This window comes from Girardinichthys multiradiatus, chromosome 15, assembly GCF_021462225.1.
Source record: "Girardinichthys multiradiatus isolate DD_20200921_A chromosome 15, DD_fGirMul_XY1, whole genome shotgun sequence".
Taxonomy (NCBI): Eukaryota; Metazoa; Chordata; class Actinopteri; order Cyprinodontiformes; family Goodeidae; genus Girardinichthys; species Girardinichthys multiradiatus.
In genome coordinates this window covers 22,581,836-22,726,014 of record NC_061808.1, presented here as the reverse complement: position 1 = coordinate 22,726,014, position 144,179 = coordinate 22,581,836, and the positions used below count along the sequence as shown (strand labels likewise).

The following is a 144,179-nucleotide window of genomic DNA, read 5'->3' as shown; positions in this document are numbered from 1 at the left end:
TTCTTCTTCCTTTTCCTCTGGTATTTGTGTTTGAGAGATGGATGCAGGAACGTTTGGATGGTACTCAGCTTCCTCCTCACTCTCGCTCTCGGATGAAGCCCTTTCTGGCTCCGTGGGCTTTACTTCCTCCACTGCCGCCACTTCCTCTTCAACTTTCACTGTCTGGTCCAGAGGTTCCTGCTCGGCAGGCGGGGTGGCAGGAGAGTCGGCCGTAACCGACACAAGCCCGGGTTTGGCCACTCTGGAAACTTCTTGGATGACAACAGTTTCCTCGATTTCAACTTCGATGGTCTACACACATGCACACATGTACACAGAGTGCACAGACACACACACACACACACACATGATGAGGTGCACACATATACAACAAACGCAAAAAAAAAAACAAGAGCAAAATATGATCATTGAACATAAATTAAAAAACATAACTGGGTTAACTGTGACAAAATAACTCTCAAGAAACATGAGGAAAAAAATAAGATGATGATTAAATGAGGAAGTTCCTGCAGAGTTTCTACACAGTTTTCATGGAAAATTTGCAGACATTCTCAGAATTCCCAGTTCTTTATGTTTAGAGTAAAATGCAGAATATAAAAAAATTAGATATTCTTAATGTGGGCAGAAAAACTAAAATATTAAGGAAAGAAAGAAGAAAGGAAGGAAGGAAACAAGAATGCAAAGACAGAAAGAACACATGGAGGAAAGAGAAGGAAGGAAGGAAGGAAGGAAGTCTAAAAATAAAAATATTTCCATACTTTTCCAGACTGTGTAGAAACCCTGTTAGTGGATCAAGTAGGAAACCAGACAAATAAGCAATGAAAGTGACAATGGGAACAGAAAAGCTCAGTTGAGAACCAATGGAGGCATAAAGGAAGCGATAGTCATGAATGGATGTGTGGGTGGATTACAGAGAAAGTTAGTACCACCTTTGCAGGTTCTTTGGTATCAGAGCTCGTGTTATCAGCTGAAGCTGCTTCTGTTTGTGGCACACTGACCTGCGTGACAGAGAAGTTAGGATAAAAACATCAATCACACAAACAAGAGGGAAATCACTGTTAGCAGTTAGTAACACTGGGATGCTTGTTATCACAGTATGGGGATGGGGGCTGGCTTTGCTCTTCCACTCATCTTTTCCTCTCTGTCTGCAAGACTGCTGTTCTGCACAAAATCCACACACACGCAGGAAGACCACAGCGAGCGGAAATAATGAAAATAGTAGAAATGAAGTTCGCTAACAGAAAAAAAGGCAAAACAAAAGATGGTATTGAAGAGTCTTTTTCCAAACATGGAAATGTGTTTTGTGCCATTTGAAGAATCCCCAGCAAACAGACACGCAATTAACACATTAAGAAGTTCTCTTTTTATCTTAGCCTCCTGCAAACAGCTGCTTCAGTACCTGCTGTCTTTAAAAGGCAGAGGATGTCTAGGATGCAGATTTAACACATTGTAGATTTGCAATCATTTAAAGCCAGAAATGACAAACTCATGCACTGAACAGCTGTTAGTAGATTCAGATCAAATTAATCCTGAAAATAGTGCACCAACAAGTCACTGAGTATTAAATGTTCCCAGACACAAATTAATTCATGCAACATCAACAACAGGCTTTATAGGCTTTTACACACATCTGCCAAGCAAACTAAAGCATTAAAAGGTGTTGGTTTACTTTCAAGCTGGCCAACTGGCAGCAGTAACAAAAAGATCTGGATAAGAAAATAAAGGTCAAAATGGTTGTACTAGAGATGTCCCCATTATCAGCAAGGAGTCCCAGACTAAACTTAACTATTCATACTGGTTGTTAGAGTAAAGTCTTTGATTAAATCTGAGTTTTTTCCAACAATTTAAGTGCTTTCTGTCCTTAATGACATTTACAGAGAAGACGAAACTGTACTAGCTGCTGCAGTATGGGTTGGAGGTGGAGGTGGGGCAAAAAGCAGCTGAAACATAACTCAATAAATTAGCGTTCACAGCAAAACGCTAACTTTATAAAGCAGGAGAAAAACATTTTCTGTACGCTTTGTCCCCAACTTATTAACAGGAAGTGCATTGATATGTTACAAGCTGAATTATCATTAATCTTATTAGAACTGAGTTTAAACACGCTAGCGTTAACCTAGCACTTTTGCAAACTGCTCCGCATAAAAATGTTATTAGAGGGAGCAAGCTGCCTGAGGACGGTAGCTGTAGAGTCAGATAAACATGCATCTTTTGAAAGAAAAAAAAACGTTTTGCTTCCCTGTCAGAGTTAAAGCAAATGGACATTGCATCATCTAGAAGGTCATTGGTGAGTAAACTAAATACATAATGCTAATTAGACTATGTAGTGTTTTTAGCAATAATGACCGACCAACCAGAAATCTGATTTTTTTGCCACATTAGCTGCTTCCACTAAGGGCCAAAGGCAAAAAGGCTTCATAACATTAGACTGAGCTAAAGTAATATTTTATTAAGTGAGACTGCTGGAACATACACTGTTTATCACCCTTAAGTCCTTTCGGACCAGGAAGAGGTCTCATCAAACAGGGACATCCCTAGCTTTCAGGACCATGTAACATAAACCAGCTCCTTAATGTTTAGTACTAGCAGAAGCACCTCAGTGGCAGAAAGTGCAGAAACATGATGAGACAAAGATGGACTGCAGACAGCAGTGGGAGCAGCAGCAGCTGAACATGTGGTCACAGCAGCATCTAGTGTTGGTTCTGGAGCACCGCAGGGAAGCTGAGCGGCTGAATAAAATTCAGCAGCAGTGCTGAGAAGCAACGAAGCTATTTCGTCTTCGAGGCTCTACAGCAAAAAAATAAATAAAAATGCACAGAAAATCTTCAGTGAAAGACGTTAGTGGAGAACATACACCCTTTCAGATCCACGCATAAAGCCAGGTTTTAATCATTTACAAGAAACAGTGTTTTAGGAGAGCAGAGTGGATACAGAGTTAAATAAAATCAATGTGCTGTCAAAATAAAACAGAATATTAGTCCAGACAACGAAGGATGAAAAGATGGAGGAGTTAGGATGATGAAGTGTTCAAACAATGTCAGGAATGGCTGTTCAACCACGTTAGAAGCCATAAATGGCAATAATAACAGAGAAGACAACAAATATTTAACTATCAAACACAATAGGGGAGAAACCTGTACATAGCAGCACACATGACTGTAAATAGTTAGTTTGCCTTCACCCAACAAAACAACCCAGCAATCATCAGCAGATATAACGCTGTCCTGGCGAGAGAAGAACATCCGGACGGACGTACCACTTGTTGCTGCTGGACACGTATCGCTGTAGCAGGAGAGGAGGTGAGACGTTTCTCCCACTGGTTGGGCTGAGGAGGAGAGGGGGGTGGCGCCTCCATAAAGGAGCGCTTGAGCTGGCTAATGCTAGCCTGGTGTTTCAGAACCTCATCCTGGGTCTTATCGAGGTCCTGATGGGGATGGGACAGATTAGGAGGAATGAGGGATTTGGGGGAAAGAGGGGGTAAGTAAATGAAATAAGGATAGGTGACAAGAGATACGAGGGAGCAGTGAGGACACGGGAAGGAGACCAAAGAGGGTAGAAGTGAGGATTAGGGTAGAAAATGATGTGGGTTTTCTCTCCATAAACAAAGTCATAAACAACATGGCTGAATGTACAACATGGAGCTGGTAGTATGTTCTTTGTCATTCACTTTTATTTAATTTGCCCCTCTCTGGTTTACCTTCCTCTTTACGTTTTTGCTCTAAATTTAACATTACGGTGAGGGAATTTTGCCAATTCAGTTGCATTGGTGGGTTTATGAGCATAAACGGTCCATTTAAGGTCATGCCTCAATGGGCATGTCTTGACTTTGACTAGGCCACTCCAAAACCTTAATTTTTCTTTGAGCCGCTGGGATGGACTTGCTGGTGTGCTTTGGATTACTGTCCTGTCCAGAGAATGCTTTAGCTTAAAGTCACAATCTGACGGCACACAGGATTCACTCCAGGAAAAGAGAACTCATGACTACGTCAGTCACGACAAGTCAGCCCGGTCCCAGATCATCACACTACCACCACCGTGTTTGACTTTTGGTGTGATGTTCTTTTTGTACTTTATACAAAGGATCATGTTAGTTCGGAAAATCTTTTTCCTTTAATAAATAAAATCATCATTTAAAAACTGCTTTTTATATTGACTCAGGTTCTCTTTGTCTGATATTACAATGTGCTTGATGATCTAAAACATTTAAGAAAACAGAAGTAATCTGTAAAGATGCAAATACTTTTTTTTGTTCTACACATGTACAGGGGTTAGACAATGAAACTGAAACACCTGTCATTTTAGTGTGGGAGGTTTCATGACTAAATTGGACCAGCCTGGTAACCAGTCTTCATTGATTGCACATTGCACCAGTAAGAGCAGAGTGTGAAGGTTCAATTAGCAGGGTAAGAGCACAGTTTTGCCCAAAATATGGAAATGCACACAACATTATAGGTGACATACCAGAGTTCAAAAGAGGACAAATTGTTGGTGCACGTCTTGTTGGCGCATCTGTGACCAAGACAGCAAGTCTTTGTGATGTATCAAGAGCCACGGTATCCAGGTTAATGTCAGCATACCACCAAGAAGGACGAACCACATCCAACAGGATTAACTGTGGACGCAAGAGGAAGCTGTCTGAAAGGGATGTTCGGGTGCTAACCCGGATTGTATCCAAAAAACATAAAACCACGGCTGCCCAAATCACAGCAGAATTAAATGTGCACTTCAACTCTCCTGTTTCCACCAGAAATGTCCGTCAGGAGCTCCACAGGGTCAATATACACGGCCGGGCTGCTATAGCCAAACCTTTGGTCACTCATGCTAATGCCAAACGTCGGTTTCAATGGTGCAAGGAGCGCAAATCTTGGGCTGTGGACAATGTGAAACATGTATTGTTCTCTGATGAGTCCACCTTTACTTTTTTCCCCACATCCGGGAGAGTTACGGTGTGGAGAAGCCCCAAAGAAGAGTACCACCCAGACTGTTGCATGCCCAGAGTGAAGCATGGGGGTGGATCAGTGATGGTTTGGGCTGCCATATCATGGCATTCCCTTGGTCCAATACTTGTGCTAGATTATGGCGCATCACTGCCAAGGACTACCGAACCATTCTTGAGGACCATGTGCATCCAATGGTTCAAACATTGTATCCTGAAGGTGGTGCCACGTATCAGGATGACAATGCACCAATACACACAGCAAGACTGGTGAAAGATTGGTTTGATGACCATGAAAGTGAAGTTGAACATCTCCCATGGCCTGCACAGTCACCAGATCTAAATATTATTGAGCCACTTTGGGGTGTTTTGGAGGAGAGAGTCAGGAAACGTTTTCCTCCACCAGGATCACGTAGTGACCTGGCCACTATCCTGCAAGAAGAATGGCTTAAAATCCCTCTGACCATTGTGCAGGACGTGTATATGTCATTCCCAAGACGAATTGACGCTGTATTGGCCGCAAAAGGAGGACCTACACCATACTAATAAATTATTGTGGTCTAAAACCAGGTGTTTCAGTTTCATTGTCCTATCTTTCTCTCTCTCTCTCTCTCTATTGCAAGTATTAGGAAAAGAAACATGCAGAATTACTAAAAAAGGTGCATTTGAAATCAAATTCAGCATAAAATATAAATTGGCTTCATATGGATGCTCTACTTTGATACTCATATTTCTAGATTGTTTTGTTAATACACCTTCTAGACATATGAGAGAAAAACATTTACAAAGCAGCGTTTTATTATCTTCATGTTCCACAGTTCATGAAACAACACAATGCAGATGTTTGCTTTCAATTGGACAGTGTGAGGAAGGGTGATTTCACTGCTTTTTGGCATCTGGACCAACTTTGATCAGCTTTAAAATCTGTAAGACAGACTTGTCAAATCTGGAATGGGCTATAGTACATTTTACAAAGATTCTCTTTAGAGCACTTTTGGTGGTCTGTGATACTTTCTTTTTGCTTGTAAAGGATCTAAATCACACCTAGTTTTAGGCCAATATTACCAGTTTAAAACCCTGATCTAAACGATTTTAAAGAGGTAAAATAGACATTTTTAATGTTTGAATTAGTGTGCTTTCATCTATTGGTATTCAGTTAGTAAACCAACAAAAGTTTGTCTTTTTTCTGCAGACTTAGAAAACGAGAAAACTGAATTCCAAACAAGCGAAGCCGAGTTTTAATCTAACCCTTTAAGCTGTCAAAATGCTTTGTAGACTTCTCAGTAGATCACTATCAGCCCCAATTTGCACAAACTGGTGTTGTTTTAGTTGGTTATCACACCGCGTGTTTCTCGGCAGTGGCAGCCAATCACAAGAAAACGGGAAGGAAGCTCCTTGTGCAGAGGCAGGGGTTAGTGAGGTTAGATGCAGCTGCCTGGTAATAATCAAACTCTTTGACAAATCAAGGACATAGAAAGAACAATATCAAACAGTCACAAAACAGCACCGAACATGCACAGAGCATGCATTATAGTGGCGTTATTACACCACCGATCCTTTTCACAAAGCAGCCATTGTGAACGCTCGGCCTGGGAAATTGTTTCTAGATGAGCAAGTCTCTTATGTGCTTTTGTGTAAAGGCACATCAAACAAATAGTTTACATTTTATAAATTCAGCCTGAAAATGCCTAATTTATTTACTGGGCATATGACTGGTTCACTTTAAGATGGGGATAATGTTCATTTATCTTCTAAATAACTTAGCCTTCAACATTCAGTCCGTTTTAGCAGTTAAGGTTGGCTGAGCGTTCAACATAAAGGTGTTGTTGATCAAAATAGCTGCTGTGCAAACAGGTATTTAGCAATGAAAGATCTCCAAAGTTTTTCAACAAGACGAGATTTGCTGAAAATCTGCAAATAGCTGAAACTGAGAGTAAACTTCCACACGCCGGCATGCACACAGAGCCTGAGAGTGCGAGAGGGCAGCAGTCTTGTACAGTAGTCCAGTAAAGACTGGGTTGTAGCTCTGATGGCGTTAGATAAAGTGGAAACACGGAGATATGATTTTCAGCCATCAGTCGACGCCAGTACCAACCTCCAACATTAAATTACTGTGCCTCACATAAATATTGTCCCCATGCACTCTCAATGGACTCTGGAAGGCAAGACATACAGCACAAATGCAGAAAATCAATGAAAAAATGTGCAGAGAAAATAACATAAACCAATGTAATTTAAATGAAGACATTATAAATATTTGCTGCAAATGTCCCAAACTGAAAAAAAGCTGAGCATGGCTGCAGGAGCCATGGCATTACTCATTATCTGAGTGCTGATGTTCCTTGCACCCATGCCACCGAAGCATTTAAAAACACCACAACACCAATAGACATGCAGATAAACCAACAAACCCCAACGTATTTTCAGCAATCCCAAAAGGATGTAATGAACCACACGTATGAAGCAAAACCCAAACAACCTGTGAAACCAAAAGCCACAGCAGAGCATCTGGAAGTGAAAATAATGGATGAAAATGCCCATTGGTGGTCAGCTTTTACACACCCAAACCTTTGATTAGATTTTTATTATCTACAGAAATGATTGTATCTGATCTCATCAGGGCAACTTCAACCATCACACCAACCCACGTGAACAGAGAAAATGATTGACAGAACAATACACAATCACAACACCAATAAGAGTGTATGAACCTGAGAGGGGGCAGGCTCAGCACGTCCAGGTGACTGTTGCTGGAGTAAAGTCAGGGAGAGAGTGAGGACAGGTTAGGATTACTGCCTTTCTACTCTTTTACACCATAAAACTATTTCCACACAATATTAAGATGCAGCTTTAATGAAATCATACACGGTTGCTTCTAATTAGCATGTTTAAAAAACAGGTCTTACAGACCTGGGGCGGCAAGGCCTCCACATCGGCGTGGCTCAAGTCCACCTCCTTAGCCTTCAGTGTGGTAGACATGGGAGGTGGAAGTCAAAATAAAGGGGAAATGAGGGGGAAAAAAACTGTGAAATGGATGATGGGAAAAGTGTATTCCCCTGTGTCAGAGAGCACTTCTGCTCATGTGAAACTGTATGTGAGACGTTTAAGATGGTCAACACACACAGGCATCAGGGGCAACAACCTGCCGTTATTCTACATTACAGAACATTCATAGTTTTTGTTCAAATAAAAACCAAATAGGTGCAAATATTAGTGTTTTTTTTTCTTGTATCTAGACAAAGGAGAGGATTTCCTGCAATCACATAGCAGGGTTAGGACAACACTTCTGCTTAACCCTAACAACTGCGAGTCATTTCATAAAAATAAAATATGTCCTATAGTTTCTACAGGGGGTTACCAGACATGCTACATGTAGGCATGGGCCGCTTAGCGGTATCAGGGTAAACCAAGGGTTAAAAAGATTAAAGTTACAAAATTGCCATTAAATCACTCCTACTCTTTTTACTGGGATGCCAGGTGTTTTCTTTGTCTGTATGTAGCCTAGAAAGGAGCAGCGCACCTAAAGCTGCTGTCACACGGTTTCCTATGTTACCTTGTATGCTGGCATATTTAAAAATAAGGGTGAGGAAATGAAGGTGATTTTATGGAACATCAGGTACTGTCAAGCACTGATGGAGCGCATAAAGATGCACCTCCTCCATCCCTCCTAATGTAACTCTATTTTAAAACTACATTTACCAAAGCTTGAATGGGATGTCTGTAAAGCAGCAGACTGTAGGCTAGCTACACTAGCAGGTAGTCCACCTAATAAACCAGCCAATATCAACTTGTTATGCTTGTTTTACTCTATAAAGAGCAGAAAGGGCTAATATTGTGAGCAAAAACACTGAAACTACTAGATTTTTTGGTTGCCTAATTCATGTTTTTTAATGTCACCTTAGTAAAATCAAATAATAAATGTCACATCTAACAATATAACTCTTAATATCTGCATGGTATATTATTTAAGCAGCAATAGAAATGATTGCTTTCCATTTTCTGTTACACTTCTAATCAGGGTTACCAAACAGTGATAATCTCCTGCTGGCCCATGCCTATATGTATACAAATGTATGTGTATTATTTAAAATTCAAGAGCTAATCTTGCTGTATTTTTCTACACTATGAAAGCAAACGGAGCATCTGAAAGGTAAAAAAAAAAAATGCTGAGTAAGAATACTATAACATTTTACATATTTCTAAATATCTTGTTACCTATTCTGGAGTTACTATACAGTGTAATCAGAAATAACTTCCTTTTTTAGCAGTTTCACACATGTCTGTTTCCATTAGAACAGTATAGAAAACTTTAAATATATCCACTTACACTTTATAATTCAAGTAAATATCATTCATCTTTTAACTTTTCAAAATAATTTCACTAACTTTAATCTTTACATTGGAAATAATATGGTGAGGTGCAGGGAAGCTCAGAAGAAACGGACTATCAGGTGGAGGTGGTGCCGGTGGCAGGGAAAAACAGAAGGAGGAGACATTCACATTTATACTTTGATCACATTCTCACAAAGGCTGAAAAAATTAAAAATAGAAAGTGGGGCGGGATGAGAAATGGGAATATGTGAATTTATGCCGCAGGATCACACATCTCCTGGATCCAGCTCATGCCTGCATGGTGCCTGGTGTGAGGTGGTGTGTGTGTTGGTGTCAGAGCTGAGGCATCCTGGTCTACACCAGAGCTTAATTTATGCTCGTTTGGCTTGTTGCTGATGAACGCAGGCAAAAGCGTCTTTCTTTGACTGGAGACGGCGGTCTCTAAGTAGGACAGGGTCAGGCCGAGGGGTGTGGCTAAAATCAGGGCTAAAACGACTGACTGGCTCGCTGTCAGCATCACGATGAGCAGGAAGAGTGCTAAGAGGCAGGGGAGGAGGAGAGGGGAGGGGTTTAGGAGGTAGCGATGGACTGAGGCAGTGAAGTTAGATGGACAGAAGGGGGTCAAAGGACGAAGAGAGGCACAGGAAGCGAAAGAGAAAGAGGAGAGCGAGGAAAAGGAGACAATCTGAGGGCAGGTGATGGAGGATACTTTGGGAACGTGTAGCTGCTTTGTGTATAAAGGAAGAGTAGTGATTAATTTGATGAACTTGAAGGGAAGATGTGCCAAAAATGCCAGAAAATGAGTCCACTGAAATGCTAACCAGTTAATAATTTTATGCATTTTAGATGAAGCTAAGTTGAAAATTAAACATTTAGGTCCAGAGATGTTCAAATAAATGTTCAGCTTCTCTGTTAATCCCGCAAATATCTTCCTGGGCAGACACCTGTTTTCATTCTTGCCTAAAACAGAGAGAAAACACAAGAGGAAAGAAGCAAATTTAACCACACCCTTCAGACAAAACCACTGACGCAACTTTGCCAAACGAGCTGTCGCTCTGGTTTCGCCCTCCTCAGATTTCATCAGCTCTGAACTGAATGTCTGGGGGGCAGGGACTGGCTGAAAGGATGGAGAGGTTTCAATCAGGTGTCCCAAATCAGCCAACTGCTGATCGGTGAAAAGGGAGAGGGTGTTTGAGGGAAGGCTCCACAATGAGTGTGTGGCTTCCGCGTCGTCAGCATGGTCGTCGTCTTCAGAGATGTCGGAAAGAGCGCGGTCGAGCTCGGAGATGGAGTCGAGGGAGGGGGGGATGGATGAGAGTGAGGACGATGAGGAGAAGGAGAGAGGAAACATAAAGATTGACTAATGAGTGGGAAGTGAAGGTGAGGGAAAACATACATGGGGATAAAATTGGGGTAAAGCAGCAAATAGAGGTAAAAAAGGAGTATGTAAAAAGCGAGCCATGAAAAAATGAATTGAAATCACAAACCAAAAGCAACGGCATTTCATGAAAGGAAAACGAAAGATCATGCAGGTAGGATGTTGGAAAAGCAAATTAAAGGGAGTGTTTGTGAAGGAAAAAGAGAAAGGGAAAGAAACATAATATTAGTCAGTGAACGACACGGCACAACAGCTTCAAAGTGAACATAGCAGGGCAGAGCACAGTGCAGAAAATAGAGGGCAAAGTTTGCAGAAACTGTCAACAGGGGGTGTCACCAGCGAGACATGGGAGGCAAGTGAGGATCAGGAAGAAAGGGATGGTGGCGCAGGAGACATGCACTACAAACAGAACACACTCCTGTGCTGAGGTTTCAGAAGGTTGCACTGCCCCCTTGTGGACATAAGTTCTGAGTGGATGCAGAATGACTGCATGGCTAGAAATAATATGCAGGTAAACATTAAAATAAAAGAGTAAGAGTTGTGTCAGGTAAGTTACTTTATCTGTCTATTAATCAGCCTTCACACATGATCACGATGTGCAAGTGTGACTGTGAAGGCCTTAAAATGAATTCATTTTTAATTGCAGTCGCAAAATCTCACACCGACAAGTTTAGAAAAATCCAACCTTTAATCTGAGCATATTTCTTCAATAAGAAATAAATAGATAATTATTTTTTATAAATTTTCAAAGCCACACCTATTATCACCTAAAACAACTCCTAAAAAATAAATGGAACCAAAACATTTAATTTAAATCCAAATTTTAATTTCTATCTTAAATTTTATTAATATTTACTATTTTTTATTTTTCTATTGTAATTCATATTTTTTTTATATTTTAGGATTTTAAGTTGAACAGAGCTTCTAGAAACCTAAACCCAATAAACAATTAATTCCTAATTAATAACAAACGCATGTGGGTCCATTGTAAAACACAGAAAGAACATGTGGCAGAAACCTTTATGTCCACTCATAAATATGGTAGAAGATCTGTCATACTGTGGGCTAGGATGGATGAAATCCTGGAAGCCATGACATCTTGCATGACTTTTTAAATACCAGAAATGAAATTATTTGGTGACTTTAAACTAAATAAAAAAAAAAAGAAAATGGGTAGGTTCCTTTAACAGGATCGCGGGCCGAATCAAGTCAGAAATGGTTCACAGTCGCCAGAGCTAAACCGTAGAGAAAACATACTGACTGAGCTCAAGAGACGAGAGCATAAGAGTGGCCTGAGGTCTCTGGATGATCTAGAGAAATCCTTCTCCCTGTATACTCCAACTTTGAGAAATTACAAGCTATTAACAGCAGGGTTACCAATATTTGCCTCCAGTGATTCTGTTAAAAACATTTATTTCTTAAAATGTGATTTATTCCTTGCTCAATTTGAAGGTTGCAGATTTTTCTAAACTTTACAATATGAAGTATGCTAACATAGCAAAAGTGATTAGAGGTGTCAGGTGTGTACTGTTCACTGGGTTCTGATCAACAAATATTCACAATTTAGTAGTTGCTGCTTGGCCCAAGACGACGTGAAGTTTAGCATTGAAGTTTACATGCTGAACAAAATGTGATTAGTTTTGAAGTCTATTTCAACATAGGTTTAAAGGATTTTAAAGAACCATCAGATAAAGGCAAAGCAAGACTGCTAAACTCTGTTTTTGACCCTAGCAGACAGTGGAAAACATTATGAAAACCAGCAACCCGGCCCTTCATTTGGGTCGAGTTTAAGTCCTCCCAGTGGCATTTGTAGCTTTCTGAGGTAGTGAGCAGAAGACCTTCATGACGAAAACATCAGAATTATCCTTTTGACGGTGTTCAACAAAGTCAAAGTGTTAGTTAGTAACTGATTTTTGATCTTTGAGCAAATAACACAGCTCCCATTGCGTAATACGGACTCCTAGAAAGGGTATAAAAATATAAATATTAAGATTCTCTGTATCAGCTGGCAGATCTTTTCTGTGTTTTATCCCTTACTGTACACACAATGGGGTTGAGGCACATACACACCTTGGAGTCAGACTGAAGCTCTAGACGGGAGTCCTGTCCGTTCTCAGCTATCTCGCTTCCAGCCTCAGTTATGCTGATCACCGGTGCTGAAGAAACAAAAAAATCTGATGTTTTATCTGACAGTTTGGTTTTTAGTGACAAAAACTATAGATCGAAGGTTTGTTAAAAAACTGACTCTTAGTCACGTTTGAAGTTGAACTTCTCTTGAATAAACACACATTTCTGTAAGTTAAACTGACAATAATTAAAGCTTTAGCTTTCAGTGCTCAGTCCAGTGAGCTTATGTAGAACTGATCAGAGTAATGGAAGTACATAATTTGAGGTTCAGAATAATAAGAAAAATGAACTGTAGTAAAACAATGTGTCCAGCAGGGGGCCCTGTAAGGTAAGTGAATATTCTCAGGAAACAGATGGATTCTGTTAACGAAATGTGGGAAACCACAAGAAAACGGTGTGTTGTTTTTGTTTTTTTTGTTTATGACTGTTCATGTTTCTACAGAAATAAAGACAGCTCTAAGGTCAGGTTGCCGGTTTATGGGTAAGGTAACTTTACACTTATTTATTACTGAGGCCAGTGTCAATACTTTGCGTCATGTTTCTTTATAAGCTGAGAGTTTCTTTCTTTTCAATAAACAGAGCACATTTTATTTCATCTCTTCCTTTCCCTCGCTGTGTCTCTCACTGTATGACAGGAAACAGATGCTCCAGCTATTTCCTGTATCTGGTCTGTCGTGGAGCTTTTTAGATCCATGTCAAAAAAGATGTTGAGACACAAACTTATGAAATTCCAACAGCTTCATGCTTGACATTCCTCTTTTTATGCATTTTTCCTCACATATCATGTGTTTTTCATACACTGAGGTGCTGCTTGTGTTACCTCCATCCAGACTGCGGCTGATGCGTTTTGAGGAGGTTCGTTCAAAGTTGGGTGCAGGTCGGTCTATGAGGGAACTGGCCAGCCGGGTCTGGGCCTGAGTTCGCCCGCTGTAGCGGAACTTGGATCCCAGAGTCAGAAAGCGGGCCTTGGTAGGAGGCTCTGGTGCGTTTAACCTAGAGGAAAAAAACATATTTGGTGGTGTTTTTTAAAATAACGTTTTATAGATACTTTGATATGAACATGTGAGGGAGGAAAATGTTTCCCAGCAAGCCTTGTCAGACAGGATATTGAAGCTTATTTGATGTAGTATTTTGTGCAGCTGCGTGCACATACAGCACACAGCAGCAGTGTGCACCTGGATTATCTTTCTATGCTGTGGCTGTGTGTGAGTATATCTGATACATAAAGCATCAGCCTATAAGACACATCAACATACAGGTACTTGGTGAGCCTGTGCAGCATGTGTGCATTTCACTGTGAAAGTCTGTCTGCATTTCTACCTGAAGAAGCTGTGGTTTTCTACACAGACTTTCCACAGCCTTTTAGCAGACCGATGATTCTGGAGTTTGAATCCCACGGTGCTTTCGAACTGCTCCGTCTATCAAAGAAAAAAAAAAGGTCGAAACATGTTTATGTGTGCTCAGCAGTTCAATTCAGTTTGATCCGATACTGTCCATCCATCCATCCACTCATTCATCCATATTTACTACAAACCTCTCCTGGCCTGATCTTGATATAGAAGTTGTTCCTCTTGTACGATATCTTGAGTATTTTGGGCCAAGCGAACCGATTTATCCGCAGTCTGTCTTTGTACACCAAGAGTCCATTGGCGCACACACCTAGCATGATGTCTACTCCCTCTGAATCCTGTCAAAGATTTAAAAAAAAGTAGAAACAAGAAAAGGACTTGATAAAGCAATTATGTATTAATCTTATAGGAAACTTGATGGCACCAGTATGTCCAAACCAGATCATGCTGCACATCGATTTTTAAAGTAGTCTGTTTAAGATCAGCAAAAACTCAATTATCTCTCACACACACACACACACACACACCCACACACACACACACACACACAGCACATCAGAACAGTTAGCCTGCAGAATAACTCAGCAACAGAGCTTTTAAATTCAGGACCATCTGATAGTAGTACGGGTAAATTGATTATGGCAATGAATTAAACAGAAGATAATCAGTTGCACTAATGGAGAGAGTGCAATATGTTGATAATGGACAGTTTTACTAGGGTCACATTTTACACGTCACATGGACATGCTGGGCTAAAAGCCAGCCATCGATCTTTGTTCTTGTGCTGCAAGGACTGATAGATTTTAGTTGTTTGGTCGATAACTCGCACAGAATTATTATCAACCTCAACCACATTTGGAGACACCTGTGGCGTCTTTAGAAGTCTTTTTTATCAGGTTGGGATTGGTCATGTTTTTATGTAATTATTTAGCTCTGATGGAGAGTTAGAAAGACCTGTTTATAGCAACACGGTCTGTGTGATCTCAGATTCAAACATCTACTTAGATACAATTTTTTTTAAAGATTCTTTTACGGCACTAGTGGCCTTTATTTTTCCCAGCATTTTTTTGACAGTAGTTAGACAGGAAATGGGGGCAGAGAGAAAGGGGAAAATATGCGGCAAATGTCGCCGGGGCCGGGACTCAAACCCAGGACAGCCGCGTCAAGGACTAAAGTCTCCGTATACGGGACGCACGCTTAACCCCCTACACCCTTAGATTCAACTTTTATTTCATTGTGATCGTATTGTATTATATAATACCTGAATGATGTTTGCAACAAATCGGATTTTATATTGCATGATGATTTGAAAATGAGACCTTGTGTCAAACCTGCATTAATAAAGGTTATGGATAATTGCTTTTTTTCCATTAGAAGCCCTTTAAAATGAATAAAACACAGCAATTATTTACATTTTTGTTTAAGTAACAATAATAAGGAAAATGTTATTAGTTAGCATGTTTTCTAAAACAACTACTTACCTTTTTAATATTTAAATCATGAACACAACATTAATGTGTACAATATCCCAATCGCAAAGGACTGCTTGGATGCAATATTTAGTAGGTGATAATATTTCAGCATTAAAACTTTGCTTTCCAATAACACTACATAGATGGACTTTCACTGTCCTTCATACCTACAACGAATATGGATCGTTGCGTCCTAGATCACAAAACTCTGAGAGAGTCATACGGATATTTGCAGTGATGGAAAATTAAACTGTGATTTCACAATATCATGTTTTACAAATACTGAGCAGCACTAATTCAAAGAATATTAGATTTTAGGCAGTGATTCAAAATAACACACCAAACTTATCTTCTAGTAGTTTCTAGTAGTTTCACAGGGCTAGATGCACAGAACGAGATTTTATTTGCTGTTCTGCTCTTTTAGTTTAACACAAGCCTAACAGGCTATCTGGTTGGGTGAAGTCTGCTTCGGGCTGATTAACAGACAATAACACTCATAGCTTGCCAGCTTTGGTTTTAAAACGGTGTTACTGAAATAAGAGTGATAAGGTACAAGCAATCCTTTAGTTTCCACATTATGACTACCAGTGTTTCTGCTTTTTTGCAAAATATTTCCAGCTAGCCAAATTTCTTTCTTATAAGAAACAGAAAAGTGTAGTAGCCATCTTTCAGCCAGCTGACCAGCAGATCAGAGTTACAGGTGTAGGACAGGGAAAGCTGTGGTATCCTATGCTCAGCTCAGCCTATGAAAACTCCGATACTTGGTCTATTATTAAAAAGGGCTTTAAACCACAGGGCCGGTACCTTGGTTAACCTTGATGCAGGTCACCGGCCCATCCCTAATCCCAACTTCAAGATTGTTAATTGTGGCAAATAAAAATCGAGCCCATGAAAAGCAAAAACGGTACAAACCTTAAAGTAACAAACCACAAATTCAAAAGGGAGCAGATTTAAAAACCCGATAACTCATAATTGCTGAAATGTCACAAATTCTACTTCTATTCTACTCTGCTGGACATAAGTGGAGCATGTTCTTAAAGGGGACTCATCTCTCTCCAAATCTAACTGCTCTGTCCTCATCCTGGCCCGACCTTATTTGAACCGTTTTCTCCATCACTATCATGCATCCAGGCTTTCTATTTCAAGACTCCCCGATTCTCATGTGTATTTTCTGGCTTGTCCAAAAGACTCCAGAACATGTTCCGACACACATGTACCCAGCCGGCTGGTGATCCGCTATCCCAGCAAGGGAGAATGGCTGTTCCCATGGAAATGGCCTCCCCGAGTGTTTGTACAGCTGACACGCACAGACACACAGATACAAACATGCAAGCACACCGGCACGCTCGACCCACATCAAAGGGGCTGCACTAATCCCCAGATGTCAACAACAATGGAGAAGAAGATTAGAAGAGAGGAGGCGTTCATTTATTCATACCTTAGCGTGGTGCAGGTCCACTCCATACATGGAGAGCTTCTTGGCATTTTCTACAAACTGGAGGTCCGCCTGTGCTGGTGTCATTCCCCTTAAAAGAAAGAATTGCTAACATCAAATAAAATATAGAGATGATTTATACTGCATATAAATACAATCCAGTCAGAGTCCCTTGATAATAGCTGAACTAACGCACATATCAAGCTATGAGAAAAACTCAGACGAGCTGTTAAGAACAGCCCTCTGAGTATTGTGGCTACATGACCCCGTCCTCTCTGACCTGTGGGATTTATGAAGTTCAAGAATCTTCTCCTCCATCTCTTTGTTCTGATTGGTTGAAAACATCAGCTGGTTGATGAAGTCTGAAGGGTGAGGCTGGTCGGGTTCATGGTCACCAAACTCGGCCTGTAAATTATTTAAACAAAGACCTTTTATTGTAAAGGTTCCAGAACTAAATGGAGAACATGCTTAAACACGTATTACCTCAGAAGCACAAGATGTTACGTGAAAAAAGTGAATGTTTTAGCTCTACCTGCAGTGTGTATGACCCCAGCAGAGCGTGAGTGACAAACGAGCACGGCAGCCGTCCAGAAGAAACATCCTCCCGCAGCTGCAGACACAAAAGGTACCTAAAAATGATAAGGCGAGAAGAAGAAAATCAAAACAGACTCAAAGCAGGAAACAGCTCTGAATTAAATGCCTTTGTTAGACTTGTCTCAGTAGGGCAGTCTTCTTTTTGTGTTACAGCTGCTAAACACTTAACTGGAAAACAACAAGACTTCCTTTACTGATTTTTACAGATGCTTTACCATAAATCATAAAGATTTCTTCTACTGCCTTAGAACTAAAGGAGCATTTGTAGATGGTTGTACCAAGTATTGACTCGGGGGGCTGAATACAAATGCACATCACACTGAAAAGATCTGGAAAACCATGTCAAATTTTCTTCAACTTCTACATCATTCACTACTTTATGACGGTCCATCACATCAAATTCCAACAAATAACAATAAATGTCATGGTTGTAACTTCACAAAATGCCATAAAGTACAAGGTGTATGAATACTTTAGCAAGGCAATGTAAATTTGGAAGCATAACAGGGATCCACCAACTCTACAAAGACCTTTTGTGTGATTTCCCTCCATCTATGCATCTCCAACCATCTACAGGTCCTTCTCAAAATATTAGCATATTGTGATAAAGTTCATTATTTTCCATAATGTCATGATGAAAATTTAACATTCATATATTTTAGATTCATTGCACACTAACTGAAATATTTCAGGTCTTTTATTGTCTTAATACGGATGATTTTGGCATACAGCTCATGAAAACCCAAAATTCCTATCTCACAAAATTAGCATATCATTAAAAGGGTCTCTAAACGAGCTATGAACCTAATCATCTGAATCAACGAGTTAACTCTAAACACCTGCAAAAGATTCCTGAGGCCTTTAAAACTCCCAGCCTGGTTCATCACTCAAAACCCCAATCATGGGTAAGACTGCCGACCTGACTGCTGTCCAGAAGGCCATTATTGACACCCTCAAGCAAGAGGGTAAGACACAGAAAGACATTTCTGAACAAATAGGCTGTTCCCAGAGTGCTGTATCAAGGCACCTCAGTGGGAAGTCTGTGGGAAGGAAAAAGTGTGGCAGAAAACGCTGCACAACGAGAAGAGGTGACCGGACCCTGAGGAAGATTGTGGAGAAGGGCCGATTCCAGACCTTGGGGGACCTGCAGGAAGCAGTGGACTGAGTCTAGGAGTAGAAACATCCAGAGCCACCGTGCACAGGCGTGTGCAGGAAATGGGCTACAGGTGCTGCATTCCCCAGGTCAAGCCACTTTTGAACCAGAAACAGCGGCAGAAGCGCCTGACCTCGGCTACAGAGAAGCAGCACTGGACTGTTGCTCAGTGGTCCAAAGTACTTTTTTCGGATGAAAGCAAATTCTGCATGTCATTCGGAAATCAAGGTGCCAGAGTCTGGAGGAAGACTGGGGAGAAGGAAATGCCAAAATGCCAGAAGTCCAGTGTCAAGTACCCACAGTCAGTGATGGTCTGGGGTGCCGTGTCAGCTGCTGGTGTTGGTCCATTGTGTTTTATCAAGGGCAGGGTCAATGCAGCTAGCTATCAGGAGATTTTGGAGCACTTCATGCTTCCATCTGCTGAAAAGCTTTATGGAGATGAAGATTTCATTTTTCAGCACGGCCTGGCACCTGCTCACAGTGCCGAAACCACTGGTAAATGGTTTACTGACCATGGTATCACTGTGCTCAATTGGCCTGCCAACTCTCCTGACCTGAACCCCATAGAGAATCTGTGGGATATTGTGAAGAGAACGTTGAGAGACTCAAGACCCAACACTCTGGATGAGCTAAAGGCCGCTATCGAAGCATCCTGGGCCTCCATAAGACCTCAGCAGTGCCACAGGCTGATTGCCTCCATGCCACGCCACATTGAAGCAGTCATTTCTGCCAAAGGATTCCTGACCAAGTATTGAGTGCATAACTGTACATGATTATTTGAAGGTTGACGTTTTTTGTATTAAAAACACTTTTCTTTTATTGGTCGGATGAAATATGCTAATGTTGTGAGATAGGAATTTTGGGTTTTCATGAGCTGTATGCCAAAATCATCCGTATTAAGACAATAAAAGACCTGAAATATTTCAATTAATGTGCAATGAATCTAAAATATATGAATGTTAAATTTTCATCATTACATTATGGAAAATAATTAACTTTATCACAATATGCTAATATTTTGAGAAGGACCTGTGTATGTCATACTGGTGCCATGGAGGCTTGAAACCCATTTGTTGAGTAGCAGCAACCAATGTTAACTGGGACTTTATGATAACTCAACCCAACACAGTGAAGTAATATTTTATCTAGGTAATTAGATAAGAAAACTATTTGTTATACTGACAAGCCATATGGAAAACAGTTGTGACAATCTGGAAACAAACTTCCATAAAGTTAAGAAAGGAAACACAACTAGGATACATTAGACATTAATTAGCTTTTAGCTCCAGATCAGTTGGCCTTCACCCTGAAAGTGTTTTGAGAAAATGTCTTTGAATGTGTCTGAATATGTATAAAGATGTGAGGTTAACTTTCATCTCACCATGTTTAATCAGGAGGAACAAGTTATTGAGTTTTAACTTGCAGCCGAGCAGTTCCCCACTGCTCCATAAAGCGCTGTGCGGTCTCAGAGCATATTGTTTTGGCATTAGGGCACCCCATCTTCAATGGATCTGCTTCACTTTCACTGGCTTTGCTGTATGACTCACATTTTCAGCCAGTGTGGGCAGTTGTTTTCAGCAAATCTCAACAACAAAGAGCCACACACAAAGCAGCAGACCAAAGCGGCTGAATGCAGTAGATACTTTATCAGAAAAAGAGGTCTGGTGGGGACCAGAAACACCACTGTAACACAAGTAGATATTGTGAGGGTATTTTTTTTTAATGGCAAGAAGAAAGTCACCCAATGAATGCAAATATCACTCTGCGTCAGCAAGTAGGTGGGACTGGTCAGCTTAATGCCAGGAAATCAAGTTGAAAAGAGATTATTTGGAAATGCTGTGTTTCCAGTGTGTTTTATTGTCCATAAAAGCCAGAAATTAAAGCCGTAATGTAACTGAATACTAGTGTCTACACCATCCACCCGGGATACTGGAAACACCTTGTAAAGATGTGTAGAAAGTCTGCTGAAAAGTCCTTCACCGTGACACTAGACTGAGCTACAATAATCGTTTGTTCTCCAGACAGGTTCCTGAAACCTACAAAGAACCTACAAAGATACAACATTTTGACAGCTTTGGTAGATAACAATCAAAATCAGTACATGTCCAATAATGTTCTTAAAGCAATGATCTTTCTCTGCTTGTTTAGAACTTGGTAAACTTTAGAAATGAATGCAATCCTATCTTTTCCTGCTTAGAATATTTCAGTGCATGTTGGTAACCTTGAAGGTGTACACTGCTCCCGGCCTATAATACTTTCTCTATATTTGGCTAGGAATGCTCGCTCTTTGAAAAAAACCTTTGGAAAAAAACAGAACCTATTTTTCATAACTGCTTTCTAATGCAACTTGGGGAACGCTGGGCAGATGATAGACTGTCAGACAGAGAAACACAGCGTTTGAGCACCTCCGATAGGCGCAAACCAGCTGTACTGCAAGATTACTCCTCTTGAATGGTTACCAACAAATTTGATTTTGAATACTGAGAAAGGAACCATAAAGACATTAAGACTGTACCACAAAGTGACCTTTCTACAAAGCTTAAGCTTAGGGCATACTGATGAACCTACTTTGACAGTGCCTTGCAAAAGTATTCACCCCCCTTGGCTTTTTTCATGTTTTGTTGCCTCATAGCCTGGAATCAAAATTGATTGTTTCAGAGTTTGCACCATTTCATTTACAGAACATGCCTACAGTGCCTTGAATACTTTTGCAAAGCACTATAGACAGATTTTGATACCAATAAGAAAACTCAATATCTGATACATGAGACTGCTAAACTGTTGATGCATAGACATAATTTAATGTAGGTTATCTTTTCCTACAATGGCAAGGGAAGCAAAAACAAGTCTCCAAAGTTATTTGTAAGGAACGTGTCATAGAGAGAAGGACTTTGTGTTGATTTTGCAATTTCATTTCTGTATATCAAGTGTTGTGCTTCTCCTGACTCCCTGTTTTCTGTTTCCTGCTCCGCTGCTTTTTACCCGTTTCTCCTCCCATTAATTACTCTGCACAAAGTTCTCCCTGCTTCATTTATTCAGTTTATTTAGTTAAGATATTAAACTTCTTTGTTCTCATTTTTAATTAACTACAACAATACAGACACGACTGCTGCAAAAACCGTCATCTTGGTATCGCTTAGTCTTCTTCAACTATTTACTTTGGACATTTGTACCAATGGTGTCACGAACAGTGGACAGTATGCGTGTGTGTACCTTGTAATGTCCTCAGTGAGTTGTGATGGGTCGGGAGGGTAGAACTTGACACTGAATGAAAACTGCCAGTTGTTACCTAGAGAAAGAAATACGCATATTTAAAGTAATTTACATCACATTAAAACAGGAAAAAAGAGGGGTGAACATAGAACAGAACAGATATAATATGTCTGACGTATGGATGTTTGAGGAATATTAAGAATAAAAAGCAGATGAAATTAAGGAAAAATAATGCAGGACAGCTGTTACGCATCCTGTTCACACACTAAAAAGCAGATCTGGTGTTGTGTAACATCCTCCAGCTTTACTAAATGCCATGCTTGATTTCTTTCTTCAACAAGATCAAAAAGGCGATGTCAACATGACAGCAAATGTCTTCAACAACCTGTCATAAAGTGGCCTTCATTTAGCATCTATGTTCTGTTCTAGTTCTAACCACAGGCCTTTCACTCAGTCCGTTGGGTTTGGTTCCACCCAACACAAATGCCTGGATGGTGTAATGCAGATCACAACATCTGGATGTTTTATTCTTAGAAAACTGGATGTCATGGCGAAACTAAAAAACAAGGAAAAAACGCAACACCCTGGAAGAAAACGCTTAAGATTCAGGTTTGTGATGGCTTTTTGTTCTTTTACAGCTGTGTTATGTTTAATAAATAGGCTTTTTTTAATTATCTGACAACATCTAATGAAATTGAAAAGTAATCAGAGTGTTAAATGTTCATATTACTTTCATATTTTGTACCTGTTAGGTTGAAATGTTTGCATTTGTAAAAATACATCCAGACATTTTTCACTTCGCCATTATGAATACATTTGTCTAGATTCTTCATTAAAAAAGAGAACTCAAAAGTGGTATTACAATAAGCCTGTAACGTGACAAAACGTGCAAAAGCGGAAGCTCTGTGAATTTTTCCAGATGGACTGTAGACCTGAGTGATGCTTCTGTAGCAAGAACCAAATAAGAGGATTTGTATGTCTATTTTAAACCCTTACAGCTGAAAATCATCTAAACCTGCCTGTAGATGTGCCTGCTTATTCTCATTATAGCAGCTGAACAATAGACCTATCAGAAATAGTTTAATGAAGGAGCAAACCTGACCTTGGGGTGCCCTCCAGTTACATTCAGTCCAACACTAAAGGTGACATTAAATCTTGCTGCTGTTCTGTCAAAATAATCGCTCTTATACTTCATACGTGACTGTTTCATTGTGGGATTTAAAGCCAAATTCAGACATTTTACTTCCGATTCTGCCATTATTTGGTGATTCAGTGGTTCATCAACATTTTCTGAAGTTTCCAAATGGTTTCTGTGTCAGACTACAATCTCTAACGTGCACGGGCCACAGAGCAAGTATGGCCAGTGCCTTAAAAAACAACAAGATAATGGATTACTTATGTCAGCAGAGACGGTCTGTAATAATATGCCACACACAGACTGTTGTTAAAAGGATAGATGGAGCTAAATAAACTTCAAAAACAAGCCCTCAGTGGCCCGAGTTTGAGACCTCCAGTTTTGATCAAAGCATATTTGTATGCGAGAATGGCCCAGTTAAAGTACAGAACCTAATCCAAATGAAAATCTGTGGCAAGACTTGAGAACTAATACTCACAGAGGCTTTCCATCCAGTCTGACTGAGCTTGAACTATTTTGCACAGCAGAATGGTCCAAACTCTGGCTTTAAATGGGAAAGTTGGTAAAGACAGTTCAAATTGCAGTGAAATGTGGTTCTACAACATCAGAATCAGCTCTAATGACCTAGATTGTGTGCACAAACAAGGAATTTGACTCCGGTTTCAAACGCTCACAGAGTACAGACAATAAGTATAAATATACGAACCTTAGAGGAAATAAAATAAAGGAAAAATGGAACAGCATATACATGTATGTGTATGTACAGGATTTTGTTTATTTAAAGAAAAGAGAAAAAGAGAGGCAGGTAGTGGTAGTGCAAATGTGCTTATTTTGTTTCACAGCTGACTAGTCAGGCTGTAAGGTGTTCATCAGAGAGAGAGCCTGGAGGAATAAACAATCTCTCTGGCGGCTGGTTTCTGGAAACAGCGTCAAACAACATCTTAACTCAGATGAGCTGAAGACAAATTCATTCTGGAAAACCATGAGTCACTTCTACGTCACAATTATGTGCTTCTTTTGTGTTGGCTTCTCACATAAAACCCAAATAAAACACAATCAGCCTTGTGATTGAAGGGTGACAAAATAAAAGGTTCAGAGACTTTTCAAGCATCCCAAAACTAAATTATCAAGTTAAAAATCACAGAAAAAGCATTTTCCTCTCATGCTTCAATTACAAGGACATCGCATCACTCCAAATCCGAGGCCATGGTACTCGACCGGAAGAGGGTGGCTGTCCTCTTCAGGTTGGAGGGGAGTGGAGGAGTTTAAGTATCTCGGGGTCTTGTTCACGAGTGAGGGAAGAATGGAGCGGGAGATCGACAGATGGATCGGTGCAGCTGCTGCAGTAATGGGGACGCTGTGCCGGTCCGTTGTGGTGAAGAGAGAGCTGAGCCAAAACACGAAGCTCTCGATTTACCGGTCGGTCTACGTTCCTACCCTCACTTATGGCCATGAACTTTGGGTCATGACCGAAAGAACGAGATCCCGGATACAAGCGGCTGAAATGAGCTTCTTCTGTAGGGTTGCTGGGCACTCCCTTAGAGATAGGGTGAGGAGCTCGGACATCCGGGAGGAGCTTGGAGTAGAGCCGCTGCTCCTCCACATTGAGAGGAGCCAGTTGAGGTGGCTCGGGCATCTATACCAGATGCCTCCTGGACGCCTTCCTCGGGAGGTGTTCCAGGCACGTCCCACCGGGAGGAGGCCCAGGGGACGGCCCAGGACACACTGGAGGGACTATGTCTCTCGGCTGGCCTGGCCTCCCCCCGGAAGATCTGGAGGAGGTGTCTGGGGAGAGGGACGTCTGGGCGTCTCTGCTGAGTCTGCTGCCCCCGCGACCCGGTCCCGGATGAAGTGGAAGACGACGAGTATATATTGCACTATTTTTTACCTGTCATGTGGGTTTGTGTTTTTTGGGGGGTGGAGTCTAAGACTTAAAAGTCAAACTGTATTTTTTGCCTACATGAGTAAAGCTTTTACGTGCTTTCTACCATAAGCCCTGGACCAAACCACAGGCAGCAACTTAAAAAATTGCAGCCTATTTTTATTTGCAGTGGAGCTCTGACGGCTGCACTTAGAATGACGTTAGTTTAGGGAAGAACGGTGTCAACCCTGTGATTTGCATAAAGCGATTTTCAAATACATACAGGCTGTGAGTGTACTCTGTGCCCCAACATTATCCAATCCGTATTACTTTATAAACATTCACACACCAAAAAATGTACACAAATGAGCATATGCAGTGAGATGCATAGCACTTATCTAGGAACTCATGCACACCGCACACTCTGAGACGCTCACATAAAGAGCTTGGAATAAACCACATACGTTCTGCACACACGCAAACTCTGCCGCCTCACATCTGCCAATTAACAAAATGTAAACTTCTTTCAGCCTAAATTAGATGGTTATACTGTGAAGTTACAGACTTTATTGGTTTGTTTTGACTCCTATTGCAAACATAAGAAGCAAGGTATGAACAGTAGAAAAGATAAATTACAGGTTTCTAACTTTGACTGTTGGTCAAATTTATTAAGTTTCTTTTTTATAAAGAAAAGAAGGAAAATCCTAAGAAAAATAATGCAAGAAACAGAAAAAACACACGCTATCTCGGAACAGACACTAACTGGATTCGAATAACATCTAAAACCAATAATGTGTTTTTACATTGTACACAAATTGACCACACACAGATGACATTCTCATGTACATTTTCCCACAGTTACTATCATGCTTTGAGCTTCTAAATCCAAACAAGGTTTTTTTTAGCTTAGCAGCTGCAAACCCCACCTCCAGTATGTGCCAACCCTAAACAGGTGAATCGCCAAACTTAATCTCTTATTAAAATATTAACGACAAGTAATGAAAAGGTCTATAAATAATGAAGCAGAGCGATGACACCCTGGTAAACTCTTTAACACCGCAGGACTGCTGTCATTTGGTTTCCAGTGTCTCTGATCTTTTGTTTACCTGGTTTGTTTTTTTTCTGCCAGGAGGACAATTAATTAAATAAATATCAATGTTTGATGCAGTGGATGGATGGATGGATGGATGGATGGATGGATGGATGGATGGATGCAGTTGTTCGATGGATGGATGCAGTGGATGGATGGATGGATGCCATGGATCCATGAATGGATTGGATGGATGGATGGATGGATGGATGGATGGATGGATGGATGGATGGATGGATGGATGGATGGATGGATGGATGGATGGATGCAGTTGTTCGATGGATGGATGCAGTGGATGGATGGATGGATGGATGGATGGATGGATGGATGGATGGATGGAGTAGTTCGATGGATGGATGGATGGATGGATGCAGTAGTTTGATGGATGGATGGATGCCGTGGATCCATGAATGGATTGGATGGATGGATGGATGGATGGAGGGATGGATGGAGTAGTTCGATGGATGATCGATGGATGGATGGATGGATGCAGTAGTTTGATGGATGGATGGATGGATGGATGCAGTGGTTGGATGGATGGATGGATGGATGGATGGATGGATGGATGGATGAATGGATTGGATGGATGGATGGAGTAGTTTGATGGTTGGATGGATGGAGTAGTTCGATGGATGGATGGATGGATGCAGTAGTTTGATGGATGGATGGATGCCGTGGATCCATGAATGGATTGGATGGATGGATGGATGAATGGATGGATGGATAGATGCAGTGGTTGGATGGATGGAGGGATGGATGGATGGATGGAGTAGTTCGATGGATGATGGATGGATGGATGCATTGGATGGATGGATGGATGCAGTGGTTGGATGGATGGATGGATGCCGTGGATCCATGAATGGATTGGATGGATGGAGTAGTTCGATGGATGGATGGATGCAGTGGTTGGATGGATGGATGGATGGATGGATGCAATGACTGATTATAAAAAACTGAAGGTATAATTTGAGAAGGTAAACTTACTGCGAATTTGTCTCTTAATTTCCTTTGTGGGATCCAACCAACACTGGACAGTCACAGAAGGAGAAACACAGTGAGGGCACAGCCAAAATCCATCCTGAAATCAAAACCATCACTCATCCTTAAGCTTACAACACAAGGAGTACACACCTTCTCATCATGGCTGTCCTTGTAAGTCAGGCCAAAGTAGTCCTTCTCCAGCAGATTCAGGTGCTCACACACCTTGAAGAATAAGTACTGCCCCTTAGCTCGTTTCTGCAGAGTCAAAATGAAAGAAGAAAAGTCATCACAAAACAGGTCAAGCACATCTAACTCGTGAACCCTTTCAAACATCCTTTGAACACTTAAAAAATAGCACAGTAAAAAAGTGTAAAATCTTTCTGCATCTTTATCTGATTATTCTTTGTTCCGCCATCAGCCTAACACCAACATTAGCCGTAAAACCCTCCACAATCAGCTATGATAATGACATTTAACAATCATCTGTGAATACATGCACCAGTGTGTGCACCCAAACACACAGCACCTACTTCAGACAGACAGAAGGTCAAAGGAAGGAGAATGGGAAAGAAGGGGCAGGCAATCACAAAGAAAAAAGTAATTATATAAGGTCACATTTTTCAGCTCTTGAGTTATTCACCAAAGCCTGATTCAACACTGGTGGTCAGACATTACTCAGACAGGCCAGGGAGCGTGGTGGAAGTGGAAGGAAGAGGATGAAAGAATTCATTTTTCTTTTTGTCCTGGGACAGCTGGAAACATCTGTGCTATTTTCCTGAACTTGGTAAAAAAAAAGGGGCGCCATTAACAGACTCAGACTCACTATGGAGCTCAAGACAAAATGAACGTGAGATCACGACATTTTATTCTGCCCGGCAGCAAGGTGTTGCTGCAGGGTTCCAATACTAATAATAACCAAAATTACAGAGTTTTTTTTTTGACTCAGAATACAGTTTTTGGTCTTTTTTTTTTTTTTTTGCAGTTTGTGTAAAAACAAGACCTCCAGATGAATTTAGGGTGAATATTGCCATAGTGGTCAGGGTGATAAAGACTGAAAGATGGAAAGAGATAGAAATAAACAAAAGATGTGACAAATAGAGAGACAGAACGATGGATTCATAAGAAAGATAGAGAGACATCTAAAAAAGAAATAAAAAACATAGAAATTACATATAAATACAGTGGGTAGAAGATAACTAAAGAACATTTTTGAGATTTTTTTCTTAGGAATGTTCTGTTGAATATGTAGAGCGCTTAAACAGGCTGGAATGCATTGTACATCTTCCATCCTGCTATCCTAGCTACGCCAGCATGTGGAGGGAGGGATAGATGGATGGGTGTGTGTGTGTGTGTGTGTGTGTCGGTGTGTGTGTCTGTGTGTGTGTGCAAGCTTCACTACAGGACAATAGCGGTTAGTTGCAGTATCAGCGTTATCTGTTGTGACACAAAGCAGCCACTGTTCAAACAACCATAGACTCTCACAGGAGATCAGCGAGCAGGTTTGCCACAGGACAGGATCCTAAACCCCGATGTTAAAACCTCCAGGATTTGGTCCGTGTTCTCGTTAAGGACACTCAAAGCAGAAATGCAGACATGAGAGACCCTAGTGGAGCTGCACAATGGCTATTTTGGGATGCTTCCCGCTGGATGGGGGCAAGTGTGGGAATGCGATGGGCTGTAGGGCTACAAATGTCCACACTGTGTGGGAAATATTTTCCCACATAATTAACTGCAATGATGAAAAAAATAGGATAAAAACAGGTTGTTAAAGGGATGGTTAATAGGGTAGATTGATGAGTAGTCATCTACCTCATGCTTCAACCAACTGCTATTGTCCTGTAATAAACCTTGTATCTTGCTCCTGTGGTGTTGAGTGTTTTTTATTCATCTTTAAAAAAGTGAAAGAAGATCATTAAAAGAGAAAGATTTAGGAATGCCTGGAATTCTTCATGCTTGGTGATACAGACTCATGGCATCATTGGGATTTCAGCAGAATACATTTAATGGGCCAGCCTCACCACACTGACCATGTTCTCTTTAGGTGCTCCATGGTCCGGTTTGCTCTCGGCTCTGTCTGTTCTAGCTTAATAACAGTTGCTTCCATGTGTATTAAAGCTCACACAGATGTACCATTTCTCTCCGGTTGTAAACCCTTCATTTTTACTGTTCCAATTTGTGTTTGACTAAACAACGGTCTAAAGCTAAAGTGAAGAAGTTTACAATCTGCTGATGTACTGTTTGGAGCACACAGTTATGACATTTCAGTGTTTGAGTTGTTTTATAAGGGGGAAACTAATTCCATTATGAAGCCAATCTGAGTAGCTGTTAGTCTGCATTCAAGTTTCTCTGTTTCTTCTGCAAACTCAACGACTTCATTAAGGTTATTGACTACATCAAATTATTTAATTGAACCCCATCTGAGAAAAATGTAACCATCTCTAACTAGAGAAATGGTTTCAGAGACAGTGCCTTGCAAAAGTAGGACCCAGACATATCTGTGCCTTTTTTGTTAAGTCGAGTTTTTTTAAAGTAGAGACTTTTTAATATGTTTTACTAAGAAAAGTCTTCAAAGTATGGCATGAATTTGTATTGAGACTCTGAGACAACACCTTGTAGAACCACCTCTGACAGCACAACCAGCCTGGAAGACCTTTTGGAGGGATGTCTCTTCCAGGTGTGTATATATACAGACTAATATGTTAGCATATTTATATTTGCAAAGCAGCTCAAGAACAGTCAGACTCAATGAAGAATGTGAACAGAAATCTTCAAGTCTTATCATAGATTCTTAATTTGATTTAGGTCTGGACTTTGACTAGGCCATTCTAACACAGGGGTTTGGCCTTGATATAAATCATTTCATTGCATCTCTGGCTGTATGTTTGGAGTTGTTGTCCTACTAGAAGGTGAGTGCCTGGTCTTTTAAAGCTTAGCAGGTTTACTTCCAGGACTGCCCTGTATTTAGCTTCAACTATCGTCAACTACCTTCATCTTCCCATAAACTCTGACCATTTTCCCTGTCTTTGCTGAAGAAATGCATCTCCACAACATGAAGTTCCACAATGGAGGTGGTGAGTTCAGGGTGATGTCACATTTCTGCTACACATAGCGTTCAGCGTGTATGTAAATGTGGTCTCATCTAAGCAAATCATCTTCCACGTGTTTGCTTTGTCTCCTACATGGGATGTGGCAACCTGCAAACAGAATTTCTTATGGCTTTCTTTCAACAATTCTAAGTGAAAAACTGTGGAAAAGCAAGTAGCAAGCTGCTGTGTCTGTCTGTAGGAGAATGGTACCAGGGGGGTATAAGGCACGTGCTCATTGGGGAGAAAACAGATGGGGAAAACTAAGCTGGTGAGACCCCCTAATCTGTTCAATGTGTCTGTGTGTGTGAGGGCGTGTGTGTGTGTTTACTCCCCAGACAAGCCCACAGCAGCTTGTTCTGCTATGCCCTTAAATTACATCCTAAACAATGTAAGCAGGTGGTACTCCCACCATGGCTATGCTTTGAGTCAGAAAGTTAAAAATCCCACAGCTTTTTCCCACAAAGACACACACCAGACCCAATCCTATTGGTGATTACATCATTGACACAATGGCGCTCTTTTGGCTCAACAAGCCTATTTTTACCTATATATGAGTTTCATTGCCGTCTTACCTCGACCTCACAGGTGAAGTCAGTCCCATCTAGGAGGATAACGTGACAAACCACCACCTTCATCTTGTTCTTCCTCACCAGGCGAAGAGGAGACTGGAAAATTGAAGTCTGGCTTTCTTCTCCGTCTGCTTCAGCCTCCACGTGTCCTTCGGGCTCTTTCTTCTTGTCCTCCTCCTTTGCTTCTTCTCCCTGTGCAGTCTCTTTGGTCTTCTCCGGACTTTTCTCTCTAGTGTCTTTCACCTTCTCTTCCTTGGCCGGCTGCAAGGAAAGACAGAGGAAAATTGTATGAAACCGAAGCTGCAAACCAAGTTGTTAAAGATGGTTCACCACACAAATATTCCTAAACGAGGTCTGATTTCTTCATGATCATATACAAACCCAAACTATTAGTTCAAACTGAGTATGAGGAGCCCAGTTTTCTTTCTTGAACGCTCCTTGTGTAATTCCCTCTCCAATTTGATGTTGTTTAAAGAGATGCAGGCGTTTCTTTTGGCCTGATGACTAAAATGTTGATGTCAATGGGTGGGTCCCATTTGACGTAATGTGATCAGTGGATGGAAGAACACATGTATGCCTGCAGGAGAACATTTTCAAGTCTTTCATTCCTTCTTGCTTCCAAGAAGCAAATTTAAAGAAGATAAAAATGCATATACGTTTTTCAAGGTTATTTAATGCATAACAGAGCTTGAAATTCAAATTTTTTTTACAGAGGTCTTCTTTCTGAAAAGCTACCACAACATTAAAAATCTTTAAGACGTTGTAGAGCAATCGAAGTAGGATTCCACATGTATTATTTGCTCAGGAAAAGTGTGTTTAGCCCTTCTTCTGTTTAGATTTCCAGCTAACATACCTGTACATGGAGCAGGCTTTTATGTTACAACTGTACAGCGAACCATAGCGTTAGCCAGCGAGTCAGCGGCCATGTTTTACATGCCCAGTTTTAAAAAAAAAAACACAGATTATTCTTTGTTTGTTTGGTAAAACTGTATTGTAGGGTTTCTTTTTAAAAAATAAAAAGATATTATGCATGCTCTTATTTCAGCATGGCAGGGAAACTAAGAAATTAAAGATGGCAAAGCTTGTTTTCTAACCAGAATGGCTGGACATTATTTAAGGCATTTTTCTAATTCCACAAATATGTGTTGCCCAGTTTTCTAATTTGCAAAAACGACTCTTCAAATTTGTAGCTTATCCTCTGAGTATTAGTAATTTTATTCAGCATGCCGCATGTTGCTGTTCTCTAATTACAAAAATACTCCTTGAAAGTTCCACGTCACTGCCACCAATATAAAAGGTTTTATTAGGTTTTTATGTGACAGACCAACACACAGCAGCACTAATCTGTGAAGTGGAAAATCATGGTATTTAAAGTCTTTGTTTTATTTTTACAAATTAAAATCTGAAAAATGTGTGTATTGATTTTGCTTTCTTTACTTTGATAGACCTTAATAAAATCCAGCGCCACTGCAGCTCCTCCAGAGTTACCTTGGGTCCCTGTCAGTTTACGTGGACGGTCATGTCTTGATAGGTTTGCAGCTAGTTTTTGGTAACACTCCAGTGAACTTCTCCACAACTGAAATTATGAACAATATTTCCTTCATTTCACAATTATGGACCAATTTCTGTTGGTGTGTCACATAATATCCCATTAAAATTCATTATATTTTGTGACAAAATGTGAAAATATTCAACAATGATCAATGATGGCATTTCATTTGAACTGTAAATAGTTCGTATGGCTCTAGTTTTAATAGATCATTAGTTTTCTAAATGTTTTATGGGCAACTTTTAAAGTTCTGTATACTGACAAGTACCGAATTCACATGTTATGCTGAGATGAAGATGTACAGCCTAACCATTACCTCAGTCTCTGCACTGGCGTTGGATGCAGATTCAGCTTCTGTTGCTTCCTTCACTTTCTCCGACTTTACTTCCTCTTCCTCTTTCTCTTCCACTTCCTGAGCGTGACCGTTCACCTCTGGGGCAGCCTCCTCCTCTCCCTCTGTCCCCTTGCTGACGGGTTCTTCTGTTGGCGGGACCTCCTTGGTTGGGGATGTCTAAGAAGAAAAAAACTTAATTAAAACCCTGTCTCAGATTTTAAATAATAACACACAGTTACAAACAGTCACTGATAGTTAAAGTGAAATTGTGCTTTTAACTCAGTCTTAACAGGAAACGAACAACCTGGCTTTGAGATTTCTGCTTCTTAAACCATGTTGGCAGGTATCGAGTTATCCCTTTGCCCTCTTTTTCCTTCCCCTTCCCTTTTTCCCTTTCCTCTTCCTCAACGTTTGCTAATTCCTGGGCTTCTTGCTTGGCTGTCTCCGATTGGTCCAGCTGATCAACTGTTTCTTCCGCTTTCTCCTTCACCTCTGTCTCAAAGCCCACTTCTGTTGTCATGGTGACGGGTCAAACTGTAAAAAGAAAAAGGAGGAGGTGAGTGATGAAGCAGAGTCCACCCTGATGAAATGATTTCCAGCCCTATGTTTCGGGTTTTGAGACTTCTGCGAAGGGGGTGAGAAAGAAAACAAACTGAGGCTATGTCATGCATTGACCCCGATGCAAGTCTTTATCTTACACAAGTAACACCTGGAAGCAAATGGACTCATTCGTTTATGAAATCTCATTTCCTCAAAGCAACTTTCATCTGGGTCAGGGGCTGGTTGCAAGCACATCCATATAAACCCAGATAAAGAGGGCAAACTCCTCCGTTGTTCAAATATGAGTCACAATAGTTTCATCCTGCAGCTGCGCTTAGCATACACAACCTCTTCAACCCAAATTTCCTTGGCAGCACTGTCCACACACAGCTTCTCACAGCAACAGACCCTTAAGAGCAGTGTGACACCAATTTGATAACACCGTAAGACCATGACTTGATGATCGGTCTTCAGGGAGAGAGAGAGGTCATGGGTGTGAGGATCTGCACGCAGAAAAAGCGACTCAAACAGTAAAAACATGTTATTCAAACAATTTTAAGCTTCTCGTACAATCCATCATCACGCTGACTTGATTTTTCTATATAAACATCCTAAACGGTCATCCACTTCCATTTATCTGCCTTGCCATGTTAAATAAGAGGACGAACAAGCAAACATCCACAGTGCAGCGGTGGTGCAGAGGGAGGCGGTCGCAGTAAAAATAGAACAGGTCTTCTTACGCATGATTGGCTAATGAGACAGAGCTGGGAGGAGAAATGGATGTGAAAGGTGTGTGTATGTTTCTGGGAGAAGCAATAAACTGGTTGACTCCAGGACAAAACGAGGAGATAAAATACACTCTTCTTAAGAGGTACTCCAAGTCCAATAAAACATCAGATATAGGGGACATGGATGGTAATATTTTACAGCTTTATTCAGCTTAAAAACATGTGCAAACTGATTCATTAGTTTTTCTCATAGCAGGTCAAGGCAAAAGAGAACAGAATTTATAAATGATTCAAGTAGCAGAAAGAAAGAAAGAAAGAAAGAAAGAAAGAAAGAGAAGGAATGAAAGCGATTTGTTAAAACCAAGAAGGTGCTTGTGGATCCAGTAAAAACTGAGCTACACGTATTACAAAGCTTTGGTCCTATTTCAGAAGATTTGTCATGAGTCACGTCATGATTGATGTTTTACTGCAGATTCCACACAGACAATGCGAGGCTTTCTCGTCTGCATCAGAGGAACGATTAAGAAACGCTACACCAGGTGTGCTCTAAGCGACCAGCGCCTGAAAAACATCTGTACAGCAAAATCTCAAGGGTTTTGCAGCCTCCGACAGGTTTTCTTCTAGGATTTCCCTGAATTTAGCTCCATCTGCCTTCTCGTAGACTCCCACCAGCTATGTGGTCCCTGCTGGAGGAAAGCGTCCCCACACCATGATGCTGCCACCACTATGTTTCACGGTGGGGAATGTGTGTTCCGATCCGATGTTTTTAGGACACCAAAACAAATATTTCTACTCCGGGTTCCAGAATGGAAAGATTTCAAAAGGCCGGTTCCGTGTCTTCTCTGACACGATGATGTCATAGCTCCACCGGTCTCTGTAACCCGCCCCTTTGCGCCATGCTGCTTTGATGACCTCGCATGAGTTGTCTCTGTATGCCCGGTATTTCTGTCCACTGTGTTTGGTGTGTGTCCGTGGCAGTGTCACAGAGCCACCAATGGGGTCGGCATACATACTACAGCGTTTTCAGCAGTGCTGCGTGCAGTGGTGTGGACGCACATTTTTTTTTTTTTTTATCGTTTTTGACACGATGCCGTTTTTGCCTCCTTGTGGACAGGGCCTTAGTTTTCTGCCATGCAAACTGTAGTTGGTTGGATATTAGCCGTTTAAGTAAATTGTGAAGGCTGATGGTGGAACTAGATTTTATTTAGTAAAGTTTGCTCTGACAACAACAGACAGTAGCAGATTTTCTTTGTAGAAAATTTTGAAAACCATGTGCCGTTCCCCCCCCCCCCCCTTTATAACTATGTGATAGTTATCTAATACTTTGTGTTTGGCTATTAAGTGGTGGTTATAACATGATCAAATATGAAATGGTTCCAGGCACTGTACACCTAAATAAGGGTCTCTTACTTTATAAAAATGATGCAGTCCTTCTCAAAGTACAGTCAAATTTTTATGTGGCATCCGGCTCTAAAAGTCCTCTATACTTCACACAGTTATTTAATAGTATTGTAAATCTGCTGTCGACTACAGAATTGTTGGCTGAAAAGCAAGAGACCATAGCCCTGGAACCACAGGACATGAAATTACATTAAACTGCTGTAAATATTACACCACATGAATCTGTCTTATAAGAGAGATATAGATATAGTGACAAATAGGCTGCAGGTCCTTCTCACAGACAGTGCCTTTCTTTAAAATAGCTTTTAGTGGGTTTATTCGGAGATGGCACCTAAATGGAGTTTCGTCACGGCAGCTTAGTCCTGCTTTAAACTGGCCCTTTTTCTCTACAGCTATTTAACACCAGGAAGCTTGTTCTAGAGCTCCCACAACTTCAATCCCCCCCCCTCCCCTGCTTTCTCTTCATTGCTCTTTTCTCAGCTCAGGAAGACTCTCTCTCCCTCTCTGTTAAGGCCCTGTTTTAACCCCCAATTTACATTATCTCCATCTAAACTAGCACACATAAGTCAGAGAAGCCCATAAAACCAACTTTACAACATCTGATGGGAGTCAAGTGTTTCTGAGCTACAACTGTAACAGATGGCTCATACAAAAGAGGTCACGTGCAGGTTACAACGCTGAATCATACGCTCATCGCCTAAACCAGCTATTGTCCTGTGTCTTTCTTGCTTCACTGAAGACGACTGAATTTGTCTGCAGGCACATAATGGTGTTGCGGTGCATTTTTATTCAAATATTTTACGCTCAATTAGTGAGGTTCGGGAGACCAAGTTGTCTAAACCGCCATAAAATTCCTAAAAACGCACAGTAATAAAAGTCCAAGCAGATAGTGGACAGGAAAAGATAAACACAGAAGTGGGGTTTGTGATTTAACATTCCTGAGCTTTCCCTGCTTTTACCTTTGTCTCTCACTTTGCATATCTCAGCTGATTTAATCATTATCCAGAGGCATGCAGAATTGCTGGCTAATTGCTGTTTTACTCAGCTTTGTGCGCTTAATACGATGGACATTATACTCATTTCCTTTATAAAACTACTACGGGGAGAATTATTACCAGAGATGAGAAACTCTCTTTTTTCACTGCTCTGAGACGCTGATGAAACTCCTGGTAACCTTTACTGCACATTTTCCACCTCTCCTGTTAGTTATTGTTTCCTAAATGCATGGATGAATGCGTGGTTACATGAGCTGATGAACTTACACCCTTACCTACTGTTTGTGCTTCTCTCTTATTTCCCTTCGCTCCTTCCCACCTACAGTTTCCTTCTGAAACCACGTTCAGGTCGTTTTTGCCTTCTCTTTCACGCCCCGCCGCTTAGTGAATGCCTGCCCTACCAACTGTCATTGCCATTTTTTTCTCCTCCATCCTCTCCGCCGTCCCTCAGAGCTCCACTTCCCCCTAGGACCATCGCTCAGAGAAACGAGGGCAGAAAGCGGGAGAGAAATTCGGAGGGTGAGGGGCGGAGTTAGAGAAGACCAGTGCTAGAGATGATTGAGAGACACAGAAAGTGGAAGACAAAATGCATGAAGAAAAAAACAACAGCACAAGCCGACTGAAACGGATTACTAATGGATGACGATCGGCAAGGGAATTAGACTTCCTCTCTAATTCCTCTCTTCTATGATGACCTCACTTTTATTTTTCCCACATTTTTTATTGCACTTACTTGGAGTATTTATGGGCATCTTAAAAGCAGAGTTATTACTGAATAATTTTTGGACTGCAGACCTCTGCAGCTGCATATTTTTTGACAGGGTAAGCGAGGGTCACAGAGAGCAACCAGGGAAAGAGAGAGAGAGCACCACCCATTTGCTTTCCAGCTTTGCTGTAAAATCCCTACGATGCTGAAAGCAATGTTTACCAAACTCAGATATGACTGGGTTCCCTCTTTCCACGTTCATAAATATGTTTGTACGCCTCATAAATTGGAGGTAAATAGACGGGCATATAACAGATTTAGGATCAGGAGATTAACGTGTATAATAAAGGAGCATAAAATAATAATGGAAAGAAAAGACAGTGATATTTTTAATCTCCCCCCCATCTCGTTTTCTTTTATATGTTGTAATGAAGATAGCAGAGCTGTCAAGGTGGTACAAAAGCACATACGAACCCACCCACCCTAATCTATGGGGCGTAGCAGGGCAAGAGTGGAGGAACAGGTTTCTATGGTGAAGGCATTCAGGGGCTACAACAATAAATCCCCAAGGAGACAAGAGATTACAGCAGCACAAATAAACATCGATGAACGAGGGAATTGGTGACAATGGAGAATATTACCGTGTCGAAACCCTTTTCAAAGCACATCAGGGTTACATGTAATGTTCATTGTGGACCTGTCAGAGCTGGAACGGTTATTTCTGACTCCTACCGTTCACCGCACCGCGACCAAAACAGTGCTCAGTGTAACACCAGCAGCTTCATCCATGACAGTCTTTAAAAAGAGATTCTACGACTAAAATAACTTGTCATTTATGTTTTATGATGAGACTATTTCAACTGATTTATATGTGTGAAAACAAGCCGCTACAGAGACAGTTTCTTGACCTAGGTCATCTCTCTGATGACACTTAACAGTCCGAGCGCCGGGATCGATACCATGCATATTTGCACTAATTCAACCTTGTCTTCTTCTTTTATAAAAACACTGTATATGTACATATTTACCAAAGAAAATGTATGTTTTATTTCCCATTTTAAATGTTAATATTTAAAATGTCTTCATTCAGAGCAAAATGGAACTTAAATCGCACAAACGTGGCAAATAAAGCTGATTCTGAATATTATCTGCAACATCTCATCAAACTAAAAACCTACATCTGTCTGTACTTTACTCTTACTGCACACAGAATGATATTTGAAACTTCGGTGAGTCGGCGAGGGGGGGTCTTTCCACAGGGCAATGTATAATAGTGTCACTAAGCCAACAATTAAGGATGAGATCCAGTTATCTTTGTACTGTTGTACTTTAAATGATAACATTGTGTGCCTCCTGATTAAACATGGCCCAGGATGAGATTCCCTCTGTATGCAGTTTCACATGATTACAGTATTTAAAAACGCTCAACGTGATCTAATTGCTAAACAACTATTCTTGAGCCTGTTAAAATAACATCTGAGTTAATATGGTTAAAGTAATGTTATCTGTAATATTTGTTTATTGTTAATTTCATTTCGATACACGGCTTCGAAAAGAAAAAGATAGTTTTCAAGTAATCGTTGCACGTAATATTTAACGTTTTTCGCTGTTCTGCTCTAGCCTAACAGCCTAATATTACCTCGGTAACTAGTCAGGTTATCTGTTCGGGTAGCCAGTCTGCAGTAGGTTTGTTTACTAGGTAACTTGTAGGTAGCCAAACGTAGATTATAAACAGCTGTGCCTAAAAATGACTGAGAGGTAGTGAGATTTAAATCTTCAGAGCCGAATTCTGACATTCAGTCTGACATTCTGATATTTTGTCGATGCACCATATGTAAGGTCAAGCTTTCCCCATCACTCTTCAGTAGACTTCATAGCTGGTATTTTCAGCAACAGGCAGGGGTTTGAAAAATGTACGTCAAAGGAAGTACAAGAGTTGAAAGAAGCTGTTTAAAAAGAAACTAGACTGTGAGAGAAAGAGCAGATAACAGGACGGCTGGACGGAGTACAGCAAAGTAACACTTTTTTAACTTTTTGAGATCTCAATCTCTGTCTGATTTGAAAATGTCTACTGGAAATCCCAGATTTGAGGGAAGAGTCTACATTGTGAAGTAAAGACACTCGGAAACTGCAGTCTTAGTAATAATAGCTGAGCTAATCTTCAATATAAGAGGCTAATGACAGAGAAAATGTGATCTAATTACAATTAAAGATGAAGGTCAAAATGATAGGCAATTAAATTTAACAATAGTACAAAAACAGCGGAATATTTAAATTAAACACTAATAAACCGAACTGTGGAACGTAATAAATAATACATACCCCAAACCATCAGTGTTGGAGTTTAAGTGTTACATTAAACAAAATAACTAAAAGTGAACATTTTCAATCGAAAACTTCATTTTAGAGTTGCAATCAAATCCATAAGTCATAAAAGCACATCCTCAAAGCTACTCTGCGTATTTTCCCCCGTTTACCTGCTCATCCTATTGCCTAAATATAAACTGGAACATCTCACCTCTACAAAGTTGTCTCTGATACTCTTTCCCAAAGTACAATCTACAAAACAAAGCATCCAGCTCAACCTAGAGAAATAAAAATTCAACCCAGCAGATTGCAGAGGGGACGTCCAAAGTGCTGGACGTTGAGGCAACAGGTCGTGGCTTTCCAGAGTATTGCATCATCAGCCAGCAGATGATAACTACACAGCCACGGTCTTCAAATAAGGACACGCAGAATCCTACTCTGTGCTGTTCTCTTGTATATCATTCCATCTGTCATGCAATGACAGAAAATATGCACAAACAGAAGCAGATTCATTTCAGCACACTAAAACACATTTAATACCATACTTCCCAAATTACAGGGGATACACACATCCCCACAATCCAAAGACACTTAGGAACACTGCCGGTGTAAAAATTCGGGACATGCCTGTCTCTTTACACAGCTCTCTGACCCTCAAACTGAGGATTACACAAAGGATAATCCTGGTGTATGTTTGTGTTCCTGTCTGCCTGTCATCCTTTCTACAAGCTCCCTGCCTTTGCGTCCATCATTTTCATTTTAACCTTTCGCTGACATGAAACAACACAGGCAGCAATAAAATTACTCCCTAGAGTCCTCCTTCAGCTTTCTAATCGATGTTCACCTCAAAAATGATTCTTAGAGGATGCAAACTATGCAATTAGTCTGGCTGCTAGGTCATTATTGCCAAATCATAGCTAGAATTGTCTGCTGCAAAGCGCCGGGTCTCAGTTTATTGGTACCTACAGTAACAAAATAGGGAAACATTATATTCCTATGTCATTGTGTCTGGAAGTGAAGAGGGAAAAATAAAATGCAGCATCTCAATGTCTAGTCTGGATCGCAATATAATATGTTTATCCACAAAAAACTATTGGGTCCTCTTGCATAAAGTGTCCCTCTCTCTGTCGCTCTGTCTGGGGGAGTGTGTGTGTGAGAATAGGTCGGCTCATAACTACTATTGTTAAGTACTAAACTCCCTCTTTTCAGCGATTAAAGCAGTCAGGCGCAAACAGCCTGTCTGCGTGAATGTGAGACTGTGTGTGTGTGTGTGAGGGAGGGAGGGAGGGAGTGGTGTAGACAAAGAATGGGGGACGGATCACACAAGTGCCAGGAGGGGTTATATTTTACTGTGATATCCCAGTATAAAAAAGAACAAGAACAGAGGAAGAAAGCAGGCAGGGACTGAGCTGCAAGACAAAAAGAGAGACGAAAAGGAGAGTCTTTGAAACTTGAGGTGAAACTGAAGAGCTCGCTCTGCAGCAGTGGGTGTGGTGACACTATGGTGGGTAAACATTTGATCGCGGTTGGTAATAACAGGTGCTCTGACAAAGCAGGTGATTGTTACACTTGCCTTATATGACAAACTGATGCAGATGCCGTGTCCGCAGAGTATGCAACAATTAGAATAAACAGAAGCCCCAATCAGGGTGCTTTATAAATGATTATTTTGGCATGTACTGAACAAATTCTTCTTTTTAACTTTTTTTGCATTTCGTCACATTACAACAACAATTGTTTTTTTGCCTACATGCAAAACACTGTGGTGGAAAACAAACAGTGCACTGCCCTGAACACACCATCCCATTTTTCCCACAGCAGGAAAGCAGGTTGGCGGTGATGGGAAGATGGATGGGGCTAAATTCAGAGTGATGCTAAACATTTTGGGGCCTACATGCAAAACACTGTGAGTGGCAGAAAACTAACATCCTGTACATCTCATCCTCATTCTGAAACACGGTAGTGGCGGCACCATGTTGTGGTAATGTTCTGCTCCAAGAGGGACAGGAAAGCAGGTTGGAGTTGAATGGACATAAATGCAGGGCAAACCTGACAGAATACCCGACAGAGGCAACAAAACACTCTACACTGGGGTGGAGGTCCATTTTCCAGCAGGACGGTGAAACCATATCCATGTGTTAAACTGCCAAAGTCAAAGTTCACACCTCATTCCAACTGACAAACTGATGTTTATATACAAAGCCCATCCATTCTGGCTGAGCTTGAGCTATTTTGCAAGGAAGAATTAGCAAAGCCCTACGTCTCTACATGTGGAAAGCTAGTAGAGATACCCAGAGCACTTCCAGCTGTAATAATTGCTTGCCACATGTGGTTGTACAAAGCATCATCCTTCCACTTCACAACGGTGCACTGCTTTGTGTTGGTCCCTAAAATACATTACGTTTTGTGGCTGTAATGTGGCAAAGTGTGAAAAAGCTTAAGGGGTATGAATACTTCTGCAAGGCACTAAAACACCCACATTTCACCAACTCATTGCCACCAGTCATCCATTAGCTCTCCATCCTTAACCCTGAACTCTAAAATTAGAAGATTCCCTGCTGACCACAGCAAGGTGTCCTCTTTTCTACACTCCTCTACTGTTTCCTCGGTCACTTCAAGGACACCGCTGCTGCTGTCCAACTTTAGTCACACTCTCAATCATTCTGTGAAAAATGTTTGCAGTGGCCACAACGTCACACGTATACAAAGGCTACAAAACCAGACAAATTATTTAGGCGTCTGGTATCAGCTAATCCCAGACCAGTGACCTCTGACCCCTAACCAGGAAACAGGAAAAGACCCCCTTCTTCGGTTTCTCTCAACTGAACTCCCACTCTTTCAAGTTTTTTACATAAAAAAAATCTCAGTATCAGTGTCTGTTTTAAGAAAAAAAAAATACCATTAAAAAAACAAGATGTGATAAAAGTAAAATATCAAGTGTTTCTGGGTAATGTCAGAGGGTGTCAAGAAAACGTTGAAAACTATGTTTCTCAAGTATTGCCAAGTTATGAGCCAGGAAAATTCAATGATATTATAACTCACTTTGCTTCGTGCAGCCACTTCCTGCCACAAATATTTTGACCTGAACAACAGAGTACAGACCCTAAACTCTCTCCAAAATGTTTTACAAACTTCAGAGCATCTCAAAAGCTGCTAATGAGAACTAGTTGGCAGGACTGAACTCCCACTCAACCTTCTTGACCGGGACACTCCGTCTCTCATTTCGTTTACTCTCAGTATCCTTTTTTCTTTGTCCAACCCCCTTCCCATGGTCCTAATTTGTCACACGCTTCCATGTTATTTTAAATGAATGTTCAAATGTAGCTGATCAACATGATTAAATTAGTTTAATTAAACTACTTTTATCAGAATCATGCATTAATTTACTTTGGTTATAAACAAAAAGATATTTTGTGTATGTTGTGTAGAATAAAACATCAGTTGATACCAAGTTTCACAGTCTAGCAGCTCCACTGTATGCCTTGCAAAGTACCATCCAATTGCCATCAGTGTGACTTTGGTGAAATAAGCACTCAAGAAACCCTCACCAATTGTAAGGAATCTGTACGGCAGCTTTTGGCAAACACTAAATGCTCCCACAGAGTCAGGGGTACTCGAGTGTGCGGACGTTTGTGCATGCTCAAAGTGGGCTACATGCAGAAGTAAAGCAAACGTCCGCCGGATTTGTCCGTGCAACGTTTTTACGGTTGCGTACCTAGTGTCACAATAAACTGCTTGGCAGGAAAAAGTCTTCACTTCGAACTGTTTTATGTGTGACACACTGCTCCCAGCAACCAGTCACGAGGACGCATAGCATCACTGCCACTCTGTGCCGTACTGACAAGTCTTTTCCCCTTCTTCAGCCCTGGTCTGGTTTAATGGCCTTACATACAACCTTCTTTTCTTTTGTTGTTCCAGAGGTACAAGGCAAATTAACTCTCCCCTCTCGTATGATGACACCATGGCAGAAAGTGTGGGGAAATATAGGTCTTTGTCACAAGAAATGTAAAAAATTGGTACGCTGGACTATGAAATCTCAAATGTCTGTGGAGAGTGCACACGGAGTGTGCGTTCTAGGTAAAGCACTGAAACATTAGCTCTTTTAGGATAATTGTTTGATTCATTGACCTCAGCTTTTGCGGTTGTGTATTTATTGTGGAACTATGATCTGAAAGGGGCTGATAATCCAGTTTAGCATGCTTTAGCATTTTACAATCTGTATGACCTGATCAAACAAATAAAAGTACTTTGACTTCCTGATTGACCAAGAACGCAATGCATCGTCTCATGGGCTGAATGCATAGCCACACTCCTAAATCAACGTAGTTTGTACACTTGACCTTTTGGTTTCTTTATTTTTTTACTTTTAAAAAGCAAACTTTGTTCCCCGTTGTTTTTATTGATTAATATGCTAAACAAACAAAAAAATATATTCTTTATGGATTATATAATTTATTAAAAGTTCTTACTAGCTGTTTTCCATATGTAATAATAATACAAACATGAAATATTGCCAACTAGTAATGTAGTTACATTCTCAATTTTGAGACACAGAAAATGGTGGTGCACATTTTTCCATTTAAACTTTAAATACATATGTACTTCCAACCATGATCACTGCTGTAATATTAATTTATTATTTAATTAAAACAATTTAATTATATAAAAAAAGTTTTTACCATCTAGTTTCTCCTAATCGAGGCTAATTTGTGGTCCATTCACAATTTTGCAGCTTTTATTCTACCTTTATCTATTTAAAGTGGGTCTGAGATGTTTTCCTGTTGTAAACTGTTAATAAATGGGATAATCCTTTACTTTTTAAACCTAAAATTCACAATGACGTGCTGCTCTTTTCTGACATCCTAATTTTCCAAACTTTAGAAATCTGTGTTGATATGCCTCAAATGTCAACTAACTGTGTGCACCAACCCCTTGTTTCCCCACGCTGCATCCTGACCTTTTGAAAATGAAGGCTTTGCCCTACGCTTCCCTGCCCTGTTCAGCCTCTCCCTGTGAGAATGTGACCCTATGCTGATTAATCTCTTTTTAACTATGTCTGGACCTGCGCCAGAGCAACAGTCCTACTCTCCGTCTCTGTTTTTTAGTCTATCATTTCTTTCAGAAACGGACGCATGCTGGGGTAGGCAGTTTGCCCTCTCTTTCTTCCCCTCTGATTTAAATGTTACCGATGAACACAAGGGGTTCCTTTTATTCTCTCATCAGAAAGTACTCTTAAATTCCTTTTTGCCCCTTTTTTGTTCATTTGTGATTCACATTACAGGTTTAACCAAGGAATCCAGCACACCTTCCTTCCACATTTGTATCCTCTGTCCCACACATCTCAATTGCTGGTTCATTCCCACCCTTTCACCCACCCTGCAGCGCTCACCCGTCCCTGTAATAAGCTGAACATTGCATTACAGTTTCCATTCATCCATGCCCCTCTCTGATCTCCTCTGAGTGAAATGCGCTCCTGTGGCGCCTCATCGCCCTGCAACTCCAAAACCTAGAGGCCAATACTTCCCTGTAACGGCTGAGCACTACACTGTAAAATATGTCCACCTTGATAATTGTTGTGACAATGTTAATGTCACCACAATGACTGAGAAGATAAAAACTGAAAACTGTAGTTTGTTATGTAAGCAAACTCCTTCGCCAACCTGCAGAGAAAGGTCACAGTCAAGTGGATTCAGGAAGGACTGATTTTCTTTGCCTGTTTTCAAAACTTCTGTTAAACTTTGCTCATTGTGCGGATCTGAGTAGATTGTCTGCTTCTGTTGAAGCCACACACACACACACACACACACACAGAAAGATGTTCCCATAGCCTTTCCGAATGGTTAAGCAATATGTTTCACTCTGTGTCAATTTAACTCACTTTCTTCTCTCATGTCTAAATCATACTCACTTCCCTCTGCCTAAATGTGTTCCTATCTTTCCCATTTTGTCACACCATATTGCATCTACTCAAAGCTTTGTTTTTTATTTTCGGAACTCTGTGTCTCTATATCTTGCACTCAAAGCCTTTACAAAACAAACGAGAGGAAAGTATATTTTTTCAAACCCTTCTGCTGCATTTTTTCTTTTCCTAACAATTCACTTACATCTAAGTTGAGGATTCTGCTCCTGAGAAAATAAAAAAAATAAAAAAACAATATGATTCAGAGATGAAAAGCCAATGCAAAGTTTTCCACATGAAATAAGAAATAATGTGAAGAAAAACATAATCATGCACTTATTGCAAGCTCCCAGCTATTTCTAACGAGCGGATTCTCCCCACCAGAACAACCAATTAGGCCTTCTCATTAGTGGGTTTAAACAGAGCTGCCACTGTTCTGCACACCCTGAGAGTCTGGGAGTGAACATGGCACTGATGGTTATAGATAATTGATACACACAGCGAGGGGTCTGACAGGAACAGGATCACCCTAAGACATGACGTGTTCACTTGTAGCCCTATCTCGTACTTAACTAAACAGTTTAATAACAGGGAATATACATGGTCAGTCAGTCAGTCATTTTCTACTGCTTATTCCATAGTGGGTCACGGGGAAGCTGGTGTCTATCTCCAGCAGTCTATGGGCGAAAGGCAGGGTACACCCTGGACAGGTCGCCAGTCCATCGCTGGGCAACACACATACAACCATGCACACACTCATTCATACACCTAAGGGCAATTTAGAAAGACCAATTAACCTAACAGGCATGTTTTTGGACTGTGGGAGGAAGCCGGAGTACCCAGTGAGAACCCACGCATGCATGGGGAGAACATGCAAACTCCATGCAGAAAGACCCCAGGCTGGTAATTGAACCCAGAACCTCCTTGCTGCAAGGCAACAGTGCTACCAACTGCGCCACCGTGCAGACCTGGAATATACATGTTGACTTTCATATATTCTCTTGTGCAAAATCTTGTCATGTTTTGTTTTGATTCCACTCTTTTTAATCTTGCGCAAGTTGATTTTCTTGCAGCTGACTCTATCCAGGTGTGCCGCTGTCAGAAGCAAAGACTACTTGCAATCTGATCCAGTTCTCGATTACTAAATTAATCCCATTGAGTCAGTGGGCCGTTTGAATTTACTTGGATTTTCAAACTAGAACTTGGAACTGAACGATATATCAAACCAGAATCGTCAATGCATTATCAATGAGTGCCACATTGCAATCACAATGGAGTGCTCAGATGCATTGCTTAGTAGTAGGGGTGTAAAGGTATACTATAATCACAGTTCGGTACATTTTCGGAAATGCTTCAATCAAGAAAAATAAATAAAAAATATATGATTTTTTTTTTTTTTTTTTACTTCGGACAGCACTAAACAAAGAATCTTTTAATTTCTGAAATTATTTGATTTCATTATGCTCTAAAACTTAAAAAAGTGGAAATTTTAAATCTGAGAAGAGATTTGGTTGGATTTTTTCAATGAATTAATTAGCATAAGCAGACATAGCCAGTGCCTGGACAATAATATACCCACTTGAAAACATCCAATGTTGTAGTTTAGACATTTTTAAAAAAAGAGTGTGCCCATATTTAACACCAAAACATTTTTAGGTCTCTTTGGAGTCGTTCTGATATTTTGACAACCAATTGTCCCAGCTGTACCAGAATGCAGCATCTGGAGCTATTGGGAAAATCTCCTCTCATCAACAGGGATTCCTCTGACTTGCATCTCGTACATGTATGGAGTTTGGGCTGATTGGATGTTACAGGCAGCCATTTGGACCTCAGCTGATATTTCTCCAGTACCAGTGATGTTTACAAGTGGCTTGAAGCCATTTCAGTTAAAGTTGGTTCGCTCCACCTTTCTTCTTCCAATGTAGTTACAAGATAAACCTTAATATTTCCAAACAGCAGAGTTCAGTGATAGCTGGGACTCCTCGCTGTGTTGTTTTGGTGTCACTTTTTAATTTGCGCAACAATAAACATTTGTGCACATAAACATTCTGCATGTGTTCAGGTATAAAACAGCACAATGATCGTTTGCTACATATTCATACTGAACCACCAGGGTTGCACTGGATATTTTCATTGCAAATATAAGCTTTTATACCCCTAGTTGTTAGGTAATTATATTTCAGTAACCATGTATTAACATTCTGCTTGCAAATCATATAACTGGACAGGCTTTCATTGCTCTTGATGCCCATATTGGATATAGATTTTAGTGACCAGGATGCTTTGTGATGACGGAAAATATTAAGATCAAAGACAGTTGTTGGTTAGGCTGACATTATCACTGACCTATTCAAAAAAAATATTGCTTTCCTTCCTATTATTATGTAGCCAAATGATGATTGTATTCAGTTTCTTTTATTTCGTTTCAACGACAGAAAAAAATGAATACAGGTAAAATAAAACACATTTATAATGGCAACAAGAACTAAACATATGATTAAAATAAAAACAAGATTAGCAGTTTGTTTGTCTGAGAAACCATCAAATTGGCCAGTATGGCAATGAACATGGAGCAAGGCAAACACTCCAAAGCTGATCAATATCCCTATCAGTGTCTCTAATGGGCTCTATGTAACAAAACAGCTTAATAAACCACTACTAATGCAGCCAGTTAGTAATTATTCTTAGAGCAAACTGGGAGAAATCCAAAACTACTCCCCATCAAGCTGAACTAGAAGAATCTATAGCATGGCTCTGTTGATATTGTTATCTGTTCTCTGACTGGAATCCTGTCCATAAACAACAACGACTGGTGCACATGACTGCCATAAAGGTACAGCTCAAAACCAAGATGGATTCCCTCTTTACTGATTAGGAATCCAGCTGCCTCTCAATCAGCTACCAGGGGAAAAAGATAATTATTTTATAACACACAAATGGAGCTATTCCTAGGTGGGTTGCTGATCAACGTGAAGAGAAGACATATTAGAGCTAAATTTAAGGGTTACATTTAATACGAAACGGAACAGCCCTGTGTCCTAGTATTAGTCGGTTAAGTCCTCAAGTTACATTACCTGTGCAGCACACATTACAAACAACTGGTGGGAAGTCCTATACGTTTAGAAAAACAAAATTATGACAGACATGTCTTCTGCACATCAGCACAGATTATAAACTTTTATCTGAATGCAGCTAACTCAAATGGATAAGAGCCACAAATGTTTTACGTGTCAACCGTGTGGCATTTTCATAGTATAACTTTGACACTTTTCACAGCATTTACACAAAAATGTAAAATATGATCTACTTGCTTTCATTTAAAAACAGAGCAAACAAACATTTCCTGCTGCTGCTCAAAAAATATCCTGATTGTTGCTGTTCTAAGAATGTTTTTACCAACATTTATTTATTATTTCTACAGTATTAACACCTCCTAAATTCCATAGCAATTTTAAGCACTTATTGTACAAGAGTTGTAAGAGTATAACAAACTGATATTAGCTGGTTAAACTCTGGTGAGCCAGATGCTGCTCATTGGTTGTCAACTCTAATTTTAAAACAGTGTTGCCTTAAAAAAAGTGATGGATCACACTCCTTTTGTTTCCACGAATGTTACCAAACAGCCAAATCTGACTGTCTTGTAAGCAAAGTGAAGGTGTAATAGGCTTTCTTTCAGCCAGCTGACAGGCAGTGAGCAGCAAGAGTTGGAGAAGGGGCAGCATGGCTCTTAGCTATGCTCAGTACAGCTGGAGAAAACTCCAGTCGCCCTGCCACTTTCTCTGACATCACATGAAACCAATTTTAAACCGCATGAACAGTATGATGGAAAATGTTTGAGGTTTCGGTATTGAAAACCAGCCAATATATAATTTAGTGTGAAAGTCACATTTTCAACAGAACACAGATAAGAGGCTTTGAGTCGTGAACACTCACAATATCATCCAGGCATGATAAGCATGAGGATTTTGATTATTTTTAGTCTCAATACCTGTTGGAGACCTCAGCACTTTTCCAATTAGAAAAAGCGTTTAACTTGTTAACACGGTACAGAAAGCACAAAAATATTTTCTGGACCAAGATGACCATTAGTTGTTTTATTATTTGTCCTGGAAGTAGTTCCAGATATATTCACAGCCTGCACACCTTCGACAGAGATAAGGGGAAGCTTTTTATAGTAGATTTGAGTAGGTGGGCTGTAGGAAGCAAAAATGTCATCAACAAAATGACTCAATTAATCGAGGGATTACTTACATAAACGATTACAGAAATATTCAATAGGAGAAGCACCAGCACAAACCTTTTATAAGTTAGCACAATCTCAAATCAGTGTCTGCCAGTCTGCTGGCCTGTTTACTTGACAGTCTGAACTAGCTGAGCCCTTTGCCATCTGTTAAAGTTTGTGTAAAATATTATGATACTGACACGCACTAACACCCTGCTATCAGGAACCTGCCTATAAAACTATGGATGCATTAGTACCAAACCGATTAAAGGGAACAATGATCAAAACTCATAGAAGCAACAAAAAATGGAACCAAATCCCCCACCCATATATGCTTGTAAAGCACTTACCAAAAGAACAGCTCATGTATGTTACATTTAAACGAAAGAAAAATCACCCCACCTACTAAAACTGGTGCTGTAAAAAACATAATAAAACATATTTAAAAAAATCACACAAAATAGAGTAACTCAGCAGTGTGATGCTTAAATAACTCGGCATCTACTACTTTGTTTTGTCAGTGGCAGGAAGCTCCTACGTGTGTTGTCCCACAAAAACGGAGCCGGATGTTTAAACAAGGCTCTGAACGCATCATTTTTAAAAGAACCTACGGTTAAAACTGACGTACAGGTAATACTAAGATTGATTCTAACTATCCTCTACCTGTACAGCACCAGAGTCTATTCAATTTGAAAGATAAACACAAACATGTAAACACTGGAGTGTAGCTTAATTTACCTGAGCTAAAAAAAAAAAAAAAAAAAAACATCCCCGCGAGGTGATTTACGCTGACGACGTAAATCACATCCGAAGGAGAAGCAGCGGGAAGCGGGGGGGAGTTAAGGTGATGATAACAGGGATAACATGGAAGAGGGCAGGCGCCATGAAGCGTTTTAAACCGAAGGTATGAATTAATTTCCTTCATAACGAGCTTTAGTGGAAAGCGGCGTTTCTTTGACCATTTCTCAAACCATCTCTATGAATTCGTGTAGGTTGAGCATATGTAACCTCAATGGGTAAAGCGTATAGAGCACAACATGATGCAGATCCAAAAAGCCATGAACCAGCCGATATGTCGCTGATTTATCCATCACGTGACTTTAAAGGAGATAGAAAAAAATGAACCATTACCTGTTTAAATCTCAAGAGATGAGTATGGAGGGGATTTTCCAAAACGTGGAGTCGCACTCGGTTCTGCTCCAAAAAATAATGCACGTCCCACTGACTCAGCCTCCCAAAAATCTCAACTACAGTCCACACACACCGACGATCTGGCCTGAGCTCAAATGAAACATGTCAATCATCCTCAAGTCCCGCCTTTTACAGTGAAATAACATCTTATACTCTGTTCTCATTGGCTTAGAGCAATTACTGTATTAGAGTATGAAATGTGATTGGTCGCTTTGGTTTTCAGTTTGAAATGGTGGGACGTACGAGCGAGATGTGTAAAGAGTCAGGGTAGCACGGCAGCTCCCCCTAGAGGATAGGTTATGCAACATGATTATATTTTTTCTTTTTTGAAACGCTTTTTTTTTTACATTTATTTCGAAGGACTCTTCATACTAGGGATACAGTTTACATGTTATATTTTACTTACCATATATTTTAATATCATTACAGTATATATTTTTTAGAATTTGTGTGGGATGAATGAATAGTGAATGCACACTGCACTTTCCTAATTGATATACTGCCCCCATGCTGCCCGTTGCTGCTTTGTGCTAATACATTTAATTATGTTGTTGAAAATCTTATTTTATTCATTGTTTTTAATTTGTGACTGTTATACTGTGGACTTTGGACAAAGGCTCAGACGCATTCATAAGCAGAGATAGAAGTGAAAGGTTTGAACCCAAAGTGAAATACTCACTGTCGCTGCAGAGGCAGTAGGCTACTTTCTTCTAATAATCTGGTCTTTGAGCTGCATTGTTGAAGAATTCAGATATTAAATATTTGTTCAAATTAAAGATTTTGTTCACAATTCATTTTTTGCATGTGCAACAGCATTAAATCATTTAGCCCTTGCAAATGAATTTATACCTTATTCTTTTTTTGTGACATTCTGTCACATTAAAACTAAAAGCATCAATATATGTTATTATTTTTTATGTTAGAACAGCACAAAGTAGAACATAATTGTGAAGTAAAAGGAACCAAGGCTTTTAACAGTTTTAAGGGGGAAAAATGTGAAAAGTGCGACATGCAGCCACTGATCCCCCTAATTGAAATCCGGTGCAGCCAAATGCCCACCTAGTTAGTTACCCAATTAGCAAACAGAGTCTATCTGGGAACAACATGATCTCAGTAGAAATCCAGCTGTTCTGTGAAGGCCTCAGAGGTTGGTTAGATTAGAGATCAAACAGCATCACGGAGACAAAGAAACACTATTAGAAATATGGGCAGAGGGACAGGGCCAACCTGAAAATGTGCAGCCAGAACTATAAAGGCATGGTTATATTTTCAAATGGCCCACTCCGTTTTTAGTTGTGAGAAAATTGTGAAAACCGTTTATCCTTTTTCTTCCACCACGCATGTCTCTCTTCTTCTTTGTATTAGTTTATCTCATATAATCCCAAAATAAAATACAATGACAGTTCTGACATGATAAAATGTGAGAGAAAAAAATTAACGGGTATGAATACTTTCGCAAGGCATAATAATGTACCTGCTGTTTCTGGTATGACCTTTTAAAAATGGCTTACATAAACACCCTCATCAAAAGGTATATAAAGCAAAGTGGTTTTGATTAGAAACTGAATTATCCTTTCATTTCTCAGACTCTTACAGGACTCACACAAACCAAACGCATGTACAGATCATTGCATAACAACGCCTGTACACTCCCACTGTGCACGGACACCCTTACATATACCAGCACACACATGCCTGTTAAAGAACCTCATGTAATTGGCTTACAGTGTAAAGAACCATGCAGATTTGACATCTACATAAGAGGAGTAAGCAACCCCACAAAGACAGCAGTCATCTGTAGCAGAGGGATGTGTATGAATGAATGCGCCATATGAGCAAAACACTTGTGGCTAAATAGACCTTATGGAACTCAGGAAAGACTCCTAATACTAACAAAGAGGTGGGTGGAGTGTGCTTCCTCAGACTCACCATTAGTGATGTAGCATGGATCCAAAGCAGGCCGAGCGGGAGCATGTGAACAGACACAGAGAAGGGAAATGAGAGCATATTTAGCACAGATGCTGCTTTAAAGCTCAGACTGCCCCCCCCCCCCCACCTCAGAGCACATCAGCATGTTTGTTTAATGAGCTGCATCTGCTGAAGTTGCTCATCTTAGCTCAATGTTGTCAAGCCAAAAACAACGTACGCCAATGGAGAGAGACTCAGAACTCAATGTCATCAAATTACACTCACATGTTAGGATTTGACACAAGAAACCGGTCGCTAGAGGGGACCGGAATAAATCTGCTCTCTGATGCAGCAGCAAACTGATGAGTTTCAGTGAAATTGGGCTGAAAACGATTAAAATAGTCCAAACAAAGACACCTGCACACAGCTAGTAACTAACAGAAATTATACAGGGTTAAGCAAATGATAATCACATGCATGCGTTTTGGATAAACAGCTCTTTGACAAAATCTCTTAAAGGACTTTGTTGGGTAGTTAAGGAACAATAAACACAAAAATGAACATAGGAAACAGAAAGGTCTACCTGATATTTAACAGCAACATCCTGCAAGAAAAGCTCCCACAGTCATGAAAATGGAGCTAATCAGGTTGCTGTGATGTATGATTCTGAAATGCTCTTTCCTTCCTTCCCTCCTCAGCTGTCCAACCACAACCCCTCTCCTCGCACTGAGAAGCTTACAGAGCAGCTCCTCACCCTGTGCTCGCCAGATTTATGCTCGCTGCAGAGGCGATCGTACCGGGATAGCCATGTCCTTGCTGCAAACTAACAGATTATGGTATGATCTATGAGCAAAGAGGCTAAAAAATAGCAAACAAGAAGAGAACTAGCTGTTCAGTTTCCCATGTAGGCACGACATCAAGCAGTTCAGATTCTCCGGAGGATTAGCGTCAGGCCCTTCTGAGGGGAATTACTTCGACACAGCCATCTGGACAGCAAAACACTGTCTACAAGAATAGCTATTGTCCAGCCATGATGGTGACTTCATCTGAGGTCTGATCAGCCTCTCTTTCAGTTACCCTGAACCCATAACCTGAAAAAAATCAAATTAAATTCAACACTTGTACGTAAACAAGATCTATATTTTGCATCAGTCTGTTGACTCTGAAGGCATGCTTCAACAGTGTTGGATAAAACACTTTCTCTAACTGAATTTGCCCTAACAAGACTTCAGTTTAAACCAATCATCTTTAATTAGTTTACCCAATCCAGGGACTTTTATGGATAAATCAGACTGATTTAATCGGGTTAGAAAGATGTTTAATTCACACAAAGGTTTATGACACTATTATACTATTATATCAAAATGTTCATAAATAAAGGATCTTAAGAAATTAAAGTCAATCCAAAAATGACTGTTTTTAGTATTTTTGGTTAACTGAGGGGCTGCATGGTGGCGCAGTTGGTAGCACTGTTGCCTTGCAGCAAGAAAGTCCGGGGTTCTTTCTGCATGGAGTTTGCATGTTCTCCCCGTGCATGCATGGATTCTCACCAGGTACTCCGGCTTCCTCCCACAGTTCAAAGATGTGCCTGTTAGGTTAATTGGTCTCTCTAAATTGCCCTTAGGTGTATGAATGAGTGTGTGCATGGTTGTTTGTGCATTTGCCCTGCGATGGACTGGCGACCTGTCCAGGGTGTACCCCTCCTCTTGCCCGTAGACTCCTGAAGATAGGCACCAACTTCCCCGCGAACCACTATGGGAGAAGTGGTATAGAAAATGACTGACTGGTTTACTAAGATTCTTGTACCAGGTAAACGAAAGCAGTCATGAATGAATAAAAATATATAAAAATCAATATCAATGCTGTTTGTTGTCTGTTGTAGAGTGTAAATTTAAAGCTGGTATTGTTGTCTCATTTAGTTGATTTTTTTACTTCCATTTTTCTAATTAACTCAGTAGGACATAGACCTAGAGGGATTAACAATAAATACAATCCCTGGTTATCTGTAATTAGTCTGATTGGTATATAAAATAAATCCTTTTTGATAAATACAGTGTTGTGAAATTCCCCACTGGAATGGATCCTTTTCTGGGATGGGTCAGGGATTTATCCTTCAGATCTGAATTTTGATAAGATAATGACATGCAATACAGCACTGAATAAGATCCATTGTTTATGTACATTAATGGAATTTAAAGAAGCCTTTTAATCTACTACAAATGCCATCAATCAACCTCAGAGACATGATCAAAAAGTAATTTTATTTGAATAAAAAATTTGTATTATTCTGTGATATTTCAGAGGCTCTTGGGGGCCATCTGTGGGTGTGAGGGCCCAAAGCAGTTGTGTAGTTTGTTTATGCCTTGGGTCTTCTCTGCTTTCACTGCAGATATGAGCAAGTTTAGATGCTTTTTTTGTAGACATATTTTCTTTACATATAAGGAGTGAAAACTTGTCCCTACCTTCAATGTTTTATGGTCTTTCCCACTTTGAAGAGTGGGTTACCTCATATTTAAAATGTGTTTTTCTATACTCTTTCTTTTGTTCTTGATGTGGGTTTTCCCCCACTAAATAAAGTTGCTCAAATTAAAGTTTGGATCATTCAAAAATCTTTCCATGTGAGATTACAGTGCAGGAAAAGGTCAATTTATAAGACTTTTTGCTTATCTTAAACTGTGATGTTAATTAAAAGAAATTAAATGTTACACATAATGCAACATGTCTAATTTTGTTGCTTGTAGCCCTGAGCTTGTCATTCACATAGGAATAAAACAAAACACTACCTTAGACCTAAGGATTGTATGACAGCTCACCTCGCAGTTTACTGCAGATAAACCTTTACATTTTAACAGCTACTGCAGCAGTTTGCAGTCTTGTTCCACGGATGGCGTCGTATTGCAACGTTTAGACCTGAAGGTCACACAGCATGCCCATCCTCTGTCCTAAAAGCATCACAATAAGCAGGAAATACCTGGAAATCTGTCAATAAGCGTCTGGAACACCTTGAGTCAGTATTTCCTCGAATGACCCCGCTTCTCCTACTCTTTTTATCTTCCTGCCTGTTGAACAAATACAAAGACACTGAACAAATATTTCCCCGTCAGCTCATACCTGTTTGCTTGATGTAATGTCAAATGCTTGTGCCCTCTTTCTTTCTCTTATGTGTCTTTGTATGTGTGAGTGGTAACTCTAAACTCAAGAATCATGTGTCACACAAGGAGGAGAAGCACAACCGGATGAGCACAGAGATGAAAACACAGTCAGGACAGGCAGAGACTAAAAACCTATGTTGAACAGGAGCAGCAGAAAAATAGCCGTTACTGAAATTTTCTTTGGTGTTTCTCAGATGGGAAAGGACACCAGTCTGAAACATCCTCAGATCACTGCCTGGGCCCTAACTCTTAGTTTTGGTTTATGTGTTTCAAGAACAGTTAGCTAGAAACATCATGAAATGCTATCCCTTTAAGCAAGTTCTGCAAACACATGTTTGTCAACGGTCTATAACTTTACGGCTATAAACAACTAGACACCATTCCGAGATGCTTCTTTAGTGAAGTTTTACAAAACATGCTAAGATGTTTGACTCAACCAAGTAGATGACTTGGACATGTCAATAAGAGGGATGAAAATAATGGACAAAGCATTCTGATTATGGAGCTGCAAGGTTGGTAGGAAAAGAGGAAGACTGCTGAGAGGTTTTATGGATTTTGTAAACGAGGATTTCCAGAGTGTTAGAGAGAGAGAGGATGATACTATGTTGACATGGAAGCAGAGGTTTCCTGTGGCGCCCTCTCGAGGAAGCCACTGAAGGAAAGGCATCTTGGAAAACTTTGAAGACCTTAAGTTCTTATGTTTTGTAACATCAATTATAGATACTGAAAATATTCAGTTCTCAAAACAAAATCCATTGACATTGACACTTTCTGCAATAAATCACATCAATAGCTAAGAAACACCTCAACAAACAATGAAGTTAAATGAGTATTATAGTTCGTAAATTATTAGTATTATAGAATTTTCATGATTTCAAGTCACTGAATTCTGCATTTTAGCCAAAACGTTGTATTTGAAACACCTTTGTTGCTGTATTTAGGTCATTTTGGTATTTAGCATCAAGCAACATTTATGAGCCAATTTGAATGAACAGACAGTGCAGCTGTAGCCTGGTTCCTAAGTGCAACACACCTGATAGATTTGCATCAAGATTGATAAGCTTCAGTGAAAGCAGTCAGCAAGCAAATGGGCTAAAAAGACTTTGTCTTCAGTTTAGGAATGGCAGCTCTCTGTAACATGCAAATTCTCTTTACAAATACTGCATCACAACTTTGTGGCAGATCTTTTATTGATATATTTACATATTTCTGTGCTAGTATTCATGGTGATTTTATAAGTTAATTTTTAAGGTTTGATTTTAGTACAGTGTAGTTTTAACTCCATATATATATATATATATATATATATATATATATATATATATATATATATATGTTTTATATTTAAAATATTTTGAAAATAATAAGTTTCCTTTGGCTTTACTATTAAACAGCATTTTGTGTTGGATATTCACACTATATCCCAAAAATATACCTCAGATTTTATAAGTTAATTTTTAAGGTTTGATTTTAGTACAGTGTAGTTTTAACTCCATAAAATTACTCCTGTGTTTAAGATTTTGAGCTTGGCTTGCAAAACACTCAAAAGCCACTAGAGGGCAACAGACCATTCTTGGATTACCAGAGTCTCATTTGAGTTCAGGAAAGATGAAGTCCTAAATTTTCTTCTTACGTTGCTAAATAAAGTGTTGTTAGAACATTAAAATGTCTTTTAATATTTGTTTTTCTTGAAAACTCAACCATTTCATCAACAGGAGAAAGTAGATGGGGCAAATCTAAACCCATATGTCCTACCATTTAACTAAATATATGACCACTGTCAGTCACTGCAGGTCAATCATTAATATTGTGAAAAAGTTTACAACACACTGTTTCACCCCATCACATAAGTCTGCATTAGGGAGGCTGCTTGGTGCAAAACACTAAAATGTGAAAGGTAAAAGTAACTTTCATGACTATCGTCTATTTGAGGTATTTTTCGCCGACTGCTTGAGATCTCCATCAGGACAAACAACCAGCCTGCAATTCAAATTACTTCTTTCCAAGTGGGATTTAAGGCCCACATTCAATAAGAAAAATCTTCAACATCTGAGATTACTGTTAGAGCAGACACAGTAGATTCATAGACTTTGACTTTTGGTCAAGTCCTCATCTAATGGAACACCAGACACAACTTAGAGTCTACTAATCAAGAAAAAGGTCCGAGCTCCTGGATTAACACCTTCAAGCTTGACTGAAATCTGCAGTCACTTAAATTGAGTCAAATGTTTTCTAGAGAAAAATTTTAATGGTCAAAGATTGAGCAGTTTGGCCACTATGTCAATAGGAATGTTTAAAGAGGTCAGTGTAAGGCTTTTGGCTGTCAAGCACGGTGGTGGCAACATCAAGCTGAGGGTCCGTGTCACTACCAGAGCTACTGGTGTATTGCACAAAGTGAATTGAATAATGAAGAAGGAGGATTTCCTCAAAATTCTGCAACTTTCCTTTAAGCCAACAGCTAGATGACTAAAATTGGGACATCATTTATTCCAGCAGGACAATGATCCCCAACACGCACAAAACCCAGTTCCATGTAACCTCTGACCAGCAGTATAGTTTTTAGGTTTTTGCAAATCCAGCATTTATCAACATTAGTTTTATGAATTTCCCCTCATCATTATTTCCATTAGATCAATTCAAACTGTTAAACATATTTATTTAAGGAAAAAAAAATTCTAATGTACAGTATAGATTATTTGCATGTGATCTGCTTTCTAACTAATTCAATGCAGAGAATTTTCCCCCATCTGCTTTATTGCTCTTTGTGGACGGCAAGTTCATTTGACCGCAGCTGCAACCCTGACCACATTCAAATCTTTAGCACTAATCTCTTAGTTGGACCTAATACTCCAATGTTAAAATGATTTATCATCTTAATTTATAAACTCCTGGGAAAAACTAAGAAAATAAAATAGGTATGAAAAGAAAAAAAAAAAGACAGCCCAAAGGCAGTTCAAGGAAACTACATTGATTAATTAAAATATTAATTGCATTAGACTAATTAACCGAGGCTGATTTGAGTTATAGGTCCCCACATCCAAACATAAATCTAGAGCAAGTAAGACCGGAGCAGACTATGGTATTGGCGATCTACAATCTAAAAAGATGCCACAATTCTCTGGTGAAGTGGTAAGACAATCAGGCAGCATAAATACACAGAGGCACTTGTTTCAAATGAAAATAGAGATATCAAGCCTGATGGAGGGAATTAAACAAAAACATGCAAGAACAGGTAAGCAAAATTACAAAAAATCAATCAAGCAATCATACAGAATCGATAGACCATGACAATAGTTTTATTGACAACAAAGTGTTATTTTAATATTGAAGTGTAAACAGAATACAACCGGGTCCTAACAAGCTAAAACTTAGATTAAAATAAGAATATAAACAATACACAAAAAACAGAACACAAGAAAAAACAAAGAACCTCAACAAAAGGCAATGAACTGCATGAATGCCTGTAAGATACCTAGGGATATGGATGAGTGAGTTTTGTACAGAAAAAAATGATTGACCTTCATAGAGTCTTGATCTCTACCTCCTAAAATAAACAAATTTGGGATGAATAAAGCTTGGTTATTGCTTGACGAATTTGAACAGGGCACAAGGGTGCGCGTGCCATCAGGGACGTAATCGCGCCTTACCCGCCCCCTTGCGCGAGTGCCCCACACACTGTCGTGCCTCCTGGTTGTGCACCTCTGAATTTTTGCAACTTGGCACGAACCACGAGCGCCGTGTTCCATTCAGAATCAACACAGTTGAAGGAGCAAGCATTTCACGCACACATAAATCACTTCTTCATGAATGAGCAAAAGGAAGAGAGTAGCAGTAAAGATAAACAACAAAGAAAGAGGTAAGAGAAATGCATGTTACAAAATTAGATTTTATGCAATAACTATTTTTTAAATAGTTTTTCATTGTTGAAAGTTTGAAATTGTACCTGGTGATATGTCACATGATGTTGGACGTTCTCGTCCAACATCATGTATATGACCTCACAAATGCGTTTTTGTAAGACTGGTCAAACCAACACTTAAATCTTGTCGAGACGTCTTCTCAGAAGTGTCAAAGCTGTTGCAGCTGCAAATGGTCAGCCGACTTCCTATTAAACTCTATGGGTTAAATATGTGATCTCAGCTAATGCACTGGCCCGTGCATTTTAGTTGTGCCATCCCAAATTGCCTGGTGTTCCAAAATAGATGATGCACAAATTCCTCTCCACCACATCTCAAATATTCTGGTTTGGATTAAGGTCTGGACTCTGTGGTATTCAATCCATGTGTGAAAAAAGGTCTGACATTCTACTTCAACCACTGTTTAACAATTTGAGCCCAATGTATCCTGGCCTTTTTATCTTGGAAATGCCCATGGTATCCAGGAAGAAGAAATTCCCTGATAGAACAACAAGGTAGTCAGCTGACCACCTTCTTTGGGCATATAAGGTTGTTGAGCCTTGACCTGACCAATTGCAGCAACCCCAGATCATAGCATTACTCCCATAGGCTTGTGTGGTAGGTGCTAGGCATTTTCTTACCTTGATGTGCTCCATTGCTCCAGAGTCTAGTCTCTATGCTCTCAAACATATTTTATCTGTTTATTACTAGCCCTGCTGCTCAATGGTCTTAGGCTATGCAGCTGTTTAGTCCCAATCCCTTGAGTTCCCTTCACATTGAAACAAGGAAAATATGGGAACAGTGTATCCGTGTTTTGAATAACTAAAAAAGACAAGGCGATGAAATTATTGTGCCATGCCTTTATAGCTGGTGAGGAACAGAGCGGCTCTAAATGTTGTTTGATAGTAACATCTCCCTCTTTGTTAGGTTATTCCTGCTTTTTGGATTTAGTACATGTTGCAGCTCAGATTTTGTATTATGTTGAGGGTCGTATTTTCTTTGGGAAGCTAAATTAAAATAAATGAAATTGTCTAATAATGCTACTGTAGATACTGTACAGTATGTATGTATTGGAATTTATTTTATTTTATAAATCCTTAATCTCATTTTAGCATTTGTTATGATGACCACATCAAGTAGTCTGCTGCAGCTACTGTAAAGCAACAGGTACATCTTATTTGCATCTGTCCTGGACAGATTCACTAAGGAATTTTTTACCGCATTTGTCCTTACATACAGGCTCTAAAAGTCATATATTTTTTTATTATGCCTATAAAAGGATTAAACCTTTTTAACGTTCTGGACCTGCACAGAAACAGAAATCAATGTAAATAATATTTTCCACAAAGATTCTAATTTTCATTTAAATACAGTTTTGCCACATATTAGACATTTTTTAAAAACACTGTTTAAAAATATCAATAGTATCTATTAATAAAAGCTATATTTCAACTGTACTTATTATAGTGAAAGTTGCTTATAAACATTTATTTGACTGTAAATACAGTTTACACAGGGAATGTTATGATCCTTTGGGTTTTGGTTTTCATTTGTGTTTGTGTTTTGATCACTTCTGAGGTCATTATTACTGTTTATTAGGTCTTTTCATATTCAGTTAATTTTTCTGTGTTCATTATTGTTAGAAAGGTTTTGCCATATTAGTTCCTCCCTTGGTCTTTATTTTCTAATTCCCCTTTTCCATTAGTCCCTACTCAGTGCGGTTCAGTACAGCTGTACTCGCTTTTTAGACTTTTTCATAAGTAACGGTTATGTTGAAAGATTACTATTTTTGTTACCTGGTTACTTGCAGGTAACCAGGTAATGCACGACTCAGCATTTTCAGCTGAGTCGTGCTGAAAATGCGACGTCAGAAGACTGTCAATAACTGATTGCACAAGGACGGCATCACTAGTCACAGCATACACATTATAATGACTAATATCTTCAACTATTAAATTGCTGTCTGCTGGGCTTATTGTGTATATGACCATTACAGCAAGCTAGCATTAGGTAGCAATAGCTTACCATCACATTTCCTTTAGCTTGTACCTCTCCATGGCTTCCCTTTCTCTGCTGTACTTCTCTAGTGTTTCATATTGCCTGGGGATGGGTACCATTCATATTTGAAATGATTTCATGTGGCTCCTGACTTGAAGAATGACAGAAATTTAAATCTCTTCAAAATTGAAGTTGTTGGGTACAACAAAATATTTTTCTCTTTCGTTAGCTATTTTATTCTATTTTTCATTGAAAGTAAGACAACAAATATCCAGATTTACGCATAGCCCTTTTTGTTGATGAGAATAGCCAACAACATTTTTCTAGACCCACAAAATAGAAAATTTTTATCCCATAAAAATAAAGGAAGCTGCAGACATTTCAAAAAGGCTTAACAAATCTCTATTCTACAAAAATTAAACTGTGTTATTTCACTGAAATATTGCTGTTTTTAATTTACAAAAGTGGTTTTGCATTTTTATTTGAAAAAAATACAAAAACGTTTTAGTTATGTCTCATGAATACCTTTACATAAGTTTGGACACCACAGCTCCAATACACAGCTGTTGTCCCACCCCATGGGTACTGGTGGTGGTGGTGGTGGGGGGGTTAAATCATTTTCTCACCTAGGGCACCAAAAAAGACTAGAGCCGGCTCTGAACACGATGATTAAATGAGCGTAGCTCTGCAGTGGCAGTTTTTCACTTTGGGATCGAAACTTTTCACGTGCGTGCGAGGGTTTCCCCGGTGCTGCACGTGCACGTAGCTTTTTAATTTTTTTGTTCTCGTTCAGCTCACTGAACCGAGTCCACGCGAGGGAGTGACACACACACACACACACACAGAGAGAGAGAGAGAGAGAGAGAGCTTCCGCCTTTAGACTCGCAGTCACAAAACGCTTTACTACACTCAGAGACGAGTCGAGCGACGAATGACAACAGACATCTCGACCCAAACAATTGCTGTCCATCCGCAGGACAGGACAGATAGCAGCAACCCGGACTGTTTAGCGGTTTAGGCTACTGGAGAAACAAGCTGATGCTCTTCGGAGGGAAAAGCTAATTTTTCTCTTTTTTGTTTTGAGCGGGGGTGTATTTTGTGTGTGTGTGCGTGAAGAGGTGGAGAAGCAAAAACAACAACCAAAAAAAAAAAAAGAAAAAAAAAAAAACCAACAAAGTTGCTTCGTGACAAGTAAAAACAAAGATGGTGCACGGCGGCGTATGTTTCACACATAGAGACACAGCATCTGCTCGGTTTAATTAAAGTGTCCCGGAGAAGACCCGGAGGAGACGGGACGGGGTGGAGGTAAGATAACACCGGGCCCCGGTGGCATGCCATCACCCGTCAATATAAACTGATTATTGCAGCTGGATGTTGTTTATTACACTTTGTTAGCTCTAACTATACAGGACGCCGTAGCAGAGGGGAGACCCTTCAAGAATACAGGCGTCGACATTATTTAAGATGGTGGGAAAGTCAAGGAATGTGAGGAATTTTAAACGATCCTTGTGTAAATGTTTTACACGAGCTGTGTCATGCATATTTCTTTTAGGATGGACGCGTTTTTGTGAGATTTCTCCTTGCAATGCAAGGAGTAGCAGCACTGATCTGTTCACATTTTCAGTCATAGTATCTTGATGAAGTTGGATCTGCAACCCTACATCCACAGAACATTAAGTTATTTTACAAATATTCTTATCTAAGGCTGTTTACAAATAAGATACAAAAAAAACCCACCTTAGATAATTATACAATTTTAATTGAACTAGACACATTTCTTATTGTAATATACATATGTATTTCTTGCTAGATTTTAGGTTTGAGTATTAAATTGTACTAACTTGTAACCAGATTCAATAGTAATGAAATTCAGTTAGTTTGTTTCTATTAAACCTCTAATAAAATAGAGCAAACCTTCCCAAGTAGGTTTTCAAAACGTTCGTTGTCTTTAACTTTTAAAAATAACAACAACAAAAAAATCTATTTCAGAAAAAAATTAACCGAATAAGTGTTCATTAATGTATTTCTGATTACTGCCTAAGCAAGCATACGACTAATTGTTTTCCTTTTGAACTCTCCTCAAAAGTCCTTTTCTCCTGAGCTTTACATGATAGGATGAGCTTTGAGTATCCCCTCTGTTCGGAGGGTTAGATACAGATGAAAATCCTCTGCTGCTGGAATATGGAATTTGGTCTCTTGTAATATTTATGTAGTAATTACTGTACAAGGTAATTATTTTCATTAAAATAAATATTTGTTTAAGTGCAGATGCACCAGATTGTCTCTTGATTGGCAATTGACAGTTCAAATATTTTAAAAAGCAAAATTATTTTACATGCACACATCAACCACTAACATATGCTTATGTTAACTTTTTTTTTGTTTAGTACTAATCAGATGGGATACATGCCTAAATGAGGACAATATTGTAATCCATTCAGTGTTGGATTATAACTACCTGTTCCAAAAAACCTGCAACACATTATTTCTCATTTCTTATTTATGTGTTATAGTCTTTTAACCATTCGACCGGCACCGGTTATGATCGAAGGGGCGGGTCGGACCTCAAAGTTTACCTGTAATTACTATCGGCCAGTAAAAGTATAATTGGTGCATCTCTGCTAAGAAACTCTAGCCAAAGTCATCTATAAGACAAATAAAATACCTTGAGTTGGGGTGAACGTGTTACACAGCAGATAAATGTATGCCGTTTCACTACTACAATCATTACTGCACCTTTTACAACCTCTTTACACAACTGATTTTTTTCATGCATTACTTGCTCACTTGTGTAGGCAAGTGAACGGCTTGTAGTCTAACTTGGTCCCACTCAATCTGACGAACTAGGCCGAGCTGAAGCCCAGATAACACTCTGAAGGGGTTTGAGTGCACTAGTTAGTACAGAGACAATCGCGTTTGTTGCAGGCCTGTGAGCTTGACTCATCTGTGTGATTTTAAAGGCATGGTCGGGATATTTGTTTGCCTTTCTGTTTAATTGCTGTTGTTGTTGGATGTTTGCCAGTATGATAAAAGAAAACGCTCAGATCAAAACATAATTTGCATGTTTTTGTGCCAGGGTAATGAACGCTTGACTGAAATGTCAAAATACATAGTGTTATCCTTTTTAAAGCAGTTGTGTCTGTATTCCTATCAAAATAGTGTTTGTTTTAGAGGCTTGGAGGAGTTGTCGGTGGATCCTTGATTTCTTCCAGAGCATCTCCAGATGTGTGATTACATGCTGGGTCAAATGGTTGGATTTTTTTCTACCTGCTCTACTTTTTTTGTAAGAAATTGTTCCACAGAAAAGAGGACCGAGCTTTCCTCTCTGGGGCAAGGACCATGTGCCTCATGCAGTGTGAAATTGGTCGTTGGTGCCCAGTGCTGCTTCATTACACTCCCTCTGTTTGACAGAAAGTAAATTTGCTGCTTCTGCATGAAGGGTTCAGGACAGACAACAGAACCAAAATAGCTTGTACACACCTCTCTTTCCATCCTGTTCACTCACCCAGCCTTCTGTTTTTTTGGTTGTGTTCACCAAACATTTAGAGCCGGTCACACAATCAGAGCCAGAATACATTAGGTTGTGTGAAATATAAAAAAAAATAGAAGAAGAAGAAAAGCAGCACTGATGGCTATTAAACCACCCATGAGTCAAGGAGGCCTCTCAGATGGTCTTTTATGTTTCTCTCTAACTACATCACTCCCCAACAAGGAAATCCCATGTTTACCCTACCATTCGTGACCTGAAGTCTTTTCGCTGAGTGTTCTGAGAAATAAGGCAGAGTGGAAAAATACACAGCGGTGTCATTTAAGTCTGATTAAATGTTGATTTTAGAAACAAATCTCATGTATTTGTAGTCAAAGACTGATTACTCACTTCTTTACACAAGCAATTTGTCATAATTGCTCATCCGCCTTAGCCTTGGGGCATGATACTAGACGTTTTATTGCTTCACTGAAATGCTCTTGAGTTGAAGCTCGGTATCTCAAACATGTAGCTGGTAAATGAGGCGATGCAGTCTGCAGGTGACCATCTGCCCATGGAACGCCAGGCTTTAACTCATGTTGCAGAGCCAAGCTTATTTGCATAGCTTGTTTCACAGCAGGACATGATAAACCCAGCTATTATACAGTGCTTAATCTGACCTGAACTGTATTGTGAAATGTATGCTGTAATGCACCTTTAATTGGTGTTAACCCATGAAAGAAAATGCCTTATTTTGGTTGCAAAAGGCAATTTTTGTCAAGTGGAGATGAAAACATCTGTATGATTTTGATTTAAAGGGATTGTTTTTGTCCAATCAGATACAGCAGATGTTGATAAACTGCATTCAAAGAGAGGAAACACAAAACTTTTTTTCAAGAAATGTGTAAAGTCTGAGAGAAAAACTAAATGAAACTGCAGCCACTGTGTTGTTTTCAAAGGAAGTGCTACATTACTATGTTTTTACGACTCTATAGCTACATCACTGCATCATCAGGGGATCCTCTGTTGTCAATTTTTTCTCACTTTCTCTTTAATCATTGCAGCAACTTTTTATTTTTTTCTCCACATCTCTGCCCATTTTCACTCTCAATGTCATGTCTCCATCATTGTGTCCTTTGAGTGTTTTTGCGTCCCGCTTCAGCTTTTCCTACAATGCATGTTTAGAAGCAGCTAAGAATTTGCACAGACAGGGTATGTGATTCTCAGTTTTAATTTTGATAAACATGGTATTTATAGGAAAACAAAAATGTGAAAATTGATGCAACCTTTTTATTTAAAACATAAAAATAACACTTATTCATATATCTGCTTACATTTTACAATATATTGATCATTACAGTTATATGATGCTTTGAGATGCACCAATCTGGATTTTCCCAGCTGACAGTTTTCTTGACTTCTGACGTGTGACACATATAGTAGAAAAATATGTGCTGCACTTTCCCTGACAGACATAGTAGTTTTGAATCCAACACAAAAAGAAGGACTTGCAAGATTCTTCCAGTTTATAAGTCAAAGCATATGTCTCTAACCTTTATTTACTTTTTATTAAACACAAAATAAGTGCATCACACTATAAACTGTTTGTTGATGAATTTGTGGAAAGAAAATGTGAGTTTAAAGTTTAATGCATTTAATGATTTTGTTTTCAGTTTTTGTTGAGTTGCTCAGTGATCAGAATAAATTGTTGTTTTTGTTTTATTTCACTCATTTTCCCCTGTTTTATTGTTATTCAAATTATTTCTGAGTATATTCACCTATATAAAAGCATGTGATGTTTTTTTAGTTTTTTAGTTGTTGGTTGTGTGAAGCACCTTGATCTACATACCTGTTAGAAAAATGCTGCATAAATAAATATTTATTGATTGAAAGGAAAAGGTGGTAGATCCCAATCTTTGGCCATCTGGCTGGTTCATCTCTTAAGAGCCATAGCATTTATTTATTCATGTTTGAATTTTGACACACTCACTTAAGCAGAAATATAGAATAAACACCTACTAAGTTTGGTTCTAGTTCTCAGGTGCTTATTGCATAGAATATTAACGTTTTGGTGTTCTGCTCTAGACTAATAGAAGTATAATAAGTTGATATTAGTTGGTTATTTAGTAGGGCTGCACTGATTGCAGTTTTCTGGCCCATCACCGATTACCAATCTTTAAAAGCCTGACCTGCCGATTCCGATTTTTTTATAACTGACCCTGTCATGTGTTATAAGGTCACAATACGCCTTCAATGTTCTAATGTATTTTGTTGAAAAACATTAAACAATACCCGTGAAACAATACAAACTTGTTTTAACTGCACATGAGGTAGTGCTCTCAAATATAAATGAAAGGTTTTGAGCATTGCAGATCCTTTAGTCTTTCATTTTTCGCATTTTAAAAAGAAGAACAACTTCCACAATAGGTTGAACAAGTAGATAAAATCGGTGGATAAGATTGGTTTAACATGTAAGTAACAGTCGATCACCGATCTCCCAAAATTAAGGAAATCGGGGCCGATCGATTGGGGCACCCCTATTATTTAGTCAGGCTATCTGCTCAGGTAGCCAACCTGTAGTTGGCTGCTTAGCAAACATGCTGCCTGCATCTTGGCAAGAGTAGTATTAAAACATTGTTACCTTAATAGCAGTTATGGGGGACACTTTTTAATCTCCAGATGATTTTCAGGCACATTTTTCTATCTTGTAAGTGGATTTTCTAGCTAGCTAATCAACAGTTTAAAGCAATAGGTTGGATAGGGACAACTTCAAACAGCTGGAAAATTCTCACTTGATAGCAGTAAAGAATATTGCATAATATTTTTAAAATTTTTTTCTAATGATGGAAGGAAAATAAGGTTTTGTACGTAAGAGTTTTGTAAGTAAGAGACATTTTTTCTTGTAGAATTTGTTCCCTGATTGCTCCCTGTCCGCCATGTGATTTCCCATTCGCTCTTTTTAATTTATGAATTTCCAGCTTAAATAACAATCTGATTTTTATGTTATTATCTATAGCATCACATTAATAATCTTTTTTGTCTGTGACGCACTTCAGAATGATCCCCATACACCGGAAAATCTCACTGCCAGGATGTTTTCCTTGCTAAAAGAACTTTTATAGTGACACTTGCTCCAGTTGGGAATATTTATAAAAGTTCAACAGCATAAAGAAAACTCATCTGGTCTTTTCTCTTCTTGTCCAGTGGTGGGTACCTGTTTTCTTGCTGCAGACCTTCAGTTGCCCTCCTGCTTGGATGCAAAGAAAACACTGAGAGCTGTTCGGCAGGCCCCCCTGCAGCTTCAGGGGACAGTGTCAGATGTGTACCCAGCACACAAAGCCCCTGGCCCGGCCGTGGGGATGGCAGCCTCTGCCTTGAACCTGAACGGCCTTGTAGTCATGAACAGGTACAAGGACTGTGAGAAAAATGTGTAATATAAACAAGTTTTGTCACTATAGTAAATAAGGAACTGCTAGACCAAAGCAGTAAAATTACGCTTAATTGCTGAAAGTGTTTTTTGCTTCTGCTTTTATTTCAAACTTTAAGAACATCTTGGCACAAACCGCAGAAAATTAAATATTCTAATCAAACTAGAAAGATTCTGTTTTGAAGTTTTAGTCATCTACCATTTTAAAGTTACATTGGGTGTCCTATTAATAATTACATTACCATAAAACATAACATTTTCGTATATCTACACAGTATGTGGTTTTAACAAATGTACAAATCATCATTTCTCCCTCCTCTCCGCAGCAGTAATCAGTTTCACTCCAAGCCAGGGTCCTCTAACGCCACCTCTAGAACAAATACCAGCCCAGTGGGCCGACCTGTGCTGCCAGTTCCAGAACGGAGCACCTACTGCCCATTACTGGGTGGAAGCCTCTACAGCCCAACAAGCCCTAAGGTAGCAAAATGTAATACATAGAATAGTTTTTTGTAGGGGTTTAATGATACATCTGGTTCAGGAAACGACACAATACACTATATTAGGTTCAAAAGAATAAGAAGAAATGAGATTTTGGGGCAATCTTGGAATAACTTAGAATAGAAGAATAGGGTCAAAGTTTCACAAACCACAAACTTCGTTATAAAGACTCTAATCTGTAATCTGTGTATTTCAATATATATATATATATATATATATATATATATAATTGTTGCTTTCCAGAACAGCACAATCTGTTTTTTGAACTCATAATAGTCAAAGCACACTATATTTCCTTCCTAAACGCTAAACAAGTCCAAACATTAATACATTAGCTGTAAACACTTGAAAATTGAAAATAAACTTAGATCATCATGAATTATTTGTGATGACTTCTTATGTCCTGTTATTCTCCCCTCAGACGAGCCCCCGATCTCTTAACCAAGCCTTTGTCTTTCCTCCTCCAAACTTGCTCTCCCCCTGCGACACAACTCACCCTCGCTCCCCCTCGCCGAGAAGCCCGGAGCGCCTGGGAGTCAATGTGGGCCAGCGCATCCGACGCCTGAGTGGTGAAGACAGAGGGGAAGGGGATAGGCGGGAGGAGACGGGAGGAGGGACGAGAGGAGGTGAGGCGCGGGACGATAGGAAGCGTCAGGAACATCTGCTCCGGATCCACAGAGAGCTGCAAAACGTTGAGGTAATTTTAATTTTCCTTTTTACCTGTAATTTCTCTTTAAATAATCATCCAGTCATCTCTTTCTTTATATCTGATCATGCACAGATTAGAAAATTTTGAATAACTGATGAATTGATGAAAACTCTGAGAAATTAACTTCTTTATTTTTCTTTGATAAAATGACAATGCTTGTAGGAGTTTTCTGTATACACCTTAGCAATAAATATCCCAGCTTCCAAAATGGTAAAACGTCTTTTTCTCAATTGCTTAAGCTTGGAAATAATGTTATTTCTAAAGAATGGATTAAATGGAAACATTTCTATTTATCGGAAAGCAGGGGCTAATTATGGTGGCTTCACCGTCCGAGTCATTCCACTTAAGATTTGATACATTGTGACACAATTATATTTTAGCATACTTAACCAAAACAACTCAAAAAAGTAAAAAAAAAAAAAAATAGAGAAAGTATAAAACTGACATTTAAAGCATGCCTTTGTACCTAATTTCTTTTCTTGGAAGATCTGAATGCTTAGTTTCATTTAAAAAGGTGAAGTCCTAACTTACACACTCACCACCACTCACTGATGTGTCCTTTGAACATCAAAGAGTCATCTGAGAAGGTCATGGAGACAAATTGCGGTAGAAATTAGTGAGCAAGGGTGATTACAAAAGTATTTTTTTCTTATTTGTACTGCGTTTATGGTTAGACAATGGAAAACGGTTGGAATCATAATACATATTCTTAACAAATATTTCTTTATTATTTCTGTCTTTTAGGTCAGAGGAAAGGTTGGCATATTCGAGGCCCACATTTCCGGGATCCGTGCCCAGGTCCTTAATAGTGAACTCCAGCGCAGCCCGCGTACGACCAGACGAGCGACTAGCCAATCTCCTTTGCATCCCAGCCAAGGAAACACAGTTCTTGAAAATCCAATGATCCACCCACAAGCGAATAAAGTATCTTCTGATGCCCAAAATGGCGGAGAGGTGGCAGAAGAAATGACTGAAAGACTAAGAAAGGAAAGTGGAACGGATGAGGGCGAAAAGGACAGAGATGCTACGAAGTCAAACATAGAGAACAAAACACTGATTGATCAAAATGACTGCCACTCAGAAACAACTTTACAAACTCCCTATGCGGATAAACGGATTATTCATGGGTCACCTGAGACATCAGAAAAATATTCAGCTATGGATGAGAAGAATAAAGAAAAACAGAGAGAAAGGGAGGAAGAAAAAGATGAAAAGAAGGTAGAAAACATAGAAAGGGAGCGAGATGAGAGGCAACAAACAAAGACAGACGTTTCAGATGAGGCAGAGTATCAATTGGATTCAAAAGTGCCAATTCAGACTGAAAGAAAAAGGTTTACCGATATCTCTGAAACCACTGGTTTACCTCAAACACAAAACAGTAACAACGTGAAGCTGAGTTTGATGGAAACACCTAATCAAACATCCGACCATTTATCCTTCATGGTACCCTCCATCCCTGCAGTGATAGTCACTGACCATGGTTTGGAGACCCTGTCTCAAACTACTGAAGGTTCAGGCTCAGAATGGGGACTGTCACGATCCCCCAGTCCCAGTTCGAGTCCTGTTCCATACTCTTCCACTCGCTCCCTCAGAAAGCTGTCTTCCTCCTCCGCATCCTCGGCCGGTTTCTCCTCTTCTTGGGAGGAGTCGGAGGATGATGTTTCCAGTGATACGGAGAAGGGAGAGAATCTTCTCAACCCTGCGCATCTCAGTTCTCAGCAAAAAGCGGTAAGTAGATGCAAGATTTGTGTTCTTGTTATTGTGCCTGTCGACTTGAACAGCGAGCTTGTCAGCTGTGGAGTTCCACAAGGATGTGTTTTGAGGCCAGTTTTATTTAAGCCACATTTGGATCATTTCTTTTGCCAATCCAGCGACTACTTTTATTTTCATGGAAATGATACACAGATGAATAAAATTATTTTTGATTATACTTCAAATTTCATAAAAAGACGAATTGTCTGGTATTGAGGTGTTTCTTAAAACAAAGGAAAGTATCTGTCTCTCTTAATATTGACTTTCAGACAGGTATATCGCTTTATTACTTTAAGGTTTAAGTTCTCTAACTCTGTTTATGGTGGGATTACTTAGTCTCTGTATTCCCATTTGTAGATGATCCAAGATTTTGCAGTCAGGTTCCTAATCCGGTTTTAGGCTCTAGAACTCTTTTGAAACTCTTCTGAAAAGCTGATTTTGGCTGCTTTGTGTTTTATACTATTTTATCAAGAAGGTCATACATTTGCTATAGCTGGCCTTAAGCTACACGTAGAGCCTTCCAGTGTTTGATCAGCATGCTCCATCTGTTAATACTGTCAAAACACAGAAATATCTATTTTCCAGCTATCTAGTTACCAGTTTGAGCGTTTTATACAGTTCATTGTTTATTTATCTTTTAATTTATGTTCTGTACTCACTTATTACTGGTCAGAGTTTTGGCTGGGCAGGTTGTGACTCCATCAAATGACAAAGACAGATACATAGTAGGCAATCAGACATTTACACAGACTAAAGGACATTTTTACTTCACTTAACCTAACATCAATGTTTCTGAACTGCTAAAGATAACCTGAGAAAATTTGAATATGTACAACTATGATCTTATATAAGGAAGATCTTTAGTTGAAGTCATAGTGGTGGGCAAGATTAGTTAAACAACAAGCAGCTATATTACAGCTATACTATATTACTGGCATCTGCATGCATTGTACCTATATAATTAGCTAGTATTTATTTCAGTCCAAGCAGTTCTTTGCAATAATTGTATTACATCCAGTGATATTGCAAGAATGATAAATCTGCGATATATTGAGCAGCCCTAAAATGCGCTATTATTGGATGTGACATTTAATTGTCTGATCTCATTGGATGAGTGGAGGTGTGAAGTCCACACACCGTTGGCTGTGCATTTATATGCATAATGCTGTTAAACAGTTTGTTGATGTGTTGGGAGCAAATATTCCTGAGAAAGTTGTTGAATTAACCTGAAAACCAGAATGAAGCCGCAAAATTATTACTTTGATAAATTAGCAGTGTTGTTTCAGTTGACCCTTAACAAGAACTAGTTCACAGTTCAGTTAGGTTAAATGAATTATCTCATGTTCATACTTCACTACTTAAACATTCTGATCTAAGCTCTGAGCTCCAACATAGTTCGCATTAATTTATCATATGTGGTCTACAATAAAGTTTAAAAAATATTTAGCGCTCCTGACCTCATTCACCAACTAGCATACTGAGTTTGTCGTTGTCTAACATTTGGAACCCTCCTTGAATTTTGTTTTACTCTCTTGTTTTGTCTTTGCTCACAGAAATAGTATTTTATAACGGCAAAATTCCCCAAAAAGCCGACATCTTTCACATATTTTAATGTTTTTATCCCTAGATGGAAAAATGAGTTAAATATTGACTAAAATTAAGTTTATTTTGACTGCATTTGTTGCAGTAAATTGCAGACATCTTGTGTGATGTTTTTTCAGCTACTCTGAGAGGACAGTCTCTTCTTTACTGTATCTCTTGCCAACAAACAATATCATTGTGGTGCAAAACAAAAAGAAGAAGTTTAATCTGTGATTTTTGATAGTTAGGGCCTTACAAATGATGTTAGGGGCAGATGTACTCACTTTGAGTTTGTCATGTAAAAAACAAGCATGGTTCAAGTCAAAGTTGTCAAAAACGTTTGTGCCACTCAACAATTAGCAGTGTTGTGTGTTCACACACACAACACTGCTAATTAGCCACGGTGGTTGTTCCTGCTGTTGGAAGTGTAATTTGTAAAAGGTGGGCTCTTCAGCTGAATATTTATGGCAGACTGTTTTTAATGTTCACTTCTGATTCGGTGTAGTTTGCCAGTTAGAGTCCAAACTGGCAGCAGCTGAAGCCTTGAACTCTCTCTGAATGGGCTTTATTAGTTTAAACTCATTAACTGTGATTGTCGATGATCCCACAAGAGGCCGAATACTCTAGAAAACCAATGAAATGTGGAAACCTATTTGAAAAGCAGTTTTATTCTACTTCAAGTGGAACTAAACCCCAAAAATCAACTTTTGTTTTGCAGATAAACTGTATAAATTGAGCCTTTAGGGTGTTTTATTTATGTTACTGTGCAATTATTTGCATTTTCATGTAAACTGTAAACACTCAGACCACGCCCTCGTAGCAGGTCAGAAGTTGGAAAGCGAGCATTGATCATACCGTTTTAGGCTTTATACCTTCGATGCTTTACTTGACACCCCCCTTAACCCCCTCCGCTCATCCCCACACTTGGCCCTTCGCTATCTCTGGCACTGCCCGCTTTGGTGGCATTTTTCCGAATTTATCTGGGGGCGGGGTTATGCTTTTACATCGGGTTTAGTTCCTCTTTAAACTCAACGGGATGATGTGGCTCCATAATGCATCTGTTGGTTTGTCTTCAAGAATTATCCCAGCTACTGTGACATTGAGCGTCTGATTTTATTACTCTTCTGACTTCGGTCAAAAGCTCTCAACCGGTACTAGATGGATTACTGAGCTTCTAGTGTTTGTAGCACTGTTTTGTTTGGAGTAAACTAATAACCTTCTTTACCCTTATTTTGTATAGAATGTTTTCTACACCCATGTTGTTTAACTAAAGTGTTAAAGGGAGCAAATCAAGCAGAAAACCAGCTGCTTTTTCATTGTGTAAAACATTGTTACTGACATTCTTGTAAGAGCATCTTTCCTTTTGTTTCCTGGAAAGAGTTTGCCTTGACATTTTCTTTTTCTTAGTTTTTTTGTTTTGTCCATGTGTTTATTTCAACAGGGTGGTAGGTCACACACTGAGCGAAAGCCAGCCACACTTAATCTGCTGTTAGACAACTCATTTACAAACAGCACTGACAGATTTGAATGGGCGCAGGAACTATAGTCTTCCTAAACTAGTTCAATTCATAAGAGATTTACCCATCACATAGTTAAATTGGTTTTATTGGTCTGGTTTTCGCTGTCGTGCATGAAGGAAGCTTCTCTCTTGGTAAACTTGCTTAAGAAGGCCCTATTTATGCCCCGTGTCGATGCTTCTGAATTTGCCCGTACATGTTTCTAGATGCTTATGTTTCAGATGGCTCGCTATGTGCACTGGCTTTTTGTGTAGTTCTGAAGCTGTGTGAGATTGCGCATAAGATAAAACAATGTAGAGACATGAAAGAATACTATTCTGACACATTAAGCCTCCTGCATCTTAATGCAGCTAAAAACCAGGCCTGTTTTTGGGCATGAGGTGTGTGTGTGTGTTTGTGTGTGTGTGTGAGTGGGTGGCAGCTTTTTACAAAATTATTCTCTTTTAAAGCGTAAAGAAGGATCTATATCTGATTCTGCATTGTTTTAAAACTGCCTTTCTTAAATGCGGCCCTACTTTCAGCATAGAATCGTTTTTTCAAAGATGTTTCCTGAAAGACTGCACCTGGAACCAACCTCTCCACTCGCCCTGCTGCTGTATAAGTCATTTGTTTAAATGAATATGGCTTAAACATTTGCATAGGGTTTGTATTGTCCTTTGCATATTTTTCCATTCATTGTTGTTTTTTTATTTATCCAGATAAAGGCAAAAGCCAAAGCATTTGCTGCAATTTGCAGTCAACTGGACGTATGAGCATACCACCAAGATGTCACAAATGTGACTTATTTTTGCCTTCAGCTGGTTACAGTTCCTGATCTGTACTTTAAGGAAATCCGATGTATGTGTGCAAGAGGCAAACAAAGCAGAAACACATAAAGCACGCTTAATCGTGTGGGAGGTATGTGGGAGAGAGGAGAGGGACAGAGAGACGAGGAGTGATACAAACACAGTGAAACTGTATAAGAATTTAACTGCTCCGACGCTGACAAGGAAATTAACAGTTTTATAGTATTTAGCTTTCAAAAAAGGCAATGAAAAACTGAAAGCAGCTCTATTAAAATGTTTTTTATACTATTTAATGTTCCAGGAAATACATAGATGTGTTAACATTGGATCTGACAGAGCTAAAAACGCTAGAAAACAAAATTTTTAATCCATTCTAGCTGACAAAATGCAAACAAAGTGCAAACATATTAATCACAGAAGTTAATGCGTTAGCTCTGCTTTGGTGTCGATCTGTTTTATGAATCTTTCAGTTTAATTTATACACTACTGCATTAAGTTTAAAAATGTAAATTAGATTAATTGAAAAACATTTTTTCCTGACTGAAGCTGGAGGTACATGAAGAGACATTGAGCTGATATTTTCACTGTTTGGCATCTCTCCCAATTAGAAGTCACTTGGAAATGTGCTGGCAGTTTTTTCGCGTTCTGGTAGTTTTTGCAGCAGAAAGACACCTGTCACAGATTGGCATCAGTGTTTCAGTTGAGCTCTGTGGAGGAACACATCAAGCCTGCTGATGCCTTGGTGAAATGTTAGATGGTTGTTCACAGGGAAGTGTCTTCAGGAAACAGAGCTACAAATGAAAACGTCAGGGGGGAGTCTGGATTAATAGGATATTTGTGTCATACAAGTGACCAATTTCAGGAAAATTAGTTCTGGACCTGTTTAAAGTGGTAAAGTTCTGTTTGTACTGTGGATATAAAAAGTCTACGCAAAGAAATGAGACCATCATAAATAATTTCGAAACCATTTTTAATATGACATTTATCTCGTACAAGTCATCCATCCATCCTTGCAGGGCCCATCACAGGGAAACAACCATGCTCACACTCACTCAGACCTTATTGTAATTCAGAGTAGCCAATTAACAGTCATATTTTGGGACTGTGGGAGGAAGTACCTGGAGAGAATGCACACATGCACAGGGGGAACATTTACCCATCAAGCAGCCTATGTCCTGGAAAATTTAATGGAAGCGCAAATAAATAGGAACAAATCTAAAATTCAATTCAGTTCAATTCAGTTTATTTATATTTCGCCAATTCACAACACATGTCGTCTCAAGGCACTTTACAACAGTCAGGTACATACATTCCAATTAATCCTAACAATTGAACAGTGCAGTCGGAGTTAGTTATTTTTTCAAATTGGATAAAAAGTTTTTTTGTCTAAGGAAACCCAGCAGATTGCATCCAGTCAGTGACTTGCAGCATTCCCTCCTCCTGGATGAGCTTGTAGAGACAGTGGACAGTCACTGGCGTTGACTTTGCAGCAATCCTTCATTCTGAGCATGCATGTAGTGACAGTGGAGAGGAAAAACTCCCTTTTAACAGGAAGAAACCTCCAGCAGAACCAGAACCAGTGTGAGCGGCCATCTGCCACGACCGACTGGGGGTTTGAGAGAAAGAACAGAGCAGAGACAGAAAAAGAACAAAGAAGCACTGATCCAGGAGTCCTTTCTATGGGAAGGAAAAGTAAATGTTAATGGATGTAGCTTCTTTAGTTGTTTCATCTAGAAAGAAAGAACAGATACATTTTTTATGTGTAGTAACCTATCCTTCAGTTTGAGATGCGAAAATAACAAAAAATTATTTAATTTAAAAAGAAATTAAAATACCAATAAATAATTTTTCAAACATGTCACAAATATGTTGGGGTAATTTGCAGTTTTTTTAATAATCAGCTATTATGGCTGGATAGCAAGCAGACACCTAGAAATGTATTTATTGTGTTTTGTATTTTTTTCCCCCCAAATTCAGTTTGTTCATTTACATGTTTTACAATTTCAAGACATTTTTCACCTTGAAAGTTCCAAGTTATATGAGTATTTGTGGTTAAGTGCCATCATTATAGTTATTTGTTTTTTTGTTTTGTTAAAAAAAAGTAGCTCATATGTATTTCATTTGAGAATATAAAAAAGGAAAGACAGTATTTTTTCAAGATTAATATTCACTCTACGTTAGATTTTCCACATGGATGTGATGGTGATGGTGTCATTTAATCAACCAGTGATATTTGGACCATTACTGAACCCAACCACACAGTTCCTGTCGGACAGCATTCCCAACCCAATCATGCTCACATCTTAGTTGTGCGGATGGTGGCGCAGTGCAAGGGTAACGCCAGCATGTTTACTCTTTGTTTTGATACAGCTTGTTGATCATTTGGCTTGTAACATATTTCAGTTTGGTTTCAGTTCATTGTCAACCAAAAAAATCCTACAGACAAAAGTGAGTCTTCTACTCAAAACTTTGCTTTTTGCTTTGAAGGTTCTAATTTAATTTAATGACTAGTGTTCCAGCTTTTCTCTATGGAAAAACCCACTTAGATCAATGAAATAATGGTCTTCAACTCAGGTTGTGGGAAATGCACCCGCACAGTAGGCTTACTAACACTGAAGAAAGTAATTGCAGTATTTACCAATGGTATGAATATTGTTGTATTTCCAACATTGTGTGGCCCTAATTTTAATCGGTGTGTTATCCTAAAGCCTGTGTGGTGTCTCTTTGTTTACGCCACATTCATTATTCTGTTGGAATAATGCTTTCTGCTGTGTGTAAAACTACTGTCTCTGATCCTTTTTCACGGTCTGTCTTAGGAGGACTACATACTATTTTATCTCCTTCACCTTTCATCTGTGAGAACCTTTCATTGTATGAGACCGTTGTATACCACATCATCCTTCCCACTTGACACATCGTCCTACAACAGCAAAAGTTTGTGGTCTATTCAGAAGCTGCTTGTCCGGCAGTTGGTCTTTAGCGTTGCCTTTCTTTGTTTCTTGTTGGTCGGGTATTTGCCTGTCCCAAAGCTGCATATCTGTGGATTGTGGAAGCAAATGTTACAATAAATATGTATTTTTGAATACCTAACTAACTTTAATTGTTAATAATCATATATTTTTCTTTTAAATATCAGAAATTTAACAGTTGCAGTTTTGTTTTTTGTATTTCAAAAATAAAACTGCTTTCTCAGTTATTTCATTGTTTAGGCTATCACTTTTTCAGGGTTGCAATAAAACTCCATCTTTCAACTTTCATACACTCAGTAAAGACTTTGAAGCTATTTTGGGCAGAAGCAGCAGAAAGAAAGCACAGCAGGACCTCTAGAAGCGACATGATGCATGCTGAGTGTTATGATAAAGCTATATGTAGTGTTTGCAAAGTGTAAAGATTCCCATAAACTTTGAGCAGCTGAAAAGATGCACCTATTAAACACACGGATCAATTATATAAACAGGCTGGGCTTTTTCAAAGGAAGGGCACGCCCGTACTGCAATATCTGTAAATCGTAAAACATCGTCGGCACACCTTTTGCACACATTTTTTTACAAATGTAGTCAGCAAAATATCACGCAGATATCATTGTGCATACAGAAACTGTGACCTGCGTAACCTTGATTCACATCCCTTTTTTTTTGGTGTCTCTTATAAACTAGTCAACTCTGACCCAAACCTAAAATCGACACCTTTCATGTCAATTTTATGCTTTGTCCTGCAAATTTAACCTGAAAAACAGATTTCTTTTTGCCCCACTTTGCCTGACTGGCAGCCATTTTTACTGTATGTCCAGCACTGTAAGTCAACTCAAATATCAGCACACTAACACACACACTGTTTGTACTGCAGTGGAAAATCTTCACCACCACGACACAAGTTGCCTAGCAGCCCTGTGACGTCAAACCGAGTTTCCCTCTCACAGCTGTGCAGAGTCTCTTAAGTTTATGGGTGTGTGTCTTACCTTGGTGTGTGTTTGTTGCACTGCCTACTTGGTTTGCTGTGAGAGGGGAAACACCGGTCAGTTCTTTATTTGCTTTTTTTTGGGTGAGCTCGATGAATGCAGCTGCATGTTTTCTGCATGACATAAAGATGTCGGGTCAAACCACTGTTACCGACTTTGACAGCTTGGGCGACAGACATGTTTTTGACAGTTTTTGGACCCCCCACTCACGGGGGAAACCCTGCTGGTTCTGACACATGCTTAAGAGAAAGCAATGCAGCTCATACATGTGAGCCAAAGATCAATATGTAGGAGTGTTTAATGCACTGGATGGAAGACATTCCTTGACTCGGGGGAGTGGCCAAGCTTTTCTAAGTTTATTGGCTTGTTTAGTTTTTTGTGTTGCAGAGTCAAGCCTAGATTGAAACTCAGATTAGCTACTTAATGTTCCATAGTGACCTCAATTTGGAGAGAAGTCAGCTTATCTGCAATGTTTAGTTCCAACACAACCAAACAGCAGCCACACTCAAACATCTAACCTCCTTTCGCAGTCAGTTTCGCTACGATATTTTTCCACCAGCAAACCTTGGATACCCAGTCATTAATAATGCTCTTCCCAGGCATGTTGTTTAAAGTGCATCCCCCTCACTGCAGCCTGATGCTGCCTGTGAGTTTGATTTTTGTTTTTGTGAGTGAGTGACTGTGTTTGTTACGTTTGCACACCTCTACAGTCTAAACTTTTGCAGACTCAGACAGTTGCAGTATTTGAATCTGCAAGGGGACCTTGTGGTGACAGATATCGAGCCTGTTGTTTCCTCAGTCTCGCCGTTGAAAACATCAGCAGTATCAGTGTTTCCCCTCGTTGTGCACGTTACACATTAGTAACCCAGAGTTACCCTTTGCTCTGACTGTCTTCTTTTTTTAACCATTGAACACCCTTTCCTGCGCTACTTTCTGCATGCAAACTGTTGAAATCTGGTTGCACAACTGCAGCTTCTTTTTGTTAAAAATAAAGCATTATATTTCAATCGATTTTGCATATTATTTTTAAGATAATAAGACCAATGAATTAGCAACACATGCATATGTTTGTGGCTAATGTGTAAAAATTATGCATATTTTAGAGCCAATAATGACCAGTGACCAAATAAGCCTCTCTTGCGTAGTGGTTCTGTTTTATACACTTCGCTCTATCTGCTGTTTACAGTGGGCAAGGACTTTTTTTTCTGCCTTATTTTGTTTGTAGTCAGCGGCGGATGTGGAAAATACTGTCGCTGAGGCAAGCGGCAACCCCCCCCCCCCCCAACTTCCTGTCTGCAAGAAGTTCCTTCACTTACAATTTCCTCTCTCTCTCTTCGACTCTCCCTCAATGGAAACTTTGCTGTTCTTCCTGCTATCCTCCTGTCATTCAGCCAGTCTGGGGACAGAGATAGTCAAAATCCTTCACCAAGCGGACAAAGATGTGAGACAGGCTGAAGCTGGCAGCTGGAACTTTGAGGCTTTTGAAGTAAACTCGAATAACTAAAAGTAGTCTGAAGTGTTTTTGCAGACATTAAGAGACATGAGTATGAACACATAGCATTTCTTTTGGTAATTATATTCTGGATGAACCCTAATTTAGCACTGTGGGCATATGAATATAGAGATTTGCACTGAGAAATATAATCTAAATGCTGATCTGACAGAACAGACTCAGAATGTACTCTGAAACGAATTCAGTTAAGGCTTGTAGGAGCTTTTACATTCAGAGGCCTCTCATTAAGTTTCAACAGATATAATTATAGAAATCGCCCTTCTTTAGAAAACATTGTATCTAAACCCAAGAGTTCAAGGCAATTTTAATTCAGCTTCCAGCTGCTAATTTTTTTCACAAAGTTGAGGCAGAGCTGAAAAATCTTTGGGAGAATCCCAAATTGCAGTCGTTCTTTTGAGTAGCTCATTGTTTTTTTTGGGCTACATTATGTTGTTACTCCAGAATTATCAAACTGTGATTCTTTGTAGGTTTATTCAAGTGAGCTAAATGGATCAGTTTAGGCCCCTCCCATCAAATGTGGGGCCCATTTCCTCCCCACCACACTCCCTGCTGGTGGCTGGTGTCCCTGCACGCTGGTGTATCGGTGGTTCTCCGTGTCCTGGGCTGGGTGCTTTGGTGTGTGCCGGCTCATTCCTGGTGGCTGCTTGCCGGGGTCTGGGCCCCCTGACTCTGTCAGGCCTCTGCTTTGGGTGATGTGCCCCGGGGTCTCGGGTCTCTGGGTCCATGGCTTGGCAGGATCTGCTCCTGCGTAGACGGCTGCTGGCGGGGCCTACGGGCTCATCGCTGCAGCTCCCTGGGGCTTCTGCACTGTGGCTGCTGGTGGTTCCCTTGGGGGGGTGGGGGAGTGTTGCAGTAGTCCCGGCAGTGGTCCTCCCAGGGTTCCCGTGCTCTGGGGGGCCTTTGGACGTCTGTGGCTCAGATCTCCTTCGGGTCTGTCTTGGGACCAGGTGGGCAGGTCTGTGGCTCCTCGCACCCGCTATTGCATATTTTTTTTATTGAGAAACCTTATATGCACAAGAATGCTCACACTTACACCCACTGGTGTTAAGTTTCAGGTGTTAACAGATACACAGATGTTAGATATTGAGCCGCAGTTACCACTACATACATCTTGCATTTATTAGTACTGTGCACTTTTCGGTAACAATTGCCCCACCTCTCTCTTTCTTGCTTCTTTTCTTTCCCTTTTGTTTCTGTCTTCGTGGCCATTGCAATTGAAATAATCCCAATGCAAACATGTACATATGTTTGCATATATACATATATATATATATATATATATATATATATATGTATATATATATATATATATATATATATATATATCTCAAGCGGAGCATTATAGTGTTAGACATAATGCTCCACTTGTGACAGTAAATCTGTTGGGCTTCTTCTGAGTGCTAATCTGCCGGACAGGACAAGAGAAAAAGTATGCTAAATGTACTTGCTGTTTTTTAAGAATATACACATTTGATTTGTGCTTTGAATAATTTTTTGGTGCTCAGCAAAACTATAAAAATCTTTTATTTTCAGTCTTTTTAATGAAAGTATATTGTTCTGTTGAGATCCATTTATCCTCATTAAACTACATGTCTTGCAAAAGTCTTTATACCCCTTCTTCACTCTTTACTCTATTACAATGAAAACGATATATTTTATCAGGATTTTTTTAGACCGATAGGTGGAAGAAAATAATGTCTTTACCATCTTTGTACATCTAGACTTTAGATTTTTGCCCATTCTTCTTTGCAAAATACATTACATGGACTTGATGGAAAGCACTTAAGAACATTTATTTTAAGTTTTGCCGCATTTTCTCTTTTGGATTTAGGTCTGGCCTTTGACTAGGCCATTCTAACATGAATGTGCTTTGATCCAAACCATTCCATTGACGCTCTGGGTAAATGTGTGGGGCTGTTCTTCCTGCTAGAAGGTGAACCTCCAACAAGGTTTTCTTCCAGGACTGGCCTGTATTTAGCTACACAAATCACCTCTGACCAGCTTCCCTGAGCCTACTGAAGAAAAACTGCCACCACCACGTCTCACAGTGGGGATCACAGTGTATTCGGTCTGCTCTACAGTGGTAATTTTCTGCCACAAATAACACATAAGCCAAAAAGTTCAGTTGTGCTCCTACCTGAGCACAGCACTTACTTCCCAATGTTTGCTGTGTTTTTTAATCTGTAGCAAATTCTGCACTGAATCACACAAAGTCTAACTAAAACCCTCTTGTTTAAGCTTTAGTTTGGGTTGCAGCAAGCATACACAAAAACGTGGAAAACTGAATGTGTTTCTACATTAATTTTCTTGCTTTAAAAATAGCAAAGACTTGAGAGAAAAGGGCTACATTATAACAGTATAGCTGAAGGGACTGTGTGATGTTTATCTTGTTTTTTAGTAATAAAAGTGACAGTTCCTCAAGATGTTTAAAATGATAATTAGATCATCAGTTGCACAGTTGCTTAATATAACAATACCAAGCTGCAACCTATTTAGTTATATATCTTCAAGAAATGCTGATAGAAACAAGGAAGACAGCTCACTGAATATGTTATATATTTAGATTTATCATTGCTAAGCCAGTGCAGATAAACTAGAGAGTGTCTTTGTTTGTAGTTTAAGTAATCCTAATTGACATGATGTGTGCAGTAAAGTGCTGAGTAACAGGTTACCGTAGATGGTGTGGACGATGCAGGTTTGGATGTATCCTTCTGTTTATTTTAGCTGGCGTTGTGACTCATCATTCTCTTATTCACACTCACACCAAACTCTTTCTAAACTAACTGCTTTAAAATATGAAACATTTCTAATAAGAATTTGTTTGATTCCAAATAAATCTAGATTATTTTGCGTTCTCAGACTCATACACACTTTGCTCTATCTGTTTGTCAAAATGTCTTGTGTGGAGATTTGCATGTCCAGATTATGTTTACCCTCTGTTTTGCCAATCAAATGACCCTGAAATTGCTTGTGCCTGCACGCAGTCAGACACACTCAGGTGTAAATGTTGCGGAGGTTAGGAAAGAGGAGCCCGAGGAGCCAGGGTTTTTCAGCTGAGAGAGGAACGCATTCTGGACAGATCGTCACTCCTGTCGGTTTGTCTGGTTGACCTGGAGCCCATCTGTCATGATGTGGTATGCATGGCTGTGTTCAGTGTGGAGTGTCGTGGCGTCACTCGTAGCCATCTTGATCATCATTGTCATTCAGCGACGCAGCAGCCCTCAGGTAACCTTACCTACACAGGAGATTTTTAAACTTAACTCAGCACTCAGATCTATGGCGACTGTGGCTCAGTAGGAAGAGTAGTTGTCTTGCAATCAGAAGGTTGTGGGTTTGATTCCAGCCATATGTCAATGTGCCCCTGGACAAGGCACTTAACCTCAAGTTGCCTACCGATCTGCGTATCGGTGTATGAATGTGTGAGCATTAGTGAGTGCGATTGGGTGAATGTGGCTCTAGTGTAAAGTGCTTTGAGTGGTCTGCATGACTGGAAAAGCGCTATATAAGTTCAGTCCATTTACCATTTACAGAAAGCTTGTGGTAACTGGAGTTCATTTTAATTTGTGGAAACATCTGAGGTCCTATCTTCAGAGTACACATAGTGACCATGTTGGGTTAGGATGGTGCCGATTTTTGCCCTCAGCTGTCAGTGGGCTGCATGCTGGAAAATTTGACTTACACAACTTACAGATGAAGCCACCTTATTTTTCCTTCCTGCTCACTGGCTAAACATGTTGAGAGAAATAAGATAACTTCCAAGCCTTATGAGTGTTTACAAACCTAAAACAAATATGTTGGCTGATAACTGAATGTTTTAGCCATTTTATGTAATTTGCAGCCTTAATTACTGATGCACACTAAATGATTTCCTGCCTCCAGGCCACCATAATTTCCCATTTGAACAACCCACTCTCCTTTGATTTCTTGTTCTTAAATCACAAAGAAAACAATCTCCGTTTGTTGGACCTCGCAACTGACTTTTCTGACAACTTTAGACTTTCTGCTCAGGGACCCATTTCAGATGACCTCACTCTAAATGAGTTTCCATCGTTTGAATTCAATAGATGTCAGTGTTTGAGTGTCTTTCGCTGCTTGAAAGGGGGGAGTTTTTTCCTAAACCCTTCACTGATCCAGAGAAAAAGAAATATCATGTGACCTTTGACTGCTTTGAATGAAAAAACACTGTGTGGACACATTTAACCATAGATAGTCATAATAACAGATGATAGATTTGGTTCAGGTTCAGATTATTGGACTTAGGTTAAATGTCTCCTTCTATGGTCCTCTCATCTCTTATCTTATCTCACTTCTTCTACAACTGCTCTTCTTCTTCTCTTGAGTTATTTGGAGACATAATATTTTTTCTCCTGGTGTTTGCAGAGTAGTGGAAATCTTCTCACAGTGAGGTCACCTTTAACATCCAGTTTGCAACATAAGTGAGAATCCAAAGACAGAGAGGATATTGTCATAATTTCAGTCAAAGGAGGTTTAGGAAGTTGGATTTTTAACTATTATTTTCAGATCAGTTGCACACGCTGGTGGCCTCAGTGATGAACAGCCAATCTTTGTTTGAATCCTCAGAGTTCAGTGGAATTTTTCCATCTGATGTAGTAATCTTGCTATTAACCAAAAAAACAATCTAGGATTGCTTGAATTGAGATCGAGTGTTCATGGTACAATACTGGTGGGTTCTCTGAACAGAAATTTGGTTTTATTTTATTTTTTTCTGTGTTGTCATGCACCAGGTTTATGTACAATAAATAAAGTTCCGTGCAAAGTCACACTCTAGCCACAAACCTGCATGTATTGTAATTATTTTTTCCAAAGATTGACACGAAGTAGTGCATAATTGTAAGGTGGAAGGAAATGATACGTTTTTTTTATAATTTATAAAAAAAGTTTTGAAAAGGATGATTAAGCATTTGTTTTCAGCCCACCTGAGCCACCTTTCGCTGCAGTTGCAGCTGCAAGTCTTTTCAGGTATATCTCTACCAGCTTGGCAACTGAAATCCCTGCACATTGAGGCTACCCAGCAGCATGATGCTGCCACCACCATGTTTTACAGTAGGGACTGAGTTTGCAGGGGATCTGCAGTGTTACGTTTTTTACCCCACATGTAGGCCAAACATTTTAATTTTGGTCTCATCTGACCAGAGAACCACTTTTCCACATAAAAAAACATTACTTCTGATGGCTTTCTTTCAGGAATTAGTTTCTTCTTGCCTAATACAGCCCAGATTTCTGAAGGGCCATTTCTACTTGCCCAGCCTTTTAGTTTGTGTAGATGCCCATGTCTTGGTAGGTTTCTAGTTGCACGTTCCAGTTTCAGATGATGGATTGAATATTGCTCTGTGAGATGTTCAAGGCTTACAATATAGTCCTATAACCTGACCCTGCTTTAAACCTCTCCACACTATTCCTCTTGACCTTAATGCTTTGTTCCTTGGTCTTCATGGGGCTCTAATGTTTTCTAACAAACCTGCTTTTCTTTTACAGAGCAACTGTATTTATACTGAGATTAAACTACACACATGGCACATTGAAGGGAAGTCCGAGCACAACAAGGCCTGAGAACTAGAAAAAAGCAAGAGTTGGATTTAAATCAGAGAAAAGCTGTGTGTTGAAGCAACAATGCTGTGTGTGTGTGTGTGTGTCACTTTGTGAATGAATGTCTGTTTGTTAGGCCGGACTCCCACAGTTCAATGCGTCCTTGCCAGGGACAGGGAGAGCCTTTGCTAAAACGCTGTCTATTTGTGTTTTGTGTGAGTTACCAGGGGAAACCCCAGCTCAGTGCTGCAGTTTGGTCAAATGTTAGAAAACAACACATGTGAGAAAAAAAGGTTGGATCCCCAGGGTCAGGATACCCAACATAGAGTGTGTGATTTCTCTCATAGGTTTTAAGCAAAACTGTAAAAGGCAGATAATTACCCAACATATTTAAAGAGCAACTTTAAACACTGATCCTTGTCTTTTAAATTTACATTTCAGGGGTAAATACGTAATGTGCACATTTAGAGTTAGAAATGTCAATATGCATGGCTCTTGGTTCATGCAGAGAATTGGTTTTAAGTGGGAAGTGTAGTCGTCTTAAAATCTGAAAGTCGTGGGTTAATTTCCAGCTTCCTCCTTGCTCCTGGACAAGGCACTTAACTGATCTGCTTATCGGTCTATGAATGTGTGTGATTGGGTGAATGTGGCTCTAGTGTAAAATGCTTTGAATGTGAAAGTGCAACATAAATTTATCTTTACTAAAACAAAAAAGTCAGGCATGGTGATGTGCACAATTTGAGTGAAAACATTTTGTTTTTTGCTGTATGTTGTAGCGGGAAAGCTGGTGCCTATCTCCAGCAGTCTATGGGCCAAAGGCGGGGTAGACCCAGGACAGGCCGCCAGTCCATTGCAGGGCAACACACAAACAACCCAGCACACACTCATTCACACGCCTAAGGACAATTTAGAGAGACCAATTAACCTAACAGGCATGTCTTTGGACTGTGGGAGGAAGCCGGAGTACCCGGAGAGAACGCACGCATGCACGGGGAGAACATGCAAACTCCATGCAGCCCCGAAGCTTACAGCACCTGGTATTCCCAGGCAGTCTCCCATTCAAGTACTAAGCAGGACCAACCCTGCTTAGCTTCCAATATCAGACGAGATTGGGCGTGTTCAGGGTGGTATGGCCATAAACCTAGAAAGTCATTCTTCTGATTATTAATTAGTAGTATCCTCGTTAATAAACAGGGCTATGAGAACAGCTTCAGCTAAAGGATCTTTTTTATTATCTGGTTTTAGCTTTAGTTTGATTTGGATTAAATTAAATTGAATTAGACTATTTGCACACCTCCAAAGCATGTCTATCACATTTGAGCCTTTTCTATCCATAACTTGAGCTAAACTTAGTGAATTGTTGCCAGTTGCTTCCCATGAAACAGCTAGCAAACCCAAAGCTAGAGCTTTAGATATGTTGCAGACTTTTGACCAAAAAAATCTTTTAATGAATAATTTTGAAAAAGCCACTATGTAATTTGACTGAGTCTTTGGTATTGTCTAGCAATGCCTCATATATGAACTGTCAACAGGTCACTGAAGAACACTCTGGAGTCGTATGTAAAAATAAAACGGTTTCTGGCTACAAATTGAAATACGGATGATTGATTTAACTGCCTATGCTCGTGCTCTCACTGTAAGCACTATTTCAAGGTCCTGACTAACTACAAGTGGTTTATTAGGATTTTATTTGTACCTTTGTACTGACTTTAAGTGAATTTTATTGTTCTATGTAAGTAAAGTGAAGTGAATATGCTACCCTTTACTGCCCCAGTTTGTAAATAGTTGTATAAAATGTTTTATTGTGTTTTACTGTCAAGCAGATGCTAAGTTAGTTAGAGATTGTTTATGTGAATATTGCCCTTGCAGTCCATACAAAATATAGGTGTGGAACAAATTAGCAACATTAGGCATAATTGGGCCCAATATTTCACTAGATCTTTAGTCTAATGCATGTATATTATTAAGTTGATGCTGCTGTTGCTGAAACAGGAATTTAAAGTTGAATTATGTGTTTTCGTACAATCAGTTATGTTCTGGCATCATACATGTATCGTGATACTGCAGAATTACAGCCAGATGTAGTTCACGCACTAACCCCTAGATGGCGGCAAAGTACCTTCAATGCGGTCCTTGGTGTGTGTAAAATAGACATTAACAAGCATCTTAGCTGCTTGAAGACTGGAAGCAGTTTGCATTCAATTCAATTCAGTTTTATTTATATAGCGCCAATTCACAACACATGTTGTCTCAAAGCACTTCACAACAGTCAGGTACATACATTCCAATTAATCCTAACAATTGAACAGTGCAGTCGGAGTTAGCTTTTTATTCAAATTGGATAAAAAGTTTTTCTATCTAAGGAAACCCAGCAAATTGCATCCAGTAAGTGACTTGCAGCATTCCCTCCTCCTGGATGAGCATGTAGAAACAGTGGACAGTCACTGGCGTTGACTTTGCAGCAATCCCTCATACTGAGCATGCATGTAGCGACAGTGGAGAGGAAAAACTCCCTTTTAACAGGAAGAAACCTCCAGCAGAACCAGGCTCAGTGTGAGCGGCCATCTGCCACGACTGACTGTAGGTTAGAGAGAACAGAGCAGAGACACAAAGAGAACAAAGAAGCACTGATCCAGGAGTCCTTTCTACGAGAAGGAAAAGTAAATGTTAATGGATGTAGCTCCTTTAGTCGTTTCACCTAGAAAGAAAGAACAGATAAACTCTGAGCCAGTTTTCAAGGTTAGAGTCTGAAAGAGAGCACATAGAGTTTGTTACAGTTAAGCTCAGTCAATGGCCATGTCTAGGAGAGAGAAAGGGTTAAACACTAAAAGACAGGGCTATGTGGATCATCGGTAGAGGGTGAGCATTAAGTTGTTGCCAGCAGAAGCTCGGATGATTCCCTTCTCCAGAAAGGTGTCACAGGTAGACACAGAGTCAGGCCAGGTATAGCTTCTAGGAAGAAAATAGAGAGAACAAGGTTAAAAGCTGAAATAACAGCAAAAAATGCAAAATTGGAGAGTAGTGGTGAGAATGTAGCGAATCCTCTCCCCATGTAATTACTCAGAAATAAACATCCCGAAAGTTAGCATGCCACATGGCCAAGCATTGCAATAAAACATTGTAGGATTATATGAGGGAAAGCTTCAATGCCAGGGATACCCCAATGATGCTCTTTGTTTTTCTTTGTGTGTTTATGTAGCACAAGTCATGGAAGAAGATAAAGAACATGGTCCACTGGTCTCCATTTGTTATGTCCTTCAAGAAGAAGTATCCCTGGATTCAACTGGCTGGACATGCAGGTATGTATGCACATGCTGAGGGACTTTCTGGTGAAATAAGAAACAGCCAGTTGAATCCTTAATGCTCTGACACATCAAGCTGAAAAATGGTAGCCTGTAATGCTAGTGCTAACCTAAGCTAAGGTACTTTAGACTCCTTCTGCAGCTGCCTCACTGTTAAGGTTTTTCTCTTCACAGGGAGTTTTAAGGCAGGTGCAAATGGACGAATATTAAAAGTAAGAAATTAGCTTCAAATCCCCTCTGTTATTGTAAGCTTCCACATATTGTTGATACTTAAATGATGGTTTGTTATTGACGTTGTTCAGAAACACTGTGAATGCGAGCAGCGCTGCTTGTCCCGGCTGATGGAGGATGTGCTGCGGCCCTACGTTCCTGGTTATCACGGAGATGTGGAGAAGGATGGCCAGAAGTATAACCAGATGGAGGATCTGCTGGCTGAGTTTGACTACCCGTGTGTAATGGACTGTAAGATGGGAGTGAGGTAAAAGGATGCCAAAATGCTTTCACAAAATGTTTTTCATCATGTACTTGCTAACTCATTACTTCTATTTTATTATCTCCTGGACTTATTGCTTGTATAAATTGGATTTTAATGTGGCTGAACTCTCAACAAAGCTGCTTTTTACATGTGTTCTGTCTTCAACCATCAGAGATCAAAATAAGTCTAAAATCTCTGACTTCATTGGTGAAGATTTTTATCTGGACTGAGGGATTATTCACTTTGATTGATAAACATGTTTATGTTTGAGCACATCAGCTATCAAAATCTTCACTTATGTACACTAAAGACATCATATGGGCTTTAAATTTGACTAAACTTACCAGTGCAATGATCGGAGAGCAAAGTTAGAACCCATTAGGGTACAGCTTGGTTTCTCTGCTTCACTCTGCTGCACCTGAAAACCTACCTGGAGACTCCTCTGCCAACAGCAGGCTCCCTTAAAGTAACACTAAAAATGGGGTGCAAAAACAACTGTTGTCAATCAGTTTTGATGGTTAGGGAATGGGCCTTACTTTTATATAGTTAAGCTTAAAGCAAAGAGGAAGGTGTTAAAGTCAGATTTAAAGTAGGCAGAGGGCACTTATTATCAGTATCAGGTCGTCCATACAAAGACACATGTGTGCTTAAATACCCTCAATAGCCCCTACATGCGTGCACACATACGGCTGTCACTCAGTTCTTACCTTTGCAGGGTAATGTTGCAGCTCTTGCCTTCATAAAATGAAGTTTGCCAAAAAAAATGCATTTTTCATCTAAGACCTCTTATGAAGGAGCTCTTTCGACCATGTTTGAACATAATGAAGAATTTTACATTTGAAAAAACTCAAACATTTTTGTTAGGCTGGTGCCAAACACTTTTGAGGTGGATATCACCTTGTTCCCGTTCTGTAGGAAAGCAGGTAATCACTGTAAGTCGGCTATAGCTAAAAACCTAACTTCACGAATAATATGTAATTTAACTTGAAAAGCTGCACCATACTGTACTTTGGACCCACATTACCTGTGCTTCTCTGACACTTCAGGACCTACCTTGAGGAAGAGCTAGCCAAGGCTCGGAGAAAGCCTGCTCCGAGGCCCGACATGTTTCAGAAAATGATAGAGGTTGACCCCGGGGCACCCACATTGGAGGAGAAGGACAAGAAGGCAGTGACCAAGCCAAGATACATGCAGTGGAGAGAGACAATAAGCTCAACGGCAACCCTGGGGTTCAGGATAGAGGGAGTCAAGGTAAGACAAAGAATGAGAAAGGTGCATTTGTGCAGCTTTCCTTTCCTTCATTCTTCTGCTGTGTGATTGATTTAGGAATATGATCTTACTTCCTGTTTTTCCCAGAAACTTCCTCAGAGGAACATAAGTACCTTTATTGTGCATGAGTACTGTCAGTGTCAGCTGTGCGGCCTTGGCATACGGTTCTGACATATTGTGTCCACACTCCAAGTCTCTTTGTCTGTGTGAGTCATGGCTATATAAGGACATTCACAACCTCCTGCTGGTCTGCTGCCATAACACTGAGGGTTATCCCCAAAAAAAGATGTGTGTGTGTGGATTATTAAGCATGGATCTTCAGTTCATTTTGTAGCCAGATATAACTATAGCAATGAGTCTATTATGTGAGCTCAAAGTGTGGTCTAATCAGGTATAAAGTGTGTGTGCGTGTGAGTTAAAGTCACATTGGGTCAGAGACTCCCCAGACTTTAAACCATAGAGGGAAAAAAGTACTTTTGCTTCTAAATATTGCCTTGTTGCTAGGCAGCGTGCAGGATAAGAAAGCTCATTTATTCCACACTGAACCACCTAACTGGTGACCATCGATGGCTGTACCTCTTCTAAAAACCTGCTGCTGCAAAGTTGCATTTTCTGACACAATGTCCGCTTCACACATCGGTATTCTGTTACGACTACAAACATTCGTACTTCCACATTTACTGTATTAGAAGGGAAGTGTTGATGAGTTCATTTTAGCAAGACTGCTTTACTATGGCTGAAGGCAAGGCACCGGCAGCAGATCTAAACACAACTGGGAAACTATATTGAGACGTACTAGTAATTTATGAAGTAAAGGGTTACTTTGTGGATGCTGAGATTCAAAAACACAAAGAACATTTCTTGCTTGAAGGCTAAATTTCTAAAAATATCTCTCTTATCCTTCTGCTTTCCTTCCACACATTGTTCTCCTTTTCATCTCCATCTTCTCTTTCTACCTTTTCTTTATTTTCCTGCTTTCCTAAGCCTTGACTCTAAAAAAGTATTTTCCCCTTTGCTTTTTTTGTCAAACGGGTTTTCTGAATTTAATATTAGATAACCTGAGTAAATATGAAAAGCAGCTTTAAAATGAGTTGCTTTAATTAATGAAAAAAAGAACAAACCAACTTTGTTCTATGTGTAAAAATGAAGCAGAACAAGAAATCCCTTGGACTTGTCTGACAACATGAAGTAGTTAAAAGATATCAAAATGCCTGGCCCGGTCTGTAGAAATACGAGAACAGCCATTGCTAAGACTTTGCGACTCCAGCGAACCACAGTGAGAGCCATTATCCACGACTGCAGAAAACGTGGACATTCCCAAGAGCAGCCGGCCTGCCCAAATTATTTTAGCATGGACGTCTCATCCAAGAGGTCATAACTGAACGTAGAACATCTAAAGCACGGCAGGCATCGCAAAGGTCTGTCTTACATTTCCCAAAAACATCTTGATGGTCCCTAAGATTCTCTAGACCAACTGCACAAAAGTGAAACCTTTTGCAATGTTTGAATTTAGTTACATCTGGGGTAAAACTTATACAGCATTCCAGAAAAAGAATGTGATAGTGGTGGTCGTGTGATGTCTGGAGCTACTGTCCTGCTTTGCCCAGATTGATGAAACCATGAATTCCAACAGTTTGTGAATCGATACTCATTCGTACTTGGAGGTTATTACTTTTTTGACTCAGAGCCAGGTTGGTTTGCATAGCTTTTTTTTCCCCTCAATAAATAAAATCATTTGATATATGCATTTTGTTTTAACTGAGGTTACCTTTATCTGACATAAAAATTTGTTTGATGATCTTAAACATTTAAGTGTGACAAGAAAGCAAATCTGTAAGGGGGCAAACCTTCGAAGACAGTCCCAAATAAAGCCATTTTATTGAAATGTCCTCTGTTTTTTCTCTGTAGAAAGAAGATGGAACTGTGAACAGAGATTTCAAGAAGACAAAGACAAGGGAGCAAGTGGTTGCAGCCTTCAATGACTTTGTGAAAGGAGATAAGGAGATACTGGTGAGTGATTTTATAAAATAGTCAGTGAGTCAATGAGCTGTCCGTGTATATGCCATCTCGCCTGGAATGATTTACACGATTATGTTAGTGTGCAGCATATTGTCTTCTGAAGTTTAAGATTTGTACAGATGAAACAGAAATATACTCACTGTGCACCTTTATAATAGTAATAGTAAACCGTCTGAGAATAAGGAATTCAGTTTTTCAGGCTTTTTATAGAGTGTGTTTTACGTTTGTGTCAGAGCAGCAGATAGACTTGATCTTTTTAACAACCTCATCAGGATTACTGTTACAGAGAGCCACATCATTTCAGAGGACATCGAAATGACATTTACGTGTTTTAGTTTCATTTCCTAACTGAAACAGTGAACTACCGTTACTTGCAATAGTATTCATATTCCATGAAGTTGTTCGTGTTACTACCACACCATTTCAATATATTTATGAATGTATTATGTGCCGACACAAAGTAACGCACAATTAAGAAGTTGTAGGAAAACGGTACCTTTCACCTTGAGTTGAAGCTAATGATGATTTCAGTAATTGAGTATTTTCTTAAAGTATTGGAAAAACAATTAGCACATTGTGCAGAATTGATGACGTGTAGAAATATATGACAGAGAAAATGAAAGTTAACAAAACGTTTGATTCTTTTTTTTTTTATACAGAAATCCACATTTTATTGCTTAAAATACTATAACACAGCATCTCTTACATGTTGCATTCTGGATTTTTAAGGACATTTTTAACACCAAAAAGCAGAATGTTATCCAGATAAAACAGAAGCCTTAAGTGCCACGTTACAGTCTTCCTGTTTATCTAGTGCAAAAACAGAAGAAATAAAAAAATTTATTACACGTTACCTTTCAAAAAGGTAAACAGCAGCGGATGTTTCCCGCTCAGGTGTTGCAGCATGGAGGACGTGATACTATGGGATGATAGTTTAGTTTTCCAGTGCAAGTAATGCGCTATGTTTTCTTTTCTGTTCATTTTAAAGCGATCTCACACTTCTGACATTTTCAGTCGTTGAATTTAAATAGCTGAGGTACTTGAATCATTCGAGGAATCATTCTGCCCTAATTTCATCTCTGATTTCTTTACAAATACAAATCTGAAAATGTGTAGTGCATATATGTCTGGCCCCACTTACTTTGATACCCCTAAATAAATAGTATCAATTGCAACCATTTGCCCTAATTGCAAAATGAAAATAATGTAGCACAGCTGCAATTTTTTTTAGACATGATTGTTCACCTAAAGGTATAGTCAAGGAGAGCAATCAGAGAAGTAGGCCAGAGGCCCATGGTAACTGGAGGAGCTGCAGAGCTCCACAGCTCCGGTGAGAGAATCTATTGACAGTAAAGCTTTTAGTTCTTCCCTTCACAAATCTGGGCTTTATGGAAGAGTGGCAAGAAGAAAGTCATAAGAAGTCCCATTTGCAGATTGCCAACAGCCATATAGGGGACACAGCAAAAATGTGGCAGAAGGTTGCTCTGCTCAGATGAGAATGCAATTAAGCTTTCTGGCCTACAAGCAAAATGCTTGTGTGGTGAAAACACTGCACATCATGCTGAATACACCATATTTACATGGAAACAAGGTGGTGGCAATATAATGCTGTGGGGAAGCTTTCCTTCAGCGGGGACTGGAAAGCTGGTCAAAGTTGAATTAATTATGGATGGAGCTAAAAACAAGGCAAATCTGGATCCCGGAACCAGATCTCTTGTGAATTTGTAATGTTTGGGAACAATGGGAACTAATCTAATTTTGTTCTTTATTTGTAAATTTTGCTTACAGAACAAATATCTAACAAGGTTAAAGGAAATCCGAGCCACTTTGGAGATCTCTCCATTCTTCAAATCTCATGAGGTAAAGACATACATTTTAACATTGCTGGTTTGTAAACTTGCAAAACAAATAAATAAATCACACAAAATCCTTGCTCACATTTAAACAAAACATGACCAATATGTTCTATGTTTGTATGCATGTAATATTTTTAATCATTTCAGAGAAATACATCAAAAGGTTTGCTAGATGTGATGTTATTTTTTGCTTTGTTTTTTCCCCCAATTTTTACCGAAAGTCTTTATGCAAGCTGGGTTATTTCCATGAGAACTGTTGGGAGTGCAGCAAAAGCAGACTGTCTATTGAATCTGAGCATTAGTTGCAGCCCTAGTTACCTGTTTATTCACTCACTGTTGTAAGTTAATGTACAGTAAACATACCAGATCACTAGGACACAGCATGTCTCATCATGGAAATTAGTCTCTGACTGGCTGACCACATGTGCGTGCACACATTTTCACACTTTGGCAAACACACACACATACATAGACAAACAGACATTTGGTTCGAAGTTGATGTCGCAAAACGAGAACTGAGACAATGTTTTGAAAAGAAACAAACAGGCGTGTACAGTTAAAGTAAATAGCAGAGGGAACCCTGTTCTGTTCTGGCGTTTGTGTCCAGTTCTCTCGGATCATCAGGCTGTTGTGTGTCTTCGCAGGTAATTGGCAGCTCCCTCTTATTTGTTCACGACAGCAGGAAACGAGCCAAAGTGTGGATGATTGACTTTGGGAAGACCACGCCCCTCACTGACGGGGAGGAACTAACCCATCGAGCTTCGTGGGTAGAAGGGAACAGAGAGGATGGCTACCTGTTTGGACTCGACAGTTTGGTGGACATCTTTTCCTGCATGGTGAACTCTGAGATTTGAAGGCTGAAAGCTTAGTTTTTGAACCAAGTAAACTTTTGGACTCACCACCATTAACGCCTCCATTCATACTTCATTCCTCTGGGGAACCCTTAGGAACATTGACACTTGAACTCACGAAGCAAACCACATCGTCCAGCCCCTCTTAGTTCCTCACAAGTGGAACTAGTAACAGCAGCAATGCCTCACTTCCTCATAATTGTGTTAAAACAGGGTTCTTTATGCTGTTTATTTTATAAAAAGGAGGGAAAAAGGTCTATCTTATATAACCTCATTTTGACAGCATATCATTTTACTAAAGAAATCCCCTGATTGAAAAGCAAACGATATGGATCCTAAAGCAAACTGAGTCCTGTTGACGTATGTTACCATTATAAATAAATCCTCTACAAAGGCCTGAACCAATAAAATGTTACCTAATATTTGATTGCCTTAATGAGAGGCTCCACATTATATTATATTATATTATATTAAATACCAATTTTATCTAACAGACCAACAAAAAGTAGCACATAATGGTGACATGAAAGGAAAGTGATACATGGCTCTTAACATTATATTACAATCATTTTATAATTGAAATTTTTTGTGTCCATATGTAATTCAGTTACCCTAAATCAGTGCTTTGTAGAATCACCTCTTCACTGTTTTTGTCTCTGCACTTACTGAATGTTTTGCCCGTTCTTCTTTTAAAAATAGCTTAAGCTCAGCCAGATTGGATGGAGGCGTCAGTGAACAGCAAGTTTCAATCCTAACCAAAGATTCTGAATTGGATTTGGGTCTGAACTTTGACTGGACCATTCTAATATGCCTTGATCCCATTTGAGCTATGGCTATGTAGCCTGTAACAGGCTATCTTCTAGAAATACCCTGTATTTAGCTCCATCCATCTCCCCATCAACCAGCTTACCTGTCCCTGCTGAAAAAAGGCAACCCCACAGCATGTTGCTGCAACCACTATGTTTATGGTTTGTTAAGTTGTTTATTTTTTTTATTCAGCCATAAATCATTTATATGTTGGCCAAAGTTTTCAACTTTAAGCTCATATGATCAGAGCACCTTCTTCCACATATTTGCTTTGCCTCCCACGTGGAAGGATTTCTGCAGCCTTTCTTTCAACAGTGGCTTTCGTCTTCTAAAGGGAGGCTGAATCCAAGCAAATGCTGGGATTTTTAGACTTTTATTTGAAAAAGCATGTATCATTTTTCTTCCAGGTCGTATTTATGCACTTCTTTGTGTTGGTGTTTCACATAAAATCTCGAGAAAATAAGAAATACAGATTAAGATGGATACTGTTGCATGACACTGTATATGCGTTGGATCAGTGGTTTGTTATATTTTGGTCTTCTATTGATATGTTTTTTAGACATTTTTAAAATGTTCAACTTTGTGATTCTACTCCTCTGCAAGCACTTTGGCTAAATATCTTAACACACTAGCAACTGCTGTCCTTTTTTATTTAGAAGATATTAAACCAGACCAAGTGCTAGGCCTTTTGGATCCCATATTAGAGCTCAAAAATGGCAATCTTTAACATTTCAATCCTGTTTATTATTTTTAACCTCTAAATCAGGTGTTCACTTTGCACTCAACACATGGTAAAATTGTTTGATTTCATTTTCAAAACTGTAACCATATTCATGTTCCCAGAACATGTAAAACTGCTCTCACCACGAGCAATAATTATAAGCTACAATACAAAGTGTTTCACTTTCTAGAGTTCTTTTAATGGTGAAAGTAGATTCTGCTCACTCACACACACATCTAGGTGCATCTAAGGTGTCTTCGCATGTGCCAGCTCCTGTTTAGCAGGTTAAATATTTGTGCTGTGAAACTGCAGCAACATGTCATGTTTTGTTTTCATAAGGAGTAACTTGAGATGGCAGTTTTTTCAGGAAGTGTTGCTCCAACGTGTTGATCTTGGTCTCCAGTTTGTTTCGGGACTTCTCATATTGCAAGGCAATATACAGATGATGGATTGCAGACACTTGGACCAACATAAACAGTTCTATTGAATGCTGATAAAATCATAAAAAAAAGACATAAACAAACAGTTTTTAAGTAGATGCTAGACAGTGGTTTCAGAGTTATTATTTTTGTTGTTACACATAGGGTATAAATGATCATCTTAAAGCTTCAGATGCTGAAATTGGGTTTCTTGTTTCCAGATTCTTTATATTCAGAATAAAAAGGTATATTTTTAAAGACCTCTGGGTTTTGCGAGACTGAAAACATTCATTGGGGTATACGCTCAAGCACTATTGAGCCACATCATTCATCAATACAAACATAAAAAATTAATTCAAATAGAAATGCTAAAGATTGCCAATTTAAACAGCTTTTAGCCACAAAATTTAAGTCAGTTTTATCTCATTTTATTTTCTTCCTGTCCTGTTCATTTTCAACCGCATCAGTTTCAAAGGGGGACTCTTTTTACATTTTCAGAGGAAGACTGTTTTTTTTTTTTTTTTGGTTCAAACATAAATTTAAAACATATAAATAAAGTAAAATTAATCCAACAGTTGTACATTTAGGCAGAGACAGAGTTAAGTTAGAGCACGATGTTTGATTCACAGACATGTGAAAGCTACTCACCGTGAGGAGGAGCAGCGGAAGATAACACAAGGCATTTCCCAGCACTTATCGATATGTTATGAATTGTTACATAGACTCGGCATACGATGTGCTTTTGTTCTCAAACACTTAACGCCTTTCCTTTTGTTGCTCCAGGTAGCTCATGCAGTGTACAGTAAGATTTATTTAGTTCTGTGTACTTTTGTTTGGTTTCTACTGTAACATAGTTGTTAAATCCTGTGGAACACTTACAGCCATGAACAATCCTATTTAAGCTATACAGTGCCTTGACATTACAAAGCCAAGTCAGAAAGCTAAGAAATGTTTTTGTTTTCTAGTTATAAATATGGGTTTCTTTGCTTAGTGTAACATGGGTGCATGTTTATTATCCTTTTAAATGTTTATGACTTTGTAATTTGTTCTGATTTTATTTAAACAACATATTTTCTTGTTATTCTGTGGAGGCTCTAGGATACTGAGTTGTGGTATATCTGGTTTTGTTTTCAAACATATGTTACATTTTAAGAGGTAGTCACAGAATAGGGAAACTGGGGATATTGCAAAAGAAAAGGCGCATAATATGTATTTAAAGCCATATATATATATATATAAGACATTGGGGAAGCTGCCATTGATTTTAAAGTGATTTGGTAGGTGGGGCAAAAGTAACACATTATTTACAGGCTGGTCTTTATTAAATAAATAAGGAAATACTGCAACTTAATGTCGTGCCTTCTTAATGAAATAGATAAACATGATGGGAAGACAGTTGTGTCTTTTAACTATTAAGCATAGGCATAAAATTTGGTAACTAATCATTTCAGGCCAACAGTCATAGATTTGGCCTGTTTTTCTTCGTGTGCACTTACAGATGTTTACTGTAGGTCTTAAAGGTTTGTAGTGTTGCTGGTTTGTGTATTTATTTTTTTTGGACTGGTTCTTTAAAAATACAATTGTGGTGAAACACTTGTGTCTGTGTAATGTTTGCATATCTATCTATCTATCTATCTATCTATCTATCTATCTATCTATCTATCTATCTATCTATCTATCTATCTATCTATCTATCTATCTATCTATCTATCTATCTATCTATCTATCTATCTATCTATCTATCTGTCTATCTATCTATATCTATCTATCTTGTGCATTTAACTTCCTCTGGATCTGTAACCCTCTCCGTCGCTGCCCACACTAATTGCTGTGTTTGCATGAGGCTTATTTGCCATTCAAATCACACCTGTCCACAACAGCAGCGACATCCGGAGCTGCAGGGAAAGAGAAGACGTGATTCACAAGTCCTTCTGGGCACAGAAACTGTACACATTTGCCTCTTTTTGTGAGGGGACAGACTAAAGCTCAATCCTTAAGTGCTTTTTGCAAAAGTACGAAACTTAAATGTTTCGATTTGTTTTTCTCTCATATTGATTGTGCTTTTGTTTTGCCTCTGTAATGCAATCCACATAGGTTTTAGAGCTGGAGTACTGTCTTCTGGAATTTGTAGTAACTGATGATTTCACCTCAAAACATTAATTTGATTTATAACATAGTTTGTCTTAAGTCTGCATTTGAGCTTTTTTGTTTAAGTTATTTCTCATAAAAATGCATGGCTACGTTTTGTACTGGCTACACAGGTAAACATAGAAGACATGCTAAATTAGGAGGATGCAGAAATGTATTTTTACCTGGACAAAGGTTTCAAGTCAATGTTTATGTAGCATAACCAACACTGCAGGTTAGTGGCGCCCTCTGCTGTCAAAACTGACGCTGACACGAGTCCGACTCCATTATGGCGAATTTACAGAAACCACAAAATAATGCCTGGCCTTGAGAAAAGGCACTTCTGGTTATTTAAAAATAAATAAGTCAACATACGTTGCTCTTAAACTCTTAAAAAGCCCTAAATTTTGAAATAATTATGCATTTTAGACAAGCAATTTAGCTAAAAATGATTTTTTTTCTGATGTACCAAAGCGGGACTATTTGCGTGTCAATTTGTTTTATCTTGTTAGTTAATCAAGAATTTGTATAATTTATAGACGTAAGAAATCACAAAAATGCTTAAATCTCAGCTTCCGTTAAATTTATTTGTATTTCATTTCTTTGATTTTATATTACACTTTTGTATGGATTTTGTTTCTAATTCTCCAAAATAAATCTGAACAACCTGGTTATTCACAGATATTACAACATTCCCTAACAAAAGATAATTAGTAGATTATAGAAAATGACTTTAGAGCGTAGGTTGTCAAAGCAGGTGGGACCAGATAAGCCCGCTTTCCTAGTTTCCACTCAGTCCAAGGAAACGGTGAACAAATAAATAACATCTGATAACAGATGGTAATTTGATTATTTTTGGTATGAACAATATTAATCATATTTTACCAACTGACCCAACCGGAGATCAAAACCAATGGAAAATAGGGTGCGATACAAAGTCTTCAGAACAAAAAGGCTACAATTTAATTATTACGCGTGAGATATGAGCGTTTTGTTATCACACTTAATTGTACAATTCGTTAAAATACTTACCAACAAAGAAACATAAACTGGTACGAAATGGAAGTAGAAAGGGACGAAACTGGGGCTTTGACTCGAGGTTTAAGAAGTTCCAAAGAAATTGCCATTTCTTATACGCTTTAATAATTCTCCACCTAAAATGCTTTAAAATTGTAGATGCACATAGGTGCGCCAGGGCATGTAACACGTGCATTTTTTTACTTTCTATCTTTCAAAGATGTGATTTGACGGACGCGTAAAAGGCAGAAGTTGCACAGCTCAGCCAAGTTAAGCAGAGAAACATAAAAACAAGTCCACGTCACCGCGCTGTCGTCTTTCGCCAGCAGATGGCAGCAGAGAGCTAGTTGGTCAGAGATGTTAAGTATACGGTATTTTTGCTGGTTTTAGGTTGCTATCTACTATCGCAGCTGTTGGATATATGCACCTTTTGAGTGTACATTTTTATGCCTGTAAAATGTATGCACCTAACAGCTAAATGACCTGTAGCCAGATCTGATCTGACTTGATCTGAACAACATATAACTCCCCCGACTGTAAACAAACTACGAAGAGCCAATAAGGAAGAGTGGGCGGGGCGTAGGAGAGGAAAAACACAACTAGAGCCCTGCATAAACGAGGTTAAACCATGTTGATGCATATCTCTCCTTCCCTTCTGCATAATAAAGGGGAAGCTAATGACTCCAGGAATAAGAACTGAGGGAACATGAAGGTAAATTGTTGAGGTGAAAGATTACATGATAAAGGTTGCGTCAACAAGCGGCTCTGGCTGCTGCGTGAAGTTGAGAAACAGGGTATGACCTCGTGTTGACAGACAGGCTGGACTAAACGCTACCTGGAGGTGTAGCAGCAGCAGCAGAAGAAGAAGGAGAATCCTTCCTTTCGAACTGTTTCAACCAAAGAAAGAACACCCCCTCCATATCTTTGCTGTGCAACTCAAAAAGGGGGTGTTTACGTAGTCGCTCGCCACTCTTGACCTCTGATAGACTTGAAAGAAGCCAGCAGCAGAGGCTCTGCAGGACAGCGGCTGGTAAGTTCCTCAAATCCAACGATAGCTTTCCATGCCTCACCGTATGAAAGCAAAACAATACATTAACAATCCAGTTTGTGCTATAACAGTCGCATTTACCGCAGCTTTAGCCTCATAACTAGTTAGGATACAAATGCTTGGTCAGCGTGCTGACGTACCTGGCATATGGCGGCCTATACTAATAGCTAAACTTACCGAGCTGCTCACAAACAAACTTTGCCCAGGCTGTGAAATACCGCAAACCGCACAGCTATGGGTGCGTTAACGCGCTAATAATGCTAGCTTAAACATGGAGAACACTTGCTTTAGCGCTCGTGACTTTTCGTTAAGTCTCGTGGCTGCACGGTCTCGAGGAGGCCGTTAATCACGGATTTTAAAAAGAGGCCACTGTTTGTGAGCACATTGAATAATATGTAGTGGCTTCACCCCCAAAAAGTGAAGTGAAACTGCTGTAATACCACTTAAATTAAGGATTAACTGAAAGTAGTGTTTCTGAGAGGATGTTATGACACAACATCGCATAGATAGATTCTACCAGTATAGGGAACATTGTAACAGAGTTGTTGTTTATTTATTAGTCATATTTTATAATAGGTACATTAAGCAACCACCATCGTTTTATTGGTTTTTCTGAATTTTCCCAAGCTTTTAGCTAGGCTGATGTTACTTCAATATAATTTATTATTTATTCATTTATTTTACTTTCTTGATTTAATGTGTGATCATGTTTGTGTGCATGTGTGCTTTTTAATCTATGTATTTGTTTTAATTTTTTTATATGGCGTACATGTTTTTCATTATTCGTCATTCATATTTTCTTCTAACTTACACTGAGTGTGTGATTGCAGTATGAAATATGCTCTATAAATAAAATTGACAGGAATAGTGTATTAGCCAAACCAGTGGCGGCTGTTGATATAGGTGATATGACTCACCACCCAGGGCACCATGCTGTCAGAGGGGTATTTAACTTGTTTTTTAAAGAAATATTCTTTTAAAGCTCTATGGACTGCATTTGATCACCTCAATGATTCTGAAATTAGGTTCTTTAAAATCCTGTTTAAGATTTATAAAAGCCTTTTCTGCAGTTTGTGAAAAAAGCGGCATTTTAAATACGTTTTTTGCATCCGGGCCACACCATGTATAGAAAGGTCAAACTGGGACCAATGTATTCTAAATAGGTTTGGTTTCTGAAACCCATCTGTGAGAACAATATGTTTTCTCCAAAATATAACCCAATATATTCCGAAATTAAGTATGTCACTTTAGGTTGATGTTTGTCTTGCCTCTAAAATCAATGTATGGCCTTTCTGAGTGTATGACTGATATCCTTCCAAAACATGTTAAGGGAACAATAAACCTCATGCTTCAGATGAGTTTTATTTATGTTTATTTTCCCACTGCTAAAAGTATGGTAATATTTGTCATGTTTAGAAGCTCAATTTTTCTCTGTAGAATGCTAACAAGCTGGTAAGACATTAACAAATCAAAATAATCCAAATATGACTGTTTATTACTGTAGTTGTCTCAATTTGTAGTAGCCATAGAAGATAATATAGATCCACTACAGATCCTATGTCTGATATAGATCTTGGTGACCAGGGACATTGCAAAGCTCATGGAGAGTGCTGAGAAACAAAGGAAGAGAAAAGTAAAGAAAATTTTCTTTAATCCCAACAGATTTCCTCATAGCAATATTCAACATAATTTAGCATTTTTAAAAGATTTTTGGCAACTAGTGGCCTTTACTAGCTGTACAGGAAGTGAGAGATGGGGAAGACATGCAGTGTAATTTCACGGGACCAGGAATTGAACCAGGGATGGTTCCATCGAGGACTGTAGCCTCAGCATATGGTGCGCCTGCTCTACTACTCAGCCACATGAAGCCCCATCATTTTGCAGTTTATTGTCTTCCTGATATTGTGCAGGCCTTGTTTGAATCCAACAGAAAATCAGTTGCAAAAGTATCCCCACTCATGCTTTAAAGCATAGGGGATTTTCATTAAACTTAAGAACAGTGTAAAAATGATGCAAAATACGTGACGCTGATTTATGTTTTCTTAGTTGGGAGTTCCTAGTTTTGATATTTTTATTGGACATTTTTCCCAGATTATTTTTTTTTCGGTATGTGTCCTACCGTTCACTGATTGAAGCCTATCAAAGGAGAACTGCCTCTTTCTGTTCGGTACCTGGCTGATTGATAGCTGCATTTCTAACAAGAACATATTGTTATTAAATTATGGAGACAATAACCACCAATTATCATCCTTCTATGACAAAATTCGAGTTGCTCGTTTATTAAAACGGAGCCCAGACTAAATCCAGCTTCGTCATCTTTCTGGGAACGTGGTCTAATCCAAGTTTCCCCAATAAGAAGTTGTGATGCCACTGCTGTGGCGTTTCACCACTTCACAGCAGCGGGAATCATTTCCCACTTTTGGCTCCGGCTCATCGGTCAAGGGCGGTGATGTTTTACTGTCAGGGATCCATGAGGTGTAGTTAACGACATTCAGACAGTGACTCAAACTGCAGGGCTATTTTCACATCATCCTGTGCAGCAGACAGCAGCTGAGGGTTAAGAATAGAGCTTTGCCTGAAACAATCTATTATCCACAGCTGGTCTCGGGGTTTACATTTAAAATCTGTTTATAAGGTGTTTAGATTAATCGCTTTAAGTTCATTAAGTTGTTTGCTTTTTGTCTTGTGAAGTCTGAGTGAATGATTACCTATATATTTGTCGGGAACAAACACAATTATTGGTTTATTATTAACATGAGTGTATTAGACATGGGGCTGCACGAGACCCTCACATAAGGATAATCTTGAGTAAAAATAGCATGGTTTCATGGTGTCTTGGTATTTACAATACATATAAAACATGATCTAATTGCTTTTATTTAAAACAAAAAGCAACAATTATTACTATTGCTGCTGTAATAATATGGCATATAGTTTATTAAAGTTGTGATAATGTAAATATTGAATAAACACAGGCTACATTTAGTGGTAGTTTTCAAGCCCTTTTTTTTGCAGCATAATAAACCTTTTAATAAACCTTTTAGCTTTGTTGGGCTCTTTATAGAATTACATTGATTATAGAACACGCTGACACCAACTAGTTAATTAGTCAGGCTCTCTGTTCATGTAGCCACTCTACAGTCGGCTGCTTAGCCGATACAGTTCATAGGTTTCCAAAGGTTGTACCTTAATATTGATGACGGGTGACGCTACCCATAATTATTTTGTTGTGTTCTTTTTTTTTTTTTGGAAAGATAATAGGACCGTGAAATCAATTTATTAAATCTGCTGGGATGAAGTTATTTGATCAGGGGAGCCCCCTAAAACATTCAGTCCCAGATCTCTTTAAGGCTATATTTTTATTATCCTGTCATTCTTCATAAGCATGGGGGAAGCATGAGAGCCTTTTTTCAACCAGCTGACTGAACGTGCACTGCAGCAGAGGTGGTGGAGGGGCAGTGCTGCCTTACATTAAAAGGACTCTAAACAGTATGATTAAAAATATTACTGTTTTTTTAACCATAATGTTTTTGGAAACTTCAGTATGCGTGGATACTGGTAACTAGCCCATGAATGCAATATACTATTATGAAGAGATAACAGAGAAAATAGCACAGTGATCAGTTTTCTCTGTCCTCATGGAGCGTAAAGGAACAGAGCAGTGTCCCTCCCCTACCTGCTGCTGCTCACTGCCAGTCAGTTGACTAGAAGAACACGTTGCTGTTAGTTGCAAAGGATACACAGAACAGGCTTGGAGCAGGAAGATGACCTAATTACTGACTCCTTCAGTGTATGTATAGCACTCCATGCGTGCTTAAACTTTTGAGGCACCCAGCAGAAGCAAATTTTTCTTTGGACTCAGTCCCAACTGTGTTGTGTCAAAGCACATAGTCACACCATCAATAGATCACCTGTGTCAAAACAGCAGCAGAATATTGCAGCCGACAGAAATGCAGATAATTCCACTATTTAGAAAAGACTCAAATATATGTACACTGCTCAAAAAATTAAAGGCAACACTTAAACAACACAATATAACTCTAAGTAAATCAAACTTCTGTGAAATCAAACTGTCCACTTAGGAAGCAACACTGATTGACAATTAATTTCACATGATGTTGTTCAAATGGAATAGACAACAGGGGGAAATCTTTGGCGATTAGCAAGAAACACTCAATAAAGGAGTGGTTCTGTAGGTGGGGACCACAGCCCACTTCTCAGTACCTATGCTTTCTGGCTGATGTTTTGGTCACTTTTGAATGTTGGTGGTGCTTTCACTCTCGTGGTAGCATGAGACTCTACAACCCACACAAGTGGCTCAGGTAGTGCAGCTCATCCAGGATGGCACATCAATGCGAGCTGTGGCAAGAAAGTTTGCTGTGTCTGTCAGCGTAGTGTCCAGAGCCTGGAGGCGCTACTAGGAGACAGACCAGTACACCAGGAGACGTGGAGGAGGCCGTAGGAGGGCAACAACCCAGCAGCAGGACCGCTACCTCCACCTTTGTGGAGGAGGAACAGGAGGAGCACTGGCAGAGCCCTGCAGAATGACCTCCAGCAGGCCACAAATGTGCATGTGTCTGCACAAACGGTTAGAAACCGACTCCATGAGGATGGTATGAGGGCCCGACGTCCACAAATGGGGGTTGTGCTCACAGTCCAACACCGTGCAGGACGCTTGGCATTTGCCAGAGAACACCAGGACTGGCAAATTCACCACTGGCGCCCTGTGCTCTTCACAGATGAAAGCAGGTTCACACTGAGCACATGTGACAGATGTGACAGAGTCTGGAGACACCGTGGAGAGCGATCTGCTGCCTGCAACATCCTTCAGCATGACCGGTTTGGCAGTGGGTCAGTAATGGTGTGGGGTGGCATTTCTTTGGAGGGCCACACAGCCCTCCATGTGCTCGCCAGAGGTAGCCTGTTTGCCATTAGGTACCGAGATGAGATCCTCAGACCCCTTGTGAGACCATATGCTGGTGCGGTTGGCCCTGGGTTCCTCTTAATGCAGGACAATGTTAGACCTCATGTGGCTGGAGTGTGTCAGCAGTTCCTGCAAAATGAAGACATTGAAGCTATGGACTGGCCCGCCCGTTCCCCAGACCTGAATCTGATTGAGCACATCTGGGACATCATGTCTCGCTCCATCCACCAACGTCACGTTGCACCACAGACTGTCCAGGAGTTGGTGGATGCTTTAGTCCAGGTCTGGGATGAGATCCCTCAGGAGACCATCCACCATCTCATCAGGAGCATGCCCAGGCGTTGTAGGGAGGTCATACAGGCACGTGGAGGCCACACACAATACTGAGCCTCATTTTGACTTGTTTTAAGGACATTACATCAAAGTTGGATCAGCCTGTAGTGTGTTTTTCCACTTTAATTTTGTGTGTGACTCCAAATCCAGGCCTCCATTGGTCAATACATTTGATTTCCATTGATGATTTTTGTGTGATTTTGTTGTCAGTACATTTAACTTTGTACAGAACAAAGTATTCAATGAGAATATTTCATTCATTCAGATCTAGGATGTGTTATTTGAGTGTTCCCTTTATTTTTTTGAGCAGTGTATATATATTTGTCATTGACCTGAATTAACCCCAATTTATTTCACTTAGTGGTAGGTCTTTAAGATGAGGTTTAATAGAAAGCAGCCTCACAAACTTGTCAGTTGTATAAAAAAACCTGAGAGGAGTACAGTGCGGTGGCAGACCTTGAACATAAACCAAACACGTGCACCTACAGTGACTCGAGTCCTGAAATAGCTGCAGCGTTTGTTTTGCACTCCTCCCCTTTCGTTTCCAGTGACATTTTCAGATCCAGTCTTGGACTGCATATTCACAGCTTGCCTGTGCAGGGTTCGCCTTTCCCCCTTCGTGTGTGGGTGTGTGTGTGTGTGTGTGTGTGCGTCCCAACAGCAGTGGAGGTCATCAGTATTTTTAGGCAACAATTTAAAGTCAGAACAGCTGTGTATGTTTGTGTGTTTGTTGGCAGGACTATGCGTGTTGACGACAAGTTTTATTCCTTTCCATTTGCTTTCTTGTCCATCTTTAGGTCTTTGTCCTTGTATCCCTGTGGACAAGCTGTTCTCACACTGTTACATCTCTAAATGTGTGTTTTATATTAATGTATTATGAAATAATTTCTGTATCTGTACAGCTAATGTGACATTGATATCTGTTCTTTTTTCTGCGTCCAGCGCCATCATGGCAGGTGATATGATGTTGCTTATGCGTGGCTTGGCTAAGTTGAGCCAGGCTGTGATCGAGACCCAGAGCAACGCTTTGCGCAGTGGGACCGGTATGTACACTGTGCAACGGATCTGTACCTAGTTTCTACATTTTCTTTTTATTTGGTAGTTATTTAGTAATTTCTACAAACAACTAGGGAACATATGGGGATCTGGAACCATATATAACCACATAACAATGTGGTGACGTTAGCAGCTAGCTAGCTGACTGCAGAAACTCCAACAAACCATTTCTGTTCGATTAACTAATTTTGATGCTGCAGCCTATTTTTAAGTCTAAGTTTTTAAAGTTCCTACAGTTTTGAGGTAATTTCTGGTGCCGTGGGAAAAGTATTCATGCTCATTGAAGTTTTCAACAATTCTTTTTTAATACCACAAACTTGAGAAGTGGGCAGAAAAGGATACATGTTTTTCACATGTTCTAACAATTAAAAGTGTGCAGTTCGTATCTGTTCAGTCGTCCACAGTCAATACATTGTAGAGCCACTATTTGCTGCAGTCATTTCTGCAAAAGGATTCCCGACCAAGTATTGAGTGCATAACTGTACATGATTATTTGAAGGTTGACGTTTTTTGTATTAAAAACACTTTTCTTTTATTGGTCGGATGAAATATGCTAATTTTGTGAGATAGGAATTTTGGGTTTTTATGAGCTGTATGCCAAAATCATCCGTATTAAGACAATAAAAGACCTGAAATATTTCAGTTAGTGTGCAATGAATCTAAAATATATGAATGTTAAATTTTCATCATGACATTATGGAAAATAATGAACTTTATCACAATATGCTAATATTTTGAGAAGGACCTGTACTTTTAACGAGGAGTTCTTCAAAATCTTCTGTTGTCTTCACTGATACGTCTTTAAACTGAGGATAATTGCATTCAGTTTGGTAAATGTTGAGGTAGTACCAGTTCACAGCAAATGTCATCTCAGAGAACTTTGCAGACCCGATTCATATCCAGATTCCTTCCTTTACAATCCATTTTAAAACAGACAGATTTAAATCCAACAGAGTTAATGGCAGCACTAATTGGAAATGTGTAAACGAGGGGAAAGCTGCATGCCCTAAAACAGCACAAGCTTATAACAGCATGTCTATGTGGACATTTTAGGATAATGAAGGCCGTTTTAACCCAAAGCTTTATAAAGACAATTATGTAGTTTGAAAATATATGTAATTCATGTTTTTTTGGCTGTTCAAAAGATCTCTTTAGTGTTGCATCAGTAATGAGTGGAAATCTGTCTGTGGTTCTATACATACGAATATGACTTGGCAAATTTATAAAAAATGCATTGTGTCAGCTCAGCTTTCACTTCATCTGTGCTTGAACTGGTGGACAGTTGTTCCAATGCCAATATATTTTTTCTTGCCTTTTTACATCTGGACCTAAGGCAAGTCGACAAACAGCCCATTTGAGAGAATTTGTTTGGCTTATGGCAAAATAAGCAAGTAACTTAGGATAAATATACACCATTAAACCCCTGATAAATTTTGTGTTTCCTTAATCAGGAGTTGCAGGTGTTGGCGCTGCTGTCCAGAGTGCCCAGGCAGCGGCAGAGCAAGGCCTGTCTGTAGCCATGATGAAAATACAGGCAAGTCTCTGTTTTTATTATTAACAATATGTTGATCTTTGACAGAGCAGCTTCCTAATGGTTGATTTGCACCCAGTGTGACCCGAGTACATCTGCCTTTGTTTCCAGGAGCTGTCCGGTGAGCAGCGAAGCATCTCTGAGTCAGAGTTTGATTTTCCTCAGGATGAGACGTCGTTCACAGTATCAGAGGTCAGGGAAGAACACGCGGACTTTACAGCTGATCACGCAGGGACTGGTACTGATGCTACAGCAGGGACTAACAACATTCGTAGGAAACAGTCGATGTTTGAGGGATACAAAGATCCAAGTAACCAGTTTAGTGGTCACACCAGATCATACCACCATGATGCTAGGTATGTTCTGTCTCAGTCAGCAGTTTATTTTTTAATGCAATTTCTGTCAGATAACTGCACTGTGTGCTGTATGTTACAGACATTTCCCTGGACATCGGCTGTATAACCACAGCCAGGTGTTGCGAGAGGTCGGCTATCAACAGCCAGTCAGTCAGTACAGGAGCTACCATCAAGACCAGTCCTCAGTGGGGGGATTGACAGCTGAGGACATAGAAAAAACCAGCCAGAGCAAAGGGGCTGACTCAAAGCCACACAAACAGATGGTAACTCCGGTTCCCATAGCAACTGTTGGCACTCATACTCATGTAAACATTAGTTTTACTCTTACAGGCAGACATTTTGATGTGAATGTGTCATCTCATCGTGTCTTCCGCAGTTGAGTGAAAGAGCCAGAGAGAGGAAGGTGCCTGTGACCCGGCTTGGCAGATTAGCTAACTTTGGAGGTACGGCGATATGACTTACTGTGTCTGAATCTGTGGGTGATTCGTTAGCTGCTAGTCTGACTACATCTGCAGTCATGGGCGTCCTCCTGCAAGTGTACACGTTCATCAGCAGCAGATTGTAACCATGATAATAAGTGACATTGATTGCTGTACATCTACCTATATGAGTCCTTTCCTGGTTCAGAGTTCCAACTGATTTGCATCCATCCTGCTATTTTATTTCTGCTGCTGACAACCATAACTCATGGATCATGTTTATAAAATCAACAATCATCCATGGACTGGTTTGAGGCTCTCTCAGTATCATAACTGAGTAAATCCCTGGTCCACCTGGTATTTAGGCAAATGTTTAAAATAAAAATGCATATCACAATCTAATTGCTTTTATTTTTAATTGCAACAATTATGCCTCATAAAACAATATAATCTAACGCAAACTGTAGTTTCAGAATGGCATTAGTATAAGAAGAGTGATACTTTTTTTAGTTGCCACACCATGGCTGTCCATGTTTGAATATTCACAAATATTAAATATTGTCTATCTTGTAAGCCAAAGAAAAGTGTGGAAGCCTTTTTTTCAGCCAGCTAAATGGCAGTATGCAGCACCAGGTAGGGGGTAGAGGGTCCAGTGTTACTCAGTGTTCCTATGCAAGCTGGAAAAGTATGGAATTAGATTTTTGATTCTTTTTCTCCTGTCTTCCTTTGCCATACCTTCTCTTTCCATTCATCCTTCCTCCCTTGTGCCCTTTAATGTCTTTTTGTCCTTGTATCCTTCCTTTTTTACTTGTGCCCTACCTACGTCTCTTCCTTCTCTTCCTTTTTGGTCATGGCTAAGACCAATAAGATGGTCCATCTTTGTCTTGAACAGGTTGTGTAAATGTTAGTTACACTTTATCTGGGTCTAATCACTGTTGAGACAAATAGAGAGAAACTCAGACATAATACAGCCAATTAGGTTAATTTAAGATGCTGTATGACAGTGTGTCATGAACTTCAAACTGGAACTTTGAAAGCAAGCATACAGCGTACAAAAGTAAACCTGGAACGATCTGGGATAAATCGGAGCAGATTGCCAACACAAACACGTGAGTCTAGAGTTTAGCCGGAGCTCGTTTTCAAAGCAGCAGGATTTACAGGGGCTACAGTGAGATGCAGCAGGTAGTTCTGGGATGATTTAACACGTTGACAGTGGTGACATTTAGAAGGTGTTGAAAAGTGTGGGGTGGGGGGTGGTGGTGGTGGAGTAATGTGACCTCTGCCCGTCCTTCGCTCTCCTGTGACTTTCGGTAATAAACGTCAACAAGTTCATTATCTTTCTCTCAGCGATGTGTGCAAAATGTACATATTTTAGTGTGGGAGGAGAAAAAAAACTGCATGAAGGTTTATAGTCATGAATCGATTGGCTTGTTTCCCTGGCTACAGCCTAGCTCTGCTGTTGCCATGATTCTCACTGCTTTTCGAAGATTGCGCTCAGGGTCATGAGGACTTTTTCATGTTAGAGTAACATTTTACAGTAGGAGAATGAAGTGAGAGGAGGTCCAAAAGAGCCAAATAAAAATGTCCTAATTAATCAATGTATGTATTTATTACTTGAAATTGAAAGCAAATGCATTGCTAATGGACCGGTGCAAAGAGGATTGGGTGGCGGACGAAGGTGGAGACCTCAGCGGCCCGATCCCCGGATGCTTACGCTGGCTCTAAGGACGTGGAATGTCACCTCGCTGGGGGGGAAGGAGCCTGAGCTTGTGCGGGAGGTCGAGAGATATCGACTAGAAATAGTCGGGCTCGCCTCCACGCACAGCGTGGGCTCTGGATCCCATCTCCTTGAGAGGGGTTGGACTCTGTTCTACTCTGGAATGGCCCACGGGGAGTCGGCGGGCTGGTGTGGGTTTGCTTGTTGCCCCCCAGCTCAGCCGTCTCGTGTTGGGGTTTACCCCAGTGGATGAGAGGGTCGTATCCCTGCGCATCGGGTTGGGGAGAGGTCTGAGACTATCATTTCAGCCTACGGGCCGAGTGGCAGTGCAGAGTACCCGGCCTTCTTGGCGTCCCTGTCGGGGGTGCTGGATAGTGCCCCTCCCGGGGACTCCATTATTCTGCTGGGGGACTTCAACGCCCACGTGGGGAACGACAGTGACACCTGGAGAGGCTTGATCGGGAGGAATGGCCTCCCCGATCTGAATCCGAGTGGTGTTTTGTTATTGGACTTCTGTGCTAGTCACGGATTGTCCATAACGAACACCATGTTCAAACATAAGGGTGTCCATCAATGGACTTGGCACCAGGACACCCTAGGCAGGAGGTCGATGATCGACTTTGTTGTCGTATCATCAGACCTTCGGCCGCATGTTTTGGACACTCGGGTGAAGAGAGGGGCTGAGCTGTCCACTGATCACCACCTGGTGGTGAGTTGGATCCGCTGGAGGAGCAGAAAGCCGGACAGACTTGGCAGGCCCAACGCATAGTGAGGGTCTGCTGGGAACGCCTGGCAGAGCCCTCGGCCAGGGATGTATTCAACTCCTCAATCCTGCCATCACGCATTCCGTGGTGGAAACAGAGGCTGGGGACTCGGGGTTGGACTCTTTCATCACCCAGGCTGAAGTCACCGAGGTGGTTAAAAAGCTCCGCGGTGGCAAGGCTTCGGGGGTGGATGAGATCCGCCCCGAGTACTTCAAGTCTCTGGCTGTTGTAGGGCTGTCATGGTTGACACGTCTCTTCAACATTGCGTGGCGGTCGGGGACAGTGCCTCTGGACTGGCAGACTGGGGTGGTGGTCCCCCTTCATAAGAAGGAGGACCGGAGGGTGTGTTCCAACTACAGGGGGATCACACTCCTCAGCCTCCCTGGTAAGGCCTACGCCAGGGTATTGGAGAGGAGAGTCCGACCGATAGTCGAACCTCGGCTTCAGGAGGAGCAGTGTGGTTTTCGTCCCGGCCGTGGAACACTGGACCAGCTCTATACCCTCTACAGGGTACTCGAGGGTTCATGGGAGTTTGCCCAACCGGTTCACATGTGTTTTGTGGACCTGGAGAAGGCATTCGACTGTGTCCCTCGTGATGCCCTGTGGGGGGTGCTCCAGGAGTATGGAATTGGGGGCCCTTTACTAGGGGCCATCCGGTCCCTGTACGAGCGGAGCAGGAGTTTGGTCTGCATTGCCGGCACTAAGTCGGACCTGTTCCCAAAGCATGTTGGACTCCGGCAGGGCTGCCCTTTGTCACCGGTCCTGTTCATAACTTTTATGGACAGGATTTCTAGACGCAGCCAAGGGCCGGAGGGGGTCGGGTTTGGGGACCAATAGATTTCGTCTCTTCTTTTTGCAGATGACGTGGTCCTGCTGGCCCTCTCTAGCCAAGACCTACAGCATGCGCTGTGGCGGTTCGCAACCGAGTGTGAAGCGGCTGGGATGAGGATCAGCTCCTCCAAGTCCGAGGCCATGGTACTCGACCGGAAAAGGGTGGCTTGTCCTCTTCAGGTTGGAGGGGAGTTCCTGCCTCAAGTGGAGGAGTTTAAGTATCTCGGGGTCTTGTTCACAAGTGAGGGAAGAATGGAGCGGGAGATCGACAGACGGATCGGTGCGGCTGCCACAGTAATGGGGGCACTGTGCCGGTCCATTGTGGTGAAGAGAGAGCTGAGCCGAAAAGCAAAGCTCTCAATTTACCGGTCGGTCTACATTCCTACCCTCACCTATGGCCATGAACTTTGGGTCATGACCGAAAGAACGAGATCCCGGATACAAGCGGCTGAAATGAGCTTCCACCGTAGGGTGGCCGGGCATTCTCTTAGAGATAGGGTGAGGAGCTCGGCCATCCGGGAGGGGCTCGGAGTAGAGCCGCTGCTCCTCCACATCGAGAGGAGCCAGTTGAGGTGGCTCGGGCATCTATACCTGATGCCTCCTGGACGCCTTCCTCGGGAGGTGTTCCAGGCACGTCCCACCGGGAGGAGGCCCAGGGAACGGCCCAGGACACGCTGGAGGGACTATGTCTCTCGACTGGCCTGGGAACGCCTTGGGCTCCCCCTGGAGGAACTGGAGGAGGTGTCTGGAGAGAGGGACGTCTCCAGACATCTCCAGACTCTGTTGAGTCTGCTGCCCCCGCGACCCGGTCCCAGATAAACGGAAGACGACGAGTACGAGTGCATTGCTAATTTATAAAATATATAAATAATTAAATATGATACCGATAAAGACATTTATTTTATGTGGAGAAAAAAATCTGATTTCAGCTCTAGTCAACATAGCTGGTTTTAAAAAGACTTGCTGTAGAGGTTAGCCCATTAGCTTTTGCGGTCTATTAATTTGGGGGTTCCTACACATACTGAAAAAGTCTGGAAATGTGTGAAATTTGCTTTTCATCATTTCCCAGGTGTCAGTAAGAATGGAAAGTGTTGAGATTCTAGACTTCAATCTTTTTATAAAGTATGAATACATACATGTTTTATATCCAGTAATGTTTTAATGCCATCATCTGTCTAAGGTTACATCACAAATTGAGTTTAAATAGACAGTATTTTGGTTTTCGAGTTACTGACCGATAGCCAAAAGCTAAGTGCACACCTAGGAATTAAAAGAAGGCAAATTTCACAGCTTTTTTGTGTTCTTGACAACTGGACTTCTAGGTTTTAAACAAGGTCTGGTCCAGAGGCTGCAATCAAAACATTGAAATTGCTAAATTTAAAATTTAGCAAAAAAAGAATTTTTGTAGCCGAATAAAGCTTGATCTAGAAATCTGAATCTGGAAGAGTATTGAATTTTGAATGAAAGATGTCTAGGAATGAAGTTTAATGAGCCAGTGTGAGAGCTTATAGGCCAGGCGTCAAAATGTTTACTAATTTTCCTTCTGTTGCTTTCAAGCTCAAGACGTTTATAAGCATTTCCAGGTACGAAATAAAGACGTTCACCTTTGTACTGCCGAGCTGAGGCATCTGTGCACAACTCAATTGGCGCCCAAGACAAAAGTTGTGAGACGAGTCTCCAGATAAATTTTGAGTTCATAAGTGAAGATGTATATAGTTATATGGCCATTGAGAAGGAAATTGGGAGGTGTGTTGTCTGGGTGCAGTGGCTTGGAGACCTAACAAGCTGGTACCCTACCAATGGCTTTAAGAGCTCTGTGTGAAGCCCAGTCTGTCTTTGATCCATCAGAGCGACTAAAACTGATTGGAAAAAAAATTCTGGCAAGATTCAGGTAAATTTGGTCATTTCTGCTCCATTTCTGCCCAACATTAGTACCATGATGAGCACAGGCATCTTTTAGCGTGTTATTCCCAACAATTGTCACCCAATTAACCTGCTTTTTTTTTTTCAACAAGCCTAGCAGTGGTTGTACAACTATCACCATTTTCCCATAATCAGTCTCATGTTTTACTCATGAGGGTTAAAATACACTACACTGAAGTGATGGATAGAAACAGTGGAAATGGTTATGTCCAACCTATTTGTTGCTGCAGTTTTGGCTCAGACACAGAGGAAAAAACTACTCTGATCTGAAGCTATTTAGCATCAGCAAGACATGCAGGGAAATAATTTGGAATAAAACCCACCGTAAAAGAACACATATTCTTCCCTGGTGAACTTTATGCTCATGAGCAGCTGCTGGCCCCTCCTGGCCTGGCTGTTTACTCCCTGCTTGGTTAATTGTAGCTGTGAGATGAGCTTTAACTGTGTCCATGTTCCTCAGCCTCATTCTTCCCCCTAATTTCAGGTTTGCGATTGTTTCATAATCCTGGGCAAAAAGTGTTTATCCAGCCTTGTGGGTGAGAGGAAATTATTCCTTACCTGTGTTTACTCCAATGAGCTCACCTACTTTTCTTGCATAGATAATCTGTGTAGCTAAAGTGCTTACTTTATTTTTATGGCGACATATTTCAGTTAAGCTGTTTTTTTTTTTGTTTTTTTTACAAGAGCATGGAAGTGCTTTCTGTATTTAGTCAGCCTTAATTAAAGGGCTCCTTTTTGTTTCAGAAAATTGTGGAAAGGATGATTGTGGGTTATTAATTTTTTTGCTCTTAAATATGATGATATATGCTGTTTTAAAAAAATTTATAAAGTACTTCAGCAAAGGAGCCATAGTATAAATCAAATAAATGTTGAAATAATTGTATTTGCTTTGAATCTATGAACTTAAATTTCATTGAATTAATTTAAAATGTATTATTTCAATTATTATTATTTATAGCCCTATTTACATAATTATAAAATCTAGAAAATCTAATTGTGGCATGTATAAATAATTGATTCATAGATTGTTGCACTCAGTGGTGCACATACACAGAACAGTGTTTTGGTAAACACATTGCTGCTCTGTTGGATCAAATGATGGACAGGCGCTTGTGCTCGCATTGGAAAAGTACCTGTCAGTCATGGAGGAGGACGCTCTGACATCAGAGAGATATATTCATACACACGTCTAATTGCACAATCGAACTCTGTCTTTTGTTTTAGTTCTGCACACCTAACAGCATTAAAAAATATTAGTATTATGTTGGATTCATATATATTCTGTACAATGTAACATATGGTAGCGCTCTGTGATTACTGCTGAGGATGTCCTCAGTCAGGCTGTAGATAAGACAGTAAAGACACAGGGTGTCCTTCATCCATACAGCGATACATCTCAGATTTGTTGCTTCACGCAAGCCACTGACTAACGGATTATGTAATGCGAGGTTATGTGGGGTGAAAGCTAGGCATGGAGGGACTTGTTCACCAACAATCCCCTGCTTTGTGTTTTCATTATCGACAGATATGTTCGACAAGGGAAACGGCTTAATTTATATTGCTCTATTGCATGGCAGCGCTTTCATTTACTAAAGCGTTAAACTGTATTTTTGTTCACACAGAGAAACATTGGCTGTTTATATTCAGCCATGACTGAAAGGCTGTTTTTGATCACTGCATCGGTGTATTTTTGAGTAATACTGCTACTTTGAGTGTTTGTATGTATGAGAATGCATTGATGTGTTTTTTTTGTATCATGCAGTGGTTCACTGGAGTCCCTCTGTCTCTCATTGTTTCTGCACAGGCCTAGCTGTGGGTTTAGGTATTGGAGCCCTTGCAGAAGTGGCCAAGAAGAGCATCAGAATGAATGAAACTGCAGGTAAAACAAACCCATCGAAGTAAAATTATTATTTTGGTATGAATGTGAATGTTTTATGCTTGAAAACTTTAAATGTATCTATTTTTAGACTGTATTTTTTGCCCCTGTCTGTTTTCCTATTGATTAGAGCCACTCTAGAGGAAAACTTCTTGTCTTCTCTCATGCACGTTGTCACATGTTGCCCACATTTTAAAAACCACCTCCCTGATCAGCTCGCCTCTTAAGCAAGCATTCTTCTTTACTCCATTGACCTACTAATCCTAAGCTGAAACAGATCTCCCAGGCGTAAATCTCAGGCATCTGTGTATCTGTTGGTGGGTATTTTTGTCTTTATTTGAGTTCTAATCCGAGCAAGAACGCTGCGAACACACTTGAGCGAAGGATTGGTAAATCTCTGTTAAAGCCTCTGGAGGTGGCTACCTGATGGCCTACTGACATAAATACACCAGACACACCCCCTCAGCACATTTTGTAAAAGAGCTTGTTCTGTTCTGCACCTGGACAAGGTGGAGAAGTGCTTCTATGTGTCCATCATTTTTATTTACTTTTATTACTAGATCCTACAGTCATGAGGAAGCGAGAAAGCGACTCGTTTTAGAGGTGTGATGCAATGTTTGGTTGGGTTGAGACACTTTTGTAACCGAGGACATTCTTTGTTTACTTTGCAAGGCAGCTGGATTTTCAGAGAAATATGAGAGAATCCAGCGTGTCGGCCTCCAGCTTATTTTGTCTGTGGTCGAGCCAAGTTGTCAGGCCATACTGAGTTCCAAGGGGCAGGTTAAAGGTGTAGCACAAGACAACAATAATGTTGTGTCATAAACAGACCCTCTCCTACAGGCTGATATCTTATATTGCCCTGCAAAAGGAACCGTTTTATATACAGGTCCTTCTCAAAATATTAGCATATTGTGATAAAGTTCATTATTTTCCATAATGTCATGATGAAAATTTAACATTCATATATTTTAGATTCATTGCACACTAACTGAAATATTTCAGGTCTTTTATTGTCTTAATACGGATGATTTTGGCATCCAGCTCATGAAAACCCAACATTCCTATCTCACAAAATTAGCATATTTCATCCGACCAATAAAAGAAAAGTGTTTTTAATACAAAAAACGTCAACCTTCAAATAATCATGTAAAGTTATGCACTCAATACTTGGTCGGGAATCCTTTTGCAGAAATGACTGCTTCAATGCGGCGTGGCATGGAGGCAATCAGCCTGTGGCACTGCTGAGGTCTTATGGAGGCCCAGGATGCTTCGATAGCGGCCTTTAGCTCATCCAGAGTGTTGGGTCTTGAGTCTTTCAACGTTCTCTTCACAATATCCCACAGATTCTCTATGGGGTTCAGGTCAGGAGAGTTGGCAGGCCAATTGAGCACAGTGATACCATGGTCAGTAAACCATTTACCAGTGGTTTTGGCACTGTGAGCAGGTGCCAGGTCGTGCTGAAAAATGAAATCTTCATCTCCATAAAGCTTTTCAGCAGATGGAAGCATGAAGTGCTCCAAAATCTCCTGATAGCTAGCTGCATTGACCCTGCCCTTGATAAAACACAGTGGACCAACACCAGCAGCTGACACGGCACCCCAGACCATCACTGACTGTGGGTACTTGATACTGGACTTCTGGCATTTTGGCATTTCCTTCTCCCCAGTCTTCCTCCAGACTCTGGCACCTTGATTTCCGAATGACATGCAGAATTTGCTTTCATCCGAAAAAAGTACTTTGGACCACTGAGCAACAGTCCAGTGCTGCTTCTCTGTAGCCCAGGTCAGGCGCTTCTGCCGCTGTTTCTGGTTCAAAAGTGGCTTGACCTGGGGAATGCGGCACCTGTAGCCCATTTCCTGCACACGCCTGTGCACGGTGGCTCTGGATGTTTCTACTCCAGACTCAGTCCACTGCTTCCGCAGGTCCCCCAAGGTCTGGAATCGGCCCTTCTCCACAATCTTCCTCAGGGTCCGGTCACCTCTTCTCGTTGTGCAGCGTTTTCTGCCACACTTTTTCCTTCCCACAGACTTCCCACTGAGGTGCCTTGATACAGCACTCTGGGAACAGCCTATTCATTCAGAAATTTCTTTCTGTGTCTTACCCTCTTGCTTGAGGGTGTCAATAGTGGCCTTCTGGACAGCAGTCAGGTCGGCAGTCTTACCCATGATTGGGGTTTTGAGTGATGAACCAGGCTGGGAGTTTTAAAGGCCTTAGGAATCTTTTGCAGGTGTTTAGAGTTAACTCGTTGATTCAGATGATTAGGTTCATAGCTCGTTTAGAGACCCTTTTAATGATATGCTAATTTTGTGAGATAGGAATTTTGGGTTTTCATGAGCTGTATGCCAAAATCATCCATATTAAGATAATAAAAGACCTGAAATATTTCAGTTAGTGTGCAATGAATCTAAAATATATGAATGTTAAATTTTCATCATGACATTATGGAAAATAATTAACTTTATCACAATATGCTAATTTTTTGAGAAGGACCTGTATTGTGTCATGTTACAGCCATAAACTTTAATGTATTTCATTTAAATTTTGTCTAATACACATACACAAAGTTGCCCATGATAAACTGTGGCTAGTATTTGTACTGATTCCTCTTTGAGTCAGTAATTTGTAATACCACATGTTTCTGCAGTTGCAGCTGTATGTCTTTTGGGGGTTTTTTCTATCATCTTTGCACATCTTTACAGTGAAATCTCTACCCATTCTTTGCAAAACAGCTCAAGCTCAGTTAGATTGGATGGGCAGCCTCTGAACAATAATCTCAAAGTTTTCCCACAAATTCTCAGTTGGATTCAGGTCTAGGTTTTGACTGGACCATTCAATATTAGCTCCAGCTGAATGTTTGGAGATGTTCTGCAGCTGTAGCCTCAGTTTTCTGTAGCCTCTGCTGGGTTTTGTTCCAGGTGCTTGCTGAGCTTCCAGCCCTTACGCTGATGAAAAGCATCGCCGCAGCATGATGCTGTCACAACCAGCATTTCGCATGCCAGACAAAAACGTATAGTTTGGCCGTATCTGATTAGAACGCCTTCTTCCATGTGGTCAACCTGTCCTCTACATGGCTTGTGGTAAACTGGAAACATGACTTCTTGCAGCTTTCTTTCAACAGTAACTTTCTTCTGCCACTCATCCATTAAGGACATATTTGTGGAGTGGAGGACTAATGGTTGTGGCGGCAACAGATTCTCACCCCTGTGCTGTGGATCTCAGCAGCTCCCCCAGATTAACCATAAGCCTCTTGGTCGTTGGTCTCATTAAAGCTCTCCTTGCACGGCCATGTGTTTGTAGGTTTGCATGTCTCTGTGAGATGTCCAAAGATTACGAATATTGTTTTATAACCTAACTCTGCTTGAAACTTCTCCATTACTTTCTTATCGGTCTGCTGGGCTCCTTTGTCTTTATGTTGGTGTTTGTTCATTAATGGTCTCTAACAAACCTCAGAGGAGATATACTGTGGTTAAATTGCACAGAAGAACTCTATTTAATAATTACATAATAATTTATATGCAGGATTATGGCTACATATGGATATCGAAGTAAAGTGGGTTAAACCCCAATTAAAGTACCGTATTTTCCGCACTATAAGGCGCACCTTCAATGAATGGCCTATTTTAGAACTTTTTTCATATATAGGGCGCACCGGATTATAAGGCGCATAGAATAGAAGCTACTGCAGTCAAACGTTTGACTGGGGTTGCGTTATGCATCCACTAGATGGAGCTGTGCTAAAGAGAATGTCAATAAAACAGTCAGATAAGTCAGTCAGTCAAACTTTATTAATACACTACAAACCAGCGTTCTGATAACTCCATTCACTCTCATGGTAAGGTCTCCTCTACATAGAATTCTATTGAATAGAGCCAACTGCACGTTAGGAATGCATTGGAGTCTATGAAGTTGAAGTTGAAATCAAACGTTAGTTAAAACGTGAAAGAGAACTTTTCCCTGATTCAGTAAACACGTAAAAGAAACAGTTTGATGCACTAAATCAAACGTTAGTACTGTTAACCTTTCCTGTTTCTGTCCCCTGACCGTAGTCTGATGACACAGGGGAGATGCTTTCTCCAGGGCCGAAGTTACTAGTTTCCTCGGGGTTAACTCCCTCACTCATACGTTGCTGAGTTGAGCATGAAGAAACAGCATCAAAACACTGAGTTGTTGACCAGATTCGGGGTTCTTTTTAATGACTTTGCAGCACGTAAAAACACAGGGCTTACAGACTCATACACCGCTGCTCCGGTAGCCGTCTCTACCCACCCCACACACACAATAATACCGACGTCACTCCTTCACTCTTGATTCTCAGCTACGGCAGCACACAGCGCCACCTCTGTCCGGAGGAATAATGTCAACATCTTCCATCCACACACACGAAACATACACCCCACACACTGAGCTTCTAATCACATATAGTTCAGGCAATTCCTGCAACAGTACATTCAAACGTTATACACACACAAGTGGTGTTGGACTAGGAGTAAGCACAGTACAGGTGTTTACCGCTATTACTTCGGCGACGCCCCTGACTACGGTAGCCGTAATGCTGCAAGCGGTGCGGCTTTGTAGTTTACCAGTCGTACTGAAACATTTTGACAGAGCGCCGTGTACAACCAGTATGGATCAACCAATTAACCAATTGATCCATATATAAGGCGCTCCGGATTACAAGGCGCACTGTCATTTTTTGAAAAAATTAAAGGTTTTTAAGTGCGCCTTATAGTGCGGAAAATACGGTACACAGAAATCTCTGTAGCTGTGACATTACAAACCATGGATATGTTCAAGAGGTGTGACTACTTTTACAATACATGGACATGCAGATATGTTGAAACGTATTTCTTTTATCTAATTTTTTTGGAATGCACAGTAAGAAAACATGTTTTATCTTAGTTGGACCTTCCTCAGAAAGTTACAGATTGTACATTGACTTAGTCACATTATATCTGTGAAGCAGAACCCTCCACTGTTTTAGGCCTCTTTCTATGTAACCCAGATAAAATGTTTTATGTTGTTGTTTGTTTAGGTGAAAATAAGAAAGCTGTCTTGGACTCCAGCCCCTTCCTGTCTGAGGCCAATGCTGAGCGCATCGTCAGAACCTTGTGCAAAGTCAGAGGAGCTGCTCTTAAACTTGGACAAGCTCTCAGCATTCAAGGTGAGCTACAGAACATGCAATTATTCATACTTAATGGTTATTCTTGAAATCTCCCATCAAAGCCCCAAGAAGATGTTAGGGAGTCATAAAACGTTACATAAGCATGTTGACCTGAGAGGAAGACCCAGCAGTCCTCCGAGGCTGTCCAAAATGTTTTTGAACTCCATTTTTCCTCAACAACAAACAGTCCTTTTTAGTGATGCTTTGAACTGATTATATGGTAGGTGTGAACAGGGATGTTTTATGAGCATGTCTGCATAATTGCCCTGTCAGAGCTTTTACACTGACCCTAACCTGCCTGTGGATTCATTTGCTTTCATGCACAAACTTCAGATAATTAAAGTACACTGCTAACCGCAGCAGTCACCCCAGCAGCAAAGTTATGAACCCAGCTCAGGTAACGGCAGTAAACACCTAATCCTGAATTTGTTTACCACTGCTGGCCTGTCCCACAGCTTGACCTTGTCCTGTCGAGCTCCCTCTCCTGGTATTTATGTTCACCATAAACATGCTGGTGCAAACTTGGACAGCGCAATTCAGGGAATGAGTAAACATAGTCGTACTCAAGTAAGGGACATAATCTTCCTACTGTTTTCCAGTTAGGTGAGGCCTGGTGCACATGTGTGCTGCGGGGGGCAGAACTGGGACGTCTATCTTTAAACTGGTAACAAGGAGATTCCTAAATCATGAGTGAGGAGGTCTGTAGCTGCTGGTTTTCCTCAGATACTGTAAATAGTGGAGATAAGCTCAGTGCTTTAAAAATCACTGCAGGCGCCATTGCCTTCTACTGACATTCATCTGTCAAGGCAGGAATGCTGCTCTCGGATTGTTCGACCGTTGTTCCCTTTTAAAGTCCAAAGTAGTGCTCAAGTTCTGAGGTCTTCACAAAGTTTGTGATTATTGACTACATCTGTAGATTTTGTCTTAAATCATCGTATTCACTGCCAAGTAGCGTTTACTTTTCATTGAAATGATAGGAAAGCTTTTAACTCCTACACCTGTGCACTCTTTAATTGTGGACATTTACCTCAGTACTCGTACTCGTACTTGTCGTCTTCCGCTTATCTGGGATCTCGTTCTTTCGGTCATGACCCAAAGTTCATGGCCATAGGTGAGGGTAGGAATGTAAACCGACCGGTAAATTGAGAGCTTTGCTTTTCGGCTCAGCTCTCTCTTCACCACAATGGACCGGCACAGTGCCCCCATTACTGTGGCAGCTGCACCGATCCGTCTGTCGATCTCCCGCTCCATTCTTCCCTCACTCGTGAACAAGACCCCGAGATACTTAAACTCCTCCACTTGAGGCAGGAACTCCCCTCCAACCTGAAGAGGACAAGCCACCCTTTTCCGGTCGAGTACCATGGCCTCGGACTTGGAGGAGCTGATCCTCATCCCAGCCGCTTCACACTCGGCTGTGAACCGCCACAGCGCATGCTGTAGGTCTTGGCTAGAGGGGGCCAGCAGGACCACGTCATCCGCAAAAAGAAGAGACAAAATCCACTGGTCCCCAAACCAGACCCCCTCCGGCCCTTGGCTGCGTCTAGAAATCCTGTCCATAAAAGTTATGAACAGGACCGGTGACAAAGGGCAGCCCTGCCGGAGTCCAACATGCACCGGGAACAGGTCCGACTTAGTGCCGGCAATGCGGACCAAACTCCTGCTCCGCTCGTACAGAGATCGGATGGCCCCTAGTAAAAGGCCACCGATTCCATACTCCTGGAGCACCCCACCACAGGGCATCACGAGGGACACAGTCGAATGCTTTCTCCAGGTCCACAAAACACATGTGAACCGGTTGGGCAAACTCCCATGAACCCTCGAGTACCCTGTAGAGGGTATAGAGCTGGTCCAGTGTTCCACGGCCGGGACGAAAACCACACTGCTCCTCCTGAAGCCGAGGTTCGACTATCGGTCGGACTCTCCTCTCCAATACCCTGGCGTAGGCCTTACCAGGGAGGCTGAGGAGTGTGATCCCCCTGTAGTTGGGGGGACCACCACCCCAGTCTGCCAGTCCAGAGGCACTGTCCCCGACCGCCACGCAATGTTGAAGAGGCGTGTCAACCATGACAGCCCTACAACATCCAGAGACTTGAGGTACTCAGGGCGGAACTCATCCACCCCCGAAGCCTTGCCACCGCGGAGCTTTTTAACCACCTCGGTGACTTCAGCCTGGGTGATGAAAGAGTCCAACCCCGAGTCCCCAGCCTCTGTTTCCACCACGGAATGCGTGATGGCAGGATTGAGGAGATCCTCGAAGTAATCCTTCCACCGCCCGATAATGTCCTCAGTCGAGGTCAGCAGACTCCCGCCCCCACTATAAACAGTGTTGGCGAAGCACTGCTTCCCCCTCCTGAGGCGCCGGACGGTTTGCCAGAATCGCTTCGAGGCCAACCGGTAGTCCTTCTCCATGGCCTCACCAAACTCCTCCCAGGCCCAAGTTTTTGCCTCTGCCACAGCCCGGGCCGCAGCACGCTTGGCCTCACGGTACCCGTCAGCCGCCTCAGGAGTCCCACAAGCCAACCACAGCCGATAGGACTCCTTCTTCAGCTTGACAGCTTGACGGGTTCTGGGATTGCCGCCGCGACAGGCACCGCAGACCTTACGGCCGCAGCTACGGGCAGCAGCATCGACAATAGATGCGGAGAACATGGTCAATCGGACTCTATGTCTCCAACATCCCCCGGGATCTGGTCGAAGCTCTCCCGGAGGTGGGAGTTGAATACATCCCTGGCCGAGGGCTCCGCCAGGCGTTCCCAGCAGACCCTCACTATGCGCTTGGGCCTGCCAAGTCTGTCCGGCTTACTCCTCCTCCAGCGGATCCAACTCACCACCAGGTGGTGATCAGTGGACAGCTCAGCCCCTCTCTTCACCCGAGTGTCCAAAACATGCGGCCGAAGGTCTGATGATACGACAACAAAGTCGATCATCGACCTTCTGCCTAGGGTGTTCTGGTGCCAAGTCCATTGATGGACACCCTTATGTTTGAACATGGTGTTCGTTATGGACAATCCGTGACTAGCACAGAAGTCCAATAACAAAACACCACTCGGATTCAGATCGGGGAGGCCATTCCTCCCGATCACCCCTCTCCAGGTGTCACGGTCGTTCCCCACGTGGGCGTTGAAGTTCCCCAGCAGAATAATGGAGTCCCCGGGAGGGGCACTATCCAGCACCCCCGACAGGGACGCCAAGAAGGCCGGGTACTCTGCACTACCACTCGGCCCGTAGGCTGAAATGATAGTCTGAGACCTCTCCCCAACCCGAAGGCGCAGGGATACAACCCTCTCATCCACTGGGGTAAACCCCAACACGAGACGGCTGAGCTAGGGAGCAACAAGCAAACCCACACCAGCCCGCCGCCTCTCCCCGTGGGCCACTCCAGAGTAGAAGAGAGTCCAACCCCTCTCAAGGAGATGGGTTCCAGAGCCCATGCTGTGCGTGGAGGCGAGCCCGACTATTTCTAGTCGATATCTCTCGACCTCCCGCACAAGCTCAGGCTCCTTCCCCCCCGGCGAGGTGACATTCCACGTCCCTAGAGCCAGCCTTAGCATCCGGGGATCGGGCCGCTGAGGTCTCCACCTTCGTCCGCCACCCAATCCTCTTTGCACCGGTCCCTCACGGTTCCCCCTGCAGGTGGTGGGCCCACTTGGGGATGGCCTCGCGTCTCTCGTTCGGGCTTGGCCCGGCCGGGTCCCGCAAGGAGCAACCCGGCCACCAGGCGCTGTCCAGCGAGTCCCGACCCCAGGCCTGGCTCCAGGGTGGGACCCCGGCTCCGCCGTACCGGGCGACGTCACGTGCCTCGATGTTTTCATCCTCATGATGCATCCTCTTTGTCTGACCCATCACCTAGAGCCTGTTTGCCATGGGAGACCCTACCAGGGGCATTTAGGCCCCAGACAACATAGCCTCTAGGATCATTTGAGCACTCAAACCCCTCCACCACGTTAAGGTGGCGGTTCAAGGAGGGGAGTGGGGTGGCGGTTCAGTAAATAAGTATATCAGAATTTATTTCACCATAGAGATACACTCACTGGCCACTTTATTAGGTACACCTTGCTAATACCTGGTTGGACCCCCTTTTGCCTTCAGAACTGCCTTAATCCTTTGTGGCATAGATTCAACAAGGTACTGGAAACATTCCTCAGAGAGTTTGGTCCATATTGACATGATAGCATCACACAGATGCTGCAGATTTGTCAGCTGCATCCATGATGTGAATCTCCCGTTTCACCACATCCCAAAGGAGCTCTATTGGATTGAGATCTGGTGACTGTGGAGGCCATTTGAATACAGTGAACTCATTGTCATGTTCAAGAAACGTGTGTTATCCTGCTGGAAGTAACCATCAGAAGATGGGTACACTGTGGTCATAAAGGGATGGACATGGTCAGCAACAATACTCAGGTAGGCTGTGGCGTTGACACGATGCTCAATTGGTACTAAGGGGCCCAAAGTGTGCCAAGAAAATATCCCCCACACCATTACACCACCACCACCAGCCTGAACCGTTGATACAAGGCAGGATGGATCCATGCTTTCATGTTGCTGACACCAAATTGTGACCCTACCATCCGAATGTCACAGCAGAGATTAATCAGACCAGGCAACGTTTTTCCAATCTTCTATTGTCAAATTTTGGTGAACCTGTGTTAATTGTAGCCTCAGTTTCCTGTTCTTAGCTGACAGGAGTGGCACCCGGTGTGGTCTTCTGCTGCTGTAGCCCATCTGCCTCAAGGTTCGACATGTTGTGTGTTCAGAGATGCTCTTCTGGATGCCTTGGTTGTAACGAGTGGTTATTTGAGTTACCGGTCCTGTCCCAATTCCCACACTACACCCTACGCCCCTCTATGAAGTGTGTACTTTGTAGAAGTGCATGTAAGGGTTGAAGTGCGCAGGTTACAAGCGTGCAAAATTGGAGAATTAGGACAGTAGGGGTTACGTTATCGACTTGCACCTCTGCACCGTAACTGCAACATCAAAAAGGGCGGGAACCAGCGCTGTTTTCACAGTCTTGCTGCTAAAAAAACTATTTAAAACTGCAACAAGCAATTGTTTTGAGGAGAAGAAAGTACAGGAAGCGAAGGAGGCTTTTACACCAGACTCTCACCGCGCCAGTGTTTGTTTGAAAGGTAACTTCAGTGTTATGACCTACTGACTGCCTAGACTCACTCTGAACCCAGTGGTATCTTACAATGTTGAGCCTGGAAAACCAGTAAAAAAATATATTTGTCGGCTTGCTGTCTAAAGTTTACGCAGTTCTTATTATTCTGATTTGATGGCTGATTACGTTGACGGTTGTGATTGGTTTTTGCTCAGAACGTCATCTGCAGCAGTGAATTGTGGGTAATATACTTCGGCGAAGTCCGCTTTGATGCGGGCTTCGCTAAAGGGCGGATGTGGGGCACAAAGGGGGCGGGGCTAAGGACCACTCTGAAGAATTGGGACACACTACGCACTCGAACCCATCAACGGGAACGCGCAATTCAGGGACACAAGGGTGGAAGTGCGGGCATTGGAACAGGGCCACTGTTGCCATTCTATCAGCTCGAACCAGTCTGGCCATTCTCCTCTGACCTCTGACATCAACAAGGCATTTGCGCCCACAGAACTGCCGCTCACTGGATATTTTCTCTTTTTCAGACCATTCTTCGTAAACCCTAGAGATGGTAGCGTGTGAAAATCCCAGTAGATCAGCAGTTTCTGAAATACTCAGACCAGCCCGTCTGGCACCAACAACCATGCCACGTTCAAAGTCACTTAAATCACCTCTCTTCCCCATTCTGATGCTTGGTTTGAACTGCAGCAGATCGTCTTGACCATGTCTACATGCCTAAATGTATTAAGTTGCTGCCATGTGATTGGCTGAATAGAAATTTGCATTAATGAGCAGTTGAACAAGTGTACCTAATAAAGTGGCCGGTGAGTGTACAAGACTTGGTCTTGTTCTTTTTGACTGTATTAACACATTAAGGGTTATATTTAAGGATTTTATCCAAATGTTTGTAAATGTAATCTTATGTAACATCTTTATTTCTCTTTTGTTAGGAAAAAATGTTTCTTTTTTTTAGAAATGTGCAGCTCAGCTTTCATGTCATGCTAAGAGAAGTGTTTCTTGTGTTTCTGTTTGTTTTTAGATGATGCATTTATTAATCCTCAGCTCGCCAAGATCTTTGAGCGCGTCAGACAGAGTGCTGATTTCATGCCAATCAAACAAATGACAGTAAGTGACTAATCCCCTACAGAAACCTACATGTTCAGTGATGTTCCACTTTAAGTTGAAGCAATATGGCTCCTGATCACGGGGCTCTTGTATCCCTGTCACAGCGATGCCTATCTGCCTTGTGTTCCAATGGTGGAAGATATGCATGCGATTAAAAAAAAAAAGCTCAAGCAACACTTTTTAACATATCTTTTTGTTTATTTTTTAGCACATACCATTAAGCCCAAAATTATTCATTCCACTTGCTTTATATGTGAGATTTAAATTTGATTTAAAGACGTAGATTTAAACCGGTCTTTTAGGTTTTCCAGCATGTTTCTTCTGACTGAAAGTAATATTAGCATTTTGGAGTAGCACAGCCAGAGTTTTGACTTGAATCTGTGAAGGGAGTCAAAGATTAGCGTGATGGCAAGGAGGCCTTCCAACCTCAAAGACTTGGAGCTCATTACCAAAGCATCAAAATACCAGCGGAAACATGCAAAAAGCTGGTCAGCATTTATAAGAAGGGTTTGAATTCTGTCATTGCTAATAAAGGCTTTCGCATTGATTGTTGACAAGAGTATAAATAACTTTCAATATTGTATTTTTAATGTTTAACTGTAAATAAAAACAGAAATTACCCTTGTACATTGTCTTATCTTTTGGGAGATCTTTCTCCTTTTCTACCAGAAACATGCTTGAAAATAACTTTTTAATTGTGATAATGCTGGGTGTGTGAATAATTTTGGGTTTTAGGTGCCACTGTGATGAAATGTACATACATGCCAGGCAATGACAGGCAGTAACAGACTTGTGCTACACTATGCAGACACTCCGTCTGCGCTGATGATCATACATATACATACATTAAGACATTTTACTTATTGCGTAATTACTATGAAAGGACTGCATTTCTCATTAATTTTATTGAAATTTTTTAGGGCTGCAGCTAACAATTAGTTTCCTAATTGATTTATCTGTCGACTATTTTTTTTGATCAGCCAATTAGTTATCGGACAGCAAAAGGTGCTAAATAGGGGATTTTTACCAGAATTTGAACCAGGTCTAGCTAAAACTATGCCACTTGAGCAGTTCTGGATATAGCATATTTACAGACAAAGAAGGTTTTTCATTTTTAATGCAAAATGTATATTTTTTGTATAGTTTTGGCTTACCGTAATTACTGCTGTGAGTGGGTTGTTCTTTCAGCAAATGGCATGTTTTTGAGTCTGTATACTCCAGTTAAAGATTATTAAATTAGTTGATGATTATTTCAATAGATTAATCACGATAAATATGATTGTTTCAGCCCTAATGTGTTATAAATTTTATCAAGCCTCACTGTAAATTCACATCCAATTATCCCTTTAAGAAAACTCAAAACTGTAAATGTGATAACTTTTTATCCACCCGTAGAAGGCGCTGAACAGTGACTTGGGTCCAAACTGGAGGGACAGGCTGGAATCGTTCGAGGATCGTCCGTTTGCAGCCGCCTCCATCGGGCAGGTGCACCTGGCGAGGATGAAGGACGGCAGGGAGGTGGCTATGAAGATACAGGTTAGGATGAAAACGTGTGAGGACACGAGATATTCCCATGTCGTTAGGATAAACAGGATTACTGGAGAGAGTGTACTTATCCCATCCATAATCTGATCCCTTTGATCTGTTTGCATATAAATCAGAGTCTATGTAAAACAAGTAGAAATAACATGAATATGGCTCCTTACAGATTACTTGTTAGATTTACAGTATATTATGGGGAGCAGTAATGAGTTTAGTACATAGAATGTGATGGACATCAGATGGCATTTAAATGCACCACAAAGCAGCTTGTAACATTTTTTTTTAAGATATTGCCCTTAAAACATGCAATTGTTGGGTTTAATAAATACAATATTTTGTATGTTTCTGTCCTCAGTATCCCGGTGTGGCTCAGAGCATCAACAGTGATGTCAACAACTTGATGACTGTGCTGAACATGAGCAACGCTCTGCCTGAGGGTACGCACCCAGAGAACCAATGGCTGAACACCTTACACCAGCAGCACACCTGTCCTCCAATCAGCTTTTCTCTTTCCTGCTTTATTTTGCCCCATTTGAGCCTCTATGACATACATCGCCCTCATTTAGTCAGTCATCTGCTAATCTCCTTGCAAGTTGGAGACTTCTTTGAGACTTTCAGTTCATCTTAGGCCATAAAAGGAAATGTCTACCTTATGTGGAACATCAACACACTCCTAAAACATTCGATCAGCGGTTTGTCTTTTATGAGTTTTTTGTCTTTGCTTGTTCTTAGGTCTGTTTCCAGAGCATCTGATTGATGTAATGAGACGAGAGCTGGCGCTGGAGTGTGACTACATCAGAGAAGCTCGGTGTGCCAAGAAGTTCAGGTACTTTATGGAAAATGTCTGCTTTTAAATCTGTAGAAGTCCCTTCATGTTACCATTTCACCGTTTTCACACTTATACAAGCCTTCAGGTGTAGATTGGAGAACTGCTGCTCAAGAAAATTGAGTGTTCTTAAAGTCCTCTGCTTTTATGTAATTTTTGCATTTTTCCAAAGCCGTCTTGGAGGCCAAAAATAGCAGGGTCCTGTATTCTAGAGGAGCTTTCTGAACGAGTTGGGAGTTTTGGGGAGTTTTTTGGTGGTTTGTCAGAAAAACTGCACCCCTGTCTTGAAATTGTAGGTAGTGGCTGTGAAACAGTTTGGTGCATTTACCGCCACCTTGTGGTATTATTGGAAACATGTCACAGAGTTCCTAGACAGTCTTTTTAAGAGTTTGGAGTTTAATCTGATCTTTTTCTAAGTCTGGATAAGTACAGAAAACGGAAAATTGACTCTGGAAAAGGGCTGAGTTTCCAGACTTTATACACTTTGTCCTGTAATGTTTTTAGGCTATAAAATGCCAGTATTAAGAAATGATTCAACTATATCAGGTAGCAGGTCATGTATGTATTAGTTTCAGTGGTCATTTTGTGTATCTGTTGTCCCTCCTGTTTTGTGTTATTTGGACTTTTTTAGATCTCTGCTCTAAAGTTCTCTAGGGTGTGGTATTTATTTGTTAATTGTTTTTATGAAATAAAAAAACAAATATGAGCTTTTAATAAAAACATTTTAGCATAAAAATCATACCACAAAATACACAAAAAGTATATGGCCTTTCTCATTGCTTTAGAAATGTTCATTTAATCCTGACTGGTACTAGAACTATCGTCATGACAGGATCAATATGTCGCAAAATAATATGAATAATAATCCCAAAACACTGCTCGGTTGTAGCTTACATTCATGCATTTACACCCTGCATTGCAGTAATAGATTTGGACTGAGTGATGCCATTTCCCTGGACTTAGTTCACACGCCTCATGTACAGTCATGGCCCTAAATGCTGGCACCCCTGAAATTTTTCAAGAAAATGAGGTATTTCTCACAGAAAAGGATTCCAGTAAAACATGTTTTGCTATACACATGTTTATTCCCTTAGTGTGTATTGAAACTAAACCAAAAAAATGGAGGAAAAAAAGCTAATTGGACAGAATGTCACACCAAACTCCAAAAATGGGCTGGACAAAATTATTGGCACCCTTTCAAAATTGTGGATAAATAAGATTGTTTCAAGCATGTGATGCTCCTTTAAACTCACCTGGGGCAAGTAACAGGTGTGGGCAATATAAAAATCACACCTGAAAGCAGATAAAAAAGAGAGAAGTTCACTTAGTCTGTGTGTCTGTGTGTGCCACACTAAGCATGGACAACACAAAGAGGAGAAGAGAACTGTCTTGAGGACTTGAGAACCGAGTATGTGGAAAAATATCAACAATCTCAAGGTTACAAGTCCATCTCCAGAGATCTAGATTTGCCTTTGTCCACAGTGCGCAACATGATCAAGAAGTTTGCAACTCATGTGGCATTGTAGCTAATCTCCCTGGGCGTGGACGGAAGAGAAAAATTGATGTAAGGTGTCGACGCAGGTAAGTCAGGATGGTGGATAACCAGCCCCAAACAAGTTCCAAAGATATTCAAGCTGTCCTGCAGGCTCAGGGAGCATCAGTGTCAGCGTGAACTATCCGTCGAGATTTAAATGAAATGAAACGATATGGCAGTAGACCCAGGAGGACCCCACTGCTGACACAGAGACATAAAAAAGCAAGACTACATTTTGCCAAAATGAACTTGAGTAAGCCAAAATACTTCTGGGAAAACGTCTTGTGGACAGATGAGACCAAGATAGAGCTTTTTGGTAAAGCACATCATTCTAATGTTTACCAAAAACAGAATGACGCCTACAAAGAAAATAACCTACAGTGAAATATGGTGGAGGTTCAATGATGTTTTGGGGTTGTTTTGTTGCCTCTGGCACTGGGTGTCTTGAAATATGTGCAAGGCATCATGAAATCTGAGGATTACCAACGGATTTTGGGTCGCACTGTACAGCCCGGTGTCAGAAAGCTGGGTTTGCGTCCGAGATCTTGGGTCTTCCAGCAGGATATTGACCCCAAACATACGTCAAAAAGCACCCAGAAATGGATGGCAACCAAGCGCTGGAGAGTTCTGAAATGGCCAGCAATGAGTCCAGATCTAAATCCCATTGAACACCTGTGGGGAGATCTTAAAATTGCTGTTAAGAAAAGGCGCCGTTCCAGTAAGAGAGACCTGGAGCAGTTTGCAAAGGAAGAGTGGTCCAACATTGCAGCTTAGAGGAGTAAGAAGCTTATTGATGGTTATAGGAAGCGACTGATTTCAGTTATTTTTTCCAAAGGGTGTGCAACCAAATATTAAGTTAAGGGTGCCAGTAATTCTGTCCAGCCCATTTTTGGAGTTTGGTGTGACATTCTGTCCAATTTGATTTTTTTCCTCCCTTTTTTGGTTTAGTTTCAATACACACAATGGGAATAAACATGTGTATAGCAAAACGTGTTACTGTAATCCTTTTCTGTGAGAAATACTTCATTTTCTTGAAATATTTCGGGGGTGCCAACATTTAGGACCATGACTGTAGATTTCAGTGACTGATGCTCAGATTAGAGTTTCTTTCTTTACCATCATGATGATGGAGAAACAAAGAACAGGGATGAAAATGTGGGTTCATCACACAATTGTTAGGGCTCACGCATGCTTGCATCTCCTCACATCTGACCTAGGGAGCTGCTGAAGGACGATCCATTCTTCTACGTACCAGAGGTGATCGAAGAGCTGAGCAGCAGCCATGTCCTGACTACTGAACTTGTTCCTGGATTTCCCCTGGACAAGACTGAGAGCCTCTCGCAGGAGCTGAAGAACGAGGTAAAACAAAAGATTTACCCGTTAGGTCACTCTGGTTTTCAGCTTCCCGCTTGATCCTATTTCAGTAACACCGGCATCTGTTCCCAGCAAGAAGGAATTGATATACTGTAGTTAGTGTTAACAATAAGCAGAACCAGCGTTTGTTTCTTCTCTCAGATCTGCCAGAACATCTTGTCGCTGTGCCTCAGAGAGCTGTTTGAGTTCAGGTACATGCAGACCGATCCAAACTGGTCCAACTTCTTCTATGATCCAAACACACACAGGGTGAGTCTGCTCACAGCCCAAATAAGCCTGCTTTGGAGACCCCCCCCCCCCCCCCCTCCCCCCCCCTCCCCCCCCCTCCCCCATTGTTAACAAAAATAAATGATTGATGATGTTTCATTATGAATCGCTAGGTGGCGCTGTTGGACTTTGGTGCTACCAGAGGTTTTGATCAAAGTTTCACAGATGTCTACATAGAGGTAAGGCCTATGAGAGTTGAAGGTTATGATGATAAGTTCTCTTCATGGTGGTGCATGTTTTCACACATCTATCATGATCACTGTTTTTTTTTTTTTTTTTTTTATCTGTGCATCATGTTGGATGATTTTGTTAATCAGGAATTCATTATGTAGCCTGATCATTTCCTGCACATTACCCAATCTTACCAAGCATCTGTGACTGTAGATTATCCGTGCAGCCGCTGAAGGCAACAGAGAGGGAGTTCTGAAGAGATCTATTGAGATGAAGTTCCTGACAGGATATGAGTCCAAGGTAACTTTATCTCCTTTTGTTCTTCTTTACCTTTTTTGCATCATAAAGTTTGAAAGGGAAGGTCTTACTTAGAAAACTGAGCATGCTCAGAATGTAGAGACGTTCTTTCAGTTTGTAGATATTGATGGGTTTAAGAAGGGCTTTCATTTTGTTCTTCATCAGGCAATGATAAAGGCCCACGTGGATGCGGTGATGATCCTCGGCGAGGCCTTCGCATCCCGCAAGACTTTCAACTTCGGCGCACAGTCCACCACAGAGAGGATCCACAACCTGATCCCTGTGATGCTGAAGCACCGCCTCACTCCTCCTCCGGAGGAGACATACTCGCTGCACCGCAAGATGGGGGGCTCGTTCCTCATCTGCTCTCGGCTCGACGCCACGCTGCAGTGTAACGATATGTTTCAGAAGGCGTATGAGAAGTACTGGGAGGGCCGCGCGCCTCCCTCTGTCTGAGCTGGTCCAGTGTCGATTTGACGGGCTCGTCCTGGGGCCAGCAGCAAAGTGCCGATTATTGGGGAAGTTTTGGGCTGAGAAGAGCTGCAGAGCAGAGGATGTGTTACCCACCTTTGAGAACAAGTGTTTTCTGTTTGGGGCAACCATCTAGGAAGCTATTATACATTTTCAAAGGAACATTTGGAGCGGGAGCAGCAACCGGGTATCTACTGAATGTGTTTGTAAGCATGTGCGGCCCTGAAACAAGAACATGAACGTGAAAAGGTTGGAGTTATCTCTGTCCTCTACTAATTTCATCATGAATGTTTTTTGTGTTGCTGTGTTTTGTTTTGTCATTGTTGAACTTTTAGGTACCATCAACTCGAAACACAAAGTCACAAAATCATGGCATTAATATAAGACTTTGTGGGTTTTTCGGGTTTCAGTTTTGACCAATTTGTCTGTGTCCCTTAGAATGATCAATTGTACAGTCTGAATATAAGCAAAACGCAGATAAAGAATAGTTTAGTGACTGTTTGGTGTTGAAGTCGAGAGGTTTTGTCAGCTTTACGCCCAAGCTCTGACTCGGATGGTGTATCATTAGCTCACCAGTCATAGTTCACTCTCCGCTTATAACTATGTAGCTGCTGAAATTTCAATGGGACTAACGTTGATAAAAAATAGTTTCTGTTGCAGATATTTTTGAAAAACCTTTTTGTTTTAAGGCATGATTTTGTTTTAATATCAGCTGGTAACTGTTTCTGATTATGAACCATATTTTTCATTGTATTCCAGTTGATTGCAAGTTTAAAGAAATTGATCCGTGTTGCTAAGACAGAAAGGAAGATCCTTCCTGCGGGTTAGTCGTGAATGGTTCTAAGATGACATGGCGGGGAAGAAGCTGATCATCCAGACGATGCAAAACATGGGCCTGTGGGCTCACCTCGCTTCCCACGTGCCGTTGATGTTTCCACGCCTCCTCAGGGACAGACTCCTCTGTCCCCCTGGCCGGCGTGTGACTGTGAAAGTTCTCAACGTTCTGATGTGTGAACGCAGTTTTAATGCTCGATGGTGTGAAAATGGGTGGAGAGAGAAAAAGGAAAGGGACAAAAAAAAAAAAAACAATGTGCCTGTCATTCTCCGCAGACGGCTTTTAGCTTGAAAATGTCGACTTTGTTTCTAATGATTGTTTCCAATTTTATAATCAAAGTGCAACTGCAAGTTAGAACAATATATTGTACTAAAAGATTAAATGTTTGAGCTCTAACCTTGTCTCTGTGTGGTTTTATCAGATAAAGCACCCTCCACTTGGTAAAGATGTGCCAAAAGCCTTAAAATTCATATTTAATCACAGTATTGTTATCTTTGAAAGTCCAGCCTTCAATTTGAGTTAATTTATTTGGGATGGAAGACCATTCAAATAAAAAAAAATGTCCAAACGTTCTTCCCTGTCCTTTTGTCAATATCATAGACATCTGAATTTCTGCAAATAATCTGCTATCTTTTTAATTATACGATGCACACAGAAGTGTTGGATTCATTTGTTGATCTTTCCATCCATTTATCTATCCATCTGTGCATTTGTCTACCTTTTATATCTGTCCATCCACCAATTCATGCATTCACCTTAAAAATCCATTCATCTTTCCATTCATCCATCCATGAATATGTCTTTCTGTCCATCTATACCCCCATGCATCTGTCTACCTATGTTTCCATGCAGTTTGCACTCCACATTTAACTGAACTTAAAACAAATGTAATTAAAACAAATTTTTAAAAGCTGTATTTTAGGTTTTTCTTTACAAAGTTCCTACACAGTCTTGCAAAATCTGTATTTTGTTTTGACAATTTTCTAAGGCTGGATGAGTATAGGGGGAGAAAAGTACTGCAAAAAACGTAGTTTCTAGGCTTTATTTCATATTACATTAGGGTATTAGGGTAGATCAAAAATAATATGATTTAAATAAAAAATCATTCAGATCATTAAGTTTAAAAAACGTAAAATGTACGGCTTTTTTTATTTTGAATTTTGCTACTATTGCTTGAATCAGACCTTTACACTGAACATGTGATTTCAAACCCAGCAATGTCTATTTTCAGTTTTTACAAACCAAAGTTGGTCTAAACGCATAAAAACACAGTAAAATATCCTTTTACCACACTATTAAATTGGAATCAAACTTCAGTGGTTTACCAGAAAAATTAGGACATCAAAGTCTTTTTGTTGGATCAGAGTGTTTAGAAACCAGTTAAATGATCTCATAGCATGAATTTCTAATCATAATGACAAATAAATATATAAAGGCATTCATCAGACACAAAATCATCCTACTTCCATGTCCATCTCAGTCACCAGACCTAAATCCTACAAAAAACCTGCAGGTTGAGATGAAGAGAAGAAAGCGTAGCACAGATTGTGAAGGAACTGGAGAGATTGTTCAAAGAGGGAATGGTCAACAAGAAGTGCTACAAATGAGCATGCAGACACTGAGCTAATCATAGAATATGAACACAGAAACTAACAGCAAATAGCAGCTGTGAATGCACACTGGATTTAAGTACATGTAAACTGGGAACACTAATTTTGAAAGTCAACACTTTATTTTTGCAAACCAAAACAATGAAAGCTAGTTGCAATTCACCTTGTCGACCACCATGTCGCGCTGTGATCCCACCGTAACATAGACAGGCCTCTCAAATAGCATTTCACATCTCATTGCAACATTATACTGAAAGGAATTTGTAGAGAGGTACTTAGATGTTTCTGTTAGTTAGTCATATTCTCAAACATGTTTTACAAATAGCACTGGGTCTAAGTTTGTAAATATGAAATAAAATAATAGAAGTGCATCCTCAAAACTAAACAAAGTGCAAGCAGCCAGGAGTGCTATTATCTGGAGCACAGCTGGCTGCATGCACTTTAAGATGTTTAGTATGAAAATTCCTGGTCATTAAACAAAATGCTGTTATCAGAGCTGGGAAAAAACATGACTGCAATATGAAGACAATTTCTTGTCTTCATATATATATATATATATATGTATATATATATATATACACATACATATATGGGCTGCACGGTGGGGCAGTTGGTAGTGCTGTTGCCTTGCAGCAAGTAGGTCCTGGGATTGATTCCCGGCAGGGGGTCTTTCTGCATGGAGTTTGGATGTTCTCCCCGTGCATGTGTGGGTTTTCACCAGGTACTCCGGCTTCCTGCCAAAGTCCAAAGACATGCCTGTTAGGTTAATTGGTCACTCTAAATTGCCCTTAGGTGTATGAATGAGTGTGTGTATGGTTGTTTGTGTGTTGCCCTGTGATGGACTGGCGACCTGTCCAGGGTGTACCCGGCCTCTTGCCCATAGACTGCTGGAGATAGGCACCAGCTTCTCCATGACCCACTATGGAATAAGCGGTAGAAAATGACTGACTGACTATATATACAGGTCCTTCTCAAAATATTAACATATTGTGATAAAGTTCATTATTTTCCATAATGTAATGATGAAAATTTAACATTCATATATTTTAGATTCATTGCACACTAACTGAAATATTTCAGGCCTTTTATTGTCTTAATACGGATGATTTTGGCATACAGCTCATGAAAACCCAAAATTCCTATCTCACACAATTAGCATATTTCATCCGACCAATAAAAGAAAAGTGTTTTTAATACAAAAAACGTCAACCTTCAAATAATCATGTACAGTTATGCACTCAATACTTGGTCAGGAATCCTTTGGCAGAAATGACTGCTTCAATGCGGCGTGGCATGGAGGCAATCAGCCTGTGGCACTGCTGAGGTCTTATGGAGGCCCAGGATGCTTCGATAGCGGCCTTTAGCTCATCCAGAGTGTTGGGTCTTGAGTCTCTCAACGTTCTCTTCACAATATCCCACAGATTCTCTATGGGGTTCAGGTCAGGAGAGTTGGCAGGCCAATTGAGCACAGTGATACCATGGTCAGTAAACCATTTACCAGTGGTTTTGGCACTGTGAGCAGGTGCCAGGTCGTGCTGAAAAATGAAATCTTCATCTCCATAAAGCTTTTCAGCAGATGGAAGCATGAAGTGCTCCAAAATCTCCTGATAGCTAGCTGCATTGACCCTGCCCTTGATAAAACACAGTGGACCAACACCAGCAGCTGACACGGCACCCCAGACCATCACTGACTGTGGGTACTTGACACTGGACTTCTGGCATTTTGGCATTTCCTTCTCCCCAGTCTTCCTCCAGACTCCGGCACCTTGATTTCCGAATGACATGAAGAATTTGCTTTCATCCGAAAAAAGTACTTTGGACCACTGAGCAACAGTCCAGTGCTGCTTCTCTGTAGCCCAGGTCAGGCGCTTCTGCCGCTGTTTCTGGTTCAAAAGTGGCTTGACCTGGGGAATGCGGCACCTATAGCCCATTTCCTGCACACACCTGTGCACGGTGGCTCTGGATGTTTCTACTCCAGACTCAGTCCACTGCTTTCCGCAGGTCCCCCAAGGTCTGGAATCGGCCCTTCTCCACAATCTTCCTCAGGGTCCGGTCACCTCTTCTCGTTGTGCAGCGTTTTCTGCCACACTTTTTCCTTCCCACAGACTTCCCACTGAGGTGCCTTGATACAGCACTCTGGGAACAGCCTATTCATTCAGAAATTTCTTTCTGTGTCTTACCCTCTTGCTTGAGGGTGTCAATAGTGGCCTTCTGGACAGCAGTCAGGTCGGCAGTCTTACCCATGATTGGGGTTTGGAGTGATGAACCAGGCTGGGAGTTTTAAAGGCCTCAGGAATCTTTTGCAGGTGTTTAGAGTTAACTTGTTGATTCAGATGATTAGGTTCATAGCTCGTTTAGAGACCCTTTTAATGATATGCTAATTTTGTGAGATAGGAATTTTGGGTTTTCATGAGCTGTATGCCAAAATCATCCGTATTAAGACAATAAAAGACCTGAAATATTTCAGTTAGTGTGCAATGAATCTAAAATATATGAATGTTAAATTTTCATCATTACATTATGGAAAATAATTAACTTTATCACAATATGCTAATATTTTGAGAAGGACCTGTATACTGCTCAAAAAAATAAAGGGAACACTTAAACAACACAATATAACTCCAAGTAAATCAAACTTCTGTGAAATCAAACTGTCCTCTTAGGAAGCAACACTGATTGACAATTAATTTCACATGATGTTGTTCAAATGGAAAAGACAACAGGGGGAAATCTTTGGTGATTAGCAAGACACTCAATAAAGGAGTGGTTCTGCAGGTGGGGACCACAGACCACTTCTCAGTACCTATGCTTTCTGGGTGATGTTTTGGTCACTTTTGAATGTTGGTGGTGCTTTCACACTCGTGGTATCATGAGACGGACTCTACAACCCACACAAGTGGCTCAAGTAGTGCAGCTCATCCAGGATGGCACATCAATGCGAGCTGTGGCAAGAAGGTTTGCTGTGTCTGTCAGCGTAGTGTCCAGAGCCTGGAGGCCCTACCAGGAGACAGACCAGTACACCAGGAGACGTGGAGGAGGCCATAGGAGGGCAACAACCCGGCAGCAGGACCGCTACCTCCGCCTTTGTGCAAGGAGGAACAGGAGGAGCCCTGGCAGAGCCCTGCAAGATGACCTCCAGCAGGCCACAAATGTGCATGTGTCTGCACAAACTCTTAGAAACCGACTCCATGAGGATGGTATGAGGGTCCGACGTCCACAAATGGGGGTTGTGCTCACAGTCCAACACCATGCAGGACGCTTGGCATTTGCCAGAGAACACCAGGATTGGCAAATTCGCCACTGGCGCCCTGTGCTCTTCACAGATGAAAGCAGGTTCACACTTACCACATGTGACAGACGTGACAGAGTCTGGAGACACCGTGGAGAGCGATCTACTGCCTGCAACATCCTTCAGCATGACCAGTTTGGCAGTGGGTCAGTAATGGTGTGGGGTGGCATTTCTTTGGAGGGCCACACCTCGCCAGAGGTAGCCTGTTTGCCATTAGGTACCGAGATGAGATCCTCAGACCCCTTGTGAGACCATATGCTGATTTGGTTGGCCCTGGGTTCCTCCTAATGCAGGACAATGCTAGACCTCATGTGGCTGGAGTGTGTCAGCAGTTCCTGCAAGATGAAGACATTGAAGCTATGGACTGGCCCGCCCGTTCCCCAGACCTGAATCTGATTGAGCACATCTGGGACATCATGTCTCGCTCCATCCACCAACGTCACGTTGCACCACAGACTGTCCAGGAGTTGGTGGATGCTTTAGTCCAGGTCTGGGAGGAGATCCCTCAGGAGACCATCCATCATCAGGAGCATGCCCAGGCATCGTAGGGAGGTCATACAGGCACGTGGAGGTCACACACAATACTGAGCCTCATTTTGACTTGTTTTAAGGACATTACATCAAAGTTGGATCAGCCTGTAGTGTGTTTTTCCACTTTAATTTTGTGTGTGACTCCAAATCCAGGCCTCCATTGGTTAATAAATTTGATTTCCATTGATGATTTTTGTGTGATTTTGTTGTCAGCACATTCAACTTTGTACAAAACAAAGTATTCAATGAGAATATTTCATTCATTCAGATCTAGGATGTTTTATTTGAGTGTTCCCTTTATTTTTTTGAGCAGTGTATCATGTATGAAACAATGATAAATACATTTCTGATGCATAACGTTTCATCTTATGGTTCCGTCTTTTCTTTTGATCAAAGAAGTTATTGTTCTCTGCAATGTAGTCAAGTTTTGATTTCTTTTAAATAAAAAATTTGACTGTTCGGTTGTTTTCGCGGTTTTAATTTAAAAGTCTGTATATGGTAAGTGATTTATTGTTCGTCCTGTCTTAATGCAAGCGGCAGTTTTTTATGTCTGTGCACCACCTGTGTAAAATCTCCCAGTCCATTAAATCGAAAACGTTGATCTCCTTGGTAACCGTTCCGTTTTGGAAGTAAGCGCGCATGCGCTCTCGTGTAGCGTATGTAAAATATCTGGTCACAAGCGGTGTTTTCGAGCTGTACTGTTTTATTGAAATTCCGCAAAATAACATGAAACACAACTAGCTACTCTCTCTTTGCTTTTAACTGGAGTATTTAGCATCGAGCAGACAGACATTAAACGTAGCGGTGCTCGTTTTAAAGGCTGGCCGTTCACAACAGCCTCGAACTCCGAGGGGAGAGAAGCAAAGCAAGAGCACTGAGGCTCCAGTATAGCAAACTATTTGGAATGAGGGGAAAATAACTATATTTATAGACAGATTAAGTTGTGTTTTAGATTGTCTATTGGTAGCGGATCTGATCTTCTTTGTATGTTTGTGAATTTTTGCAGCCGTAACTGGTTCTGGATGACGGCTTCATAGCAGACAGCTGTTCTTCCCTCTTCCCGGTACTGCATACCAGCGCAGAATCTTTTAGTGGTACACAGTACCGGACCGTACCGGCTCACTTTCACCCCTGGTGGTAATATTGTGTCACAGGTACTGTAGTGTTTTACATCTAGTCCAGAAAGATCAGTTCAGTTTTGGTCTCATCTGACCAGACCACCTTCTTGTGCCAAACTGCAGATGGGACGTCTGTTGGCTTTCTTTCATAGATGGCTTTCTTCTTGCCATGCGTCTGCCTTACTCTTTCCATTTTAAGATGATTAACAGTGATGCAAGAGATCTTTAAAGCTATTATTTTCCTACATCTTTCTTCTTGACCTGTCTGCCTTGTTCTTTGGTTTTCATGACACTGGTTGTTCACTGATGTTCTCTAACAAACCTCTGATGCCTTCACACAACCATTTATACTGAGATCAAAATACACAAAGGTGGACTTTATTTACTAACTGGGTGACTTATAAAGGAAGGCGGTTGCACTGGACTTTATTAACAAGTATGCAAGTAAAGAAGGCTCAACACAAACGCCTGCCGCACTTTTCAGATTTCTCATTGAAAATCTTTAGAAAACCTTCCATTTCACCAGTGTTGGGGTGTTACTGACACAGATGTTTTTGTTTATTATATAATATATATTGTCTTGTATAAAACAGTGTATATAACATCTTTTCAATGTCTATGGACACATTTATTTTGGTTAAACCTTCAGAAAATTAAAAGGAATGCATTTTAAGTGTATTTATGGATGAATACTGTATAAATTGACATTTCCTGCTTGGAGAAATGGGAAGAAATAAACATTTTCCATGTACGTTGCTTTGCAGCAACTGATAAATGTAAATTATTTTGGTAAATTATACGATTGTAAAGCTTTTGCCGCTGGTAATCCTTCATTTTGGCATACTTCTAAATATCCATCTGAAGAGTTTTTATTTTTATTTTGTACATGTGTTGTGAAATCATGGAAATTTAACCCTACAATAGTAGGGTAGAAACAGTTTTCTATAAATATGTCTCCACAGCATGTCTCAATGATGTGTGTACACTTTGACATCACAGCTT

At 40.5% G+C, this 144,179-nt stretch overlaps 3 protein-coding genes and 1 pseudogene across 21 annotated transcripts in view; 2 read left to right on the top strand and 2 right to left on the bottom strand.

Moving 5' to 3' along the window:
- epb41l2 (erythrocyte membrane protein band 4.1 like 2) overlaps positions 1-50,718 on the bottom strand; it is a 60,126-nt gene extending 9,408 nt beyond the window's left edge. For 3 of the 17 annotated variants that reach the window (XR_007041897.1, XR_007041899.1, XR_007041898.1), the window contains exons 1-20: positions 50,524-50,692; positions 32,899-33,128; positions 32,577-32,771; positions 30,715-30,972; positions 27,207-27,311; positions 27,060-27,102; positions 21,990-22,065; positions 17,562-17,658; positions 17,310-17,434; positions 17,033-17,120; positions 14,308-14,460; positions 14,094-14,191; positions 13,594-13,766; positions 12,717-12,802; positions 7,847-7,897; positions 7,648-7,686; positions 3,257-3,424; positions 2,596-2,787; positions 930-998; positions 1-291 (exon numbers count right to left, since the gene is read on the bottom strand). The exon at positions 1-291 is cut by the window's left edge and continues 357 nt beyond it. Coding sequence is in view for 14 of the 17 variants with exons in the window: in XM_047388808.1 (XP_047244764.1) it covers positions 9,522-10,628; positions 12,717-12,802; positions 13,594-13,766; positions 14,094-14,191; positions 14,308-14,460; positions 17,033-17,120; positions 17,310-17,434; positions 17,562-17,658; positions 21,990-22,065; positions 27,060-27,102; positions 27,207-27,311; positions 30,715-30,972; positions 32,577-32,771; positions 32,899-33,114 (2,820 nt within the window). In the remaining 3 variants the exon portion in view is untranslated. The other 14 variants (XM_047388804.1, XM_047388800.1, XM_047388797.1 and 11 more) reach the window with 14 other exon arrangements.
- An 11,585-nt stretch (positions 50,719-62,303) lies between these two features.
- itpkb (inositol-trisphosphate 3-kinase B) lies at positions 62,304-99,602 on the top strand. 2 transcript variants are annotated; one of them, XM_047388245.1, is made up of 12 exons: positions 62,304-62,842; positions 68,208-68,409; positions 68,760-68,907; positions 69,350-69,625; positions 70,382-71,365; positions 89,490-89,589; positions 89,767-89,804; positions 89,895-90,070; positions 91,114-91,318; positions 93,245-93,346; positions 95,144-95,215; positions 95,856-99,602. In XM_047388245.1, exons 2-12 carry the CDS (start codon positions 68,363-68,365, stop codon positions 96,063-96,065), a joined length of 2,358 nt encoding a protein of 785 aa, XP_047244201.1. In that variant the 5' UTR covers positions 62,304-62,842; positions 68,208-68,362; the 3' UTR covers positions 96,066-99,602. The 2 variants fall into 2 exon arrangements, with proteins under 2 accessions (XP_047244201.1, XP_047244200.1); XM_047388244.1 differs by having other exon boundaries at positions 62,311-62,842; positions 68,757-68,907.
- LOC124882587 lies at positions 87,313-87,431 on the bottom strand (annotated as a pseudogene).
- Positions 99,603-101,732: 2,130 nt separating the features above from the next.
- Positions 101,733-137,025, top strand: coq8aa (coenzyme Q8A, genome duplicate a). Of its 2 annotated transcripts, XR_007041867.1 has the most exons (18): positions 101,733-102,183; positions 108,401-108,501; positions 109,966-110,048; positions 110,157-110,401; positions 110,481-110,664; positions 110,778-110,844; positions 117,860-117,934; positions 122,964-123,092; positions 129,227-129,312; positions 130,708-130,848; positions 131,210-131,291; positions 131,587-131,680; positions 134,432-134,573; positions 134,730-134,837; positions 134,969-135,034; positions 135,240-135,326; positions 135,489-136,043; positions 136,554-137,025. XR_007041867.1 is itself a non-coding variant. In XM_047388652.1 (17 exons), the coding sequence occupies exons 2-17, from the start codon at positions 108,408-108,410 to the stop codon at positions 135,777-135,779; spliced, it is 1,974 nt and encodes a 657-aa protein (XP_047244608.1). In that variant the 5' UTR covers positions 101,733-102,183; positions 108,401-108,407; the 3' UTR covers positions 135,780-137,025. The 2 variants fall into 2 exon arrangements, 1 of the variants encoding a protein (XP_047244608.1); XM_047388652.1 differs by having other exon boundaries at positions 135,489-137,025.
- The last annotated feature ends 7,154 nt before the right edge of the window (positions 137,026-144,179 follow it).

Coding starts and splice junctions, on each gene's coding strand:
- itpkb (XM_047388244.1), top strand. CDS start 68,363: ATGGCAGCCTCTGCCTTGAACCTGAACGGCCTTGTAGTCATGAACAG. Junction 68,410..68,756: donor GGCCTTGTAGTCATGAACAG/GTACAAGGACTG, acceptor TCCTCTCCGCAG/CAGTAATCAGTTTCACTCCA. Junction 69,626..70,381: donor GAGAGCTGCAAAACGTTGAG/GTAATTTTAATT, acceptor TCTGTCTTTTAG/GTCAGAGGAAAGGTTGGCAT.
- coq8aa (XM_047388652.1), top strand. CDS start 108,408: ATGGCAGGTGATATGATGTTGCTTATGCGTGGCTTGGCTAAGTTGAGC. Junction 110,665..110,777: donor CAAAGCCACACAAACAGATG/GTAACTCCGGTT, acceptor TGTCTTCCGCAG/TTGAGTGAAAGAGCCAGAGA. Junction 123,093..129,226: donor ACAAGCTCTCAGCATTCAAG/GTGAGCTACAGA, acceptor GTTTGTTTTTAG/ATGATGCATTTATTAATCCT.